The sequence below is a fragment of the Eleutherodactylus coqui genome, chromosome 2 (genome assembly GCF_035609145.1).
Source record: "Eleutherodactylus coqui strain aEleCoq1 chromosome 2, aEleCoq1.hap1, whole genome shotgun sequence".
NCBI classification, from domain to species: Eukaryota; Metazoa; Chordata; class Amphibia; order Anura; family Eleutherodactylidae; genus Eleutherodactylus; species Eleutherodactylus coqui.
Window position 1 is genome coordinate 83,815,211 of NC_089838.1, and position 117,507 is coordinate 83,932,717.

Consider the following 117,507-nt stretch of genomic DNA (forward strand, 5'->3'; position numbering starts at 1 on the left):
GATCCTATGGACACCCCAGCTACAGTGGGAAAATGTCAAATAAAGTTAAAAAAAAAAAAAGTGAGTGTCCCCCAGAGGTCTTATATGACATCATGGGGGACATAGATAGTAAAAAACACAATTACATACATTAGTAAAACAAAACAACAGAATAAAACAACAAAACATACATAAAAAAGAGAATAACACAAAGCAGGCGTCAACATAAATCGTCACCGTATGCGCCCTATAAACCAAAACCATACATACTATATATCAAAACGTCCGAAATAAATAGAGGAACCCATTTCCATACTTTATTTTAGTGTAAATATAAAAATAATTTTAAAAAAAACTATAAATGTTAAAAAAATCATTTTTTTTTAGCATTTTACCCCCAATAAAACTAAAAAACGATATTAAAAAAATAGTCCTATATGTCACGGAAAAAAAAAACGCAGCAAAAATAATTTTGGTAGCTAAAGGAAAAAAAATAGAGCAGTAAAACCGCCACATGGGTAAAATCCCTAAAAAGTGTCTGGTCCTTAAGGTACAAAACAACCTGGTCCTTAAGGGGTTAAATAATGGCAAATGTGTACCGACTACTATTTAACATGAGTTTAAATGTGATTGGTTAATTCTGAATACAATCACATCCCCACCCTGAAAATATTTCAGTTTATTCTTTAATGGCATTGTACAGATACCGGGTCACATTGAAGGTGGAAATAAATCTGAAATGATTAATCTTTTTTGAAATTTTTAACATGACAAAAACCTGGCATTTTAACAGGGATTGGTAGACTTTTTGTATCCACTGTAGATTGATATCCAGCAAGCATTATAGACATAAACAATCAAGAATTTCTCTTCCTTTCTAAATAAGTCGTACAGAGCTATGTTGTCTAGTAGCAAACAGATCTACCAATGGTGTACCCCATCTTTCTGTTAACTGAAAAAACAACTGATGATTGAGGGACCATTCTTTTTTTTTAGTATCTGCTTGCTCAGGAAATCTGCAGCTACATTTTTTTCTCCTTTGAGATGAACTGCTGTTATAGAAAAGCCAATGATGGCCCATGCAATGTTTTTTCATGAGAGCAGAAAGGTGTCGGTTTCTGATACCCCTTGCTTGTTTAGATAGTCCACTGTGGTGATATTGTCTGACAACATTTTTACTTTTGTTTTTAGAATTTCTAGTTTTAAAGAAAGTCTTTAAACGTTTCCCAGACTGCAACCGCTTCTCTGAAATTTGACAAGCTTGTTTGCATTTTTAGTTCCCAAATTCCCTGAACTAATCTTCTTACTACATGCTCTACCCAGACTTACTTGCTTGCATTGGCAGTTGTGGTAGATAGGACTTGAAGATTTTCTTTCACCACCAATCGGAAAACTTCCCCGCAAAGCAAACCTTTTTTTTCTTCTAAAAGGAGTCCTCTTTTTTGTTCCAATTTGAGAGCAGGAAATTTTTGGCTGCAGCATTTTAATCTGCATAGCACCAACTTTTAAAATACACATCATGATTCCGTTTGCTGTGCCCGTGCATCCTTGGCTTGCCATGTGTGCATGCATCCTTCCCCTGCTCAGGATTTTTCAGCATCAAGGTATGTTTGTATGTTTATATAGCCAATATTGTGTGATGGCTTGGCTGCCTGGCAGTTGGGGCCCCTTTGAGATGTCAGCAGTTGGGGTTGCATTGTGATAAAACAGGTGCGGCCGCTTTGTAATGTCATTGCCCTGGGTTGCACACAGCCTCCATTGAGACATGCACAGTGCTGTGTCTATAAAAAGCCCTGCACCAGACATTATTAATTAGATTTCAGCTGGAGCTGGACACAGGTTCTCCAATAAAGCTGGAGACTGGGGAGGGCTATTTGTTCCCTCCAGCTAGGGGACAGGGGACCTTTTTCCCTCTCCAGCTGAGGGTTGTGGAGAAAAAAATGTGTCCTTTCCAGCTGGAAGAAGGGGGACTTGCCCTCTCCAACTAGAGAAGGAAGGGGGAACAAACTTGTCTCCTTCAGATGGAAGATGTAGGACACTCATCTTCAGTGGCTGGAGGATTGGAAGGAACAGCTGGGAAAAGAAGGACAGTCATCATCTCCAGCTCGGGAATTGTCAGGAAACACACATGTCCTCTCCAGCTGGGAGACAAGTGACAGTTTTTTTCTCTAGCTAGGGGATTGGGGTGGAACAAACTTGTCTATTCCAGCTGTGAGTCAGGGACACTTGTCCTGAAGAAACATGTCTCCTCTGGCTGGGAGATGGGATATTTATTCTCCCTAGATGTGGAACTGGGTGCAATCAAATTTTTTGCTTCCAGCTGTGAGACAATGGAAACTCATACATCTCCCCTCCAGCTTGCATACAGGGTACACATGCGTACAGCTAGGGAATTGGAGGGGGACAAACCTATCCCCCCAAACCTCCCTAGATAGAAGACCAGAAACGTTCATCCTCTTTAGTTTGGGGATTGGGAGGAAAAAACTCGTCCCCTCCAGTTGCGAGATGGGAGGGGACACTCGTCCTGAACAAACATGTCACACCACCCATTTACTTCAACAAGCATCCAACTGCACATGATTCACTCAGTAAACTTAAAAATTTTGCACATTGTTTTAACAATAAAATAATGAAAACAAAGAAAATTACAGATAAAAAAAAAAGATCTTTGACTCTGTAAACTCCCTAGAACTACAAGATGAGAGGCCACTGAGAAACGGCTTAGGTGAGTCGGCCTGGTAAGATAGCCCAGGAACTGGTGGGTTGGCCTAGAATGAGGGTCCAGAAGGTGGTTGGTTGGCCTAGATTGAAGGCCCAGGGGCTGATTGGTTGGCATTAAATGAGGTCCCATCTTCTCAGACCTCTGATTTAGAAACTCGAGGACCCTGGGATCCACCTGAGTGGCTACTGCTGTACCCACTGTTCCTCTGTCTACCTACCTGCCATGCTGGTCTTGAAATTGGACTAGATTATACAAGTTTCAAGAGGGTCTTTCCCTTGCTGATGTTCACATGGGCTCTGGATTCCAGTTGCAGGAGTCTTTGTGGTACTGAGAGGACTATCTCTTTCTCCAGTTCTTAAACAAACAAATAGATCAGCACCTCATTCAAGTCAAAAGGCAAAGTAGTAAATGAATAGGCATACACTTACCTGGTGCTCAGTGGACTTCTCTTGACAGAGAATCCACCGGCACCCATATCCACGATCTCCTTGAACATCTACCTCTGGTTGCCAATCCAGCTCCCTGGAGAGTCATCCTGGGGAATGCAACTCACTATGGGCCGAAATGAATGCAACCTTGTGAAAGAAAAACATCCCCGCGCTCCAGAATCCAGAGGGATTACCCGTAGATCTGTGTCTTTAGAGGGTTAATTTATTCATGCAACGCGTTTCGACAATCTCCACTTGTCTTTCTCAAGCATAGAATACATAAAATACATATATATATATATATATATATATATTAAAATCCACTTACATTCCCAACTCGTGGTGAACTCTGATGCTGGGGCAAACCCTGCGTCATCGAGGGGGTACTTCCCACTTAGGTGACCAAATTCGTCACTGTGTTCTCACGTGATAACACAGTGACGTATTTGATCACCTGGGTGGGAAGTACCTCGTCTGATGATGCAGGGTTTGCCCCAGCATCAGCGTCCACCACGGGTTGGGAATGTGAGTGGATTTTAATTGATCTATATATATAGATGTATTTTATGTATTCTTTGCTTGAGAAAGACAAGTGGAGATTGCCAAAACATGTTGCATGAATAAATTAACCCTCTAAAGACACGGATCTACGGGTGATCTCTCTGAATTCCGGAGCGCGGGGATGTTTTTCTTTCATAAGATTGCTTCTCCAGTTCTTGCTCTTCCTTCATGTTGTCAGACATACTGGAAGAAGCAAAATGTTCCCATTATAAAAACATACAATATAGGTAGGTTCAAATGTTGGGGATTTGCTATATAAAAACCATCTAGATTCTATGAATCATATCAGCAGGTCATTCCAGCGTTTCTGACCTCCATCCCAGGCCTCTCACTAGCAAAGCCAGACTCCTACTGCACACTGATGAAGGGCAAAAACCCTGAAACAGCTGTCTGTGCATGGAGTCTGGCTTTGCTTTTAATTCCCAATCATTGTAACAAGGCTTGTATAAAAAGTCTGACTTTGGCTTGAAGGAATGCTGCCTTTCAACAGGTGGCACTGTGGAGGATTTATTCCATCTCCTTTATTAGCAGGTCATTCCATAAACAGCAAATCGAAAACAACTGCATCAGGACTGTCGTCTGCTTCCTGTTGGAGCCCTAGACCGCAGTGATGATCTCTGGGGCAATGTTACTGCTGCTATGACTGGCAGCTGGCAGCACCAGATGCAAGTCTATATGATATATGATCAGTGCAGCCAAGATACAGGGATGGGTTGCCATGGAAGCAGACAAAAGATCCAGAAGGTAAGTATATGTTTTGTTTTTAATTCTCCACTACAGTTTTTGCTGTAGGTCAGGGGAAAAGACGTACAAAAATCTGTGCCACAAGTTGTACGTACAGTACTTGTACATTTTGTTACAGAGTATTAAACATGAAAACCCACATCAGGTTTTCAGTGGTGGAAATTCAGCAACATCTGGTCATTGCAGCCCCATAAATAAATAAAATTGTGGACACTGCCAAATTTCACAAACTAGAAATGTCAATAAAAACAAAAAACAAAACAAAAAAGTATGGATGAAGATCCAAAACTTCCCCAAGGAAGATTAATTGGTCGAGGTACATGTAGGGCCTTTTACGGTTGCTCTGACCTACCTAAGTGCGTGTGAAAAATGAAGAGCACACAGATGACATCCATGTGCGCTCCATTTTTGAAATGCACCTTTTGACTTCAATGAGGTATTCTCGACAGTGAAAACGGACCAGAATAAGACTAGTGGAGAGCTTATTACCAAAGATCTGTGTATAAAAATCACATTTGAATATTACCAGTCATAACGATTGGTTCATATGCTTCCCGCTGAAAACATGGAGAGGACACAAACATAAAAAATGCTTTCGTGAATAAGGTCTAAGGCTGGAGACTGGGGGGCAGTTATCCCCCTGCACCCCTCCTCCTCCCCAAGCTGGGGGCTGGGAACACTTGTCCTCTCCAAATGGGTGATGTTGTGGAAGGAGCTATCTCCTCCAGCTGGGTCACTAACAGGCACTCTCACTATGAGGTGATGGCTTAGCGTCACAGGGGCATGACCTAATGTATAAAAACTTGTCATAGCATATTATGTGCTCCACAAGTATTGTCTCTCTTTTCATTGTTCAAAAATTGGGAGTTATGGCTTCTGCTACCTAGTCTCTCCCCCTTGCCCCCTGACTGAGCTCCTAGCCACCTACTGTCTCTACCCTGCTCCACAGAGTTCCTGCCAGTTTGCATCTTATCCCTCCGTTGATACTACCAGGGCCAGATGTCTTGTCTGTATAGGATCCAGAAATTCCTTGTTGAGGCCCTGCACAATAGCGTTGTGGATTCTTCCTATAATGGATGCCAGAACGCAGTGCCATATCCATTGCACGTTAGACGCTGGCAGTGCCCAACAGAAAACAGTGTTGGAGCAGTATTTTTTAAATATTTCAGCATCAGCTCTAGTTGGCTCAAAACGAAAGCCAGCCAACCAGAAAAACACAGCATTCTCACTGCCATCCTCCTTGTCCATTGGGAAAGATAGTCTGGGATAGGGGGACATTCCAAGAGGCAGTGATAATGGGCTTCATATTTAGGAATCCGAACGTTCTGGCGAAGAATATTTTCTGGAACCAAGGCCACATGCATTGTACTAGGGCAGATGGACAGCATTTATTACTTCAACAGCTTTTACCCCAAACCTGGCTCGTGTAGAGTAGTGTGCCGCCAATAGAGGCAGAACACGCAAATGCTTTACAGCCCGCAGTGCAGAAGGGCCCGGGGTTAAATGATCCCGCTCCCTAAGACTAACTCATTGAACCTTTATTCCCTGAACCATGGCCCAGGGCGCTGGCCAGCTAGGAGAGGGGATGTGCGTGCTGCAGTAGGCTATGGATGTCAGCCTATTTGATCAAATAAAAAACTGACCATACTCAACTTTCTTTGTCGCTCCCCCTGCCGCTGTAGTCAACATTGTTTACTTAGGTACCCCTCTTACTTGAGTGATCACATGACCTTCCACACGTGATCTCTGCAGAGAATACTTAGGCCGGGAATATCTGCAGCAATCATGTGTTTGTCACATGATCACATAAACAGATAGAGGAGCACTTGAATGAAATGGCACCGACTACCACAGCTGGGGTAATGACACAGGTAGGTATGATAAGTCTTCTATTTTAAATAACGGGTGAATGGTGGCAAAAGGTCAATTACTACTTGTAAAGGGGATCAATATTCCAGGTAAATGATGGCAAAAGGATCTATTATAACTCACTGGAGACAAAAAGGGATAGCATGACTGGCAAATGGTGGCAAAAGGGGACATTATTATCTGATGGGACATAAGGGGGCATTCATAACTCACCAGAGACATCATCAGAGGAGACGCTTCCTGTAATCACTGGAGGTAACTTCACTGTAATTGCTATCAGTCTAGAGCTGCTATCTGACTATTATATGATGACTGCAACATTTAGAGGGTATACTAAGGCTATGCTACTGTATCGCAGTATTTCCTATGAGTTCTATGTATGCCCCTGCTTGTGTATGAAGTATTTCTTCAGAATACTATTGCATGGAATTTTAACCCTTTCCAATCCAATTTGTATCCTGGTTTTTGTAGGGGGCTTACTCTTTTTCTGCCGTTATACAACGGCGCTATCTGCTGGCTAAAACCAGTACTGCATGAGGTGACATGTTAGATAGGCTCCGACAGCAGAGAGACTGGAAATATACAGAAAGAGAACCCCGATGGACATCTTCCAACATCGGAGCTGTACAGCCTTAAATCATAATGTCTTCAGAAGTCAAGCAATGGATTGGAAAAGGTTAATATCTCTGTTTAGATGAAGCCCATTTGTATAAAATATGCTGATGCACTATGTACATCTTACATATACCTCCATGACAAATTTAATTCTGATCAATCTCACCCCCCTTCCCCCCCTCCACACCCACACACACACACACAAAAAGAAAAATACACTTATTGTCAAAACAAAAATCCATTCCCTAGAAGGAGTTGTTGGAATCAAATAAAACTTTCTCTTTGTGATTGTAACGTTGATAAGTGATAACAATATCAGAGCAAAAGGATCATTTATTGTGGAAAACTGAACATTTGAAGGGAGGTTCTAGTACCCTGTTGTACCGCCTCTAGCTTGGATACAAGATGTGATACAGGCAGGCATGGAGGCTCTAGTACCCTGTTGTACTGCCTCCAGCTTGGATGTAAGATGTGATACAGGCGGGCATGGAGGCTCTAGTACCCTGTTGTACTGCCTCTAGCTAGGATGTAAGATGTAATACAGGCGGGCATGGAGACTCTAGTACCCTGTTGTACCGCCTCTAGCTTGGATGTAAGATGTAATACAGGCAGGCATGGAGGCTCTAGTACCCTGTTGTACCGCCTCTAGCTTGGATGTAAGATGTGATACAGGCAGGCATGGAGGCTCTAGTACCCTGTTGTACCACCTCTAGCTTGGATGTAAGATGTGATACAGGCAGGCATGGAGGCTTTTGCACCCTGTCGTACCACCTCTAGCTTGGATGTTAGATATTATACAGGCAGGCATGGAGGCTCTTGCACTCTGTTGTACTACCTCTAGCTTGGATGTAAGATGTAATACAGGTGGGCATGGAGGCTCTAGTATTCTGTTGTACCCCCTCTAGCTTGGATGTAAGATGTAATACAGGCAGGCAGTGAGGCTCTAGTACTCTGTTGTACCGCCTCTAGCTTGGATGTAAGATGTGATACAGGCGGGTACGGAGGCTCTAGTACCCTGTTGTACCGCCTCTAGCTTGGATATAAGATGTATTATGGGCAGGCACGGAGGCTCTAGTACCCTGTTGTACCCCCTTTAGCTTGGATACAAGATGTGATATGAGCGGGTATGGAGGCTCTAGTACCCTGTTGTACCGCCTCTAGCTTGGATACAAGATATGATGCGGGCGGACATGGAGGCTTTAGTACCCTGTTGGACTGCCTCTAGCTTGGTTACAAGATGTGATATGGATGGGCATGGAGGCTCTAGTACCCTGTTGTACTGCCTCTTGCTTGGTTGCAAGATGTGATATGGGCAGGCATGGAGGCTCTAGTACCCTGTTGTACTGCCTCTAGCTTGGATACAAGATGTGATACTAGTGGGCATGGAGGCTCTAGTACCCTGTTGGACTGCCTCTAGCTTGGATACAAGATGTGATATGGGCGGGCATGGAGGCTCTAGTAGCCTGTTGTACCGCCTCTAGCTTGGATACAAGATGTGATACGAGTGAGCATGGAGTCTCTAGTACCCTGTTGGACTGCTTCTAGCTTGGATGCAAGATGTTATTTGGCCGGGCATTGAGACTCTAGTACCCTGTTGGACCGCATCTAGCTTGAATGTAAGTTGTGACAAAGTAAGACATGGAGATTCTAGTACCAGGTTGGGCTGCCTTTAGCATGGATACAAGATGTGATAAAGGTGGGCATGGATACATATAGGTTCCATATGGTATCCTGCAGCATAATCACTCCACATTTGCTATAACTGAGCCTCTAGATCAAGCAAACTCATGGACTGTCGAAGTTGGCATCCCAGATGGTTCCATTTATGTATTATTGGCACAATCTGGTGAACAGGCAGGCCATGGAAGTGTGGCAAAGCAGTGGAGGCATTCCAGGGACACCCTTGCTGTGTGGAAACACATGTGACTGCAGCATGTCCTGAGCGGTCATTGTACCTCGTATCACTACTAGGGGTGACCGACTGTTATATGCGATGTCCTCCCCCCAGACCATCACACTAGCAGTAGGGGCAATGTACTGCTCCACAGCAAAGGCAGGATTGAGGCACTCACCACTAGGTCTCCAGACATAAACACGGCTGTCATCAGTGCCCAAACTAAATCTGCATTTCTTGCTGAAGACAACCGGTTCCACTCTGTAGCATTCCAGTTTTGTTGTTCATGACCCCACTGCAAATGGAGGCGACAGTGGGTGAGTGTCAAAGGCTGTACATGTAATGGGTGCTAAGAGACCAAATGTCCTTAAGCCAAGCGCCATGAAATGGTTCAGACAGACACAGGGGCCTGTAATGATGGTGCCACCTATGTCTAGATGGTGGACAACGAAACAGTTGGATCTGCTCATGTTTGTCAGACTATCCTCCCTACTAATGGTCTGTCGAGGGCGTCCTGGTCACCTTGTATGCATGCCCTCACACATTCACTGGTCCCTACACCCCCTAACTATCAGAACGGCCCAGGTGGTGGGCAATTTGTCGATATGACCATCCAGCTTTTTGCATTCCAATAATGTACCTCTTCTTAAGCTCTGTTGGCTGGGCAAAATCTCCTTGATTACATCGTAGAAGCATGTCTATTGGTCAACAAGCTCTACACAAGCTAAAAAAAAGAGGTCCGCTACACACAAGTAGTCTCTGACTGAGAACCTTTTTATATCCAGATATAGGTAGATTTCCATACAGCAACACTTACCTTAGTGGTCAATTTACAATATGACACTATCACACTTATACTTTCTTGTGTTTTAAGTGTCTTGATGGGACTTCGTAGCGAAGGAAGGATCCAATCTTATAAGCCTCAACAAGATGTAGCAGTCATGGGTGACTACAATTCTTTATCTTAATGATATTAAATGTCCTTTAAAGATATCGATCTATGTAACATCATATATAGGAGATTATATTATTATATTACATTTACCAACATCATATCTCTTCTTGACTCCCGCATAAACAGAACGATTATCACAATTAGGAGAGTACACTATTATATTGCCTATTATTATCAGTATTATCCATCTTCATGGGCTCTCCGCAACGATTATGAAAAGTTCCTATGACCACAGTTATCCATTTGGCGCTAAAGCAAGCGGACAGAATTCGCTATGAGCCCCAGTAAGATGTTTGCATACCGCTTAATATTCTGCAACCTCAGTTCAAACAGAGAGACATCAACTCTTTGTTTCTAGTGAAAGGCTCCTCCCCTATAATATGTATCACCATAGAACCAGCTGTCACATTCCTCCATGACGAAAATGGTCACGTGATCGCATATCGCCCCCTGTCTCCTCCCATCGTGACGCGCATTTCTTGCAGTCACATGACTATTACATAGGACAGAAAGGGCCTATCTGACGCCGTATATCTGACGTCATCACGCGCCAGCGTCTCCTTCCGTGATGCGCATTGAGTGCGGTCACGTGATTATGTCACATGACACGCGACACCAGCTGACGCTACACGTCCGACGTCACCACATGTCGGTGCTTCAGGGCATTACCCTAGGGGGTCAGACGCGCCCCGATGACGCAAGTATCCAATTAGTGCATATTGGAAGACATAACATGCGATCGGACAGCATATAGGTTGAAAAGCATATACCACAAAGGTGATTGTAGAAAGTAGATACTGAACTGGAACTTCACTAAAGGGTTACTAAGGATGGATGGTTTAATTGTAAGGATCAATAAGGAAGGAGGACGGACCATTGATGCACATGGCTAATTATACATAAGCCTGTGATTGGTGGTGGTCATCTGACCTGGGCGGGGATTGTTAAAGGCCACAGGCTATATAATGTGAGACAGCCTTGGACTCAATCAGATGGCCCCTACCCACCATCAGGGCAGGAGGCTACACAACTCTCTCTATGCATTAGCCTAACAGAAAAACTCTATTTAGCGCTCATATTTTAGCCTAGATATCTAGCTAATGCGGTCATCACTAGTTAACCCGGTTTTGAGTTAGTCTAGCCAGCTGGGTGATTGATTATTTATACAGATCTAGACCTGGGCTAAGGGGTATTGTCCCCTGTTTCATGTTGCGTTCTGATAGTGTTTGGCTTTGATATCAGGGCAATGAGGTCATGCTAAATGGACCCTGCCTTAGTTAGCGATTTTATTAAATCGCCTTGACCAATCTCTAGCCATCAGGAGACGGGTCATACAATTTGACTGATTTTTGCCAAACTACAGGGAGATGTAATCACTACTGAGTATCCTGAGATTCTAAGTTATCCATATAAGACCAGGAGATACTAGCAACTATCTTTGTTCCTACAAAAATCAACTATCTAGACAAGTCTATCTTGATACTACTAAGCATACGTCTGTCAAATTGATATATAGACAGACCTATGAATATACTCTAGACCACTGACCATACGGTTCTTGAAAAGTCGAAGGTCCGACAGAAATGCATTGAACCTTGTACTCTGAATCTTGAATTTTGTAATGATCTAGCTGTTGATTAAACTTATGAAGGTTTGGAACTATTTGCTCATTTAGGCTAACCCTTGCAAAATTGTTGGTCAGTCCACCAAGTTGAACAAATAAATGAAAGTGCTCTATCAAATCGACAAATAGACTGGGATAAGACACTGTACTGAGATGTGATCTCAAACAATCACACCATAAACACCCCAGCTCTATATGAGATATGATTTGAGACACCGACTTCCCGGGAAGTTTTTCACAAGAAGAGATTCATGTAGTCCTAATATAGACGCATGAATACAGTCTCACTTTGAAACCTCCCCTGTGCGGTAATACTGTGATATATATGGGCACTCGTGTTTTGTATGTTGTCTTGTCCTTGTCCTTTCATCAGTTGATGATCGAGCCCAATGTGTGTGTGTCTTTAAGATATTGAAATAAAATATTATAGTTTTAAGGGATCTTCTGTGATTCGGGCTTTTATACAAATTAGTTCCCTCCGCCTCTGTGACTCTTTTTATAAGCCAAGAGTGGAATCACGTTTAGGACCTCAGGTGGCAAGACCGTTTATCTAATCACGCCAAAACTCTAATAATTTGCATATCTGCCTAAGATGTAACTGCATACCAAGTTTTGCAGCAAAAAGACAACTCTATCTAGGTACCTGATTTTATTTATTTTTTTATACAAATACAGAAGACATACTGTATATACTGTATTTACTTCTGGTGCGGACCTTACCTAAACTTTGTTCTGGTTTCTTATGTATTTACAGTGCTCAGTACCTAATTTAGCTACTATATTTTAAAAACACAAACTTTTAGGGAAGAATAACATCAAAACAGCGCTGTAGACGGCAGCAATTGGCCATGTCATACATGGAGCGTGATGTTACTATAGCTGATAGATGCATCACGAAGGCCAACATGTCCACAGGCGGGTCAGATTCCGCATGTGGGAGCTCGCAGCAGAATCTGACCCTGCCCGCCGCCGAGGACCCTGCGTACCTGTCCGGGTCTTCTTTTTTCTGTACTGCCGATGTGTGCGGAAGTGCCGACCAGCGCACATGCGCAGTACATTTTTTTTAAAAACTCCTGCTTTCCCATTGAATCCACGGCCCGTCCGCAGTGTCAACTGCGCCTCGTGGGGGAAAAATTGTTGCATGTTCTATTTTGGTGCGGGCCTCACACGGAGGACTTCCCCTGAAGTCAATGGAAGACGTCGTCCCGTGGCCCTTCCGCAGTGAACGGTGCACATGGACTGCGGGATCTGCATCATCACCAGTGATGGTGTGTCCCACTCTGTACTGCGCATGTGCGCCGGCATGACGACCAGAACATCCACAGTACAGAAGCCGCTTGCACACGAACACAGCGGACAGGTACGCGGGTGTCACCGCTGGGGCACAGGGTTGAATTTCGCTGTGAGATGTCGCAGCTGGAATCTTACCTGTTTGTGTGCAGGTGGCCTTACTGAGAGGCAAGTATCAGACCAAAAGGCATTGGAATCAGAATACAGTGTATGCTTTTGAAAGCTGCCCATAAGTCCAGTTTGGGACGCCAGTCAGTGTGTACAATAATAATCACTGAATCATTTTATAGAAGGGTATTTTAACCCCTTCACGGACATGACCTATTTTAGTCCTACGGTACAAACACAAAGTTTTTGGAGGGATTTTTCATCTCCACTTTTCAAAAGCTATAGCCTTTTTATTTTTCCATCAATATGGCCATTTGGCTATATGTGTTTTGCGTGGTGAGCTGTAGTTTTTATTGGTAAAATTTTTTGGGACATAAAATGTATTATATAACTTTTGGGGGTGGGGGGGCATTGAGAAAAAACATTGCAGTTTTGGGGGTTTGTATGTTTGCGACAATATCAAAATTATATATATTTTTAGGTTTTTCTAGTTTTGCACAAGAAAGAACCTTTTTTTGGAACGTATATATTTTTGCTTTCCTGCATTCAAAATCCCATGGCTTTTTTATTTTTCAATGAACAGATATCTGTGAGAGCTTGTTTCTTTTTACGTAATGAGTAGAGATGAGCGAGCACCCAAATGCTCGGGTCCTCGTTATTCGAGTCAAGCTTTTCGTAAAATTCAAGAGCTCTATTCGAGTAACGAACCCCATTGACTTCAATGGGAGACTTGAGCATTTTTGTATGAGACCCGACGGTTGCCGAGCTTTTTTTTTTTTTGGTCAACTACCATTGACGTGCGCAGCGGGGAAGGGCCAAAACTGGGGTGGGGTCGAACACAGCATGATGCTCACTTGAGTAGCGAGCACCATCGAGTATGCTAATACTCGAACAAGCATCAAGCACAGAAGAGTATGTTCGGGTCTTTTAAGAGGGGCGGCACAACGTATGCCTTAGGATTTGTGCCCTGGGTCTTTTAACCCCTTGAGTGGCACGCCCGGAAATTTTCCGGGACGAGCTCCACTGCTCATAGTGACATAGCCCGGAAGCTATGTATCACTATGGGAGCTGCAGAGCACAATGCCACAAGCTGTGACAGTGTGCTCTGCCTGCACAGTCCCACAGAGAACAAAGCAAGGGCTTTGAAAAACCAGCAGAAGATATTGCCGACATGTCGGCAACCTCCTGCTTTGTTTACAGGTTGCCATAGAGACCATCGGCTTGTCAGAAGCAAGCCGATGGTCTCTGTGGCAGGGAGAGCTGGTTGTTAGCTGTGAGAGGACAGCTAGGTACTAGCTCTTACAGCAGAGATCAGAGAAAACCTCCGATTTCTGCTGTGTTAAGCCTTTACATGCTGCAGTCTATGTGACTGCAGCATGTAAAGGGCTATCACTGCAGCATGTAAAGGGCTGACACCATCGGACCCCTGGAATGTGATCAGGGGTCCTGATGGGTCCCTGTGGAAGTCCCCTAAAGGGACAAAAAAAAAAAATTTTAAAAAAAGGTAAAAAATTATTAAAAAAAATTATAAAAACATTTGTCTCCCTTTACTTTGTAAAAAATCAAAAATACAATCACACATGTGGTATCCATGCGTCGTAATGACCCAGAGAAGGAAGTTAATGCATTATTTAACCCCTTAATGACATGGCCCCTTTTTTTCTTTTTTCCCCATTTCTTTTTTTCCTCCCCCCTGTTTAAAAAAATCACAGCTTGTCCCGCAAAAAACAAGCCCTTATATGGCCATGTCAATGGAAAAATGAAAAAGTTATGGCTCTTGAGACACAACTGCAAAATTAGTTGAAATTCAATGATTAGACCATTTTAAAAAACCTGCCCTGGTGGGCACAACAGGGTGGTAGGAAACCCGCCACTCAAGGGGTTAAGGGGGGGCGACACAACGTATGCCTCAGGATTTGTGCCCCAGGTTTTTTAAGACCCTAGCAACATCCCTGCATATAGCTAATTTGCTGTTGATTTTCCACTGTTGAAAAGGCCAGGAGAAAATCCACACCAAAATCCAGGTTTAGAGCATGTTGTTTTAACGGCAAAAAAACTGCAGCAAATTGTCTATGTGTGAACGCACTCATAGAGGAACTGTTACATATATACCTAGGCATGCCTTCATACACACAGACATACACCTCTGACGTTGCCTAGATTGGCTCCAGTCTTGCGGCTGCCCAAACTCACTGAACCAGCACCAGTCTGTGAGTCTGTCATTGAAGAGCGTTCCAGGATCCTCGGTGGGGCAGCAGTAAGGGCTCTTTTACACTGGCAATCACGATTTTGCCGCGAGAAAATTGCGACAAAATTACAGTTTGCTCATGAAATTTCTGAGTGTCACCAATGCTTTTTCTTGCAAAAACATAGCTGCCGCTTGCCATTTTCTTGCGCGTTTATCTCGCGATAGACAATAGGAGTTTCTAATGTTAAAAATGCATTGCACAAAAATCGCAAGTTTGTGCACTGCGATTCGATAAAAAGGAGGCTCCATAGGGAGACATGGAAGATAAAAAATAGAAAACGTAGAAAGATAGGAGATGCTGGTTTTTTTTTCCACTCCACATAGTATGAGTCAAAACATTGCAAATGGGAATGAAGCCATTGAAAATCATTGGTTTCATAATTCTGTGCTTTCACTCACTCTCACATCGCTCGAAAAACGTGCAATTTTCTCAAAAGTATGAAGGCACCCTAAGGCTGGGTTCACACTGGGCAATCCCCTGGCAATCCTAAACCTGGGCCTAAGCAGTAAAGTGGATGAGATTTGCAAAAATCTCGTCCACACTCTGCAGACAGTCTGTTACAGCTAAGTCCCGCTGAAATTGACATGCCGAGCCCAGTTCAAAGCCGCGGCATGTCAATTTTATCACTGTTTATACTGCGGGCTCTCTATTCTCTATGGGGAGAGATGGCCGCAGCGAAATAAGTTGCTTTCAAAACCGGCACCAAAACCCGCAGGACCTCAGTTGCGGAAATCTCGCTGAACTTCCGTGGGGTCCCACTGCGGACATTCCGCAAGATTTCTGCTGGATTTATGCCCCGTGTGAACCCAGCCTAAATAAGGCATGTTCCTGCTCCAGCCTCCACTGCCAGTCGCAAACAGGCTTGCTCTGCGGAGGTGCGGAGGAGATCTATGCTGGGAATTGGGAGCAGCAGACTGACTGCTGCTCACCAATCAATGATCTTCACTCATCCTGGCACACAGCAATCAGAGTGGAGGGCACTTGTTGCTCTGACTTGTGCTCAGCCTTCTTTACACTCTCTGGCAGTAGCAGTATTACAGTGCAATCTGCTGGACCACTGCAGTTCATTTATAAATGGGGCCGGCTACTTGTAGTCACTTGTCAGTGACAGTGGTCAGCCCACCAGGAAGATTCTCGGTGGAATACATAATCAAACTGGCTGCGCATGTGGTATTCCCGCCCCCAGTGGGATGAAGGGATCAGGTTCTCAGGATGAATGAAGAGTTAGATTAGGGTATGTGATAGGCCTCCCTCAAAAATTTATTTTTGTGGCTCACTTAAAATGATGGAAATTAGTAATTGTCCAGGGTAGCGCATTCCAGAGAACTGGTGCAGCTCGAGAGAAATCTTAGAGATGGGATTGGGAAATTCAGATTAAAGAGGAATGTAGTTTAAGGTCATTAGCAGAGCGGAAAGCAGATGTGGTACCAGAGCGCCAAAATAGCCTTCCAGTAAGTAATTTAATAAATGACTGCTTAAAGGGGTTGTCCCGAGGCAGCAAGTGGGTCTGTACACTTCTGCATGGCCATAATAATGCACTTTGTAATGTACATTGTGCATTAATTATGAGCCATGCAGAAGTTATAAAAAGTTTTATACTTACCTGTTCCGTTGCTGGCGTCCTCGTCTCCATGGTGCCGACTAATTTTCGCCCTCCGATGGCCAAATTAGCCGCGCTTGCGCAGTCCGGGTCTTCTGCAGTCTTCTATGGGGCTCCGTGTAGCTCCGTGTAGCTCCGCCCCGTCACGTGCCGATTCCAGCCAATCAGGAGGCTGGAATCGGCAATGGACCGCACAGAAGAGCTGCGGTCCACGGAGGAAGAGGCCATCTTCAGCGGTGAGTAGAGAAGTCACCGGAGCGCGGGGATTCAGGTAAGCGCTCCGGTGAGCTTTCTTTACCTCCCTGCATCGGGGTTGTCTCGCGCCGAACGGGGGGGGGGTTGAAAAAAAAAAAAACCCGTTTCGGCGCGGGACAACCCCTTTAAGGTAGGAGAGGGGTTAGAGAGTTCCGGCCAATTTTTAAAAAATTGCTGCAAAATATATTAAAGAGGTTTTCCAGGCAATTTCCATCAATAGTTGATCAGCTGGGGTCTACTGCTTGGGACACAGTGAACGGAGCAGGAGTCGATACTCTGACCCCTGTGTAGTGGCAGATGCTGGTAATTGCAGGCACAGCTCTCATTGATGAGGATATATCATCAATGCAGTTGATTTAGAATCTGCACCAGTGCTTTGGAAGCAGAAATGACGTGGAATCTTCAGCTGCGGAAACTCTGCAGCATTTATGCTACTGGTAAACGTTCCCTTAGGCTTCATGTCCACGGGGAAAATCAGGCCGGCTACGGATTCTCCGTGGAGAATCCGTAGCAGGTCCCTCGTGCCCCGCGGACATGAAGCTAAAAAATCAGAATAAACTCACCTGCAGTGGTCCGTGCGTGTCTTCCTTCCGTCGCAGCCGGATCTTCTTTCTTCGGCCCGGCGGATGTGCTCGGCACGAAGAAAGAAGTTTCCGGCCGCGAAGGAAGGAAGACCTGCATCGCCCGGAGCAGGTGAGTTTAATTCAGGCGCGGGTCTCCTGCGGATCCGGACGGCTTCAATAGAAGCCTGCGGGAGCCGTCACCGCGGGAGACACGCGCCTGAATGGAGCATGTCCGGATTTTTCCTGCACGCGGGACCCGCGCCTGCAGGGAAAAATGACATCCGCAGGTATTTAACTACCTGCGGGTGTCTAATGCATCCCTATGGGGCGTGGATCCGCGTGCAGGAAAAACGCTGCGGATTTAAAATCTGAATTTGCCCCTGGACATGAGGCCTTAGGCCTCATGTCCACGGGGAATTCCCTGTGCAGAAACCCGCAGCGGGTACCTACAGACATGAGGCCAAGAAAATACATTATACTTACCTGTCTGGACGCTGCGGGTCTCCCCTCCGTCGCGTCCAGATTTTCTTTCTTCAGGCCGGCGTATGTGCTTGGACCAGACGACTTCCGGAGCATGCTGCGGGTGGTTTCCCGCACGTGCGATCCATGTACCAGGGAAAAATGACATCCGCATGTATTTAATTACCTGCGGGTGTCCAATGATTCCCTATGGGCGCGGATCACATGTGCGTCAGACCTGCGTGGATTTGTTAATTCTATTTTGCCCGTGGACACTGGACCTACACTGCTCTTACACAGGCGTTAGTGTAAAGGCTGCATTTTACAGCGTTTGACAGCCTTTTGACTTCACCCCCATCATTGCAACGGGTGATGTGGTGCGATAAAAATAACTAAAACGCATTAAAACAAAGCAGGCAGCATTCGAAATACGCAGCGTTAGAAACATGGCGATCAAACGCTCGTCTGAGAAGTCCTATTGATATCAGTGGAGGCGTTTCACAGCTTTTAGGGCGGCATTTGAAACGCAGCGCTAAACGCTATAATAAACACCTGTGTGCGACCGTGGCCTTAGGGGCCTCTTCACATGGGCGTATTTACGCACGTAAAATTTTCGCTCGCAATACGCAGAGAACAGATCCCATTGATGCCTACGGGTTTGTACACATTTCCTGTTTTTACGTGCACATTTCTTGCGTGCCAAAAATATAGGACCTGCTCTATTTTTATGCGCATTTGTGTACAAAGGCTCCACGTAGACGCCTATGGGATGTGAAATGCACAATACTCTGCGCAATTCCGTGAAAAAAAGAACACCTCTAGAACTCATAGCCATTTAAATCAGGGCGTTCCGCTCGCATATGAACATGCCCTGAATGCGCAAAAAAGTAAATTACGCGGACACGCACAAATTAACCTCATTCATAGTTCACATATCTTGCGCTGAAGCGTGCACATTTGCGCATACGCTCGTGTGGAGCAGGCCTAAACAATAAAAGCAATTGGACTCACCCGTTCGTTCCCACAGCGCTATACCCACAGCGGTCCGACCGGTCTTTGTTTTCAAATAGCTACGACCTTACCGCCGCCTTCTCCTGCCATAATGGCTGCCAGCGTCTGATGTGATGCCAGAAGTCCAGCATGTGGCCGCTGCGGCCTCTGACTGGCTGCAGGGTCCAGGTGGTAGCCATTTGTAAAAAAAAGTCTGCGAGCTTCAGCGCCAGATCGAACATGTGAGTATGACTGCTTTGAGGCTAATTTCACACGGGTGAGTGCGATATCGGGACGCGAAACTCGGCCTGATATTGTGCTCGCCAACGGGCTATGCCCCCGCGGATGTGAGCTGCTTTCTTGTTAAAAAACGCCTTGCATTACTCCAGGAAAGTAGCGATCCTCCGCCGCGGCTAAACCAGTATTTCCTATTGTTTTCAATGGGAAACCTCGAAGCGCATTCGCGTGCACCTCGCACACCATACGATGCTTCGCTGGCCGCACTGAAATCAATGGGCAAGGCGTTCCGAAGGAGCAGCCCATGGATGGGACATGCTGCGATTTTTTTTCTGCACCGCAATGCAGGAAAAAATTGCGGCATGTCCTACGACCGCATTCAAAAGAATGGTGCTCATATTGATGCGAGAGTGGCGCATCTCGTGATGCACAAATCCTGCACGATTTTTTCAGCTGTGTGATAGCGACCTTATCATTTTAACGTATTTGCTTTTTTTTAAATCGCCTGCGCCCGCACATCCCCTTTAATTGTCGAATTAAAATAATAAAGCCCCTTCAGGATGAGTTCACACGGGACTGAAATCTCGCGGAAAGTCTGCAGCGGAACTGCACGGAAATTACGTGAGATTTCCGCAACGGAAATACTGATTGTAAACCAGCACAGGTATGAAGCAGCTTTTCAGTCTGTATTCTGCTGCGAAAATCTCTCCCCATAGAGAGAAGAGCGCGGAGTGGTAACGGCGCCAAAATTGTCATGTCACGGATTCAAATTTCACGCCACATGTCAGTTTCCGCACAGCTTGTCTGCAGCGAACTGTCGGCAGTGTGTGCGAGATTCTTGCAAATCTCGTCCACTTTGCTGCTTAGTCTGCAGCGTAATTTGCGCGGAGGGTCCGCACGGACATTTTGCGGCAGTTCTGCCCGTGTGAACCCACAGGCTGTTGATGAAATGGGGTCTGGGGGCCGATTCCCAGTCCGCCACGCTACGCCCGTCTTGCTGCGGACACTATTCGCACACGGAGGTATTTCTTTACCTCCTTCTACATTGGAGATTGCTGACCTCCATTTTCAATACTAATCTAAAAAAAAGAAGCCCCCAAATGTCGGGGAGTTACAGGTTGAGCAATTCTCCTCCTTATCCTGCAGAGGAGATGCACTGAGCTGTGTGGGAGGGCAGCCATGACTAGTGACTTTTTGAAACCAGAGGCCTACAGTGTGTGAGGAATGTAAACGACCTCTAGGTGGCTGAGAGGAAGCAGAGACAAGGACCGCAGTGACTTCATGTTTATTCATGACAGGACCAGGACGACAACATGGACGCCAGTCCTCTGTCCTGGCCACAGGCTGTACTGCCTGCTGCTGCTACAGGACGTGGCCCTCCTAGTTCACCACACACACTGTACACAGCAGTCATGGGGGAGCAGGGCAGCGGCCACCAGTCCTCAGCAGGAGAGGGGAGGCCGCGCCCGGCCCGCCATTTTGACATTGTCTGCGCCTTGCTCTCCTGCTGACTGACAGCCAGCTTATTATATAGCCTGTTGTGTGTGGAAGGCGAATGACCTTGCCACTCGGGAGGAATGGAGGGCAGGGCCGTGTATGTGCAGAACATGTATGCTATATGGACCAGCACCACACGGCTGACTCCTTGGGCCGTGTCATGTCCACCAGCACCAGCAGGGGGCGTGCACAAGCATGCACATAATGTGATTGTGTGCAGCGCCCCCTACCGTCACCCACACCACACTGTTCTTCCCTTTCAGCCATTTTATCCTGGTTCACCGTTTATACTATCTTTTTTCCCCGCGTTGTCAATCATCACTCGGTTTTCTTTTCTAATGCATCATTTTTTCCCTCCCCATAGCACCCTAACTGCCCCGGCTTTTGTGTACTGCCCCCAAGCCCTTGTCTTTACCCCTCCCCCAAAACTGCCCTGACACAAGCCCTAGCAGTGCACGAGCTTCTCCCCAACTACCCCAGCAGCCTGCTGACTGCAGCTCCCCCTCCCCCACGCACGCCCTCCGTCTTGTGTTTGCAGCAGTGGCCTGTGCGTGTCGTGCGGCGGCGGGGGGAGGTAATGCAGACTGCCGCGGGCTCCGGGCCTAGCGCCGCTGTGTGATGAGGGGCACGGTAAGGCCATTTACTGTACCGGGGAGGATGCGCTTCCTGCTTGCATGTGTGTGTTGGCGCTTACGTTAGTGCATGCCTGCTTACATAATACAGGGGGGACAAAGCCGGTGCACGGATTAACCCGTGCGGCGCTGCAGAGACTCGTGCATGCCCTGAGCTCACATGGTGGGAGGCAGCGCGGCGGCTGGAATGTCCGTGCATGTCGCTGCAGCCCCTGCCGGCTCCTCTAGGCCTCTGCCCGCCGCCGCCGCTGCCATATTTGCTAGAGGACGTGATTGCACTTGGTAGGTACTTGCAGCCTCCTTTGCACTGACTGTCCAGCACTGCTCTCCCTCCTCCTCCATTGTTTGGCCACTTCTGCTGATGCACCTTTTTTGTTGCCCCTCCAGGTTGATGCCTGCACAGGATGGATGAAGCCTGTGATCTGGGCAGGCATCCCGGCTACTACAGCTCCATAGACCCCAATGCCCCCTATAAGAGGTGCCCCCGCAACGGGTTGACTGCCACTAATCCTGCAGGTTATGGGCAGGACTCCTCTTCCCATTACATCCCTCTACGAAGGCTCCAAGACATCGCCTCCATGATGGATTTAGAAGGCTTGAACGGAAGTCCCGACGCCAATTCTCAATCGTACTTTTATAACCGCAGCGAGTCCAGACCCGATCCCAACCACGGCTATACCGACGGCCCTCTAAAAGCCAGTAAACCCGTCAAGAACGGGATGCACCCGCTGGAGCCGCCGTACCGGCCCGACTATAGCGCCGACCGCCTGAGTTATAGTCTGGAGGGAGCGGGGCTCCAGATGGAACTGCCCATTTATGGACAACAGCCTTCCGTGGTAGAAAGTATCGGGGAGACGTCTTCTTCCAAAGTGAACACTCCTCCGAGCTTTGAGACGGAGTTAGAGGATTTGGTGCCCTTAGATTGGGGGGACGGTGGGGAGGAGCCGATGCAAAGTAAGGAGGCCGAGAGGAAAACCTCTTTTTTAGCAATGATTCAAGATACGGAAATCCCGAACGGGACGCATGGCGGTACGCCGGCGGACAGCCCTCTAGCTCCGTTGGATGGTGAACTCCAAGCGCCGCTTTCTGTAGTTCATGCCGGAGATGAGCCGGCTTCTCTAGATGAAGAGCTAGAAGACTCGGAAGGAACCCATGAGCTTTCTCCCGGCAATATGGAAGTACAAGATGTAAGCAACGTGGGATTTGGGGAGGGCTTTTTTTTTTACAATTGGTTGCAAAAAATCACGGTTTAAAGCTTTCTTGAGCAAAAATGTTAGTTTTTATTACGAGGGTTGTCTTACGGATCATGTGACACATAACGGTACGGGGAAGCTGTAGTCGGATACGTGTAGTATGATATGGTCACTATTACACCCCTGTGATATGTGTGGATAGGGGTTGTCATGAAGGGTCAAATCGTTCCGATGGGGCTGGTGTATCGTCTGTCCTATATGGGCTGACAGCTGAAGATGTACATAGACTTCAATGGTATTGCTTTCTACATGAAACCCCAAGTAACCATTAGGCTGGGTTCATATGGGGCGGTATTGCCGCAGAAATCTCACGGAATGTCCGCAGCAGGGTCGCACGGAAATTCAGCTAGATTTCCACAGCGGAAAGGCTGCTTCAGAGGAGCGGGTATGAGGCGGCTTGTCTGCCTGTAATCTGCTGTGGAAGTCTCTCCGCATAGAGGAGAGCCCGCAGCGGAACCGCTGACACAATTGATATGTCGTGGATTTGAATTCCGCGCCAGGTTAGTCTCCATGTGGTTTGTCCGCAGGGTGTGAACGAGATTTTTGCTAATATCGTCCACTTTGCTGCTTAGTCTCAGGCTTAAAAATTGCGCAGTGTAATGTACTGGGCATGAACGCTTACGCTGGCGGTCATGCGCAGTACACCTTTTTTGTTTATTTATATTTCTGACGCCGTCATTTAGCGATGATGCGGATATTCGCAGCCCATACGTATTGTAATTGCGTATGGGCTGCTGGTATAGCCACAGCCATAGTGAACAATGGGCTGTCACGGAAACCCGTGGTAAAATAGAACGTGTTGTGTTCTATTTTCCGCAGGTGGATTACGTAATTCCGACCCGCTAATGTGAGCTGAATTGTGTAATCGAATGCATTTGATTGATCTGTGTATTACCGCAGATCAAACGCTCGCTGAATCCACAATTCCTATCCGGTTGTGTGAGAACGGCCTTTAAAGGGTTTTCCTAGACAAAAAAAAATGCATCTAATGAGCGAAAGTGCATTTAACAATTATTATTTTTATCCCCACGGCAAAAATCCGCAACTAATGGCCCTTCTGGACAGAACGAGAATCTTGTGATTTTTCATGTGAACGAGCTGGTGATGTCATGACCAGCTCATTCACGCTCGGGCGGCCTTTTTAGACTGCGCAATTGTTGAGTATCATGCAGTCCCCGTTCTCTAGTCGTTCAGTGTCTCACATTCCTATTCGTGATCAGTGTTTAACGGCACGAGAAGTGAGCGAGCCGGCGCTGGTTATCATGTGGCTGACCTTAAACGATGATTCTTGTTCGTCTTTTGGTCGTGAATTTTAAATCCGCATGCGGTAAAAATCCGTGGCGTATAGACTACAGTGTGGCTTTGCCGTGGATTCACTAATTATCGCCGCTGTGAACAATACCCTACCTGCTGCCGCCATTCATTGGCCTCCTATGTCCTCCTAGGTAGTATCGCCAAGGAACTGGTTGCAGCCGTCACATACTGGAAGCAATGAATGGCCCTCTGGGGTAGCGCTGCTGTACCGGGGGGGGGGGCATGTATCCATTAGATTTTATTTATTTTTTGCTCATTCTCCACCAATTTTTTTCTTTAAGGCCGCTTTCGGGCGAGCGGATTTTAGCTCTTTATTTGGTCTGTGTTTTACGGACCTTCATACAGAGCTAACGCATTCACGGGCTTTTTTTAATAAAGCACATAATAACCTATTCCCATGTTTTCCTCCCATAGTGCACTATTTTTATATTGGGCAAATATGGCTCATTATTTGGCCACTATAAAATAAACATATGGAGAAAAACACTGATCAGATGCTGATGAAATACTAATATTTGGTTGTGATGTAATCTGTAAGGGTGCCTTCATACTTACTGTGTTTTTTTAACGCAAATGTCAATAGGGCTTTTTAATGTTAAAAACGTATCGCACAAACTTGCACTTTTAACCTTAGAAAGTCCTATTGACATTCGCGTTAAAAAAAAAAATACAGCGATATCGTGATCAAGTGTGAAGGCGCCCTTACAGATCCTAATTACAGATATGTTACTTTATGCTTTCCGGAAAGTGGCTTAAAGGGGTTTACTAGGCGGCGCGGGGTGTCAGTGCTGGGCTACATTGGGGTTGGAGTGGAAGCCGCTGGTACTGGCCGGCGCTCGTAATTGCAGACGCAGCTCTCATTGATTTTAACTGAGTGTCAGCCACCACCAGCGGCTTCCGCTCCGACTCTCGTGTAGCTCAGCACTGACAGCCGGCGCTGCCTGGAAAATCCCTATATTAAATCTCGGGTGGGGGGCAATCCCTTCAAAACTACAGTGTGTGAACATTAGTCTAGAATTTTGGCACCTGGCGGTCTGTTGCGTGCGCCCGTACGGGCTGTTTGCGCATTTTGTGCGTTTGGTTTCTGCGAGCTTCATTCGGATCGCAGAAATTTCTGCAGCAAATGTAATTATGTATGTACAGCGTTTATTATGTGCCCATAGAGAACAATAGGGCGCTATCATGCGTAATACACGATTAAAGTAGGCACCGTCCCTGCAGGCTTATAGGCACTAGTCTGTGCCTGCAGAGCATCTCTTGCCGGTAACGGGGTTTCAAGACTACGCCTTCAGCATGAGATTGCTCTGATTGGCTGAGGCGTGAGCCATTCCTTCATTGGATGGCTGTGATTGGCGCTGAATTAACCAATCTGAGTAATCTCTTGTTGGAGGCGGGGTCTTCAAACCTCGTGACTAGCAAAAGACCCTCTGATAAATGGCCGGAGCCCCGGAAAACAACGCCAGGCACCCGGACAGCATTTGCCCGCAGATTAAAGTACCAGGAATGTGGATAAGATTTTGCAAATCTCATCGCATGCTTTGGCCTTTTTCCACACGGCCTTGGTATGGATTTTGAAATTGGTAGCATGTATGTTTCCTTTGTGCGTGTTTGCTCTTTTTAATGCAGTGTGATATAATCTACATGGTACACGGCAAAATCTGTATTGGAAAAAGAATCCACCAACTGCAGACCTACCTTTATACAGCAGTGAAGCAGTGGGCTTTGGGCTCATGTCCACAAGCGCGTTTTCACCGTGTATTACGCGTGCGTTGCACAGCCACATGATACGCAGTGAATGGAGTCAATGAAAGTCAATGGACCATCACTGATCCGTGCACGTGGGTGTAAACACTGCGTATCGATACGCACGAGAAATAGATCGCAGCATGCTCTATTCCTCTGTGTACCACCCAGCGTAAGCCTATACATTTCCCAGTGTTTACTCCCAATATAGACATAAATTTAGGGTATGTTGTTACTAATGGATACGCGTCAGAACTTTTTTGCATGCTGAATGCCATAAAAATGCAATACAAAAATCAATAGTGTCATTTATTTCCTAGCCCCCCCCCCCCCCCTCAGAAAAAAAAAGTTTATACAACCCATTATACATACCTCAAAATAATGCCATTAAAATCAACTTGTCCTGCAAAAACAAGCCCTCATACGGCTAGGTTGACAGATTAAAATCCTGGTTCTAGTAATGCCACTATGTCTAGAGAAACCGGTTGGTCATTAAGGGGCTGATGAATGTCCCATCGGGGTATAAACCTATTTTGAGATGAATGGATGTGATTGGAAGATGATTCTAGAAGGTTCTCTGCATGTAGTTATCTTTAGCTTCCTTATTGATCCCATTGAAGGGTTATAATTGATGGAACACTCAGTCTAGAAATGATGAAAGGAAACGGAACATAAGTTTGTCCGCATTGTTTTACAAATGCGTCTGGAAATTCTGCAAAACACGGGGTTTAAAGAGGAACCGCACTTCAATTTATTTATTTTTTCTAAAATATACAGAACGGGTGATTCTAAGCGTTTTTGCAATATGTTTTATCAGCCTATTCTGTACTCTTCTTGTAGATAACCCCTCTTCAGCTAGGAGAACGCCATGCTGAGAAATCTGTTTTCAGCTCACAGGGATCTCCATCTGTACTGCGCCTGCACTGTCCGGGCACAGCAGCTTAGATGGAAGAGTTTGTCTGCATTTTACTTTAAGCTTTTTTGTTTGTTTGTTTTTTTAAATAAATATATATAATTTTCCCCATAGTGTCCTCTTCTGACATTTTTAAAAATGTATTTCTCCTGCCTCCATCCCCGTCACTATAAAGAAAAGAAGCCTTATTGTGCTTTTCCTCCTCGCAGCATGCCCATTCCCCGCTAGACCCCATGCATTCTCAGTGCATCAGGTTGTGACATACATTATGTTAGTGTGCCCTGACAATCTGAAAATGCGTAGGGTCCAGTGGGAATGCTGTCAGGAGAAGCTGTGTGCAATGCTGAATGGCTTCTCTTCACAGCGCCAGAGGACAGTGGCAGGAGTGGTATTTAAACAGTCAGAAGAGGACACCAAGGGGGAAATCTCTATATAAATGTAATAAAACTAAAGGCAAACCTTTTTCTTATGCCGACTGCACACGGGCGTGTTGGATTCCACGTGTGGGAGCCCGCAGTGGAATCTCACCCAGCATCCGCGCATACATGTGTTAGGCCCCCTGCACACTGGTCGAAATTTCCTCCTGTGCCCGCTGCCATAGGATTGCATCAGATAACGCAATCCTATTCAGACGGCCTCGATTTGTCCGCTTGAAAACACGCGGAAAACAAATCGCGGCATGTTCTATTTCTGTGCTGGTCTCGCAGAGGCCCGCACAGAAATATCAGTGGTGATGGGCCGACTCCTCTCTGTGCATGCGCCGGCAAACGGCCCACAGAGCAGAAAGGAGACGCCTCGCAGCGGGATCCAACCCAGCCGTCTACAGGCAGCCTTATCATCTTTTTTTCCCCTGTACGGCACGCCGTCGGACATGCGCTGTGCAGATTTTTAATTTTTTTTTTAAACTCCTGCTTTTCCCACGGACAAAGTCAATTGTGGACGGGCCGCGAGGCAGACTGCTTCCACTGACTTCAATGGAAGCCATCCATGCCTCAGGAAAATGGAGCATGCTATGATTTTTCATCTGTGAGCAGAAATCACAATTGGTTTCCTGTTCGTGTGTGAGAGGAATCATTTTTCCATAGCATGCTATGGAGGGCAATTGCTGCGGAATACGGAGGCAGGCGACCGCTCTGGATTCCGCAGCAACAATCCGCCTGTGTACATGGGGCCGTATACTGTTCTTCATGAACTGCTGTGCAGGAAGAGGCTCCTTGCTCTGCTATGCAGTTAGCTGGTCATGAGTTCTCAGCAGCGTCCTCTGCTGGCTGCATAGCTGAGTAAGGATGTTTTCACACGCGAGGTCCGATAGCGATATGGTCGGAACTCGCATGTAAAATCTTTATATCAATCTCTATGTTCACATGTGAAATGTTTCTCTGAGACAAATGGTCCAGGATAGAAAAATCACTGCGTGCCCTATTTTCGCTGATTGCTCCAAATTATTTTCAATGGGATTGTCAAAAAAAACACATCACACTCGCAGGTCATTTTTTTTTTTTTTTTTTTTACCATTTTAACTATTGGAAGCATATAAAATAAAAATCTTATTTGTATAGCGCCAACTTATTTCGCAGCGCTTTCAGGTAATAGATATTTATTACCCCCACCAAGTTGGGTGCTCATTTTACCGACCTTGGAAGGATGGAAGGCTAAGTCAACCTGAATTACGCGGTGATTGAACTTGCAACCTTCAGGTCCTACGCGAGAGCTTACACTCTGCGCCACACCAGGCTGAATATGCAACTATTTTTTTTGTTTTCACATGTGTGAAAATCGTATGTACGTAAAAAAAAAAAAGAATTAAAGTGTGGTGACTGTTTAATCTGCTGACTTGTTCCATATTCTGCTCATAAATGACTGAAAGGGGCAGACTTGCGGGAAGGGAGTAACGTAAAGGGCTTGCCCGAATTGTAAGAACTTTGGATAACCCCATTTCTTCTCCCTGCTCCATCCCACGACTGCATTCGCCCCCCTCTTCCCGCACCGGTCTCTGCTGACAGCTGCAGTCCCGCATCACCGGCTGCACCCAATAACAGAGCTGTAGGAAGAGCGGAAAAATAGTTGATCCTCAGGTACACACAGAAGTAGTCTTTACCACTTTTTGTAATAATCCGGCTGCCGTTTGTTTTTGTAAAATGTTATAAATGTTTAGTTTCTGTCAGTTACGCAAACTTTTATATTTTCTTAAATTATTCTTCTATGCTAGTAGTATGCAAATTTCGGAGACGGGCTGATGTAACTGATAGTTAGAGGGTAGGAGGGCTACTATGAAAAGGGGTCGTTTTTTTTGTCCCACTTTTAAAGTTGAGCTGTCATGTTCTTGATCGTCCCCATGCTGTGGGCCCTACCCGTTAGTGACACAAGATGTTTTCAGCGGTCTGTTATACTGATTGGTTCAGTGGTTTTCAAAAACCTACATTTGGAAGTGTGCAGCGTCGGCTTAATAATAGGCATATATTCACTGCCTGCTTACCCTGCCGCTGATTGACTGGTCCCTCTGTATTACTGCCCATACGGAGACCTGTCAATCCGTGGCAGCCGACGCACTGAATATATGAATATTAATGAGCCACATGGGACTCTGTTCTGTCCGCAATTTGCACTTTGTCAAATATGGCATGGCATCATTAAATGACTGCGATTGGCTCATCAAGCGTCGGCTGTGATTGGCTTAGTTACAGTCCTGAGCCAATCACAGCAATCTCTTGCTGGAGGCGGGGTATTCTATCCACGTTACCAGGAAGAGAATGCTCTTTCAGCCTTGAGGACGACACTGAAGACTACCGGCGTCTAGAGAGCACCGAGAGGAACAGTGACGCCGCCTGCGAGGTGAGTATATAAACCACCCCCTCCCCTGAATATAAGACCCTGTGCCTCTTTTGGGGCAGAATGAATATAAGACGGTGTCTTTTTTGGGGGAAACAGTGTACTAGAAATTTTGAGAGCCTTAGGCTACATTCACACAAGTGTGAATCTCGACAGTTTTATGCAGATTCCAGGGCAAGAATTGTCATGCCTATTCTTTTTTGTTCATGACACGGATTTGAAATCCACACATGTAACAATTTTTGATGTATGATTTCGGCATGAAATTTGTGTATAAAAAAAGCAAAACAAACAAAAAAAGACCTTGTAAACCGCAGCACAATGTGCATGCTATTGTCAATATGCAGAGTGCAAACAGTCACTAACACACAGAAGTACTCGGAGCTTATCAGGATTTGGACCTTCTCTGTGCCGGCCGCGACGCGGACTGCAGCGGCTAGGTGAGTATTACTTTTTTTTTTTTTCTTTTCAGCATTCTTGGCTGCGTTTTCAGCCGAGCTGAAAAACACAGCCAAAACGCTGGCATAAAGTATGCCAGCGCTGCTGAAACGGGGCGGAATCTGCAGTAACGCAGCGTTGAAAAACGCTGCGTTTCTGCAAACGCCCTGTGTGAGGGAGGCATAAGAATGTGACCCTTTTTTTTTTTTTTTTCTTCCGTTTTCGTTTTTTCCTCCCTCCTTTTAAAAAATTATAACTCTTTTATTTATCCGTCGCTGTTTGTTTTTTTTTGGCCGGACGAGTTGTATTTTTCAATGGGGCTATTTAATGTACCATATAATGTACTGAAAAACATTAAAAAAATTCTAAGTGGAGTAAAATAAAAAACAAAACGACATTCTGCTCTTTTTCAGTGCGTCTGGTTTCTACATCGCACAAACTAACAAAAATGACGACATAACTTTATTCCATGGGTCGCTACGTTTACTATGATAACTAACTTGTATAGAATTTTTTTTTTCTTGCTGTACTACTTTTTATTTTTTTTTTCAAAGACCTTTAATTTTTAAAAAATATTTTCTGCCGCCATTTTCTGTGCACAATAACTTTTATTTTTCCATCAACGTAGTTGTGTGAGGGCTAATTTTTTGAGACATCCTGTAGTTTACGTTGGCACCATTTCGGAATACATACAACTTTTTGACCAAAAAAATAAAGTGCATTTCTGGCGTTCTATATATTTTTTTTTTCGGACGAAGTTCACCGTGCGTGGTAAATAATGTACTACTTTATCGGTCTTTTACAGAAGCAGAGATGCCAAATGTGTTTTTGTTTTGTTTTTTATTATAGATATGGCAAATGAAGGGTGATTTAAACTTTCATTACTTTTTTTACAATTAGTAAAACTTTTTGTTATTTTTGCTTATTTTTTTGCACCTCTAGGGGACCACAACTTGCGATGCTTTGATCGCACCTTTTGGCACCCCATTGCCATTGTGCAATGTGATATGATCACGTGCTGCTGATGGGACTACATGTCAGCTCAGAGGCTAGTGAAGGCTCCCAGGGCTGCCATCTATAGCAGTCTATTAAGCTGTGCTTAATGGACTAACCTTAAAATGTACAATATACTGCTATACAGACGTACCGCAGAATATTGTACGAGTGATTACAAGTCTCCAATGGGGCTAAAACAAACCTTAAAAAGAAGTCTAAGGCCTCATGTCCACGGGGAAAATAAGGCCCGCCGCGGATTCTTCATGCAGAACCCCGCAGCGGGTCCCTCCTTTCCCGCGGACATGAGGCTGAAAAGAAGAATTACCTGTCCGGACGCTGTGGATCTTCCCTCCATCGCGGCCGGATCTTCTTTCTTCGGCCTGGCAGATGTGCTTGGCAGTTTTTTAAACACTCGCGCCGGAAAGCAGAAATTCAGCTGCTGGTGTGCCGCGGATCCGGACGGCTACCATAGGCTTCAATAGGAGCCTGCCGGAGCTGTCCGCGCGGGAGACCCGCACTAAAATGGAGCATGCAGCGGGTGTTTTCCCGCACACGCAATCCGCGCCTCAGGGGAAAATGACATCCGCACGTATTTAACTACCTGCGGGTGTCCAATGCATCCCTATGGGGCGCGGATCACGCTGCGGGTGAAACGCTCAGGATTTAAAATTTTATTTTAGCCGTGGACATGAGGCCTAATATGTCTAAAGATTATATATATTTTTTTTTTAAAGTTATGTTTTCATATTTAAGAAAAAAATTATTTTGCGCTTTTACAGACACAGGTATACTATGGGGCTAATTTCACAGGGGCGAGCGCGATATCGGGCTATGTCACCTCGCCCCTGGGATTTATTCACTGCAACATTTTTAGGCTGTGCCTTAAACCGCCTATAGAAGCCGAAGGGATGCCGCTCAGTATGTGGGCGCTGCCCCTCGTCCAAACCCACCAGTCAGAGAATTGGTGCTAGATGGGGTGGGGATAAAAAAGGGGAAAACGTAGTTAATACATCTCCATGCAACCTCTTCTTCCCCATTGATTCTCTCATCCTCTGGCTGCTTGATTCCAGTGGTTCCTCATCCACGTGACTGCTGAAGCCAATGTGAAACCCCGACGTTTAATAGACCTTCACCTCTCCATTACTAAGTCATGTGACCTGTATATGGGGCATCACTGGGGTCAGACCACCAGGTGACATTGCTTGTTGTGGTGCACACCCCCCTAAACAAAACTGAAAATCACAAATCTCATGAGCAAAATTTTGATAGTCCCGATTTTTTAAAATTTATTTTTCTCATGCCAATATCACAATCGCCCTTATAAATCCAGCCTAAGGGTGACTACCCACTACAGTTCTCTTTCAGTGCGACATTCACAGCGTTTTTTTCTCCATGGGTCTATGGGACTTGTTAATGTTAAAATCGCATCGTGCAAAATCCACCTTTATTGCCCAAGTTTTGTGCTCTTTACGTTGCTCGCAGTTGTTGTTTTGTTTGTTTCCTCCCCGGTGTCTTTGTTTAGGAGAGTTTACCTCTAGAGGTATATTAGGACTTTGCAGAAAACTTGCCTTGGTTTTACATATTTTTTTTCCCCTATCTCCCCACTAGAGAAAGTCGAGGGGAAAAATACCTGCCCCCATATTTGAAGAAGGGGATGTTGTTTGGGCAAAGTTCAGTCGACGTCCGTGGTGGCCTTGCAAGATTTGTAGTGAACCTCAGCAGGACATCAAAGGTAAGGGGGAAATTATATATATATTTTCATCTAGCTTCCTGGTTGATTTCACATGCTTGGTTATTGGCTACCAGTATTTTAAGGTAATGTAAGTGATTGTGTGGTGAAGTTCCCTAGTCAGACAAAACAGTAAGTGTGCCTATGATATAGTGTGTGTGGATTTAGGGGTGTATGTGTGTTCAAAAAGCCCTCTTTTTCTGTTCTTCACATATTAAGATACAAAACTAAAAAAACTGGTGAATGTATAGGGGACCATGTCAGGCTGTGATATTTGTTCTTGCTGTGATATTTGTTCTTGCTGTCACTTGCAGCTTCCACCCTCCCACCACTTCTTTCACAGGACCATGGGGTAAAACTTTTTATCCTGCTTGCTGACTTTGAACGAGTGCTGGATCCTGAGTATAGCACTTAGAGCTTTGATCCTGGTATCGTTTCCTATCTAGAGATTTATTCCTATTTTTAGCTGTATTTTCATGGGACTATCCAGTGGAACATCTGGTGTCAGAAATGATGCAACTGATGCCAAAACTACTCCCATAAGAGAGCATGAGATCAATTCTGGCTACGCTTCCCTTCTTTCATTGTAGAGAAACAACTTCATCACTAGGCATGTTAAAGGGAAACAATCGAATTGTATATTATCTATGTGTCTTTTAGGGCGCCTACCCATTGGCGATATTTTGTTCTTGCGATGTGTGAGCCTCACAGCACAGTGAAAACTCTGATATCGCTCATTGTTTTCAATGGGGCCAGCAGCAGCGCCAGCCCCATTGAAAACATAGAGTACATCATGGACCTGCCACAGCTATGACAGAATTCAATCAATGGCTGAGCGCTGCCTGTGATTGGCTGAGCGCTCAGCCAATGACACCAGCGCTTTATGGGGGCAGGGATGTTTCAATCGCCAGGCCTCTAGAACACAGAGGAAGACTACCGTGCCCGAGAGAAGAGCCAGACTGCTCCTCTAGGTGAGAGTGTGTATGTACGCGGGATGAAGGAATCCTCTGCCATAGCTGTGGCAGAAGTGCACGATGTACTCCCTATGTTTTACATGGGGCTGGGGCTGCTGCCGCAAGCCCTATTGAAAACACTGAGTGCTATCACAGATATTTTTTTTCTCTGCGCTGCGAGTCTTGAGAGTAAAAATCGCAAATGAGTATTAAACCATTGAAAATCATTGGTTTCATAATTGTCACTCTCACATCGCAAGAAGAAATATCGCTAGTGGGTAGGCGGCACCCTTATAATTATATTTTTGGCGTTACCATGGTATGCAGTTGATAGAAAACCTTCTGTTTGCAAGGTTGGATGCTGTTAGATATTTATCTGCTTTAAATACAGATTATTTTTAAGTGCTCCTTTTGGGTATTGTGGAAACTTTAAGGGTTTATTCAGACAGCAGCTGCTGCGATACATTGGGGTTGGAGCACTGCTCCGACCCCTAGGTAGCAGCCGGCACTAGTAATTGCAAGCGCAACTCTCATTGATTTCAATGAGAGCTGGGCTTGCAATTGTGAGTGCCGGCCGGTACATAGGGGTCGGAGCAGTGCTTCCGCTCCAACCCTGGTGTATCCAGGCGGCCGCTGTCTGGATAACCCCTGGTCTGCTAATGCCAAGCATCTTGTATGCAGAGGAAGCATTTCGCTTACACTTGGGGGTTGAGGAGAGCTATAAACAAGTAATGTGATGTAATTAATTCTGTCTTCATGCTCAGTTAGATGGAAGATGGTCCACCTTGCTATTCATGGGTGCTACCAAACGGCGTTAAGTGTTTGCTTTGGCAACAGATTGGTTCAACTAGGTTTGATCCTGAAGATCTCTTTCTACACCATTAAAATTGCTTTTGCATGTTAATGGGGGATAATTGCCAACAGTAGGTTTGTTGGCTCTCAGGCTTTTACATCTTCGGTGTAACTTCAATTTATAATGAAAGCCACTATGCTCTACTGAATATGTTGCTTGGCCAACACCAGTGATGCATGGCGGCAGTCATTGACTTATACTAGGATAATCCTTTTGATGTATGCAGCATAGTCTTTCCCTTCCAATGTGACTGACTCTATGTAATTGGTTTTCTCTCCACACCCCTCCCCATTTAAGATTAAATTATGCAGTATTCTCTAAATTACTTATTTTTGCCATCCCTTGACTATTTTACAGAAGTGGGCACTAAGAAGACACCTCGGCAGTATTATGTGGAAACTTTGGGAGAGCTAACGGAGAAAGTCTGGGTCACTGCTAAAGCGCTCGTTCCATTCAGAGGGGTTTATCAGTTTGAAAGATTGCCTGGCTCACGACATCCTCAAAAACTGAAGGAAGGCTCCCACAAGGTTCGTCTCTCTCTACTGTTCTATTACCGTACTTGAACCACCCCTCGGGATGAAGAGTTCATGCTATCTATGCTGCATGAGTGGTTTTTGTGTTGGAGTAGTGTAGTCTTGGCATTGGTACCGCTAGGGCCAGTGATTGATCGCAGAGGTCACATGCTGATGCGGTATGTAACACTACCTGGAAGTGAGCAGAGACCAATGGGGAGGGGCGAAGGCAAAGCATTGGGGGAAGTAAAAGAGGTGAGCATAGTTTTTTTTTGTTTGTTTTGGTTTTTTTTGTGGCCAAGGGTTTAGATTTAGCCATTGGACACTCCTTTAAGGTGTTAAACTTTAATTTATAATGTCATTTAGTTCTTTTATCTATATGTTTCTTGTTGTTTTTAGATTCCCTCAAAGCTCCTGTCATTATGGCAGTCCAGTATTGCTCATGCTATGGATTGCCTTTCCAAGACGGAATATGGGGAGCCTGTGCATCTTGGAAGTCATGCCAATCAAGAAGTGGAGTATGTTGGGAAGGAGTTCAATGGCACAATAAACAGCGGACTAAATGGCTTTGTGAAGTCCTCTCTCCATACCACTCTCTCATCCTCTTGTGCTAAAATAAACTCTGTTAAGAAAAGAGAAGGCATTAGCCGTAAGCCTATAAATAAGAATTCTTCCAAGACCAAGCAGTTGCATGAGGGATCTGTGGCTAACTCGCCAGAACCAGTGTCTCCTGATTACATGTGTAGCAAAAAAGATGAGGACAAGTTTACAACGCCACTGTCTCAGAAGGACGTTGATGCTGGGCATGGATTTAACGATGCTTTCAGCCTTAATGAAGATAGTTCTAATTCAGCTAGTTGTGACTTGACTTCCAGCATTTCCTCAGAGGTGTTCGAGAAGAGTGCCTGTCTTGTGGAGCAAGATCCTTCTTCAGGGGGAACCAAGTCTCAGAGTGACAATGTGTCTTTAAAACTTCAAACCAATGTCGTCATCAGTCCTCATGTGTCAGATGACGAATTGTCCACAGGAACAAGTAGAAACAAGAAACGTATGAGGGATGTCACTGGATCCAGCCCTGGAAATTCAAACAAGAAGCCTGCCACATCGAAAGACTTTCAGGTTTGCAGTAAAGACGCACAGTCTCTTGGTAAAGACCAGCCTGCAATGGCAAATAAACTGGACAGTCCAGGTGTAGATACTAGTGAGAGTTCCCTAAGTGACTCTTCATCACATACTATACTTTTATCTTCAGCCTCAGATTCTTCTCAGAACTTTCTAAGCGTTGCGTTGGATAGCAGCTTTACCAGCAAAGGTACCCATTCAACTGCGGAAGAAAACATGCCTCCTAAAGTGGAGAACAAAACTTTAGATACGGAGAATAGACCATCCTATCCCAAACTTGAAAATGTCCACACAGGCTCCAAAGGCAACTCTACATCTCTTACTCCTTTGCCCGCAGTTGATACCGATTCCCACGAAAGTTCTTGTAGCCCTTTACAGGTGGGAGAAGTAAAACCTTTATTGTCTGGACTAAAAGAGCCATCCAACAGGGTAGGCAAAGAGGACAATTGGGAAAGTGTAGACTCTAAACCGCCCCGGCAGAATAAAATACCCATGGAGCCGGGTTATGAATATAGCACGCTGTTGATGATGATCAAAGATTTGCACGATACCAAAGCAAAGGAGAGGCAAATTATGACTGGACGGAATACAAATTCATCACATGACCGTCAAGGTCTCTTTTCTGAACGCCAATCCTTAGCGACCTGCATACAGTCAGTGGCCAGTGCAAAGTCTGAACATAAGTCTAATGACTCCACCAGTTCGGTCAAAAATGATTCTTCTGCAGTACAATCCGGTGCACCGCCACGGCTTCTGTCTACCGGTAGTGGGGAAGATTCTGTAAACCTCAAATCGAAAGTACCTTGCTCTAATAAAAGATTTATAAAACCATGCATTCTACAGAAAAGAAGAACCCAGACGTCAGAAAATGTACTATCTACTAAGTTAATGAACTCTCCTTGTGAAGACACGTCAGACGGTAAACACTCATTGGCCGGAAGTGCACCTGGTGGGACAGAGCTGGATTCTTCCTTCCGTTGCAAGTCATCCCTTAAAAAAGACACACTAACAAAAGAAAAAGAAGGCTTTATTGCACAGTCAGCTGTAGAGATCCCTGATAAAAGTATAGCACAGCCTCACCAAAGCCGCCGTACAAGTGAAACGCTTGTTCCTTGCAAGGAACTGGTTGAACCAGAGTCCAAACTAAGTAATGAGTGCCTGGGATGGGACGAGTCTGACGAGTTGAACTGTGTTGCACCAAAAAAGCGCTGGCAAAGGTTTAAGCAGGTAGCTCAGAACAGCAGCTCTTGTAGCATTCCTACTGGCAATCAGTGTGACAAGGAGGAGGCGGCACCTCAGCATCAGGACTCTTATGCCATACTTTCAGCAACTGGGTTCTCTGAAGCGGAAACACAACTAGAGGCGCCAAAACGAGGTAACGGAAACTTATTCTAAAATGTACTTCTATATTTGTGCGTTTAGGCCAGCTGCACACGACCGGGTCGGATCCCACAGCAAAGTTCGACCCGGTGACCTCTGCTTACCTTTCGGGTGTCTTCTCTGGGATACGGATGTGCTGGCCGGCGCAGTGCAGATGACTGTCTGTTAAATCAGCTCCTATATTAGGATCCACTTTGAGAATGGGCCAGAATCTTGTTAGAATATCCCCACTCAAAATTACCAATAACCCTGAATTTATTCCCCCCCCCCCCCCCCTTTTTTTTGTCCCTTAGTCTCCATAGTGCGACTGTCCTGCAAAATAGAATTACAATCCTCCGTCAAAATGTATTAGGGTATCCCCTATCTTCTAAACTTCTTTTCAAATCATATGTTGAAAATCCAACCAGTCGTACAGCTCCTCCGTAACCTTTAGGTGTTGTCCTTTTGGGATGCCACATTTCACGGAATGAGGGTGATGGCTCTCCCACCGTCTAAAACGTTTTGTTGCTGTGACTAATTTTTTGCGTTTATTCCGGATATTCTGTGAGCTAACCTGTCAAACTGTTGGAGCCGGGATGCCCAGGTCTTTGGAGATACCCATATACCCTTTAGGCTGCGTTCACACAGGGCGGATTTGCTGTGGAAATTCCGTCCAGAATTTCGCCGTGGCAAATCTACCTGCGGCCGCTAATCCTGTGAAGAGCCAGTCATGTGGATGAGATTTCTCCTGCGGGTTTTGAAGCAGCGCTTTCCTGGTGTAAATCTTGCCTTTTTTCACTGCGGCCAACCGCGAGATTTCCGCCAGGAATGCGTCGTGTGGAAACCCAGCCTTGGACTGGCTGTGCCCAGTGATAAGGGCCTTTCTGATCTGCTCAGACACCTCTCTTGTCTTTGCTGTTGTGAACATGGAAACAAAAACTCCCTTTTGAGCATCAAAGCCGCCATTCATAGGCTAATTGAAGTCACATGAATGCTGATGAGGTGGAGATAAAGGAGTCTATAAAACTCCATTCATATGCAGAAGACAATCATTGGAAATTTGAGGGAATTTTACCCTTTTGGGTCTTGGAATATTTTGTTTGTTAGTTTTTTTGCAGCCTTTGACTATCAGTTCCCCCCTTGAGTTATGTTCACACGTGGTAGAAAAATCCATCCACGGACTTCACTGAATTCACAACAAATGTCCCTCTGCATTAAGCGGGATGGCATCTGCCATGATGATCCGTAACACCATTTGACATGCTGCATATTTAAAAAATCAGTGCACAAAAATTTCATATTTAGCACTGAAATCCATTATTGGTTTGCCATGTGCAAATCTCAGCATTTCTTCTGTGTTCATTTGTGTGTTCGTGTTAAATTATAATTTTCCTTATTTTGTACTGGTGTCACAATTTCCAGTTTTACAAGAGCTGTGATGGGCGTGATGTGTGTTTGACATATTTTGTTTTTTTATCCCTTCAGTGACTTGCACCGTAATGGATTGGTCAGGTTTCTAGTGTTCCATAGTATGTGACATAATATTGTATTGTGTTATGAAAAAAAAATACAACTGCATAATATATTATTCTGTCAAAAAATATCGGAAGCATGCTTGTAAAGAGATGGAAAGAGCATAAAATGAAAAATAGAAAATCGGTTTCAGGAACTTGGCCATAGCATCTCCTTTTTCCATTTCTGTGTCTTACTGCATGATTGGCTGCAGCTCAGCCCTGGCTGCAGCAGGGGCCTCTCCCCTCAGCCCTGGCTGCAGCAGGGGCCTCTCCCCTCAGCCCTGGCTGCAGCAGGGGCCTCTCCCCTCAGCCCTGGCTGCAGCAGGGGCCTCTCCCCTCAGCCCTGGCTGCAGCAGGGGCCTCTCCCCTCAGCCCTGGCTGCAGCAGGGGCCTCTCCCCTCAGCCCTGGCTGCAGCAGGGGCCTCTCCCCTCAGCCCTGGCTGCAGCAGGACTAAAAGAATGGCTAATTCCTGCCTCCTAACTTGTCTGTTCCCCAGCCAGAAAACGATGATAATACCTGCAATCTTTATGAATGATTTCTGCCATGGGCAAAGGCTGGACAGACATCTGTCTGGGATGATTTAGTGATCCTGCATTGAGCAGGGGGAGGTCCCTTCCACCATTCTATGATAATGCTTAACCCCTTAAGGACATGGCCTATTTTGGGCATAAGGACGCAATGATTTTGGGGGGATTTTATCTCCACTTTTTAAAAGCCATAACGTTTTTATTTTTTCGTCGACGCGTGGCGAACTGTAGTTTTTATTGGTGCCGTTTTTGGAAGCCTAGACTACATCGTAATTTTTTTGAATGAAAGCATGGAGAGAAAAAACATTAATTCTGTCTGCCATTGTGTTGTGTTTTTTTTTTTCCAGTATGATTACAACAATACCCGAATTCTTCTTTGTGTTTCGATTTATTTTTTTTCCTAAATCGCTACATTCAAAGTCCTGTATCTTTTATTTTTCCATTGACAAAGCTCTGTGCGGGCTTGTTTTTTGCGTGACAAGATGTAGTTTTTAATGGGTACCATTTTGGGGGTGCATACAGCTTTTTTGATCACTTTTATTGCATTTTTGGGAGGCAAAATGAAACAAAATAGGCATTTTGCCTTAGTGTGTTAGGCTTTTTTTTTCTACTATTTTTGCCGTGCAGGATAAAAAGCATGTTCATTTTGTTGTACGAGTCGTTACGGATACACCGATTCCAAATGTGTGAGAGTTTTATTTTTTTTTAAATCTTAAGGCCTCCTTCCCACGAGCGTGACGGGCTCCGCAGCGTAATATTCCGCTGCGAAGCCCGTCAAGGCGCCCCCCAGAGCCCCTATACTTACCTGCGGGAGATAGCGTGAAATCGCTTCCCCGCCCACCGCCGCGCGTCACCGCCCGTCACCGCCCACCGCCCTCGCGTCACCAGCCGTGTCACGTGACGCGGCCGGACCGCGTCATTTGGCGTCATATGACGCTCGGCGGTGGGCGGGAAAGCGTTTTTTCACGCTATCTCCCGCTGGTTACAGCGGGAGATAGCGTGAATGGACGGCTTCCATTGACTGCAATGGAAGCCGTCAGTGCGTACAGCCCGTCCTCACCCGCAGAAAATAGAGCATGCTGCGGGTGAGGACGGGAGAAATCGCGGTGCGTAATTCCGCGGTGGAATTACGCATCGTGAGCATTGTGCTATTAGGTTCAATAGAACCTAATAGCTGCGGGCAACGCAGCGGATTTTCGCCGCGAATTACGCGGCGGAAATCCGTTCGTGGGAAGGAGGCCTTATAGGGAGAAAAAAAGCACAAAAAGGTGTTAACACATTATTTTTATTTGTTTACACTATTTTTAACTACTGTATATACCGGCGTATAAGACGACTTTTGAACCCCGAAAAATCTGCTCTGAAGTCGGGGGTCGTCTTATACGCCGGTAATACAAAAAAAAGAAAGTGTGAAAAAAAAAAATCATCACTCACCTCCCCCGGCATTCTGCGGCGCTGCTGCAGGCTGTCGCTCCCTCCTGGTCCCCGGCAGAGCATTGCTTTCTGGACGCAGGGCCGTCAGCCAATCACAGCCATTTAATGACATCATTGAATGACTGTGATTGGCTGAAGGCACGTGTGTTTTAACCAATCACAGCCATTCAATGATGTTATTGAATGGCTGTGATTGGCTGATGGCCCTTCGTCCAGAAAGCAATGCTCTGCCGGGGACCAGGAGGGAGCGACAGCCTGCAGCAGCGCCGCAGAACATCAGAAGAAGTGAGTAATGATTTTTATTCTTTGCTCCACTGTATTCCTGGCGTATAAGGTGACAGTTGGGGGGTCGTCTTATACGCCGGAATATACGGTACTTTTTACACTTTTCATATCTCTGTTGGGGATTTTGTATTATAGCTGATATGATAAAGCATTGCAGGATTTCTGTCCTGCAATGCCTTATCGCTTGTATTAGCGAGCATAGGCAATGGCAAAGCAGGACGCCTGTAGCTGATGTCCTATTGCTATGGCAACCTGTCGGCCCTCTGCGATTTCATTGTGAGAGCCTGATGACGTCGCAGAGGGAGCGTGTCCCTCTCTGAACCCTTTACATGCTGCGATCTACATAGATCGTGACATGTAAGGAGGTAACACTTGGGGTCGCTATATATATATATATAATTTATTTATTTTCTTCCTCCTCATATGTTCTTGGGTTGTTGTAACTATTAGGCACAAATTCAGTGTCCTTCTCTGGAGCCATTCATTTATTGAAGCTTTAATTTCAGCGCCCCCCTTGTATTTTATATACACAGCAGGCTCTATCAGTTGTAGTATGGCTACTGTGTTGTCGCTAGACAAATCGGTGAGAGTCGGAAACTAAGGTTCCCTATTTTATATCTGTCAAATCTGTATAACCCCATATATACATCTGTGTTGGAGACTGTTAGGCCTCATGTCCAGTAGCAAAATTGAATTGCGGAATCTGCATTCAATTTTGCCCATAGGGAATCATTAGCCATCCGCGGTCAATTAAATTGAAATTTGCACCCGCGGATGGCATTTTAATGGATTTGCGTTTTCTCACGTGCGGGAGAAAAAACGCAGCATGCTCCATTTTCTGCGGGTCTCCGGCGCGCTTCAATAGAAGCCTATGGAAGCTGTCCGATCCCGCGGTTACACCCGCAGCTGAATTTCTGCTCTCCAGCGCGGGAGAGCAGGAGTTCAAAAAGAAAAAAAGAGTGCACGGCGCATGCGTCGGGCAGAGGGAAAAAAGATCCGGCCGCGACGGGGAACCCGCAGCGTCCAGACAGGTGAGTTAAATCTTTTTTCAGGCCTCATGTCCGCGGGAAAGGAGGGTCCCACTGCAGGATTCTGCATGGAGAATGCGCGCGGGCCCAAATTTCCTAGTGGACATGAGGCCTTAGTAGGAAGTGCTGATATAGCAATATTCTGTTTCCTAACATTTTTCCATGTAGCCAGCTTAAAATACCAGCCGAACGCTTATTTGGCTGACAGCTATTTTTCTAAAAGTAAGATACTGCTTTGTAAAAACTTTTGATGTGTCGTAGGGACAGGGCAAACATGATCACTATCCACAATGCTTAAAGGCCCATTTAGGCACAACGATAATCACTCAAAAGATGTCGCTCAAGTGACTTTTGAGCTTTCATTGTTGTGTCATTTTCAGTGCAAGATGATCTCTCAAGATGAGCGATCACCTTGCACTGCCAGCGGAGGATGCAGAAGACATGCGCGGTGACCCGCTTGTCTTCTGCGTCCAGCTGTTATACAGCTGAGCGCTCGGAGCGGAGGATGAATAAGACAAGCAGGGTGTCCCCTCTTGTCTTCTGCATCCAGATGTTTTCTGCACGAAACGCCCGGCTGTTATACAGCTGAGCGCTCCATGCCAGGTATGGAGAACAGAGCTGGACCGTTTTGTTCTTCATACCTAGCCTGTTATCAGGGAGCGGGATACAGCTGAAACAATAGTATCAGCTGTATCCTGCTGTCTTTCAGCGTGCTGAAAGACAACGATGAGCGACGGGGTAACGAAAACTGCACGGTGTCCGTGCAGTTACTTACACACAAAGATTATCACTCAAAAGATGGCTTTTGAGCGATAATCGTTGTGTCTAAATGGGCCTTTAGTCAAACACCTCCTTTTGTCTGTTATCGACAGATGCGGAGAAGCTGTTTGATCGGGTAGCTTGGCCTTTCCACTACTCCGTATTAAGACAGATTGGTCTTAGTCCGGTCATGAGGACACGAATACATTTTGTATGAAGCCCCTGTGGTGTCCTCTCTCCCTCTTTCAGTATATGTAATGGTACACAACAGGGCTGCCCACCTATACTCAAGGCGTCTAACCAAGCATCTGCCGTGGATATCTAGGATATATTTCCAAAAAATAAGCTTAATGCCCGAACAAGTCCACCAGATGCGAAGGAAAGTGCCCGTTACATTATGAAAGTTGCTTTTTAATATGAGAGAACCAGCACAGGAAAATGCTTTTTGGGGCAAAACCCCTTGATTAGTTCAGCTGGATTAAATACTGAGACAATGATAGGTAAAAGTTGATATAAGGCCTCGTGCTTACGGGCGGATATATGCTGTGGAATCCGCAGCAGGCGTCGGCACCGTGGATCCGCAACAAATACCGCCCATAGCATGCTATGGGAAATCGTTTCTTCCTGCACACTGGTGGTAACCAATTGCGAATTTCCACAAGTGGGGGAAAAATCGCAGCATGCTCCATTTTTGTGCAGATTCCGCATGCAGAATCCGTCTGTGCTGTGCGCAGGGGGCCTAAGGGCGCATGCCCACGGCTGTCGCGGGATACGCCCGCGGGAATACCAGGATTGTAAACAAATCACAGCCGCTGCTGATCGCGGAATATATCAATGTAGCCTTGATGGAGTCCTCCTGCAGTGTACGTCCGCGGGAAATAGAACATGACGCGTTTTTTTTTACTGCTCGCGTAAATCCGCAGTAAAATTAACGCATGTCGGCATTGGCTGGCTGTAAAGCTATTCAGTTCAGTGGAACGTAATGGCTGTGTTATTCTAGCGCAGAAACCGCGGTACAAATCTGTTCGTGGGCATTAGCTCTAAGTGGCGAGAGAAGAAAGGAACATAATATAAATATATAGACCATGTTTGCTGTTCTTGTTGTATAACAATTGTTTTTATTTTCACTTGTTTTTATTATTTATGCTTTGTAATTTTATATTGTGATATTGAGACTCCACTTTTTTTTGTTTTGGGTTTTTCTTTCTTTTCTTCCCTCTCCACTAAGGCTGCCTGTCCACGGGCATTTTTGCATTGCATTCCCCGCGGCGATAATAAGGCCGTGGGGAACGCAGTGAACGCTTTCCATAGCAACGCTATGAAAAGCGCAGCCCCCCTGTCCACGAGCAGAGAATCATAGCGATTCTCCGCTTGCGGGCGGGCGGCTCCTGCACCTGTGGACAGGCAGTCTTATACGTACTTTCATCTCTCACCGTTTCAGTATATAATCCAGCTGTTCTTGTCACTTCTATCTCGTGTGTATGGCTGCAGCCTCTCCCACTATACGGTACATTGAGGTTGCGCAATCGAAAGTTGCTGTGAAGCTGTAGCCTAAAAGCAGTCGGTGTGTAATTCACGTAGCGGAATGATTACTGATGAAGAAATGTTTACACCTTTTGTATTTGTCTTCAGGGACAAGTTGGGGTAAGAGACACAGAAAAAAATCAAAAAAGAGAGCCCTAAATCATGCAGATGAGCATTGGACGTCCAGCACTCCAAAGAAACGCAATTGCAAGCAGCCTGTAGCCTCGTCTCTGGTAAACCCCTCTATCATCCAAATTACATTTTTGTTCTCTACTGGAAACGTATGCATTAATTGGCATGTGGGTATTTGCCATTTCCGGATGTCCATGTCCACCCAACTGTCCAACCAGTGTTGTAGGTACATGCCTCTTTGACAGGGGGAATGCTAACACCTAGTTTATAATGGGAGGAGTAAGGGTGGTTTCACATCTGCGTTGGAACCTCCGGTCGCAGATCCGGCTGCAAATACTAGAACCGGTATCTATCAAAACTGGAAAGCGGGCGGACTACATTATAGTCAATGGAGCCCGCCTGGCACTGTTTGGTTCCATCCATAAACTGAACCATTTGACTGCGAGGATTCTCCTTCCCTGTTCCCTAAACAGAGCAGGAAAGTGGTTTCTCCAGAGCAAGTGTTAAAGCGCCCTAATGGGTGCTAACTGAAGTTGCTAGTATTTCCTGAAACAGATCGTTCTGGAGAGACGACGGGGGCTCTTTAAAAGTGTTATTTGCGATCTCCGTGACTCATGCGCTTCTCTAGATGGGGCATTCTGACAGGTCTAATGTGTATTTCTCTTACTGTTTTACCAATGCCCATGATCTGTACGGTCCGAGAGCGGTTCGTGGGTATACCAATACTGCAGCCAAACATGGCGGTGGTTGCATTTTTTCCCTTTATTAAATGGCTCTGGTATGTTTTCCTTGCCATGCTTTATATTACTTTTAGGTTAAATCAAACTTTTGAGAGAAACTCCTAAAAAAAGACAAAAGCATTAGTGGTTATTGTTAATGTAGCCTCATGATCAATAACGGAGGTTGGCTCCGTCGGCGATGTTTGTTTTTTTTGTTTTTTTTTATTTTGGGAGAATAATCTCGCATGGCTGCCGCCTGCAATAAAATCCCACAACAAATTCACACGTTTTTTGTTTTTTTTTTAATCGTATAAGTCAATGGGACTTTGTAATGTTTAAAATCGCATCAAAATGCGCATTTGTAGCACTGCGATAAAAAGAAGCCTCCATAGGAATACATGAGAGATAAAAGAAAGCACAGCGTAGCAAGATAGAGCAAGCCACGTTTTTTTTTTATCCCTCAACATCACATCAGTGAAAACATCGCAGATGTGATTAAACCATTGTAAATCATTGGTTTCATATTCTGCTTTTTTTTTTTACTGTCAATAATAGCATTAGGAGAAAATCGCACAAAAATCGCACGATTTTCTTGCCCGTGTGGAGCCAGCCTGTATGATATCAAAAATGCAACATTATGGTTTTCTATTTACTTTTGTACTTTTTAACAGTCTGAAGTCACCAAAGACAGAAGTCGGGTCGGTCGCCCACGTAATAGGGAACGAATTAAGGAAACTGAAGAGCAGTCGGCTTGTGATACGGATGATTCTCCAAGAGTTTCTTTCAATGTTTCTTCAATTAAAACCGAGATCACTAGTCCATCATTGTCTTCAGATGTCTCTGAGCAACCTGATAGAGGGGCAGAAGCTTCTGAGTCAAAGCAAGGTGAAGAGCATAGATACAATAGCTGTCCGGTCCGCATTACCTGTAGACAGTGCATGATTCATCTGACCAGCTCAGATTCACTTGGTTGTATGCTGTCTGAAACTACTGTAGTCAATGTCAGTCTCTGTTAAGCTGTTGCATGAATTCTACCATAGAAACTGCATAAAAGATGGAACACACTCCTATCACACTTGCTGCTGATAATCAGTTATAATAAAGGAGATCACAGCTCAGCCTCCTGACTGTATACTTGTGGCCTATAGCTTACTTACGTAAATATAGAAGGTAATAATAATTAAACTCCTCCCCCTCTTCCCCCAGCAGGCAAAAATGGTATAGACCTTAGTTAATGGTATGCTGATGCATCATGGGATTGATTTGAAAGTGAAAGTAAAAAATAAATAAATCTCAATTTCCTGTGAATGGAAGCGGGTGGGCCAAAATTATCTCCCGTCTGCTCTACCTCCATTCATTAGCAATGATCGTTCCAGTGTAAAAGCATCTGCACCTGACAGGTTGTCCCTTGTAAAAGCACCCTTAATATATGTACATTTTTTAAATTTAATTTTTAATCTCAAGGATTTTTTTTTTTTTTTTCAAACTAAAGCACAATGTAGGAGCAGACGCAAAAGTAAGCTGATTCCCAGAGTGTGTGAATTTGATGACTTGGATGAACAGCTTGGCCTTAAAGAAGAGGAAGTGGAGGAGGAGGAGGAGGAGGAAGAAGAAGAAAATAATTTCATTCACTCTAAGGTAGTCTGCTTCAATTCTAATGTAATAAATGTTTTTATATATAGTAAGAGTATGTCATTTATCTTAAAGGCAATGTACTTAACCCCTTCCCGCCACAGCCCTTTTTTGTTCCATGTCATTGGGTGGGGAAGGGGGGGGGGGGCAAAGAGCGTGGGTATAGCTGCTGCTACTAGAAGGCGGACACTAAGCGAAAGTGTTAGCGCTTTCTACCAGCTATACCTCTGCTGCAGGCACCAAGTTAATAAGTTTTAGCTTAATTCTGTAGGAAGCAGACCTCTTCCTTCGCGGGTTTTCAATTGGGGATTCCCTTCTGGACTCAGAATGCAGGGCTAGCACTAGACTTTTCCTGTTACCCCACTCAGGACTGCTAACTGCATGGAGTCAACCACCCTATTGTATGCCTTACCTTCAGAAGAGGAGGAAACATGATCCACAGACTAAGTGGACTGTGAGCTCCCCTTCTCCATTCACCGGAGCACTCCCTCCCTCCCCAAAGGTTCGCAAGCTTAGGGGCGTACGCTACTGGAACACCGTCAGCATCCCGGTAAGTATTCAGAAACCATCTTTCACCACCACCCTTTGTGGCGGTGCTCCCATGTCGCTACCATAGCCCTACAACCTCTGACTCCTCCTCTTCCCAATCTCCAGTTGCAAGTCCGCTACATGCTGATTTTCCCTGCAGCACCCTTCCTCCTCATAGGGGTTATGCCACTTGCCTGGTGGGAGTTCTGTGCTTGTCCAGTGCTCCGCTCCCTCTGCCGACTTTCAAATGCATTTTGTCACCTAATTGGGCGTCATGCCATGATCATTGTCTTCTCCTTTGGCAACCCACAGCATTAAAGTGTACCGTGCTTCTTACTACCATTTGCGGCATTGGTCAGGTCTTCTATGCTGTCCTTTTGCGGCTTTGTGGGCCACGCTCAGGAGGAGATGGGGGGTGGAGAGTGCTTGCAGGACCATGTATTAATCCATCCCTTTTCACTGCTGTGACCTGTGGTTCTGCACGTATGATCTTTACTCTACCTGGCATATAGCTTCCTTTATCTCTCTCTCCTCTACAACAGCTCAAGCAGCAGGCCTATCACAGTCACACCATGTCTGAACCTAGGCTCAAGACAGACCATGGCTAGAACCACGCACTTCACACGTTCTCTTTGTAATGCCAAATTGTCATGTGGACAGTCTGAACCGCTCTGTGCTAATTGCCTTCCATCAAAACAGGCTACCAGTGATCCATCTACTGGTCCGCCCTAACCCAGTTGACTGCTAAGCCGGAACGGGTGCCCTCTGTCACAGGCTGCCTGGACGTTTCTAAAATATTGAAGACCGTAATTGCTAAACAAGCCATCCCGAAGGAGAAGACTCATCCACCAAAGACTCCTCCTGTGGAAAACCCAAAAAGCGGTCTAGGCCATCTCACTTGCAACAGTCCTCTTGAATCACTAGCGTCATCTTACTTTCCAATTTCTCGATTCTGAAACGCCCGGGTGAGCCACATCTCCGATGCTGATGTCTGGAAGTCTATGCCATAGTTTAACTGTTCTCCTGACCGTTTCTGTCTACTTCATGCATCAACGCCTCGGGTCAGGTCATATGCTTCTTTTTGCCCAGGGTATCATCATTCCGGTTTCCCAAGCAAAGCATTTCACAAGGTTTTAGTCTAATCTTTTCATGGTACCAAAGGGGGGCGAATCCGTACGCCCCGTTCTGCATTTGAGAAAACTGAATCAATATGTAAAAGTCTGTCATTTCTGCATGGAGTCACTGAAGTCTGTAATTGCCTTCATGGAAGGAGGGAAATTCTTCTCGTCTGTTAACATCAAGGCGTATACCTACATGTGCCCATCTGCAAAGCGCAGCAGTGTTATCGCAGCTTCGCAGTTCAATCTGAACATTACCAGTTTGTGGCTTTGCTGTTAAAGTTGGCCATGGCTTCCTGGGTGTTCATGAAAGTCCTGATGTTAATGATGGCTCTTCTGCACTACTAGGGGATTGCAGCTATCCCCTATCTTGAGTTAATTCTGGTGAAGTGGCCTTCATGATTGGCCGCTCTGGAGAGTCTCCAGATCACCCTGGACATTCTCTGTCCCTGTTGGAGTGAATTAACTACCCAAAGTAGTCCCTCTTCTTATCTTGGCGTCTGGGTTTTACTCGGCCTTGCCTCCGACACAGTTTGTAACCATGTTTTGTTTCCATTGCAGAAACTTTATTGCCTCTAGGTGCAGGTGTGCTTCTTGCAGACACAGAATCCTATCCCTATTCAGCATTGCATGAGAGTCCTGGGATTGATTGTCTGTTTACTCGAGGGGATTCTCTTCGGCGAATTTCACTCCCAACCTCTCCAGTGGACAATCCTCTCTCGATGGATGGTCACTCTATTAATTAAAACATCTACCTCAGATGCGTCGACTCTTCTTGCAGTAGTGGCTGGATTCCCCTTAAATTCACTGGGGGTGACTCTTTCTGACACTTCAATGGATGGTACTCGCCACAGACGGGGAGGTACACTACAAAACCTCACAGCGTAAGGATTTTGGAAAGTTCAAGGGAAAGTCCATCTTAATAAATGTGTTGGAGCTTCAGCCCATACTACTCTTGATCCATCATTTCGCACCACAGCTTACTGGGTTTCCCAGTCCGTGTCCCAATGGACAACGAGTTGGTGTTCATGTACCTAAATCATCATGGGGGCACCTGCAGTACAGCAGTCAGGGCGGAAGCAGAAAAAATACTAGTACGGGCGGAAGCCCAACTCCCAGTGATATAAGCAGTCCATATATCGGACATGGACAACGGCCTAGCCGATTTTCTCAGCAGTGCGAGTATTGACCCGGGAGAATGGGAACTGCATCCTGACTTGTTTTGAGACCTTTGCACAGATGGGGTCTCCCAGCCATCGCATGATTGTGTCCGGAATCAATTGCAAGCTTCTAACCTTTTTGTCCAGGTTGCGGGACTCACGAGCTTGAGTGGTGGATGCCCTTGTAATTCAGTGGACAAGCTTCCCTACGTATTTCCTCCATTCCCGTTCATCCCTTGACGACTCAAAAAGATGAAACTGGAAGGTCTTCCAGTGGTCTTGGTGGCTTCAGACTAACCTCGACGAGCCTGATACGCAGTTCAGGTCAAACTACTCATCAACTCCCAGTGGCACCTCCCCCTTCAATACGATCTTCTCTTACAGGGACCCCTCTTCCATCAGAGTTTAGCCACTCTTCATTTAACGACATGGCAGTTAAAGCCGCAATGCTCGGAGCCCGTGGTTTTATGGAATTCGTTATCCAGACTATACTGAAGGCTTGGAAGGCCTCATCCTCTCAGCTTTACCATCGAGAGTGAAATGCTTTCTTCCTCTGGTGTGAACAACAGTTCATCCCTTGTGCTTTTCTCTGTCCCAACTACTGGTCCTTTTAAAGAACTGAGTCCCAAGCCCATGTCAAAGCCTTCCTGGAGAAAGGTCAGATATCTGCCGCCTTTATTCTTTTTCAGTGTCATGCACACTTTCGTACAGGTAATTGTGCACTTCACCCATCCCTACCATTCTCCAGTTCTGCCTTGGGACCTTTAATCTGGTTCTAGACTCCTTACATTTGCATCCCCTCAAGCCTCTGCTCAACATCCTAGCTTCCATCCTGGCCTGCAAGGTGGCGGTTACCTCCATTCCCCGGGTCTTCAAATTCATAGTCTTGTTGGCCGAGCTTCCCTTCACCCTACTGCTTCAGGACAAGGTGGTCCTCTGTCCTGTGCACACCTTGTCAAAGGTGGAATCCATATCCAGGAGGACATTTGTTCTACCCTCTTTCTGTCTTTCAGACTCTCACCTGAAGGCACGTGCTCTCCATAAGTTGGATTTAGTTAGTTCTCTGTGAACTTGTCTCAGACGTGTGCCTTTAGGCACTCCGACCCTCTTCGTGATTTTCGATTGTCTGAGATAAGGCCTTATGACTGTCCGAGAACATTTGTTCCAGGTGTCGCAAATGGTGTTCTACTGTTTAATTGTTCACGGTTTTCATTCTGCGCAGCTTCTCGTACTGCCTGCATACCAACTGATTAGATTGGTGCTGGTAGGAGGTGCTAACTCTTTTGCTTAGTATCAGCCTCCTAATAACAGCTACACCCACAGTCTTTGGCTGTGCCCCCCAATGAACGTGGCAAGAGAGATTTTATAGTAAGCAAGGGGAAAAAAAAACTTTTAGCAACAGCCAGAAGTGGGTTCTAAGGGAATGGGAAATATAAAGGATGAGCTTCTAATTCTCTTTCCTGATTCGATCCTTTTCTTTGGCTCAGAGACTGCCATAAAAACAACCATTATTTAAAACAGCCCTCATGGTGGCTTTTCTGTTTTTGTTCTGTTTTCTTTTTTCTGTTTGTTTTTCCCTTCACTTAATTTATAATCTATTCTATTTTCAGTCTTCTGCATCCGTCACTCTCAAGAAAAGCTCCCTGAAACGTATGAGGTACCGAGCAGGTATGACCGCCTGAGCAAAACAAATGTTATATTATATTTTCCAATCACTTTTTGGTTTTACAGTTGAAAAAATAGAAATTTAGGAACATATAGCAATAGTAGAGCTCATTTAAACTGTTCCAAGACTATACAATATATTAGTGATTTGTAACTTTAGAAAATCACATGTGGCTCCATACTGTTCTTCAGAGCCTTTAACCCCTTAGTGACGGAGCTTTTTTCCATTTTTATTTTTTTCTACTCCCTTTTAAAAAATCGTAGCTCCTTAATTTATCCATCGACGTCGCTGTATGAGGGCTTGTTTTTTGCGGGCTGAATTGTATTTTTCAATGGCACTATTTATTGTACCTTTAAAAATTCTTAGCGGAGAGAAATGGAAAAAAAACGACATTCCACCATCTTTCGGTGCGTCCTGTTTCTACAGCACACAAATTGCAACAAAAACGACCTGATATTTTTATTCTATGGGTCAGTATGATTGCTACGATACCAAACTTGTATAGTATTTTTTTTTACTGTGGTACTTTAAATTTTTTTTTTTTTTAAGATATTTAATTTTTTTCAATTATTTTCTTCGGTCATTTTGTGCGCGCAATACCTTTTTTATTTTTTCGTCGACGTAGTTGAGCAAGGGCTCATTTTTTGCGGGATGTCCTGAAGTTTCCGATAGTATCAATTTGGAGTACATACGACTTTTTGATCGCTTTTTATTGCGTTTTTTCTGGGAGACAGGGTAACTAAAAAAATGCATTTCTGGCGTTCTTTATTTTTTTTTTCCGGATGACGTTCACCGTGCAGAAAAAATAATGCACTACTTTGATAGATCGGACTGTTACGGACGCGGCGATATCAAATACATATTTTGATTTTATGATTTTGATTTTTTAATAATAGATATGGCAAAAGGGGGGTGATTTAAACTTTTATAACTTTTTTTTTTTTTTTTTTTTTTTTAACAATTAAAAAAACTTTGATTTTTTTTTTTTTTTACATTACTTTGAAGTCCCCCTGGGGGACTTTAACATGCGATGCTTTGATCGCTTCTGCAGTATGACGTAATGCTATAGCATTACGTCATACTGCTTTTTTACAGGCAGTCTTTCAAGCCACCCTGTGTGGATGGCTTGATAGGCAGTCTGCTAAGGCAGCCCTGGGGCCATTCATTAGGCCCCCGGCTGTCATGACACCTGCACGGCTCCCCCGATCTCACCGTGGGGGGGCCGTGCGGGACCCCCGAACAGCGTTCGGGCGATTTAAATGCCGCTGTCAGAATTGACAGCGGCATTTAAAGGGTTAATAGCCCTGAACGGCCGAGTGCGGCTATTGCCCGCGGGTGTCAGCTGTAATAAACAGCTGATGCCCGCGCTGTATGGAGGGAGATAGCGCCGCTACCTCCCTCCATACACGTCCTGCAACAGCAGGACGTAGTTTTACGATAGGGCTGTCACTAAGGGGTTAAGTATTAAAGTAACTCACTGGTCCTGGAGACAAAATTTGGAAGACCTCTTTGATCTTCTGAGACGGCCATAGCCCCCCTCTCACTACTCAGGACACTGTGCACTCATTTGGCATCACTATGCCTAGGACAATTTGAGGATTTATTTTTGGGATAAATATTGTAGATTGAACTAAATACTTTTAGGAAACAAAACTTTGTTCTTTCCTGTTTCTGCCACTTGATCACTCGGTATGATGTACAAGGATAAGGAAGTTCTGTGTTCTGACAAAAAATAGTTACTCCTAAAGTTAAAATTTAAATTCCCCTTTTAAAATTCAGCATTCCAGTATGTGAAATGTTGCTTTGGTCATCAAAATGCCCCTGGTCATGAAAGGGTCAAAAGATTTGATGTGAGAGGGACATGATGGTATCTAGTGTGGTAGTAAACCTGAAATAAGTGCAAGCACTGACCCTGTGGGATACATTGACCTTTTCATCTTTCTATGGCTATTATGATCTTCGGCAGGGCAATAAAATTCTAATGTCCGTACATAAAACACTGATTCTGGCTCATCAAGGTCACCTGTATTTTTCAGCATCCACCAGGCTATCTGAAAACCGGAAGAGACAAAAACGACTAAGACTTGCTGGCAAATTTAGAAAGGCAAATAGCCTGATGCGTCGGGAATCTTCAAACTCTGAGGTAAGTTAAGTTGCTTTTTCAGTCATGTGTAGTCCCTGTATTAATGTGTGTTTTTTTTTATTTATTTATTTAATTTTTATTGCCAGTTTTGATCGTAAAGCACTTTGAACAAATTAGGCTTTGGTATGTTTTATCTGTACCTGTGTATTGTGTACATAGAGAGACTTCCATGAGAATGGTGCAGCCAGTCCAAGTGACACAGCTGAAGAAGGACTGGACCTTGAACATGGATCTACCTCAAAGAAGTCCCAGTTTGAGCGGGGTGGTGGAGGAGCTGCCATGAAGGAGAATGTGTGTCAGGTATACTCCAAGACGCATCTGAGAGTTTATGCTCTTCTCGGGGTCAATTTTTAATCGGATTCCAATCATAGTATTGTAAGATGCTATTGAGCATTCAGCACCCCTAAAAGCCTATGTAGAGAGGGGATTGCTTTTATGTTTCTCATTTACTATTGTTATGGTCAAGATTAAATAATATATTAAAGGGGGTGTGTAGCCTTTAACTATTCTAACCCCGATGCTTAGCGAAAAGGTGCACATACATCCTCAATAGTTATCAGATTAACGCTCAATTGGCTGAGAGCCATTTTCTGCAACTTCCCTTAAGATGGCTTGGCTGAGCGTTTATTTGCTTTATGTGAGGAACAGGGGCAAAAGCAGCCAAATAGCTTTTTTTTGGTGCTGATTAATCATGGGGAGAAACAAAGTTCGAATTCAACATGGCCGATAGTTCTTTCCCTCGACATGTATGGGGGGGGCCTCCCACAAGATAAGTCTTCCGGTCCTGCAGCTTTTAAATGACTCTTGTCTGTGTATGGGAAGGCCTTAAATGAGCAGCAACAGCATTTTTATATCATTCCTTTCAGGTTTTCCCCAAGTGTAGCACGGCTCCCATTCACTTAAGCGCCTCATTCTCATGATCTGAGGTCGGACTCCTACCGATCGTAGTGTTATGCTATACTATTAGATGGGCAAACGCCTTTACATTAGTGAATTACTGTACTGTTGGAGAGCCAATCCCGTATATATGTATATTGCCTCATTGTGGTGATATTGTAGAATGTCCTCATTTCTACAGGTGTGTGAGAAGCCAGGAGAGCTGCTGCTGTGTGAAGCTCAGTGCTGCGGAGCATTTCACTTGCAGTGCCTTGGTTTGAGTTACATGCCTCAGGGAAAGTTCATCTGCAGTGAGTGTTCTTCAGGTAAGTGGCCTGCTTAACTGCTGCTAGCTCCATCAAGGCAAAATATGATTAGGCTCACGTGGATACAGCGTTCAGTCTAGTTTCTCCTGTGGGTTGTCGCTCACAAGACTCGCAGGGTTAGCATGTATAGATTGGCCCAAGAAGCATTTCCTAGACCTGTGATTTCTAGACTGAGCTCTTGCATCCTTCCACAGCATAAACCATTTTATATTCTATGCTCAGTGGGAAATGCATGCTAAAATATTCATATATCGCCTGTCCTCTCTATTGCTACATATGATATGCAAGAGAGACAAATTGATTTATCTCTAGTTTGTATTTCTGTAATTTGATTTTATATCTAGTATTTCTAGAAATGAATTTTTTAATTCTGCTCCTTTAAAGGTGTCCATACCTGTTTTGTGTGCAAGACTTCAGATGAAGGGGTAAAACGCTGCTCGCTCCCTCTGTGTGGAAAGTACTACCATGAAACTTGTGCTTATAATTATCCCCCCACTGTTCAACTGAATAGAGGTTTCCGCTGTTCTTTACATATCTGCATTACTTGTCATTCCAACAACCCCAACAACCCATCTGCATCAAAAGGTGAGATGTCTGCGTCAGGGATTTTAAAAGAAATCAATGGACAAGTTAGTTATACTGTAAAATGTTACATTCACATTTGTAAGCAAAGTATGGCAAGAAATATCAGCCATTGACTTCAAAGACATTGAGCAAAGTTACTAAGTTGGGCTGTAAATGCTGCAGAACTTGCTGTGGAAACTTTGCAGCATTTACAGTACACGCCATGCGGAGGTGATGTCAAAAATCTTCACGTGGAGCGGAATACTTCCATACTGAATCCATAGCCTTTTTGAAAAACACTGATTCTAAATCTGCAGCCTGCTTATTTATGCTGCAGAGTTCATCCCATAAAATCCAAGGAATTAAAACCCGCAGCAGATTTGCAGCAATATACGTGGGAAAATCTGCACCATGTAGGTGTGGATTTGGCCACTGCAGATTTGCGATGCAGCTTCCCTAAGGTTATCTTTAGATGCTGCATTAAATCCGCACCAGTAAAGTGTTTCATTTCTTTGAATGGGAATCCTTTCTGCAGTCTACAAAGGGATGAATCTGCGGCAAAACAATGCTGCTTAGCTGTGGATTTCTGCCTTTTCTTTTGGAGGAAGAGTCTGAGGGGAAAAATCTGAAACGGCTTCCACTGTATGAACATACCCACAGGGCTCATGCCCATGGACATATCGTTAAAACGTTGCGGGTCATCAGTATTTGTAACACCGCATGTGGGTCACATCACATGCGTAATGCCTACATATCACATGGACGTGTGTGCATTATGACTTAAAAAAAAATAAATTCCCCGTTTAGGAGCAGGGATGTGTATGAAAATGTTTCCCATACCTAATGGACAGCTTTTCATACGCAGCCTATACAAATGTATAGGACTCGCACCACATGGGTAAACGGGGAAATACAGCACGCTGCAATCTATTTATTGTGCGTATCGATAGGCAGTGTCTATAATCACATGTGGCTAGATCAAGTAGTCCATTGACTTTCACTGATTCCATTTATCACGTATCCATCCAACGCACACGCGTGATACACGTTGAACATACAGTTGTGGACATCAGCCCTAATACTGTGTGTGTTTTTTGTTTTTGTTTTTTTTATTTTCTATGATTCAAGTTTTAAAGGATTGTCATTACCATCATTAATGTTTGACATCTATAGCTTTGGTAATGTGCATGTCTCCAAATATTGCATATCCGATAAAGGGCCATAAATATGTCAGTAGTGTGACATAAAATGTGCTAAAAAAAAAAAAAGAACTGTAGCAGACTTGCTATCTGTGCAACAGTTATCCCATAAGAGCCACCATGGAACAGTAAGGTCTCATGCCCATGGGCGGATCGGATTCCGCATGTTCTCTAATTACCCTTCTGGGTCTTCATTTTTTCCCTCTGCGGATGTGGGGGTGCGCCGCCACACATGCTCAGTGGAGAAAATCTCCTGCCTTTGAAATTGCCACTAGTGTTTTTGAAGATTCTCTCAGATCATGACCTGCTGGGGATACTGGAGGACTTGAGAAACTGCCCCATCGTATGTATTTGAAGTGAATCTGTAAATTATTGGTATACGCTCACTTGTGAATCTTCATCTTAAATTACATTTTTTTTTCCTCCTTTAATATATTGGGACAGGTCGTCTGATGAGATGTGTCCGGTGTCCGGTTGCTTATCATGCCAATGATTTCTGTATGGCAGCGGGAACCGTTACCTTGGCCTCTAATAGTATTATTTGCCCAAACCACTTTACTCCTCGAAGAGGTTGTAAGAACCACGAGCATGTTAATGTCAGCTGGTGCTTTGTCTGCTCTGAAGGTAAGTCTGCCTTGTAGTTTCCATTTCTACTTGGAATATGCTAGTTTGCATGTTTTTGTTCAGTATAATGGCTTATTTTTTCTTTGTAAACCCCTTTTTATTAGCATTTAGTGCAACATGCTGACGTTTGTGATGCCTTCTTTTGTCAGGTGGGAGTCTTCTTTGTTGTGAGTCCTGTCCGGCTGCTTTTCACCGTGAATGTCTTAATATTGATATGCCTGAAGGTAACTGGTTCTGCAATGACTGTAAAGCTGGCAAAAAGCCTCATTACAAAGAAGTAGTCTGGGTTAAAGTTGGAAGATACAGGTAATGGACTGGTTTCTTACCCTCACACTGTCCATCAATTCTGATAGTGGTCGGTAAAACATTTTTTTCTTAATTCAGGTGGTGGCCTGCTGAGATTCATCATCCCAAGACCATTCCAACAAACATCCAGAAGATGAAACATGATATTGGGGAGTTTCCCGTCTTGTTTTTCGGTTCTAAGGACTACTTATGGACTCACCAGGCTAGGGTATTTCCTTACATGGAGGGGGATGCTCTTAACAAAGATAAGATGAGCAAGGGAGTAGATGCCGTTTACAAGAAAGGTATGCTGGAAAAGGGTCAAGTTTTTGCTTTTGGGAACATTTCTGCATGTTTTTGCATTTGCAAATATGCTGCTTTTCTGTAGGACTGATGGAAGCTGCAGAAAGATTTGAAGAGCTAAAAGCACAAAAGGAAATGAGGCAATTACAAGAGGAGAAGAAAAATGATAAAAAGCCGCCACCTTATAAGCACATTAAAGTAAGTAGCACAGTGTCTGCTTCCTCCCTCACTAGTAGAATTAATTGATCCCCACACTCCTACCTAAGTATCAAAAAGATAAAATCCTTTACTCAATAATAATGAGTTAGAAATTACTGATGCATTAAAAAAGAGGATACAAAGATTTTTAGTTTTTAAGCCTCCTTCGCACGGGCGATACAGCATTGCTGCGAGAAAATCGCAGTGATATGACATCGCTGCTACGTGCGATATCGCTGTGTCTTCTCGCGGCAATACAGTGATTTTTGTAGCGCTACAAAGTTACGTGACTTTGTAGCATAACATGCAGGGATTTTGGGGGATGGGATTGAAATATAAGCCCTACCTATATAGACCTGCATCACCTCTCCTGCTCTGTCTGGGGCGCCACTGCAGCTTCTCCCCGGGTCCCAGCACTGCTTCTCTTACTTATCTTCTGGCCGGGGATTGAAAAATTCCTGGCTCCTGGAAGCACTGGCTGTGATTGGCTGACTCTTAGCCAATCACAGCCAGTACTCGATGAATGACTGTGATTGGTTAAATGACTCTGCCCCATTCACAACTCATGAAATTTTGGAAAACACGTATTGCATAAGAAAACACTCATTACACACCTTGATGAATGCCTTGAAGTGTAGTTTACACAATGTGGTCACCCTTCTCTGTGTACAGGTACCATAGAGGCTTTGCAAAAACTATCTGGTGCCAGAAAAAAACAAGCACATTCCTGCAAAAGCAAAATGGCATTCTTTCCCTTCTTGGCTCTTTTATGCACCTTAACAGCAGTTTACAAAACCATATGTGGCGTTCCGGTAATTGGGATCAATTGCATAGCAAATTGTGGGGACACTGCTACTAGCAGGTGGACACTATGCAAAAAAAAAGTTAGCTCCTCCTACTGGCTATATTCCTCCTGCAGGCATTAAGCTAATTAGTTTAAGCTTGGTGTCCGTAGGAAGCGGACTTCATCATTCACCTGTCTGTTAACCTTTTTGGATCTGTGAATACAGGGCTAGAACTGGACTCTCTCTCTTACCACATCAATCAGGGCGAACAGACTGGAGTTAACCAGTCTCTTGTCGGCATGACCATCAGAAGACTAAGGGGCATGGTTAGTGTCAGTTTGACCCTGACACACCTGCTTATAGTGGTTAGGGTCAAACTGACCACTATAGCAGGCAGGTCACGGTCAAACGAACGTGGACAATGCCTCTTTGTCTGCCAAAGGGCAGGTGTGCACAGGGGCGTGCACTGCTGGAGTCCCAGAGCGCTACGATGGAAAGGTAAGTATATTCTCCAACTGGTTAAGTATCCTCTTCCCCCTTCTCTTCCTTACTTGTTTTTCCCTCCGCCACTACTATTACCAGCACTATAAGCCCCTTCCCTCTATATGCTCCCTTCCCCCAACAGGATCTCTCTGCCTATGCTAAGAAGTTCCCAAAGTTTCGGAATCTCTTTGATTCTAACCTGGATGAGGAACTGGCATCTAAGCTCTCCTCTCTGATCAATAGCCTGATAGTTGTGGTGAAAGAGACCCTTCGGATAAAGTATCAGGCACCTTACCTTATCTGTGGAAGCCTTTTCCTTCAGCCGCCTGAGGTGTTGTCCGAAGGTCTTTCCCTCTCATACAGAGTTTGAGGATTTATTAGCCAAAGAATGGAACCTTCCCAAAAACATTTCACCAAACCAAAGTGTTTGGCTATTGAGTAGCCCTTTCCGGAAGACTTAGTTAAGAAGTAGTTGTTTTCCTCAGTGTCCTGTTCATCTAAAAACGCCACGCTGCCTGTGTTGTGAATGCCTCGTCCTTTTGGGACGTACGTTACAAACAACTGCAATCCCTTGGAAAAACGTTTTTGGAGGCAGTGAGTTTGGCACTTATCCCTGTTTTTTAATTCTACTAGGGCCAGTAGTCACTACTGAATGGGCTAAGCAACTACGTTGCCGCAATCTTTCTCTTGGTTCTTCGAAGAATTAGCAGACATTGCACAGCAGATGGACCAGGGTGGAAATTTTATCTGTGAAGCTTCCCTAGATACAGAAAGACTTGATTTGCGCATTGTCCACTGAGGTTTTCTCTGTCCGGACTCTGTGGCTCAAATCCTGGGCTGCAGATGCTGCCTCTAAGCAGTCTTCAACATGTCTTCCCTTTTGTTGCCTTGTGCCTCTTCGGCGCCAGGCTGGACGAGATTGTTTCTGAGGCCCCTGCTGGTAAAAGTTTTCATCTACCACAAAACAAAGCCAGCAGTGTTTGAACTGCATGGCAGAGGCCCAGGTTTCGTTTCTTTCGCCACTCCAGCCCCCGAATCTTGGATTTAAAAAAGTCCCTGCAGAGCCAAAACCCGAAGGCCCCCCTACAAACAATGTCCTTCCTGGCATCCCCAACCACAATTCTCCAAGTCCATATTTATTAAAACCCCCGCATTCGAGCATTTCAGATATGCCTCTCAGATGTCTTCTTTCCAATGCTCTGGCTCTCTGTGATCCCAGATGGTCCCTGACGCCATCTTTCGGCCTTTCTTAGTATCAAAAAGATAAAATCCTTTACTTAATAGCAATGAGTTAGAAATAACTGATGCATTAAAAAAACGGATACAAAGATTTTCAGGTCTTTTTTTTTTTGTTTGTTTTGTTTTTGTTTTGTTTCAACACAGCAGGTGTTAACGGAAAAAATCTGCTCACTTTTTATATCCTGATACTGTAGGTTTTAGAAATGCCCTATATGTGGTTCTTGCGTGCTACTTGTCTCCAAGCACAGTAAAGTTTGCGGAATTAAAGGGGCACCTTATGGATTTTGAGCCTCCTTTTTATTAGAATGTTCTTTTAGGCATCATTTCAAGTTTGCAGAGGCCTTGAGATGCCAAAACACAAACGCCCTCCAAAATACCCCATTTAAAAAAAACAAAAAAAAACTGTACCCCTCAAGGACCATTTTGACTCCACCAATGTCTTGCAGATTTTAACATTGGGTTGCGAAAATGAAAAACTAGCAGTTTTCACTCTGCACCATTCACAACGTATGAAATTCTGGAAAACACCTATTGCATAGGAAAAAACTCACTCCCTCTCCCAGATGTCTTCCTTCCGATGGTCTGACTCGGTTTGTGATCCCAGATTGTCCGTGCGCGTGACCTTTCGTCTTTTAAAGCTGTCACTTCACACTGGATCAGATCAGCAGTGGCAGAGACCAAGGGCAGGGAGCCGCCCTTCCATAGTACTAAATTTCTGACTCAAACAGTCGGTGCTTTTTGAGCGGGTTGCAACGGGGATTCTGCCCTTCAAATGTGTAATGCCGCCGTCACCTGGGCCTCTCTACACACCACCTCCTACTGGGTGCACACTTTTGTATCTGCTGATGCCTCTCTCGGTCAAAGAATTTCACTATTAACTGACCGCTGGGGTTGTTATATACCATTCCTTGCCCCCAGGGGACTGCTCTGGAACATCCCATGGTCTACAGCTGTGTGTCCCGATGCAGCGAACGAGAAAATACGTTTTTTTGTATTTGCTGTAAGATCTTTCTTGGCACGTTCATAGGGTACACAGACTCTGAAGATTTCACAATATCTTTCTTCTTGTTGGAGCTTTCCCTCCGGAGTTCACATTGTTCTCTGTTGTGTAGCGATCTTAAATGTTTACATTGGCGGTTTTGTCTCTTATATACTACTCGGCTGCTCCTGCTTGCATACAAAGTAATCAGCTTGGTGCCTGCATGAGGAATAGAGAAAGTAGGAGGCGCTAACACTTTTTCTGCTTAGTGTCTGCCACTAGTGGCAGTAGTTGTATTCGTGGTCTTCAGCTGTGTCCTCCAATGAACGCGACGAGATATTTAACAGCAAGTACAAAATCTTATTGCTAAAAATGTAATTTTCCACAGCTATATAACTTAAGTATAGAGATCAGCGAGCACACTCTTCCGAGCTTGCTACTCGTTCGAGTATTAGGCTACTCGAGATGGTTGGTACTCGAGTCGAACACCACGCGGTACTCGAGTCACTTTCGTTTCCCTTCCCCGCATGTTGAGCGCCATTTTCTAGACAATAAACATTCAGGGAAGGCATTACCACTTCCTGCTGTTACATGCCAGCCCTCTTTCCCCCAACAGCAGTGAGTGGCTGGCGGGATCAAGTGACCGCCGAGTACTTCAACTGGTCCCGCCCGCGGCTCGCCTCAGACGCATGCTGGCAGTGGTTAGGGAAAGCGCTGATGCTGATATAAGGAAAGTATTAGCGTAGGATCCTCTCCAAGAACCCCAATGGTCCTTCTTAGGGCTTCTCCTCATTGTGTGTATTACTGTTGTAGCTGGCTGGGAGCAGTAGTGCCCCCCCCCCCTTTTTTTTTTTTTTTTAAGCATCTAGCCCTGTGGATGCTGCCATCCTCAGGACACTGCAACGTCGGTTTCAGCTGCCAGAGCATCGACTACTGTGAGACGTGCGCTGGAATTCTACGCTGCACATGTTGGCCAGGCTGTACGAGCAGCGTAGAGCAATTGTGGAATACCAGCTGCAACATGAGCTGCGTAGTGGTAGTCAGCCTCCGCAGCTCTTTACAGAGGAGTGGGCATGGATGGCAGACATCTGCGAGGTCATCGGAAACTTTGAGGAGTCTACCCAAATGGTGAGCGACAATGCTTCCATCATTAGCGTTACCATCCCGCTGCTTTGCCTGCTGAGAAGTTCGCTGCAAAGCATAAAGGCCGACGCTTTGTGGTTAGAACAGGAGATGGGGGATGACAGTATGTGGCTTGATACCCAGACCACAATCACGTCTATATCTCAGCACGTTTTGGAGGAGGAGGAGGAGGAGGAAGAGACTGCTGGCCACACTGCAGAGGGTAGGCATGCTGCTTGCCTCTCATCTGTTCAGCGTGTATTGGCTGAAGAGGAGGAGGAGGATCCTGAAAGTCCTCCTCCTTGTGAGGACAGGGATGTGTTCCGTACTGGGATCCTGGCACACATGGCTGACTTCATGTTAGGCTGCCTTTCCTGTGACCCTCGCGTTAGATGCGTTCTGGCCAACACTGATTACTGGGTGTACACCCTTCTAGACCCACGGTATAAGGAGAACCTTTCCACTGTCATTCCCGAAGAGGAAATGGGTATCAGAGTGCTGCAATACCACAGGACCCTGATGGAAAAAGTGATGCTAAAGTTCCCATCTGACAGCGCTAGCGGCAGAAGACGCAGTTCAGAGGGCCAAGCAGCAGGGGAGGCGTGGGGATTAGGCAGCATGTCCAGCGCAGGCAGGGGAGCACTCTCCAAGGCCTTTGCCAGTCTTATGGCTCCCCAGCAAGACACTGTTACCACTCCCCAGTCAAGGCTCAGTCGGAGGGAGCAATGTAAAAAGATGTTGAGGGAGTACGTAGTCGATCATACCACCGTCCTCCGTGATGCCTCTGCTCCATACAACTATTGGGTGTCAAAGCTGGACACGTGGCACGAACTTGCGCTGTACGCCCTGGAGGTGCTGGCCTGCCCTGCTGCTAGTGTCTTGTCAGAGAGGATGTTCAGTGCAGCTGGGGGGATCATCACTGATAAGCGTACCCGCCTGTCAGCTGTCAGTGCCGACATGATTACAGTCGTAAAGATGAACAAAGGCTGGATTTCCCAGACTTCTCTTCTCCACCAGTGGAAAGTGGCGATCCTAAAGATTCTTTTAGCTGCAACAGGAGAAATATGCATCCTCTCTCTAACCCCAAAAAAGGGGAAAAGTAGCTTGGTCTATCCCTTTCGGATCTTACTCCTCCTCCTAAAATAGCATGTTATCACGCTGAACCGCCAATTTTTCTGCAGGCCAAAAGGCTCTTTTAAAACCAATGGTTTCGGAGGGCTGCCTCCAGGCTCTGTTACAAATAAAGCAACAACGAGCTGTATCTTTGAAAAAATGTTTGGCTTTCACCTGCCCTCGGGGTTAAGCAATTTTTCAGAGGTACACTTGTACTCTTGGTACACCAATTTTTCCGGCCTTCGCCTATACTCTTGGTACTCCAATGTTTGAGGGGTTCGCCTATACTCTTGCTACAGAAATGTTTCGGGGGTTCGCCTATACTCTTGCAACAGAAAAATTTGTGGGGTTCGCCTATACACTTGCTACTAAAAGGTTTGACGGGTTCGCCTATACTCTTGCAACAGAAACGTCTCAGGGGTTCGCCTATACTCTTGCAACAGAAACGTTTCAGGGGTTCGCCTATACACTTGCTACTAAAAGGTTTGAGGGGTTCGCCTATTCTCTTGCTACAGAAATGTTTCAGAGGTCTGCCTATACTGTGGGTGCACAGAGGTTTCCAATAGTGGTATTCAGCTGTCTGGCACAAAAGCACTGAATGACTTGTGTAGAACTGTGGGCCGAGGTCCTGGGCGGGTGTGAAACTCTGCCATTTTTGGACACTCTTTTCTTCCTGTTTAACCCCTTAGTGACAGGGCTATCGTAAAACTACAGGACGTGTATGGAGGGAGGTAGCGGCGCTGTTTATTACAGCTGACACCCGCGGCCAATAGCCGCGTTCGACCGAACGCGGCTATGAACCCTTTTAATGCCCCGAACGCTGTTCGGGGGTCCCACAAGGCCCCGCCGCGGTGAGATCGGGGGAGCCGTGCAGGTGTCATGGCAGCCGGGGGCCTAATGAATGGCCCCAGGGCTGCCTTAACAGACTGCCTATCAAGCCATCCACACAGGGTGGCTTGATAGACTGCCTGTCAAAAAGCAATATGACGTAATGCTATAGCACTACGTCATACTGCAGGAGCGATCAAAGCATCGCGTGGTAAAGTCCCCTAGGGGGGCTTCAAAGTAAAGTAAAAAAAAAAAAAAGTTATAAAAGTTTAAATCACCCCCCTTTTGCCATATCTATTATTAAAAAATCTAAATCATAAAATAAAAATATGTATTTGATATCACCGCGTCCGTAAAAGTCCGATCTATCAAAGTAGCACATTATTTTTCTGGTGCGGTGAACGTCGTCCGAAAAAAAAAAAAATAAAGAACGCCAGAAATACACTTTTTTAGTTACCCTGTCTCCCAGAAAAAACGCAATAAAAAGCAATCAAAAAGTCGTATGTATTTCAAATTGATATTATCGGAAACTACAGGACATCCTGCAAAAAATGAGCCCTTGCTCAACTACGTCGACGGAAAAATAAAGGTATTGCGCGCACAAAATGACCGCAGAAAATAATTTTCAAATAATTAAATATCTTTAAAATAAAAATACAAGTACTGCAGCCAAAAAAAATACTCTAAGTTTGGTATCGCAGTAATCGTACTGACCCATAGAAGAAAAATATCAGGTCGCTTTTGTTGCAGTTTGTGCGCCGTAGAAACAGGACGCACCGAAAGATGGTGGAATGTTATTTTTTTCCCTATTTCTCTCCGCTTAGAATTTTTTAAAAGTTTTTCAGTAAATTATATGGTACAATAAATAGTGCCATTGAAAAATACAACTCATCCCGCAAAAAACAAGCCCACATACAGCGACGTCGATGGATAAATACAGGAGCTAAGATTTTTTTTAAAGGGAGTAGGAAAAAACTAAAATGGAAAAAAGCAAAAAAGCTCCGTCACTAAGGGGTTAATACTGTACTGCCTATACTGTGGGTGCACAAAGGTTTCCCAGTGCAGTGTCCAGCTGTCTGGCACAAATACACTGACTGACGTGGGTAGGGTGCAGGCGGCTTTCCCATGGCGATGTTTTACCTATCTGGCACAAATACACTAACTGACTAGGGCAGACGTGTGGGCCAAGTTCCTTGGCGGGGTGGAACTCTGCCATGTGTGGGCACTCTGATTTCTTTATATTTAATACTGTCTCAGGGTTGCAAGGGCTTGTCTATGCTGTGGGTGCACAAAGATTTCCTATTGCGGTGTTTTAGCCATCTGGCACAAATACACTGAATGACTTGAATAGGGTGCAGAGTGCAGACTGCTTTCCCAGAGCGGTGTTCTGCTATCTGACACAGAATGAAGTGTGTCGGGACACATGGATTTCCTATAGCTACCGTGTTCCCCCAAAAATAAGACAGTGTCTTATATTTTTGTTCAAAAAGGTTTAACTTTTTTACATGTATAGCTGCCTGGACACTATTTAAATTGACTTTTTAAAATTAACTGTTAGCGGGGCTTAATTTTGGAGTAGTGCTTATGGTCTGTCCCAGGTAAATTGTTAGGGGGGGGGGGCACCGCCAGGCTCTTGCCCCCAATTTGGCTTAATAGTGGGACCTGGGAGCCCCAGATGCACCCATGCATGCTGCTCCTGCCGTTCCCTATCTGTTTCGGTGGGGTTTCCATGACTTTCTCATGTTTTCAGGTGTTTCACACAACGTCCCCCATGCGGAGCATCAGTCACATACAAAAATGCTTCAGTCCCCCATTGACTTCAATAGGGTTCGTTACTCGAAACAAGCTCTCGAGCATTACGAAAGGTTCGACTCGAGTAACGAGCACCCAAGCATTTTGGTGCTTGCTCATCTCTAACCTTGTATTTTGTGCTCGTCTTGTACAAAGACAGACACCTAATATTAATTGAGATCTCCCACATATGTAGCCGTTATCTGCTGCCTGGGTATATTGAGGGGCTCAGAAAACGAAGGAGGGCATACAACAGTTGAGGTTCACTTCTAATAATATTTTACTGCATTGTGCCATGATTAAAGGCTCAAATATTGGAAACCTCTGAGAAGTAGACCCATTCTGGAAACTGCAACCATCAAGGCATTTATCTAGGGGTGTAATGAGTCAGTTTGTTGTTTAAAAAAATAATCAGTAGGTGATGCACATTGAGAATTTATAATTTTCCACAGAAATATCATTGCCGTTCCCAATATTATGTGCAGCATGTGCCAATGCAGGCAACCATACCACAGTTTGTTGCTCTGGATCTCCTGGGACACAGCCAATTGCAGATATTACAAAGGCAGGATCATCGTGATTGGTCTCTGGGCAATGAGATATGATAGCCGGCTGTCTAGGACAGCAGCTGTAGATGGGGGGTCTGACCACTGTCACCCCCATTGCTCCTAAGTATTAGGGTCCCAAAGGCTCCCGCATAAATAAGAGTGTAGGTCAAGCGTGTGCCTTGCCACTCCATTTGTTTCAGTGATATTGTTGGAGGTAGGCAAGCCCTTTTCAAAAACCACATTTGAAGTCTTCCTTTTTTTTCATGTTCTAATAACTGCGTTGTGTTGGCAGGTGAATAAACCTGTTGGGAAGGTTCAAATCTTCACTGCTGATCTCTCAGAAATTCCACGCTGTAACTGCAAAGAGTCAGATGATAATCCTTGTGGTCAGGACTCTGAATGCATTAACCGTATGCTGCTGTATGAGTGCCATCCTTCTGTGTGCCCAGCTGGTGAATGTTGCCAGAATCAGGCTTTCTCTAAACGTCAGTATCCAGAAGTGGAGATTTTCCGAACTCTAAGCAGGGGATGGGGTCTACGTTGCAAGAAGGATATTAAAAAGGTATGTTCCCACGTTGCTTTTTGGATTATCGCTGTCAATAAGTCTTCTGTAAATAATGCATACATTGCATGCTGTATTCCCTCTAGGGTGAATTTGTTAATGAGTATGTGGGAGAAATGATTGATGAAGAAGAATGTCGTGCTCGTATCCGCTATGCTCAGGATCACGATATCTCAAACTTCTACATGCTTACTCTTGATAAGGTAATATATTTATTTTGAAGGTGAAAGTTGCCCATCTAGTTCTGTAACTTCTTAAACTGTGTTTGCATAGAACGATTATCGCTCAGAAAATCGTTCAAATGCCAGTAAACTATGAACAAGAATCATACGCTTCGTGTTTGTCCAGTTTCAGCCGGCATTAAACAATTAGCGCACCTTGTGATTTTGATCGTTCTGTGTTTAACGTAGGAATATGCTTGAAGGAATGCTGCCTTCCAATAGGTGGCACTGTGGAGGTATTATTCCATCTCCCTTATTTGCATATTACCCAGAGAAGCATGAATGGCCTTTTGAGTCTCCTCACTCACCATCTAGGTACTCTCCCTAAGGAGAACAGATAGCATTTCTGACATAGGAATGAACAAGTAGTCGGCGAGAACGCACTACTGAGATTGCTCTCTGTGGAAACAGGTGAAATCAAGTGCTGTGATCATTCTCTTCCCCTTCATGTGGATGATGCTGTATCTGTACTACTGATATTATGGTGGCAAAGGAGACGTTTGGCAGCACAGTTATAGACTATGGGGGCACTCTGATAGCCCTATTATTTGAACACTGGGCACTTTGATAACACCCCTATGGGAATACAAAACATTAATAATCGCATTGATTCTTTAATTAAAGTAGTAACTGATGCTTAAGGCAGCCAATCAAATGCTGGGTTTTTTTGTGTTTTTTTTTAATAACCTAAAGTCATTTAGTTGCTTTGGACGTTTAGGATGCTTGTCTGGAAAGGGGTTTTCTGAGACTGTATTTAGGACGTATCCTTAGGTAGATCATTAATATCAGATTGCTTGGGGTCCATCTCCTGGCACCCTCACAATCAGCTGATTTGAAAGGACTGTGGTGATCTCTGCAGGCCTCTTCATTGTTTATCAGGCGCAGCGCCATAATTTGTATAGTGGATGTGGCTGGAATTGCAGCTCAGTCCCAGCCACTTTAATGAGAAGGCACTTCAGAAAGGCCATATAGCTGATGAATGTGATGTCACAGTCGGGAAGAGGCAATGGCGAATTCACGCTTTGACTTCTTCAAACAACTCATCGGCAATGGTGTTGACAGGCGGACCCTCAGGGAAAGTCATCAATATGGAAGCCCCAGGATAAACCTTTCCAACAGTCTTTATGCATGGGGTCCAGCGTGTCCTTTCAGAGAAGCTAGGTTTCTGAGCTTATGTCGCTGTCCTTGTTATAGGATCGTGTGATTGATGCTGGGCCAAAGGGAAATTTTGCACGCTTTATGAACCACTGCTGCCAGCCAAACTGCGAAACTCAGAAATGGACTGTTAATGGTGACACCCGAGTGGGACTTTTTGCTTTATGTGATATCAAAGCTGGTAAGAAGATAAATACATGTTAAATTGCAGTTTCGTACTAAATTTTACTACTGTAATATTTTTTTAATATAGATATCTGATACCACAATTTCAAAGTTCTTTGTGCACAATATACTGCGGTTTCCCGAAAACAGGTCCAACCCCGATAGTAAGACCAATCGGGTTTTCGGGGGAGGCCTGTAAATATAAGGCCTCCCCTGAAAGTGGACATAGCTAATGTGCCCGAGGGCGGGGGGGGGAATCAATACTCGCCTGGTCCACGGCGTCCCGATGGTGTCCGGTGGCGGCGGCCTCGTCTCACAGCTGTCTTCTGCTGGTGAAGGGGTTTTGAATACCCCGCCTCCAGGAAAGCGAGCGCTGTGATTGGCTCATTGAGCGCCGGCTGTGAATGGCTGCCAGCGCTCGATTAGCCAATTACAGTACTTGCTTTGCTGGAGGCGGGGTATTCAAAGCCCTGTCACCAGCAGAAGACGGCTGTGAGACGAGGACGCCGCCGGACACCAGACCAGGTGAGTATAAGGCCTTCCAAAAAAAGAAAAATAAGGCACTGTGCCCTTTTTGGGGCAAAAAAAAAATAGAAGACAGTGTCTTATTTTCTGGGAAACACTGTAATGTGTTTTTCTGAAATGGCCAGTAACATGTAAAAAAATTGGTTATTCTAGCCAGCTGATGAGTCCACGTGTCACATACATTGTATATATATTTTTTAAAAACAAAGATTCCATGTGTGAACTCCCCACCGCATGAGTTTTTTCTACTTTTGATACGATACACAGTGCAACTTGGTATTACGTCTGACCCTTTAACATTTTCAGGAACAGAGTTAACTTTCAACTACAACCTGGAATGTCTTGGAAACGGGAAAACTGTTTGTAAATGCGGTGCTCCGAACTGCAGTGGCTTCCTCGGAGTTAGGCCTAAGGTTTGTGTGCTGAAATGAGGCATTGTTTGCTAACTTTTTCAACAGTTATTCCTGTATCCGTGGTACAGGAGCCTGTACTGGTTTGCATTTATATGGGTGGTCTTCCTGCAGGAGGTCTGTTCGGTTTGAGATATGGCTTCAATAAACACTGGAAAATAGCCCATTGATTTCAGTAGGTTAATTTACATGAGCGATTTTTCTCTCAGTCCGAGATGGAGAAATTGCAGCATGTTCAAAAATAAGACAAATCGGCAATTATTTCCTATTGGAACATAAAAAAATCACCTTTGTACTTGCATGCCAGTCAATGTGTTTTTTTGGTTTTTTTTACCATTTTAACTATTGGAACCACATGATTTTTATTTATTTTTATTTTTTGTTGTACGTGAAAGAATAACACTTGTACATTGATGAGAATCTCATGTTTTTAACACCGCATTGCAATCGCAGGAAAAACAAGCGCGATGTAGGTCAGATTTTCACTGAACTACATAGCTCTTGCCCATGTACATATGGCTTTATATTAAAGGGGTGTTTCCATCTCGGGTCTTCATAGCCGAGATGGGAAACTGCTGCCATGGTACCGGCCACCCAGAAAGAGCCAATCGAAACAGCGGAGCGCTTCAGCCCAGTGCAGTTTTTGTAGCTCTTATTGAAGTGAAAGGGAGCTACAGAAACTGCGTAACTCCCAGAGTTACAGAAACGGAATGGCACAATGTGCTACGCCATTTCCGTAGCTCCCATTCACTGCAGTAAATTACTGATACGGTGCTAGGCTGAAGCGCTCCGCTGTTTCCGACAGATGGTTGGAAACAGAGGGCCGAGTTATCCCATCTCAGCCAAGATGAGAACGCCCCTTTAACTTCACAAGTGATATCTCTCTATGCAGGTTCTGTTGATGATTTCTTGCCAGCGGACTGTGGAGGAGGAAGGAAAGAAATGTAATCTGTTTCTGCTATTGAACAGTGTTGGCAGCTTCTGTGCTTAACCACTGAGATTTTCACGGAAAACATTAAATTAATATTTAGCTGAGACATACTGGTCACAATCTACTATATACAGCATACAGGTAGTATACATGGCTGCCATAGTACCTGGATAGCAAAGTTTCTGAAATTCTGAGAGTCCCTTTTAGGCTTGTATTCAGGCACCCTGTTAGGGCTGCAGACTTCAGCTACATGCTTGTTTTCAAACTAATAAAGCAAAAATGCTGCAGTAATAGACATTTGCAGTCAGCAGGAAGTCTCTGCGGCAGAGCTCCTACTGGTTACAATAGAAGCCACACAGTAGGGATTCCTGCAGGATCCGGATGCCTAGCGCTGGGCGATGGAGCTTACAGTCTGTTATGAGACTGTGCAGCACAAGTGTCTGTGTTGCTGTGACTCAGAAGGTTCATGGACTCTGCTAATGTAAACTGCAAAGTTACAGCTTTATGGCAAGTACTACAGCATCTGATTTATAATTGGTGGTAGTTCACAACGTCTATGCACTCAATTACAGCAATTCTATCATTATTACGTAAGAAATGCCAATTTTTTTATTTTTTGCTCTGCCTTCATGTACAGAACCAGCCGATTGTTTCTGAGGATAAGGGCAGGAGAAAATATGTGAAGCGCAAGAAAACTGAGACGGTTAAAGAGCATGAAGATGAGTGTTTCAGTTGTGGAGATGGAGGACAGCTCATAACATGCAAAAGGCCAGGGTGCCCAAAAGTATACCACGCCGACTGCTTAAGTTTAACCCGCAGACCTGCAGGTAATTACTTGTAGAATGGTAGCATGTTGCTTTTGGTCGTACTGCATTACAAGTGAGAGTTGTAAAAATGAATGAATAGTTTTGAAGTAGAAATTTCCGCTTACACGTTGGAATATGCACCATAACGTTATGCATTGGCTGGTAATTGCCAATCACCTCCATCATCCTGTGTGATCTGCCCGTGCCACAAAGATGTTTCATGTTACTTCATCTACACAGTACAGAAAGTATCTGACATAGCAGTTTATCATCACTTAGGAGCTCTACCTATCAGAACTCAAAGCAGGATGAAATTCATTGGGGCTGTGTCGCATATGGTATTGTTTCAGAGCCCAGTTCACTTCAATACAGCTGTAGTACCAGATACAACCCATGAACGCGGGTGGAACTTTTCTTGAAAGAAAGCAGCCACGGTTTTCTAATCCTGTAAAATGCCTTTTTTCGGCACATTGGGGGATACAGCAAAGACCTCGGGTATAGCTCCTGCCGCTAGGAGGCAAACTCTAAACAAAAGACTCGACTCCTCATACTAGATACACCCTCCTGCAGCCACTAAGCTAAATCCGTTTTGGCTTGGTGTCCGTAGGAGGCAGACCTTCCTACTACAAGTCTCCAAGATTCTGGACTTTTGGGTTTAAGAGAACAGAAACCTAAAGCTACCTTACTGAGGAGGTTCATCGGGGTTGCTCTAACTCCTGAAGGCAAAGTGGCACAGCGAAGCACTAACCTTTCTGTGACTCGCTAACAAAGATCCTCTCATTCAAGTTCCCTAGGCTCCTGTTCAGAACTAATGGGAGGTGAGAAATGATGAGGGATCATGCTGGAGAAGGCGAGTGTGCATGGCCAATGTTCCCTTTCTCCATAGTTCCCCTTCCTCTTAACCCTTCATGGCTTATTGATGCAATTTGCGCCTCCCCACTACGCGGACGACTGGCCCAAGTGGTGTGATGGGGCTGCACGTTGCTGCATTCTCTGAGGGGAAAGAAGGGTTCATCCCCTTTGGATGGGCGGCCTTACATGGGCCATGTCGCACCTTGGGGGAGTTTAGAGCGCTTCTGCTCTTTCCGACTGGCGTCAGCCAAATAACGAAATACTGAGTGGCTTCTGGTGCCTGGCACTCTTAAAGTCACTTCCCTCTTCCAACCTGCCCTCATTTAGTCACCGGGGGAGAGGCGGTTTGCTTTGTATTTCTGTGTGTAATACACTCACCGCTGATGGCTAGTAGTGTAGTGGCTGCAGATGATCTAAGACCCTACTTTAGGGGGTGGGATTTCTGTTTTTGACAACCAGTCCCACCTCTGCCTGTCTTAACGCTCTGTATGAGAGCTAACTACTGTATTGATGACATCAGCACTCATGCAGTTGTTTAGCATTACACACCAACTGTTTTAGCTTAGTGGCTGCAGGAGGGGTATAGCTGGTAGGAGGGGTTAACTCCTCTTTTTTTTTTTTTCTTTTACTTGGTGTTCTCATAGTGGGAGAGACTGTACCCAAGATCTTCGCTGTGTCTCCCAAGGAACATTCGAGAAAAGGATTTGAGTAACAAAAAAACAGTTTTTAAACCCTGTACTTTTAGAACCTTCACAATTCAGTAGCAAGCCATGTGCAATTAGGAGAACACAAACAGTGTAACGTCTGTCCCATTATACTCAACTCTTCCAGTGCTTTTTTTTTGTAGGACTCTACCTTGTTCTGAAGTTTTGCAGCCAGGACAGCTACTGGTCTTTGCCACCTATTTTAAATATTGTGTTTGTATACGTATTCTTTTATTGCTTCGCAGACAGAAACATTAAGCACTGGAGGAGTTGAGTATAATGGTCTGTTCAAAGTACAAGCTAGTAGTGTTGAGATAGCTTGGTGGCTTGCATTATTGTGACCAAAAAAACACAAGGTCAGCAAATCCTAGATAATAAATAATTGCTCTGATTTATTTTTAAATATTCGGTTGAGTATCAAGAGAAATTTTGTTCTCATTGCAGGCAAGTGGGAATGTCCGTGGCATCAGTGTGATGTCTGTAGCAAGGAGGCAGCTTCATTCTGTGAAATGTGTCCAAGTTCCTTTTGCAAGTTGCACCGTGAAGGCATGCTCTTCATCTCCAAGTTGGACGGACGGTTATCTTGTACGGAGCATGATCCATGTGGACCACACCCTTTGGAGCCGGGGGAAATTCGAGAAACTGATTCGTCTTTAGAAAATGTGTCATCTGGACTAATTCAACCAACGGAGGACACAATGTCTAATGTCAAGGTGAAATCCTCAAGAAATAAGCAGAATTCGACACTAACAAAAGAGGTGATGGCTCCATCAGTGACTAGTACCCCAGACACCGGTAATGTGTTACTGGCTCTTGGGGGCAATCCCCTGCCTTCTGCGAAGGTTTTGGTAGGCTCCTCTGAGAAAACATCTCTACCAGCTGGTAAATTACTTGTGAGCCCTGGTAGCCAGAAATCACCCGTGGGTGGGAAACTATTTCTTGCGTCAACTGCACAGAAACCCTTGCCTACAGGAAAAGTCCTCTTGGCTTCTTTAGGAAAGAAATCCCTATCTCCTGGTAAGGTTTTGTTAGCTTCTATAGGTAAAAAAAATCTACCTGCTGGGAAAGTACTATTGACGTCTGTTGGTAAGAGCTCTTCATCAGTTAGTAGAGTGCTGCTATCTCCTGCAGGGAAACAACCTGTGTCAACTGGGAAGGTTGTATTGGCCACAGCGGGAAAATACCCAATAGAGGCCGGAAAGGTTTTCTTGACGACTGCTGCTGTAAAACGTCAGACCGCTGAAGAAATATCCATTCTTTGTGATGAAAACACAGAGCCGAAAGAGAAACATGATGATAATGGTGAAGATCATGATGATGATGACGATACATGCCTACATGGAATGGAAACTGACGATGATGATCATCCTGTAAAAGCATCTCTGCCTGGTTCACAAGACAAATGTGATTCTTTACAGGAACAACTGGCCCTAGTCACTACTGAATGGAAGCTTAAAGACTTACAAAAAGTAAGCAGTCTCCAAGGTGATCATCTAGAAAGTGTTGAAAACCTGCTCTCGGATCCAGTAGACCGGTCGGATAGATCACCTAACCAAACCTGTGCAGATGAGCCAACCAGCCCTAAACAAGCAGCAGAGAAAGGAAAACCTATTATTTCACCACCTTTGGAAGAGTCTGCAAATTCACTACAGAACGTGGACCCTGCTTTAGACCAGACCAATGATGAGAAAACTTCCAACAGTCCACCTCGAGATCTTTCAGTTGACCTAGTAGAGAAAACATTTCTTGGTGTTGAGCAGGAGGAGTCGGTTTCTGTAGATCAATACTTTGCTACTGATTTTCAGCCAAAGACTGCATCTAGCCCATGTCCAGCGCCTGCTGTGTGTATAGCACCAGACAAGGAATGACCTCTGGACTAAAGTAGAGGACAGATAGAAATGGATTGTTGTGACTGACTGAGTGAGAAATACCACGTATATTTTGGATGTGGCCGTCATGTTTCCAAACGAACAGTTGCAGCATAATCAATAACTCGACGAGCAAGATGCTGCATTTAGTTTTTGCTTTTTTAGTTGTTGGCTTCTTGCAGTTCGAGACTTCGGAATCCCATCACTGATGAACTGCTGAAGCCGTGATACATCAGTGTGTTTGCGTCTAGTAAATAATCAGGTCAATCGACTTTCTTTTGAAAGAGGCTTTGTTCTGTAAAAGCAATAAGGCACTTCTATCAGTGTGGTAAATCTGCAAATAATGTTATGGGCCTTGATGGCAGGGAAAAGAGAGGTGCCTTATTACAGTGAGTTGTATACGTAGAAGCCGTGGGTATCAGGAAACCTTTTAAATGCCAATGGACCTCAAATGGGATGTTTTGTGTGTGTTTGGATTAGAATACCTGTTCTTGCCTGGTCAAATTATTCTAATGCTGAGATCTGTTACTGCATGTCTGAGGTTTCTTCCTATGACCATAGGGTGTAGTGTTTGGACACACAACCTCAAGATTTTTGTTACTCATGCCAAAATACAACTACCATTGTAGACTAGTATTATGGCGTGTGTCGTAGGATGTTACTGCAGTATTATATCATTAATGTGAATCCTTCCATTTAACCATGCAGAAATTTGAGCCTTAAAGGGAACATAAGGGTAATTAGTACAATCCTACATACGGTGAGACGTCTTTGAGATGACCACTGTGGTCTTCTAGGGGTTTACTCCCCTAAAAAGGAGATGACTGATATGCATAGTATATCGTAGAACTGAAAATCTGGTTTTCTCAAATAAGTGGTCTTTCACAGGGGTTTCACTGTACTGTCATCCTGCTACCAGAAGAGGTCTGTGAAATTGGTAGTACTGTATTTATATTTTCAGCTGAAAGATCCCATCAGGATATCGGACAATGAATGATGACCGTGAAGATAAGGGCCATGTGTTTTTAAAGAGATTTCCCAGTTTTGTGCAAATAAAGCTTAATCATTGTATAGTGAAAAGTTCTCCAACTTTTTAATATATTTTGGACTTCAGTTCCTCACCATTTTCACATGTCAGAAGCTGAAAACCTGTACAGACGCAGTCTAGGCAATTTTTTTCCCTTTTAATATACCTAAACAGGCTAGACACGAGGCTGCTACAATGTAACGTGTAGGCAAAATGTATCAAACCAGAAGAAAGAATTCAGCAAAAATTGAAACCAAGTATATTAGAAAGTTCTAGAACTTTTCATGGTGCAGTGATTTAAGATTTGGTTCTATTAAACCAGAAAACTCGTATAACATCGCAGCTGTAAACTTCTGAATTCATTGTTTCTTTCTTTATTAAAGCGCTTATCCTACCAAAATAATTAACTTCCTGTCCGCAGGATTGCTGAGATCGTGAGAAAGGTGTACCCGGTGTGCACGTATGACCTGTGGGTAGGTAATGATTTTGGTGGGATAACCCTTTTTACAGTGGAATGATATTTTGGATGTGTTTTGAAACGAATGCGGTCTGTGCATAGGCATATTTTAAACCGTGGACAGGAAGTGCTCAGCCACATAGTAGACATTATATGAAGGCTTGATAAATACTAGTCAAGTAACAAAGATCATGGACAGTAAGGCAGATTGATTTAAAGGGGGTATCCCCAGAATAAACTTTTATCACCTATACATTGGATAGGTGATAAAAGTCTGATCCATTGGGGTTTCACTGCTGAGACCCCCATAATCCCAAAAAAGGCGGTTCTGTGCTCCCCCTCTCCTTATTGGAGATGCACTGCAGCCACTCGCACCGACATGAAGATTGAATGGAGTGACTATTGCACATGTGTAGTGCCATTGCATGTCAATGGGACTGACGGGAATAGCAGAGTATAAGCACTTGGCTATCACTGGCAGCGCTATTAGAGATGAATGGAGCGGCACTGCGCATATGCGACAGTCTCTTCATTCGGTCTCCTCCTCACTGTGGGGGGTGCAGTGAGTCTCGATAAGGAGGAGAGTGGGACACGGGTCCCCCGGTCTTGGGATTGGTCGGGATCTCTGGTGAGACCCTTCCCCACTGATCAGAGATTTATCACCTATCCTATGGATAGGTGATATAAAAGTAAATTCTGGTACAACCACTTTTTAACTATAAAGGTATTTTATATCACTGGCCAGTAGTGGTCATCCCAGTCCCTCACACCCTGCACTAAACCTTCAATGCACATTAATCTCACATCTGCCTCCGTTGAATTTAAGCAACCTTACGATGGGAATTTTGGTGCTATGGGCAGCTGTGCTTAATGTTTTACTGTACGTTTTTTTTTTTTATATAACTTTTGTTGTAAACTTTGGTGTTGGTGTCTTTACCAGTGCCTCTGACGTGAGCTGAATTTTTCACTTTTACATTTCTGTCTGTTGCTCCAGTCCTGTGAACATTTGTACATTTTATCTTTTCAATGGTTTGGTTTAGCGTGCCGAAAAATATATTTTTTTCCTGTTTATCAATAAACTAGACCATTGTGATTTTAACCCATTGTTAATGCATGGATGTTGCAGAATTTATTTTTTTATATAAGAAAACTTGTGTTGACAAAAGCAGCATCCTTTTTTTTCCCTCTTCCATATTCACATGCCCAACCAATGCCCCAACGAAGCTTGAAGATGAACTGTAACCTGCCATCACGACTATCGGGAGAGTCATGCCATCTCTTGCATGTCATCATTTTTCAGCCTTGCAGTGACTATCTGGGGGTGTAACATATCTCTCTGAATCCCATTGCATTAGTCAGGCCATAGAGAAGAGGTGATGCAGTCCTGTACGACACAAAGCACATAAGAAGGTGAGGTGCAAAAACCATCCCTAATCTTATTTAGAAGCTCATTGTTTTTACCAGGGAGGATATCGGGTCGCTTTTTGACCTGCAGCTAGCATATGAAGGCAGAGTACGATACATCCAGAAATGAAGACCATTCCGTCTAATCATATCATTGAATGTTCCATTCTGTATACGTTTTAACCCGTTGTCGCTGATCTTATTTGAGGACTCACATGGACATAGACTACAGCTCCGGAGTCTGGAATAAACCTACCCGAAATGCCATGTTCAAGACTCCACATTCACTGGTGCTACTCAGTTGTAGAGAAGTGACGCACGCTTCTGAATTCCTGCTCCATCCTGCTGACTGTACATAAGTGATCTGAACAACAGAATTATGCATACGGGGTGTAACGCTGTCCGTCATGTATGGAGGAGGCAGCATGTGTAACAGAAACGGTTTCTCACACTTTGTTTTTTATTTTATTCTTTTTTTATTTTGTAACTAGGCTCTTGCATTTCTTGTCACTAGTGGAAGGTGGTTGTGCACCTTCTATGAATATGTACTGTAATTCTTTGTATATAGAAGAAAACACGATACTGTAAAGTTTAAGTCTATTCCGACTCCTGTCTTATTCGTTTCATTTTATTTTTTCGTTCAGGAACTTGGATCAAGAGATTTTCTCACTTCGGGCTCTGTGCCAAATAAGTTAGATGATCTCTTTCTTGAAAACAATAGTAAATGTTCTATTCATTATTGTCAATCAGTAAAACACAGTTGAGCATTCTTTTACATGGGCTGATTCTCGACCCAATATAAGGAGTGCCTATGGACAAAGTATTGGGAACTTTTGGACGAGCAGATGATCGTTTGAATGAGCGAGTGACGTGTTCACCATCATGCAGCTTGTTTGGACAGGCAGATACATTGTTGGCTCATTCAAATAAGAAATTGTTCAGTATTTCACCTTCGCTGTTTAAGCGAATGAGAAGGACTGACCGATCGCTGTTTGAACCGCACAACTAGTGAATGAGTCAATGATTATTTTTTTATACCTGCATAAAATGAATGACGAACAAAAAGCGAATGATTATTCAGTCATCAGCTTGTGTTTAGACGGAATGATTATCATTCTGCTTCGCTCATTTGAATGATAATCGTTCCGTATAAAAGCATCCAAAGCCAGTTGTTTGACGTTTCTTTTACAAGCGGAAATCGCTAGTATTAACCCTTTCCAATCCAATTTTGGATTCAGGATTTCCTAAAAGCCTTTCTCTTTTTGCTGTTTTACAACAGTGCCATCTGCTGGCTAAAGCCAGTGTGTGTGTGCCAGAGAGCCTACGACAGCGGAGTGGCTGGCAATAGACGGAAAAAATACCCCGTCGGACAATCGCTGACATTGGAGCTGCGCAAGCTGCAATCAGAATTTAGGAAGATATCAAAGTGGATTGGAAAGGGTTAAGATAAATGATCGTTACTACAGTCGTTTGTCCCCATAGACCCAACTATACATCTTCCCTGGTTTGTCAGCTGATCATTATCCCTTTTACACTGTTGGACAGAGGGAATATTTGTGCCTTATCAGGCTGTGTGAAAGGGCCGGAGAGGTCCTCTTGCCAAGCAATCTACTCAGAGGCAAATGCTGATCGGCTGATTCAGACTGTTGGGTTGGGGGAGAGACTAGCTATCATTCATACAATCGTTCATCTCCATACAACGGTCATTAGTTGGCAGCACACATCCTGGGTTACACAACCGGTGATCATAAAACATACAATTAGCTGACCAATACGCATTTTGCTCCTTTGTCAGCAGTGTGTGGGCCATGTAAAAGGCCTGTAATTGAAGACGCCTTCCTTGGTATTTCACTAATGTTAATGTGCTACAGTTTAATGATACGACAACGCACGTGAATGGCAAGTATTGGTTTTGTTTAAAGCAGTTTCCCCCAACTCCAGTCCTCATGGACCCCAACAGGTCATGTTTTCAGGATATCCTTTAGTGAGAACACCTGTGGCAATGTCTGAGGCTCCGACAAGAATTACCTCACCTGTGTGATACTGAGGAAATCCTGAAAACATGACCTGTTGGGTCCCTGAGGACTGGAGATGGGGAAAAGCTAGTTTAAAGCTCTCCTGATCAGGCCATCGCTTCCTACACTTCGTAGAGTCTTGTGGTCACTGAAACATCCCTGTTTTCTGGGCACGTGAGGCGAGTTCTATCTTTAGAAGGAATCGCTGCTGTTATGTGGAACATCCGTCGTGACTCGCTTCTGCTGGATGTTAGGAATCGTTGATGCACAGGCTGGTTACAATGTCTTTGTTTGAAAATGTAAATCTATTCTCTGCATGAGTATGGGCAAATCCCCCCACCTCCATAATCTAATGCTGTTAAGGGTCTCTCTTGGAACACTAAGGCCGGGCTCACACGGGCGGACCGGATTCCAGCTGTGAGCCCAGCCGGTGGCACTGCGTACCTGACTGCTGGAGTGTGGATGACTGTGGTGGCTCGCCGTCGTTCATGCACAGTATAGTATTTTTTCCCAATGTTTGTATTTCCTGCACCGTCGCTTAGCAATGATGCGGGTACCCGCAGCTCATAACCTGCATGTTTATTGCGTATGGGCTGCGGGTTGGATGGCCTCTATTGACTTTAACGGAGGACGTCTGCAGCAAATTGGAGCAAGCTGTGTTGTATTTATTTTTTTTCCCTCTGCTCGTGGAATACGCGATTCGTATCAGTGAGCGAAGTGAAAGTACATGCTTTTTTCAATGCCTGCTTTTTGCCACAGACGACGATCCATCCAACAGGGGTTTGCATGTATGCAGCTTATTCACTTGCCTCTTTTTACACCTTAGCAAGCATAAATGTTCACGTTATATGCTGCACCATTGGGTTATGACATCATCTAAAAAGGCCACATCGGAGCAATATGGGTTATGGAGGTGGAACACTGAATTTAGCTTGGCCCAGCCTGTTCACTGCTCTAAGTTAGAGGCCAGTCTCAGATTTTCTTTGATTTTAAAGGCTTTGTTTTTTGTTTTTTTTTTCCTTACTGTCATATCACTTTATTTTTCTGTATTGCGTCTAATTCGCAATTTTTTACGTCGGCACGGTGTTCAGCCTATATACTAAGCGCCTCCACTAGCCATAGACCAGGGATGTAAATGTTCTGTAAAGTTGGTAGGATGCCTTCACCATATTTGCTGCAGGCTTTCTGCAGTGAATCCACAGTAAATTTGCAGTGCCCAAATCCGTACCTAAATAGTGCAGACTTTGCCACAGACTTTGTTGTGGATTTGTCACAGGTTTTAACCTTTTTTGTATTTCCAAAGTTGAAATCAGTAGTCCTAAATAGATGTGCTACAGAATCCATAGTGTTTACAAAGAACACGGCCAATTCTGTGTGGAAATGTCCAGCTCCACGGGGGATGGGATTTTTGAAAAGTATTGCTTTATTGTAGAACAATTCATATATGTATTAATGACAAAGCATTTGTTTACATAAAACCAGAAAATCACTTTACGCTTCACAACTTTTCTACTCAAAACTGGATTATAAAATAAATGTAAAAAAAATCCCATTATAGCCCCCATACCTTTAAGCTACACTGTGAAAATACCACCCAGCGTCCCTCTGTCCGCCAGTCACCTAATTGTCTTGTTCCTGTCCAACTTGACCTTTTCATGCTTGTTTTGATTGTTTTACCCTCTTATTGTAAAGCACAAAGTTTTTGTTTTTTTTAAAATAAAAACAAATGGAACAAAAGAATTTCACCCCAGACTTCATCCTTGTGTGCGCCTTCATCCAATTTTTCATCAAAATGCAAGGCCGGCTTCACACGGGCAGAAGTATATTTACACACTGATTTCTGCTATGCATTTGCGTGTGCCTGCTTTACTGTAATGTTTTTTTGCGTGTGTAGGTTGTGTGTATTGGCACGCACGAGCATGCGCCAATTTATTTCAATGGGCAATTTAAATTACTTTAAATTGTGCCATGTCCGGACGCAATCCGCATGAAACTAGAACTTGCGCTGGGTTTTTTTGTACTTGGACAAAATGTTTGTGCAAATACGCTGGTGAACAAACCTATTGAAATCAGTGGGTTCTATTTACTGCGTACTCCACCCGTAATATATTGTGCAAATGCGTTCGTGTGAATAAGCCCTAAGGTTTTGTATGACCTGCATAAAGCAATCATCACTGCACAACTGGATGATGTCCCTTGGCCTTCTTTAGAAACATGGGTGAAAAGGGTGCACTAATATTGTTTATGGAAATGGGACACTAACTTGGGGTGCATTCGGAGGATGAGGGCAAGTTGCATCGCACAGCACACGAACAAGCTGGGCGGGAGCCCACACTTCTGCGCGGTCTATTGTGAGATTCCATGAAAATAGAACAAGCTACGATCTGTCCGTTTATCGGCATCGCTGCGAGAGAAAAATTTGCTCATGTAAACACACCCATTACAAATAATGGGTTGTAGAATCATAGAATGGAAGGGACCTCCTGGGTCATCTGGTTCAACGCCCTGCTCAGTGCAGGATTCACTAAATCATCCCAGACAGATATTCGTCCACCCTTTCTTTGAACACTTCCATTCAAGGAGAACTCACCACCTCCCATGGTGACCTGTTCCACTCGTTGATCACCCTCAGTGGCAGAACGTTTTTTCTAATATCTAATTTGTGTCTCCTCCCTTTCAGTTTCATCCCATTGCTTCTAGTCTCTCCTTGTGCAGATGAGAATAGGGCTTATCCCTCTGCACTGTGACAGCCCGTCAGATATTTGAAGACAGCTACCAAAGGGATTTTCCTGTGAGAATATTGATCAATAGTTGATCGGTTGGGATTCCTCGCTCGGGACCGCAACTGATCAGCGGAGTGGGTGCATGTTGTCAGTGCCGCAAATACAGCGGTCAGAGCAGAAGTCTCAGCACCAAACTCCTTGTAGTGGCCGGAACTTGTATCTGCAGGCATAGCTCTCATGGATTTCAATGCGAACTGTGCCTGCAGTTACAAGCGCTGGCCTCTACACAGGGGTCGGCACGGGGACTGACACTGCTTTCGCTTTGACTTCTGTGTTTCTCCCTGGGTAAACCTCTTTTACGTCTCCTCTCAGCCTTTTTTGCAAGCTAAACATTCCCCCTCTCCTTTAACCATTCCTCAAAGAACACGATTTATATATTCATGTGAGTTTTGTACGTCTTGCAACGTATAAAACAATTTTCTCCCCTGTGTGAATGCATCCTTTAGGATATCTTCCAGTACTATCAGAAAACATTCTCCGCTTGAGTTTTGCAGTTCATATATTCTTGTAATGTCTACCAGGAGCATGAAGCCGCTCAGGGGGAGAAATTACATATTGCGGTACTAGATTAATGTCCTAAGAAGGAAAAGCTAGATTTTATTCTCATGGCTGCTTTTACAAATCTTTTAGTCCAGATAGTTATCAATTCAGAAATATAACTTTTTTCATACTTTTAAAGGGATCTTCTTAGGTTGAGCTAAATTTGCATGGAAAGCCGGAATAGAATAAAATACCAAGTTCTCACCTCCTACCTCCAGTTACCACTGTTTCCTCTATGCTGTGCATGCTGGAGTTAAAAGTTTAAGATGTCTAAGTTCTGAATCCGGTAAAGCAGTTCTTGGGTTCATAAACTGACATACTAATGAGGCTTAAATGCTTTCCTTTCCAGAGCATGTGACTTATAGGTTAAGGCCCATTTACACACACAGAGATCGTTTTGCATAAAGTACTAATAGGCACTAATTGCTATTAGTACTTGATTAGCTTCATTTGCATGCAAATGCGCTCCTGCGAGCTGTTACAGAGCTTAGCAGGAGGTCAGAGCTCTGTAATTGGCTCCATTGTTCAGCCACAGGTGAGTGGTGGAGAATTTAGCACCATGGACAGTAGATACAGCATGTGGTCCTGCTTATCAGCTGTTGTGCTGGAGGGGCTGAGAACAGCTCTAACAATGTTATCAGCTGTAATCAGATCCCCGTAGGCAGAACACAGCCTGCAGTCCTGCTTATTAGTCGTTCTGCTGAACAATGGTTTTCAAGCAGAAGTGAAAACCGTCATTTGGCCGAACAGTGAAAGATGAGCACATTTAGACACAACGATCGCTCAAAAGCTGTCTTTTGAACAATAATCGTTGTGTCTAAATGTGCCACCTGGAATTAAAATGCAACCTATGCGCTCAGGTAAAAAAGGATCAAAGTCCAAAAGAGATAAGTACTCACTCCAAAGGGGGAGGTTCCCTGCACAAAGAACCTCCACCCTTACATTCCCAGAAGGCTCTTAATGATGTCGAAGTATTTCCTTGGATCAGGCTCCTAGGTAGTTTCCTTAAGTAAATCTGCTTAAAGGGGTTGTCCCGCGGCAGCAAGTGGGTCTATACACTTCTGTATGGCCATATTAATGCACTTTGTAATGTACATTGTGCATTAATTATGAGCCATACAGAAGTTATAAGAAGTTTTTCACTTACCTGCTCCGTTGCTAGCGTCCTCGTTTCCATGGAGCCCGTCTAATTTTCGGCGTCTAATGGCCAAATTAGACGCGCTTGCGCAGTCCGGGTCTTCTTTTCTCAATGGGGCCGCTCGTGCAGGATGCCGGCTCCGTGTAGCTCCGCCCTGTCACGTGCCGATTCCAGCCAATCAGGAGGCTGGAATCGGCAATGGACCGCACAGAAGCCCTGCGGTCCACCGAGGGAGAAGATCCCGGCGGCCATCTTCAGCAGGTAAGTAAGAAGTCACCGGAGCGCGGGGATTCAGGTAAGCGCTGTGCGGTGTTCTTTTTTAACCCCTGCATCGGGGTTGTCTTGCGCCGAACGGGGGGGGTTGAAAAAAAAATGTTTCGGCACGGGACAACCCCTTTAAGGAGAAAAGATAGCATTTTTGACCCACGTTATAGGCCTCTCTCTAGCAAACTCGGAATCCTACTATACACTGATGAAGGACAAAAATCCTGAAACAGCTGTCTGTGCATGGGCTTTGACTTTGCTTTCAGTTCTTGGTCATTGTTACAAGGCTTGTATAAAAAAAAAATCTAACATTGACTTTAGGGATTGCTGCCTTTTAATAGGTGGCGCTGCAGAGGTATTGTTCCATCTTCGGTTTTTACAAAAAGTTCGTTGAAACATCTTGACCACTTTCCTCTTGACAGTCACCTGTGTAGGAGTAGATATTTGAATTCTTTGTCATAGTCTTGACAGAGCTTACGGAAAAGACATTAGTTCAAAGAGTGCGCTTTTATCTTGCTAACAGCATTAATTACATAGCGCAGAGAATCATATAAATGTTTAGCAATAAGATGCTGCCGATGGATCACACAGTGGACTGCCATTAGGCCAGGTATAGCAGATTTTAAATGGGCTATAAATCCGCGATATCGACCAATCATGGATGCAGCTTCGTCAGTCGCACAAGCAAGTACATTTGTTAAAGGGATGTTTTGGGTTTTTTTGGAAAATTCTTCCACTCTTGTATATAGAGGAGCCTTTCGTGTCGGTGGGTAACTTTCTGATAACCAACAGTTTCTCCACTGCCTCATCATTCCGATTAATGGAACGAACGTAACCTAGCAGCAATGCTTCATTGTCTCTAACCGTTGACTCCTCAATTGGCATTACAATTTTTGTGTGCTTTTAACATGTCCAAAAGCATTTTTCACATCAGCAGCCATCTCGCCAATTCTTCTTGAAACGTTGTCATTCTTCAAAGGATTGATTTCACCATGGCGCACGTGTAGTACTGGCAGCCTCTTTAACTGAGGGTAACACAAGTGTTTACCCCAATAGTATGTGATTTGCCACATTGCGCTATTAATAAAGACTTTATAGGAAGCAAGGAGGCCTTTTTCAGCATTGAGAGCAGATTTACCAAATAGCTTGCCTACAGTGCTGCGGTTCTCAAACTTTGCCTTTAAACCTTGGAAAAATGCAATGGGCTCACCCACTTTGTCTGAATGCATTTTTGCAAGGTGATCACTCAGTCTCGAAGGTTTCATAGCTTCATTCGAAAATGCCTTTTCACAAACGAAGCACAAAAGAAGCTGTCCATTTCTAGGAGAAGGGATGAATCTGTATTTCAAGTATTCACTTGAATATTGATGGCAAGTTGTTCTCCATTTTTATAAAGTATGCTTCAAGAATGCACTGCTTATGTGGCTCTATCATATAGTGATGTATGACTTTTATAACTCCATGACTCCGCTACAAATCAATCACAGTGGATAACCCAAGACAAACCTAACCCGCTATATTCCATAATGCCGTTGATTGGCTGGAGCTTCCAATTGTGTGGGTCTTTGGGAGTTGTAGTTTATATCAGTGCTCTAAAAAGACACTTGGCATCTACTAAGACTACAACTCCCAGAGACGCACACAAGTGAAAGTGTAAAGCGGTTCCAGCCAATCGGTGATATTATGGAATACAGTGGGTTAGGTTGTGCTGTAGATTATTCAGTGTTATGAAGTGTGATTGATCTGTAGCAGAGTCATAGTTATAAAAGTCATACATTATATGATAGAGGTGCGCAGACTGCACACAACTCCCATTGCATGTAAGTGATTTGTATGTAAATAATTGCCTCATTTTTGGATTTCACCGATTGTTTTCGGACGGATTATCGACAAAAACTGAGGTATCACTACTCATTTTTAGAGAAATGTAGGTACTAGACGAAAAAAAATCAACAAAGCAAACACAGAACGCGCCTTCCCCGCCACCATTTTTTATTCCAACGCCCCCAGGGGGCAATAACACTCACATTGAGAACCACTGATCTAGTCTAACTTTAAATTCAGATTTTTAACTGTATATTTAGACAACACCTGCAGATCTACTCAGTCTTGAGAACAATGCTCCAACCCTCATAAAGATCACACCCTAGTTTCTTCATGGGCCCTTCCTGATGAGGCAGCTTTCACAGTTGGTATTAATGCGGTGTACAAGCTGGAGAGAAAACTTCTGCAGCTTGGTATGTCCCAGCAAAAGATTATTTTATGGAGTAGCTAAGCTCTCCCAACAAAGTGGTCTTTCCTGTTGAAACTCCTCTCTCTCCTAAAAGTTCACTAGATTAAAAAAAAACAGGTAAAGGTCCTTTTATCGCTCAAAATTCATTAAAAAGGCCGAAAGTGAGTGATATTAACGTGTAAACATGGGCAGTTGTGCACCTTTTGTTTAACGATGGATTTCAGCCTGCACAAAATCCATAGTTAAACTGCTGTTAGACTGAGTGAATCCATTCATTTAAATGCATTTTTGCTCTTTCAAAAGACTCCAGGATGGATTTGCTTACCTTGCATATACAATGACTTCATTGATTATGGAAGGCAAACAGATGGCAGCAGAGAACAATGGAATCCCGCTTGGCAGATAATCCCTAGCACTAAACACAGGCCAGGGCTGCTACTGAGTTTACTTTGGCTAATGAGGGAAACTGATTATTGGTGCGTCTAATTTTATGCAAAACCATTGTTAAATCTTTAATCTTTCGCCTGTTTAAGCGATTAAAGGCTCATTTAGACACGATTATCACCCAAAAGATGTCGCTCAAGCAACTTTTGATCGATAATAGTTGTGTTATTCACAGCGCAAGATGATTGCTCAAAATGAGCAATCACCTTGCGCTGCAAGCGGAGGATGCAGAAGACAAGGGGGGTGTCCCTGCTTGTCTTTTGCATCCAGCTGTTATATAGCCGAGTGCTTGGAGCGGAGGATGCAGAAGACAAGCGGGGTGTCCCTGCTTGTCTTTTGCATCCAGCCGTTATACAGCCGAGTGCTTGGAGCGGAGGGTGTAGAAGACAAGCGGGTTGTCCCCGCTTGTCTTCTGCATCCTGAAGTTTTCTGCTCTGAGTGCCCTGCTGTTATACAGCTGAGCTCTCCGTGCCGGGTATGGAGAACAGAGCTGGACCGCTCTGTTCTTCATACCTAGCCTGTTATCAGGGAGCAGGATACAGCTGAAACAATAGTATCCGCTGTATCCCGCTGTGAATCCCTGATACAGCTCATTGTTCTCTTTCAGCACGCTGAAAGACAACATTGAGCGATGGCTTAACGAAAACTGCATGATGTAAGTGCAGTTACACACAACGGTTATCGCTCAACAGACTGCTTTTGAGTGAATTTTGAGGGATAATCGTTGTGTCTAAATGGGCCTTAACTTTGCTTGTAAAAGGGGCTTAACACTTTAAAAAAAAGATCTCCTGTTTTCCCCCTGTAGAAGATGTCCCTACATCAGTAGTCAGAGCACTTAGAATTTGGCTAAGACAATTATGTGAAGAGTTAAGCTCCATTTCAGATGGGACAAGGGTCAGGCAAATGATGCCCGCCACTCGTTCTCGCAAATACTAGCTCCCGTGCACCTGTACTGGAGCTAGTATTGCTAGCTCACAGCGGGTAGGCTGCAGCAGATTCCTTGTGCTTCCCCGCCCCTCTCCATTAACATAACGTAGCGGGTGTTCAGTACTGAACGGCTGCTATTTACACTGAGCGATCAACAATTTGCTCATCGTCCATTATTTATGAGCAGATCGCTCAGTGTAAATTACGGTCGTTCAGTACTGAACGGCCACTTTGTGAAGTCAATGGAGAAAAATTGGGGAGAGCGAGGAGTGAAATCTCCTGCAGGCTCCCCGCTGTGAGCCAACGATACTAGCTCCTGTGCAGCAGGACAAGAGCAAGTATGTGCGGCACTCGTTTCCCCGGCACTCGTCCCATCTAAATGGAGCTTTAAAATCTTGTACTCCCAGAGTACAAGTTTAATTCCAGATACCAAATAATTTCAGATATGAAAACTGTATCAGAATATGTGTGTAATCTGTTAGTCCATGTCTTGTGACTGTCATCTACGTAGCTTGCTTTAACCCCACTAGGTGAGCAATTTGGCCCAAGCCTTAGAATGGTGACAAATAATTTTTGCTCATTGCCTTTTCAACCAAGTCATCTATTCTGAGAACAATTGATGAAGATTCTAAAGTTATTTATTCCCAGGTTCTGCAAGAAAGAGGAGTTGCCGTCCTTGTTCTTCCCTTCCTCGAGGAAGGTAGCCCTTTTATCGACTCTGAGAGTTTTTACCCAGGTGACTGTAGTCTGGCAGCATCTCTGCGTGTGCAAGGGATATGTCTAATTCCATACCTAGATGACTGGTTAATAAAGGCTTCCTCCGATTCAGACTGTTTTGAACTGCTTAGAGATCCATGGCTTATTAATCAATTGGGAAAAGTCTATGCTTTTACCAACCAACAGGCAATTATTGGGAATGCAAATAGACTCATTAGCCATGAGGCCCTTTTTACAATTAGATAAGATGTGGGCCCTGCAGCAAGGAATTTTAATAATCACTGGCAGCTACTTTGTATCAGTGCACACAGTGATGAAGATCTTAAGGTTATTCAATGCCTCAATGCAGTTACCTGGGCCAAAGCTCACCTGAAACTGCTACAAAGATTCTTCAAGCATGAAACAGAAAGCATCAGGATCTTGCCAAGAAGTTTGTTTGCCTGAAGACAATATATGCCTTGAAGTGGTTGTTGAGAAGAATCCATCTGAACCCAAGACATTCCTTTGCTTCTCCTTTAGTGGATAGTGCTTACCACAGATGCTTTGAGAAGTTTTGAGTGTTTTCCTTTAAGACGTATGGCACCATACAGCAAGAAATCCTTGAACTTCAGGTGGTAAAACAAGCTCTGTTACAGTTCCATAACAGATTGAGAGGAGCTTATGTCCAGATTCAATGAGACAACCAGGTTACAGTTTATTACCTCAGCAAGCAGGCTAGGGCCGGGTATAATCTCCTGGAGGTAGAGTATGCAAGAATCATGTGCTGCGGGTAATATCAGAGGTGTCGAGAACTCGGCTGCAGATGATCTCGGCAGAAAGGTTCGTAGGTCCAACAAATAGCTCAAGTCGGCTGTTTTCTAGTTATTGGTGGAGAAATTGGGTAAATCGGGAGATTGATGGTAAACTTGAAGATTCTGCTCAAACAAGGTGGGCAATCCGGTGGCCCTATATGCTTTCTCCCTCTCTGTGAAGGCAGGATAACCCTTTATCATGGAAAGACTTTATTAATGCAGTGTATAATATAATCTGTATATTCCCTACCAGATGAGGAGACCATAATCTTTCCCATGCAAAAATTCAGACCCCACAGTTGCTGGATTTTCTTTAAGGAGATTTTCAATCAGGCCTAAAATGTAATACACCCCGAGTGCACTTCAGTGTGATAAATGCCTGTCTATAATTCAGATTCTGGAATAACAAACTAATAAGATGCTTCTTTAATGGAATCAAGCATTTAACTCTCTGCCTTGTATAGGATCTGGCCATTGCCCTGAGGTGGATAATAACTGAACCTTTAGAACCTCTGGAGAGCATCAACCTTAAAGACGTTTCTGGGCTATTTCTATTAATGTCCTATCCTCAGAATATGTCGTCAATAGTTGGTTGACTGGGGTCCGGCGCTCAAAACCCTGACTCTACCAAATGACTAAGGAAGCAGCAAGCAGTCTCCTCCCTCAAGTCTTATCTGAAAGTCTTACAAATAAGACTTTCAGATAAGATACAAATAAGCCCCCACCTTCCCTTCTTTTACTGCATTTTGCCATTCTCTCCAAAAATTTCCAGTGCCACAAGGCATCCAAGCTCACTCCTCTAGAGCCACAGCAGCTTCCTGGGTGTAGAATTACAGAGGTTCGACTTCAGTTCAACTGCCAGACGGCATTCTGGGCCTCCGCACACAGCTTTCCTGCAACACAACCGCCTGGACATCTCCTCCTCTGAGCACTTCGTTTTTGGCGTAAGTTTTCAATAAGACATAATATTTCCTGCCCTCGTCTTCACTATTTAGTTCCTATTTGTGCTGCCAAGGAACATAAAGGAAGAGGAAAATTTACTCACTTGAAATTTTATTTTCCGTGAGTCCAAGGCAGCAGAGTAATACTTTTGCAGGTTTCCCCAATGCAGAATGTATTTCTAAATTAGGACTTATTCACACTTCCCGATTTTGTATGTCCATGTTCTGTGTTTGCAACGAGCCCTAAACGGACCCATTGACTCCTGTGGGCCTTTTCAGACATGGAATTTTCTTTTCATGGATCCGCAGTCCACTGCCCATACAGATCAGATAATACACATGTGGGTGTCTGTACTGTCCGACGCATGTTGATCCTGAGAATATTATGTACAACATGTACATGACTGTGTGACTCTGGTCTTATAGGTTTCCCTGAGTAAGTAGGTGGAGACTGGCTGCTATGAGGTCTCCATATACTGCACGCATAGAGCAGGATATCTTCTCTCAGTATAGCACACCCTCATAAGTAACAGCAGCATGAAGGACAGTGTACAGCAGTCCTGAGCAGGGGGCTTAAGAGTGTATTCCCAGATTAATCATATGTTACAATACTATATAAAGGAAAAATGGAAAAAGTGATGTAATTGGTTTGTTAAAACATGATTTTTATTTTCTATATTAAACGATCTTATCTCAGCAATACTTATTCTAAAGAATGAAAATGTCCAGCAGGGTAGAGGAACACATACTCCATGGAAAACCTTTTGGGAGACTTGCAAGTGAAATTTTATTTGAAAACACATAAAATGTTTACTGTCTGAAGAATAAATGCCACTTCTGCAGTGAACCGGCCATTCACCCAATCTGTTAGGAAACAGTCCTGTAGTCATTCCTTCGTTCTTGTAAGAAATCTGTATGAATCTGATCACTACACGGTTATTTACAAACAAATCTAAGAAACCAGATCCAGTGTGTCAAGCTGTTTTTTTTTTTCATTTTCCATCTATACGCTTTATGTTCAATGTCACATTGTCCCTTTTTATGTCTGATCACGAAACGTGCATAAATAGGTTTTTTGGCATACATGGAAGATGGTCATTTCTCCCAAAGGCAGCATGGATGCTTGATGTTGCAATCACTGGGCAGATGTCAACACACCATATGCTTTTAAGAAGAAAAAAAATGATATAGCACAAAGACAGTCAAGGAGGTCATTGTCAAGGCCACTGTCCATTTCTTCTCTAGTGATGGCAGCAGGTGTACGAAGTCAAGTCTTTCCTAGAGTTCAAATCCACTCCCTTTGGCTCTGTAAATATTAAAAACATGTTATTCTGATACTCGCTGGCAAAATAGGCAATTAAAAAGTGCAAGTACCACTCAGGTCACCCAGACACACACAGGCTGCAGGGATCAAGTCATTAGTTTTCAATGATGTTCCCCTTAAATAACTTTTTGGAATCGCATGCAAGTTTCCTTATATGGAAGTTGGGTGAGTGGATTAAAGATCCTGCAGTGTTAGGGATTGCAAGGAACCCAACAGTTAATGTCAATTGCTGAGAGTGAAGGCAGAAGTGGTTAATTAATGTTCTGCTGATCTCGACTGCTTCTCAACGAGTGCAATGTATGCTGTAAAGGGATAAAGAACACCACATCCTCTATACATTCCAGCAATCATGCGACTGAGTTTCCATTCATGTGTCAGGCTTCTATGGGCAAACAAAATCTCTTTTAGGGTATGTTCATATATAGTAGATTTTGGTGCCAATCTCCCTCTATTATATGTGGATTTTAATGGATTTCACCCCCTCATTCGAAAAGGTAAAAATTGACAACTCAAAACCAATATGCTCTGGATTTTAAATCTGCACTGCAAGTCAATATTTAGGCTGGTTTCAAATGGGCGTAAGCGTATCCATGTGCGCGATAGGTGTTGTGTCTTTGCATATTTTACTGTATTTTCTTGCGTACACATCCCCTGCGTATTTGTGCGCACAAAAAAACATGCAAGCACGCTCCCATTGATTTCAATGGGCAATTCCGTTTATTATGTGCCATTTACGTACAGAATACACACCAAAATAGGACAGGCTGTGTTTTTTTTTTTTATGCATGCACAAAAAAAAAAAAAAAGCACATGTGACCGAATCTCATCCACAATGCCTGTAACTATATAATGCTGAGGATTTTCCAGAAAGTCCACAGCATTTCCACAATGTGCGAACATACCCTGAAGGTAGGGCTGCTTAAATAGAAAAATAAACCATGAAATAGTAGATTATTTATTGCGCTCACCCGTCTGGACTTGAAAATCACTATAATTCACATAGTCTTCTGCCACCTTCTGAAATAGCTCATCTGGGTTTGCACACACAAAACAAAAATATGAGATCAGATAATAGTAAAGTGTACAACAAGGAACACAAATCACTGCTGCACCCAAATGAAGTAACAAAATCCAGTATTCTACACCAATATTTGCTTGGAAAAAGAATATTGTGAGTAAGCCCTACCAATGGTGTTTTGTAGTTCAGAGCTGCAATCTCCCAGGATTCCTTGCTGGTGTAATGCCTGTACATAACTTGCCTTGGTTATTATTATAGGAATTGTAGTTACAAAGGACTGCAAGTTTATAATACAGTGAGACAGTTTTATCCTACAGTTTTATACAAAAGAACCCCTCTACGTCTTCTATGAATATAGGGAATGGATCATGAAAGGAAGCATGAAATACTCCAATACACGTCCTTAGTGAAAATTTCGGCTTCTCTTCTGGTCATTGCAGCTATGAAAAACAGAAAAATGTGCCCATTTTATGGCCATATAAACCTGACCAAATGAACCAGGGGAAGCAGCCATGTGTGACAGGCAGCCCTAACAGAGGCTCTTGCGTCTCACACCTATGGAGATCAGGAACGCTATATTTTCTCCTTAGGGAGAGCACCTAGAAGATGAGTGAGGAGACTTATAGGGCCATTGATGCTCCTCTGGGTATTATGCAAATAAGGGAGATGGAACAATACCTCTGCAGCGCTATCTACTGCATGAATCCTTATAAGTCTCCTAACTGACTGCTCTCCCTAAGTAGAAAAGAAAGCGTTCCTGACCCACCTCACAGGGCTCTCGCTAGCCAAGCCAGACACTAACTGCACCCTGATGAAGGGCAAACACCCCGAAACAGCTGTCTGTGTATGATTCTGGCTTGGCTTTCAATTCCCAGTCATTGTTACAAGGCTTGTATAAAGAGTCTACCATTGACTTGCAGGAATGCTGCCTTTCAATAGGTGGCGCTGCAGAGGTATTCTTCCATCTCCCTTATTTACACATGAAGAAGCAGCTCCCGGGTCTTTGACACATCTAATATGCAGGATATATTAGCCATCAGAAAGCACAGCTTCCACAAATAAAGCCCAAAAAAGGAGACGTTTTTTTTTCCTCCTGAATACCACCTCTCTTCCCTTTATTGAAGAACACTATTTCACATGGCACATATTCTATATTCTATTTTCTCTTTTTCTTAAAATGTTTTACATTTCTTATTAGGGATGAGCGAGTATACTCGCTAAGGCACTACTCGCTCGAGTAATGTGCCTTAGCCAAGTATCTCCCGGCTCGTCCCTAAAGATTCGGGGGCCGCCGCGGGGCGGGGAGCTGCAGGGGAGAGCGGGCAGGAACGGAGGAGAGATCTCTTTCTCCCGCCCGCTCTCCCCTGCTCCCCGCCGCAACTCACCTGTCAGCTGCGGCGGCCCCCGAGCAGGGAGATACTCGGCTAAAGCACATTACTCGAGCGAGTAGTGCCTTAGCGAGTATACTCGCTCATCCCTATTTCTTATTCCAGCCAGACACTGATTATTTTATCATATGTGTCAAAGTTTCATTTAGAATATCCCTCCTGTCCCAATTCTATGCACCACAACTTACCTACACTGATTCCAGTTTTACTGGATGTTTCACAGAGGTGAGCTTTAATCTCTGTAAAAGAGAGAAATACGGTTAGACCAATCTACTGCCAATCTACTGTCATCACAAAGACCATTGCCACAATAAGGAGTGCACTTATGGACCATAAAAGAAACCAACTGCACTATTGTATTCCGCAGTCACTGGGCTTCGTATCCTAGAGCGCTCCTCCCTGTGTGCCCTCCAGCATTCAGCAGAGCGCTCTACAGCAGGACACGTGTTGTCAACGAAGGTTCTAATCAGATAATGCAATAGATGGCGCAGATTTATTAAGACTGGCTGTTCAAAAGCTCATCTTAAAGGGGTTGTCAGAGTCTTTAAAGAAAAAAATAAATAAATAAATGACCACAAGCTCATGATAAAAAATATAGTAAAAACCTATAGTCACCTTTTGAACTTTTCCTCTCCATTCCAGCACCGCTACTATGATCCAGGAAGTCGCTGCAGCCAATCACAGCCAGCCCTTCCTGGAGGTGGGGATTTTGATCCTCCAATCCACAAAAGGCTGGCAGAATACTAAAGACAAGTGCCGGAGGTGAAGAGGAGACACACGCCAGAGATGACAGCGCCTCTTAGCTGATGTAATATTTTTTGCTTTTTTTTTACTGCAGCTTAGGCTTAGTTTAGGGCTTGTACAGTAGGATTTCCGACTGTAATTGCTTCGCACTGCACGAAAACCGCGTTTTAATGCGATGCAATTGAAAGGAAGGCTCCATAGAGAAACATGGGCTACAAAACTCGCAAATTCCAGCTGTATAGAGCGTGCCGCGATTTTATAGTCTTGGTATGTTGCGGGCTACACAACATCGCTCGTGTGGAAGAACCCATAGGAAGACATGGGCTCTACATACATGCGATTTGTAGCACTGTCGCAATAAGACAAAATTTCACGATAAAGTTGCCTGTGTTGAAGCGGCCTAAAATACATGGAACAATTCCACATACGTCTGCCATTGCAATGTTTGACCTTACCATCTGCATAATCCTGTACGTCATGAAAGTCAACTTGTCTCAGGCTCTTGTCATTTTCAACCAAGTCGCTCTTTGTGCCACAAATGTAAATCCGGCAATGCTGGGAATAGAAGGAAACACTATTAGCATCACAGGGGCGGGTCTTGTGTTCCGGATGGTAAGTCAGTGCTCAGCTATACCAACCTCTTCAAAGTTCTGCAGCTCATTCACCCAGAATTTTACCCTTTCAAAACTGCTGCGGTCTGTGAGATCTGAAGAGAGAGAAAATAACTGTATAGTAAGCCCTCGTACTAGCCCAAACGGCACAGACACCCCTCGTACTAGCCCAAACGGCACAGACACCCCTCGTACTAGCCCAAACGGCACAGACACCCCTCGTACTAGCCCAAACGGCACAGACACCCCTCGTACTAGCCCAAACGGCACAGACACCCCTCGTACTAGCCCAAACGGCACAGACACCCCTCGTACTAGCCCAAACGGCACAGACACCCCTCGTACTAGCCCAAACGGCACAGACACCCCTCGTACTAGCCCAAACGGCACAGACACCCCTCGTACTAGCCCAAACTGCACAGTAACCCCTTGTACTAGTCAAAAAGTATTAGAATTGACTGCGCAATGAAAATAACCAGACTTTATCATTGCTCTCGCTGAAAATAGGAAAAGTAAATGTATACATATACATTTTTCTCTAAGAGTATCCACACTTAGCAGTGATCACTGTGTAAAATAATACATATTCATTACAAACTAGCTTTTGTGCTCATTTCGAAAAAAAGAAATAAAAATAAACGATGAAAACAAGGTATCCTAATGATTGCACCGGCCATCTTGGATGTCCAAAAGCAGGAACCAGAACTGGTAGATCAGGGGGGACGGTAAAGAACAACTGCAAGGAATATACCCTCCTTCCACTGTGAGTCTGGGACAGAATTTTGTTCCAAAACTGGAGAGTCATTTTAACCCTTTCATGTCAAGGAGCGTTTTGGGCCGAGTAAAATTTCAACTTTTGAAATGCTGCATTATAGAAACAACCTTTTTTTGTTCTTAGTCTATTCTCAATTATTTTTCCTTTATTGCAGGACAAACGGGGCTTTCTTGTTATTACTGAAAACTGATGGCGACACACTTACATTGTGAAGGTTTTATGAAGAGGAAAAAGGTCAGAAAGATAACATTTCCTTTTCACTATCCGTCATGAAAGTAGTTTGTTTGAATGATTGACCCCTTCAACACCAGAGATTTTTTCGTCCCCGCCTTCTAAGAGCTATAACCTTCCTATTTTCCCATCGATATAGCTGTATGATGGCTGGTTTTTTTGAAAAATTAGTTAGATTTTTTAAAAGGTACCAATTAATGTATCACATACCATACTGAAAACCTTTAGGAAAAATGTAAGTGGGGTGAAATGAAAAAGAATCCAACAGCGCAGTTTGTTTTGGGGTGGAGCTTTGTTTTTAGGAAGTTCGCGGTGCGGTAAAAATGACATGAAATGTATTCTGCGGGTCAGTACGATTACAGCGATACTAAAGTTATAGATTTTCTTTTGTTTTACTACTTTTAAATAATAGGGAAACTTTTTTAGCAGAAATTGCTTTCCATTGCCATATTCTGAGACCCATAACTTATTAATTTTCCCATTGATTCAGCTGTACAAGGGGGCTCGTTTTTTTGCATGGTGAGCTGTAGTTTTTATTACTACCATTTTGGGGTACAGGCATATTTTACATCAATTTTTATTCAGTTTTTTTGGGAACTGGGATAACAAAAAATCTGCAATATTGGCATTCTGTGTTTTTTATGGTATTCACTACGCCGGATAAATATTGTGATATTTTAATAGTTCGGAACTTTACAAATAAGGTGATACCAAATGTGTGGGGGTTTTAATTGTTTAAATATTTTTATGGAAAAACTTTTTAAATCCTTTTTATTATCATTTCATAATATGTACTATATACTACCATACTTCAGTATTGCCTCTGAGCCCCGTCTACACATAAAATCCCTAGCACCCACCTGAATACAGAAGCAGTCTGTGTTCATGGGGTCTTATAGTGACTGAGAAGGGACTATTTCAGTTCCCCGTCACCACAGGATTGGGCTGTGTGGCATCATGATGCTCCTGACAGGACTGAGTGCATGTGTTGTGCCATCAGAGACCGCATGTAAGTTCCTGGGCTTCTGGCACAAGGGGCATGCCATTAGCCTGTTAATATGGGGCAGGAAGGGGTCTGGTTATACGTCTCCGGGTTCTACTACTGTACTGGCGTATAGCTTGGCACATGTACTTAGGTTGTTCTTTGGCTACGCTCTACTAACCACGAGTGGTTCACAAAGTGCTGTTCTCAAACACGCATGATCGCTCCTACAAGGTAGGGAACAGTCGCAATCTATTGTCTCAAGAGCATTTTGAGGAGCAGCAGATTGTTTAAATATCCTCAGGCTAAAGTGACCAATCAGGCTAGAAAGTGTAACCATTTGTTGCTTTTTTTGTTGTATAGTTGTTTGTTTTTAACTTAAAAAAAAACAAACCACAATACTAAATACAGATCAAAAAGAGGACTCAAACCAAACTCTCTGTGGACAGCTGGTCCTCCTATAGAATTTTCTCAAGTTAACCCCTTAGTGACGACCAATACGCCTTTTTACTGACCTCTCTTAGGGGCTTTAAACCTGCACGTGTCTTTTTAAAGTGGTGGCTTGGCTGAGTACTGACAGCAAGGCTCCTGCTCTAACCGCCAGGAAGAGAAACCTCAGATTCTGGTAGTTAAACCCCTTACATGCTACAAATAAGAGCAACTACAGCATGTAAGCAGATGATATGGGGAAGGAGCACTCTCTGTCACTCATCGGCACCCCATAATGTGATTGCAACGTAACAACAGGTTCCCATGGCAGCGGGAGGACTGACAAAGGCCTCTCTGTCATCCCATGTTACTCAGCCTATTTATTAGCCTTAAGGCCCATTTAGCAGTCTTTTGAGCGATAATCGTTGCGTCTAAACGTGCGGCTATCGTGCACTGTTCGTTCATCGCTCATTTCTAGCGAGCTAGAAATCAGCGATGAGCCTTATCAGCACCACACGCTGAGATCTCAGCGGGCGGTGCTGATATTCTTTCAGCTGTAATCCCGCTGTCAGTTCTCATCGGGACACCAGCTGAAAGCGCCGAGAACAATGCATCTGTTTGTATACTCATAACAGCTGCTTTGTTCTCGGAGCTATCACGGCGGTATCCCGCTCTGCCTGCATTAACTCTTAAGTAGCTAATTAGCTACTTAGAGTTATGCAAAGATGATCGCTCAAAACTGTCACTCAAACTGTCGTTTGAGCGATCATCGCTCCGTGTAAATAAGCCTTTAGAGTGGTGCCATTAAAAAAAATACAACTTATCCCAAAAAAAAAACAAGCTCTGATTTTGGTATGTCAACAAGTTATGGCTTTGCAATGCAATGATGAAAATCGCTTGATCTTTAAGACATAAAATAGGCTGGTCACTAAGGGATTAAATTAAAATTGTGAGCTTCAACTCAGTTTAAAGGGTTAATACATTTTCTGTGTGGTCCACAAGATGGCACGGTTATGTTATCAGGTAATGATTAGGGATGAGCGAGTATACTCGCTAAGGCACTACTCGCTCGAGTAATGTGCCTTAGCCGAGTATCTCTCTGCTCGTCCCGAAAGATTCGGGGGCCGGCGCAGCTGACAGGTGAGTTGCGGCGGGGAGCGGGGGGAGAGCGGGCGGGAGAGAGGGAGATCTCCCCTCCGTTCCTCCCCGCTCTCCCCTGCTCCCCGCCGGCACCCGAATCTTTCGGGACGAGCGGGGAGATACTTGGCTAAGGCACATTACTCGAGCGAGTAGTGCCTTAGCGAGTATACTCGCTCATCCCTAGTAATAAACCATACTCTTAGACTTTTACCATAGCAGACAATTGCAGCTCTAGCGCCCCGATAATAAATGCGACTCATCGCTTCGTAACGTTCTGAGCCGGCGGTATCCTGGAAAAGAAGTAGAAAAACTTCAAATTAGGTTCCGTACAACTATTAACGAGCAAAACTACCACGGTACAGACATCCAAGCAACAGACGTGCTACTTACCCAGATTCCCAGCGTGACATTGCGGCCTCCAACATTTATAGCTTTGGCAACAAATGCTGCCCCAATTGTCTTAAAAAGAAAAGAAAGAAGAACCGGTTACATGGTGTAATGTGCTGCAGGGCAGAGGTCAAACTCATTTACCAAGGTCAATGGAGGAAGTGGTTGGCTCTTTTTAGTATCCAGGTACTAATATTCGAAGAGCATTCACTGTGGTTACACTTGGATTAGCACTCGTAATGAAGGCGTCAGGACCCACACGGCGCGGATGACTGTATGGGGCCTTTGTGACTGTCTTCTCCCGTAGACGCGATACTTCTAGGACGGCGCAGCTCTGTAATTACGGCACGTGTTGGAGCCTGTAAGTCATTCCATAGATTTCTGAAGGCAATTCATGGGGCTTACGTGTCTGAGTTATCTCACTCTGAGACGGAAGATAAAAGGGGCTGATTATACATGCAGGAATCTGGATACACCTGCTCTCCGTGTGATGTCTGGAATCAGTGTACACACTAAGGCCAGGCTCACACAAGTGTAATTACCGCGTATTACGTGCGTGTGATTCCAAAAAATAAATAAAAATATCATTTTTTTTTTCTAATCTTAGAAGAAAAAAAAAACAAAACTTTAGATACAGGATTAGATACCATTCTGAGAGATTGGGAAAGTTTTTTCCAAGGTTTTGTAAGTGTGGCAGGGTAAACTTTTTTCTTCCAGGACAGAATAGTGCAAATGATCTGTAACCTGTGGAAAGCAAACCTATTGCTCTCCGTTTCAGCCGTCTTCTAGAATGGTCAAGATGGAACCTACCTTGATCATTATAGCAAAGTGCTGAAGCAGAGAGCAATAGGTTTGCTTTCAGCAGGTTACAGATCATTAGCTGGAAGAAAAGTTTAGTCTAGCACGCACTTTTCTTTTTGGCACAGAATATCACAAATAAGCAAGAATCTGCCAAAACGGAGGCACGTTGGTCTTCAATTCAGCAGTTCTTTTTTAGGTGCTCTCCCTGAATAGAAACAATATTCTTCCTGCCCAACATCTATAGGCCACTCACTAGCCAAGCCAGACACCTACTGCACACTGATGTGGGGCAGCCCCCCGAAACAGCTGTCTGTGGATGGTTATTCTGGCTTTGGCTCACAATTCCCAGTCGTTGTTATGAGGCTTCTCTGAAAAATAAGACATTGACTTGCAGAAATGCTGCCTTCCAATAGGTGGCGCTGCAGAGCTATTGTTGTATCTTCCCACTAGCAAATTTGTTTTATAATGCTCAAGTTAGGTTCCATTTTGGGCATTTTAAACGTACACCATGACAGGACCCCTGGATGGGGTGAAAAACGTGATATGAACAGAGCCTCAAGGTATGTTTAGACGTAGCAGAAATGCAACAGTGGCAAATTCTGCAACATTTCGGCATCCAAAACAGTCAGAATTCGCACCATCAGTGCAGATCTTAACTCGAAATCAGCTGCGCTTCTGTAGCCAATTCCTGAAAATCCCGCGCTCCCTCTCGCCTCTGCAGTCTTTGCACTCTCTGCGCTTTCTTTACCGGAAGCGAGTGCAATATTAATCTGAGAAACCCTTTCCGATATCACGTTTATCAATCGGCGTTTTACCTGTGGATGCCAGGCGTTTTTCATGCAAAAAAACCCGAGATCACTTTATGAAATTCCGGACCTCCGGCGCTCGTTTCAGGCGCGTTGGGGGATCGGTGAGCGTTTCCCATTGAGTTCAATAGGAAACACTCAATCGCACTCGCGTCCAAATCACACGGTGTGCGAGGTGTTTGACTGTCCCATTAAAAACAATGGCCGATGCGTTCCGGGGGACGCAAAAAAAAAATAGAACGTGCAGCGATTTTTGTTACTTGTGTGGGAAAATATCGCTCGTGTGTATGAGGCCATTCCAAAGAATGCAGTTCATATTCGCGCGAGTTTTGTGCGTCTGGCAATGTACAACACTTGCGCTCGTGCGAATGTAGCTTCATGGTGTGGATTTTGACTCTTTTAGATGTGGAATTAGCTACGTGTAAACACGCCCGTAAAGGAGTACGGATGGTGAAGGAAGCCGCGACAAAATGCTGTAGTCACAAAACATTTACGACAACCAGAAGAGTTTTGACTCAACACACAGAAGGCCGGAAAATGTCCCATCATATCGTGCATCCACAGCCCAACAGACGCGGAGAACCGCGTACGATATCGTTTATAGCGCCAACACACTAGCAGATGTGTTCACCACTATACAGACTCGCATATAGGGGGTCATTCTCTGCAGCGGCAATATGTGAGGGAAAATCAGATCAGTCTTCATTGGGCGCCATAGACAACACAAAGTGGAATGTTTAGGCCCGGCCCGTACGCTACCTTCCCATCACAGGGGACAGCCATCTTATCTACAGGGAAGAGCAGACTCTGGACTGGGAGCACATGACAACCGGACACAACGTGTATGGATGTGACCGACGGGACAAACACCACCGTGTCTCCATCGCGTATTATGGCAGTGAATGAACATACAGGGACATTCATTAGTCCGTTCACATGTGCATGTAGATACACACGAGAAATAAATCACAGCGTGCTCTATTTCACCACGTATCAGGCACGAGCAGCCCGAGTCCTTTCTATGGGCAGTGTATACAGCACTGTCCATATGTAACATATTGCATACGGGCGATGAAACATACCCAACAGAGTGGGGAATAAGAAAAAAAAAAACGAACAAGTCACACTGCGCAAATCTGTGTGCGTAAGATACGCGGTCATGCGCAGTCTCATACACCCGTGGACAGGAGCCTTTAGGGTCCTTTTAGACGAGACGATTCTCATTTGACCAAGTGCGTCACGTCATCAATTGCTCAGCAGCCGGTTATACAGCGGACACGTCGTCGGCTCGTTCTCTGGGCGGCCGGTTATACAGCGGACACGTCGTCGGCTCGTTCTCTGGGCGGCCGGTTATACAGCGGACACGTCGTCGGCTCGTTCTCTGGGCGGCCGGTTATACAGCGGACACGTCGTCGGCTCGTTCTCTGGGCGGCCGGTTATACAGCGGACACGTCGTCGGCTCGTTCTCTGGGCGGCCGGTTATACAGCGGACACGTCGTCGGCTCGTTCTCTGGGCGGCCGGTTATACAGCGGACACGTCGTCGGCTCGTTCTCTGGGCGGCCGGTTATACAGCGGACACGTCGTCGGCTCGTTCTCTGGGCGGCCGGTTATACAGCGGACACGTCGTCGGCTCGTTCTCTGGGCGGCCGGTTATACAGCGGACACGTCGTCGGCTCGTTCTCTGGGCGGCCGGTTATACAGCGGACACGTCGTCGGCTCGTTCTCTGGGCGGCCGGTTATACAGCGGACACGTCGTCGGCTCGTTCTCTGGGCGGCCGGTTATACAGCGGACACGTCGTCGGCTCGTTCTCTGGGCGGCCGGTTATACAGCGGACACGTCGTCGGCTCGTTCTCTGGGCGGCCGGTTATACAGCGGACACGTCGTCGGCTCGTTCTCTGGGCGGCCGGTTATACAGCGGACACGTCGTCGGCTCGTTCTCTGGGCGGCCGGTTATACAGCGGACACGTCGTCGGCTCGTTCTCTGGGCGGCCGGTTATACAGCGGACACGTCGTCGGCTCGTTCTCTGGGCGGCCGGTTATACAGCGGACACGTCGTCGGCTCGTTCTCTGGGCGGCCGGTTATACAGCGGACACGTCGTCGGCTCGTTCTCTGGGCGGCCGGTTATACAGCGGACACGTCGTCGGCTCGTTCTCTGGGCGGCCGGTTATACAGCGGACACGTCGTCGGCTCGTTCTCTGGGCGGCCGGTTATACAGCGGACACGTCGTCGGCTCGTTCTCTGGGCGGCCGGTTATACAGCGGACACGTCGTCGGCTCGTTCTCTGGGCGGCCGGTTATACAGCGGACACGTCGTCGGCTCGTTCTCTGGGCGGCCGGTTATACAGCGGACACGTCGTCGGCTCGTTCTCTGGGCGGCCGGTTATACAGCGGACACGTCGTCGGCTCGTTCTCTGGGCGGCCGGTTATACAGCGGACACGTCGTCGGCTCGTTCTCTGGGCGGCCGGTTATACAGCGGACACGTCGTCGGCTCGTTCTCTGGGCGGCCGGTTATACAGCGGACACGTCGTCGGCTCGTTCTCTGGGCGGCCGGTTATACAGCGGACACGTCGTCGGCTCGTTCTCTGGGCGGCCGGTTATACAGCGGACACGTCGTCGGCTCGTTCTCTGGGCGGCCGGTTATACAGCGGACACGTCGTCGGCTCGTTCTCTGGGCGGCCGGTTATACAGCGGACACGTCGTCGGCTCGTTCTCTGGGCGGCCGGTTATACAGCGGACACGTCGTCGGCTCGTTCTCTGGGCGGCCGGTTATACAGCGGACACGTCGTCGGCTCGTTCTCTGGGCGGCCGGTTATACAGCGGACACGTCGTCGGCTCGTTCTCTGGGCGGCCGGTTATACAGCGGACACATCGTCGGCTCGTTCTCTGGGCGGCCGGTTATACAGCGGACACATCGTCGGCTCGTTCTCTGGGCGGCCGGTTATACAGCGGACACATCGTCGGCTCGTTCTCTGGGCAGCCGGTTAGTTATACAGCGGACACATCGTCGGCTCGTTCTCTGAGCAGCCGGTTGGTTATACAGCGGATACATCGTCGGCTCGTTCTCTGAGCAGCCGGTTGGTTATACAGCGGACACATCGTCGGCTCGTTCTCTGGGCAGCCGGTTATACAGCGGACACATCGTCGGCTCGTTCTCTGGGCAGCCGGTTATACAGCGGATACATCGTCGGCTCGTTCTCTGGGCAGCCGGTTATACAGCGGATACATCGTTGGCTCGTTCTCTGGGCAGCCGGTTGGTTATACAGCGGATATATTGTCAGATTGTTCACATGAGAATCTTTCAGTCGTTCACAATCGCTGTATAAGTGACTGAGACGGACTGAACTAGCGCTGGTTACACCGGACGATTAGTAAACGAGCCAACGATGAGTTTTAAGCCTGCATAAAATGGATGACAAGTGAAGCGAAGAATCATTGGCGCACGTTTAGACTGAACGATTATTCGCGGTCACTTGTTTGAACGATAATTGTTCCGTGTAAAGCGCTCTGGCGGAGGATCACACAGCGGTTCACATTGTGTTTACTTTTTCCATCTTTGGGTTCCATACGGATTGCTGAAAATGGCCAATAAAAGCCTGGACTGTAGCGTAGGCCTCCATGACGGGTGCGAGCTTCCATCTCCAGCCGTCCAGTCTGCTGTTCCTTCCTGGCATTCCCACCAGATAGCAGCGATGTCTACAGCATTCTATTGGGAGATAAAATCCAGAAAGCAACAACCGGAGCCGCCAGAGACCCGCGCTCACATCCACGCTCCTCCCGGTACCGGCTGACAGCCGCGCTCACGTCCACGCTCCTCCCGGTACCGGCTGACAGCCGCGCTCACATCCACGCTCCTCCCGGTACCGGCTGACAGCCGCGCTCACATCCACGCTCCTCCCGGTACCGGCTGACACCCGCTCCTCCCGGTACCGGCTGACACCCGCTCCTCCCGGTACCGGCTGACAGCCGCGCTCACATCCACGCTCCTCCCGGTACCGGCTGACAGCCGCGCTCACATCCACGCTCCTCCCGGTACCGGCTGACAGCCGCGCTCACATCCACGCTCCTCCCGGTACCGGCTGACAGCCGCGCTCACATCCGCTCCTCCCAGAGGCTGGCGTCGGTTTCTGTAACACTACAGGATAAGATGGCGTTGCATGCTGCGCTACTTCACCCCGGAGGAGACTGATTGCACTGCATTGTAGTCATTGGATCATGTGGTTCCTTCACAGAAAGGCGCCTCCGCTCACCGGCTGAGGGCTTCTTACAGAGACCCTTGGCGCAAATATAAACGAGCGCAATGGCGCCCTCAGTCCGACTAACGACGCTTACCATCTAGCCGGAGTTTCATACAAGCACCATTTGTAGTGATGCTAATAGATGTAAGGGGTAAATGTGGCGCGACCCGCGGGGCCACCTACCTGTACATACACATATATACAAGCAGCATGCCAGGAGGAGGCGCTGGGCAGAGCCAGCTCCGCTCCGGTGGGCACTGCCAGCCCTTTTCCCGTAAGCAGTACCAGCTCCCCTCCCGCGGACACTGCCACCCCCTTTCCCGCAACAGTGCCAGCTCCCCTCCCGCGGGCAGCGCCCGGGTGACTTACGTTCTGGTAGGGTCCCTGCAGGAAGCGGTGATGAACGTATCTCTCCACCAGGCTGGTCTTGCCCACCGCCTCCTTCCCCAGCATCACCACCTTGGCATCAACCCGCTGCCCGCTCATGTCAGCGATGATCCCGCGGCGGCTCCGTCATCAGTGATCCCGGCGGCGGCGGGTGGAGCGCGCAGTCCTGGGAGCCCCGGCTACACCTGCTGCCATGTCATGTTGTTCTCTGCGGGCCCTACTCTGTCACTGCTCTCCACAGCCCCGCCCCTCCGACACGCCCACCGCCCTTCTCTCACTTTGGACCGCCCACTCACCTTCGTTTCCGGAGCTCCTGGACGTGACGCACGAATCAGCTGCTGCGGCGCTGTCACGTGACGGTCGGACGCCCTCTCCATGCCGGAAGTTCAGGGTGTCCTGCTGTAGCCTCATGGCGGCCGATAGGAGCTGAGCCCTCGCACGGGGCGGGTAAGGACTTGGGGAGGGGGTCACCGTGAGGGCAGCGGCGGCATGTGAGCTGGTGGCGGCTGTAACGTGACCGTGGTCCTGCTGTAATCTGCGGCTCCGTCGTGCTGCTGTGACCTGCGGGCCCGTGCCCTCTGCCCTGTCTCCCCTCCATACATGTGTGCAGCTCCTTGCACGTCTCTGCCAATAATCCCACTAAACTTTTCCACAGCATTGTGGCTGATAACAGGGAGTAGTAGAGCGCGCACCGTGATAGGTACCTGCAGATAGTATATATTTGGCGCAGTCACACCGCTGTAAGCGGATTACAGACCACGGATATAAGTGGGTGTTATGGTGCGTAATAAGCACTCAAATGGGGCGTGCGACCAGAGGCCGCGGGAAAAATACGCAGCTGTGAACCAACTTATTGAAATCAACAAGCCACATTTAGCGCGTTGTGTGCGCGGGCGTCTCCGCGGCGCGTTGTGTGCGCGGGCGTCTCCGCGGCGCGTTGTGTGCGCGGGCGTCTCCGCGGCGCGTTGTGTGCGCGGGCGTCTCCGCGGCGCGTTGTGTGCGCGGGCGTCTCAGCGGCGCGTTGTGTGCGCGGGCGTCTCCGCGGTGTGTGCGCGGGCGTCTCCGCGGCGCGGTGTGTGCGGGGGCGTCTCCGTGGCGCGTTGTGTGCGCGGGCGTCACCGCGGTGTGTGCATGCTCGTGTGAATGAGCCCTTACAGATCATTAAAAGGGTTGTACAGTCAGTTTGTACTGATGAACTTCAGGATGGGTCATCAGTCATTGATCGCTGATCAATCAGCTGTCCGGGCCTCCAGCAGTCGCAGAACACACAGGCTATGGGGTGTAAGCAGATAGTCCTGCCTAGTGGCCGGTGCCGGTAACTGCAGCTCCCGCTGTAATTAGCAGTGCTGTACGGTACGCAGGGCTCGCACCCGGATGCTCCTGCTCCGTACCCCGGGTGTCCAAGTGGCAGATCTCAGCTGATCAACTATCCCAAGGAAAGGAAAGCCCCTTTAAGGGGTCCCTATGGTAGATTGGCGGTGTAGGGAGCAGCCCCGGGGCCATGAAATGTCCCATGTAGCATACAGCTGGCATGTAGCGCTGTAAAGATGCCCCTGTGACCGCTGGCCGCTCCGGCACTGGGGTACATGTATAGTTGTGCTGGTGGCATAGTGGCGGCCGGCCGCTGACCGCTTCCCCTTCTTCGTTGTCTTTAATTAAAGAAATGCTGCCTTTTTTTATTTTTTGCATTGACCATTTTTTAAAAAATGACTAAAGTCCGTGCCGCCATTCTGGTTGTCACCTCTTCAGGAAAACCTGTAATAACCCCTCTACACTGCGATCCCAGCACCGTCTACCCTCACCTGTGGTCTCCTCCCCCTGTCGGCCCTCGCGGACAGGCACGGAAATTGTAGGCCCTTTTAAAATGAACTATTTTCCTAGTAACAGAAAACCAGCAGTCCCTTTCTTAACATCCCTTTACGTGGGCTGATGATCATAAACGGACATTCAGCGAGCGCCATTTTACACAGGGCAGCGATCAGCTGACGAACAAGCAAGCAGTCATTTATCGCCTGATTACATCTCTTGCGCAGCCGGAAACATGGTTGTTCTCCGCAGCACATCTCCCCGTGTCGATGCGATGTGCTGCTGAAAGCCAATGTGGGATAGACCATTGTATGAAGACTCGTTCGTACCCCATAGAGTCTGAGGTCACCAGTATAAAGGCCAAGTAAACAAGCGACAATCTCCATGATTGTCACTCGTCGGCTCGTGTAGGAGGGTCCTTGTTGATGGAATAGAAGTTTGTCCTCCACCAGAGAGAAGGGATGCCTTCTGTGATGCCTTTACGATAACCCATTTAAGCAGCTGCCGTATACACTGGCATTGCAAATATTGGCCTGTCTGATCCCCGGTTCCCCCTGTTTGTAGACCCGTTGACTTCCGTTCCTAGACAACCGCTGTTAGTAATGACGTTGTCCATGATGATACATATAATACACTGCATTACCTGTGCTGCATTATAATGTGTTTGTTTTTTTACCCAGCCCCCTGGTTAGGACGCACGCCGGCATCACACTGGATTCTGCCGGTTTCTCTAGGTGACCTTCTCATCACTGCCGTCCTCTGATGGTTTCCTAGGCCCGCCGTGCTTGGTGCATTCTTCCGGGAACAATGGTGAAGTATTTCGTAGGCTTGAATGAGCTGAAGAGCTCGTGGGACCAAGTGTTTGCTGCTTTTTGGCAGCGTTATCCAAACCCCTACAGGTGAGAGGATGCATGAAAAGCATCAGTCATAAAAGTAGTCTTGGCCATTGAGTCATTGGGTAGTGGAAGGTGCAGGAATATTTCTGTTGCTTCCGGTCTTTATTATGGCCTTGGAAATTACAGCTGTAACATTAGATTCTTCATACATCCTGTCAGCATGATTACTAATTTAGTATCAATGCCGTACAAAGCCAACACATTCTGTAGCGCTGTACACAGATGGTGATCACTCCCGTCACTAATTCCCCAGTTCACATGTACCCTACACTATTATCTCATTAGTGCCCTGGAGTGAGAGGAAAGTCCCCGCACAGGAAGGAGGTGATAGTAATATCAGGGAGGGATCTGCTCTTCAGTTAAATGCAGGATTGGATAAGATGGTTACTTTAGGGAATGCCCTCACCCCTCCTTGTTTTTCTGGAGGTCTTAAGAAGTTTCTAAAATACTTTTTAAGTCTTTTTTCCGACAAGGTGTATATTCTGGCATTTCCTCGTCCAGACACACAAAACTCGTGTGCATGCTTGTGATGAAAGCTGTGGTTTCTGGCGAAATGTGAAACCCCACAAGAATGTCGTATATGTAGGAGGTTTGCTGTTTAGCTGCTGAGCTGCAGTGGACATCCGGCGGGGGGTTCTCTGTTGCAAAATAACAGCTGTCAAAAGTAACAATGTGGCGTTTTTGTAAAACAAACCTTGAGAGATCCTGCCCGCAGAGTGAGCTCACCTCACTAATACTCTGCATCGGCCGTGTTCATCGGGATGGGGATTGTAGAAATAATGTATAAGTGGGAGGCGGATTGTTTCTGTTGTGGAAATTTCTACCACAACTTTTCAATTCATCAGAAGCTAACCGGCTTTCTTGAATTTGGCTACAAAATCCTGCGATCAGTTGTTAATTTATAGTCTATAGGGAAATGTACAGTAGAAGCGCAGAAAAACATTCAAAATGTTATGAAATGAAAAAGAATGCATCTAAAAAACGCTTAAAATTCATAATGGTGGTTAAAAAACCAAAAACCTGTTAACAGTGCGAAGGAGCCCCAGTATACAATGGGTAAGGCTCTGTTCAGATCTGCATTCAGGTTTCCATTATAGGACATGGTTCCGTTCTCTTATGGAACCGAACAGCACTAGGTGGATTCCATTGACTATAATAAGATTCTTCCGGCTTCCAGTATGCTGTCCAGTGTTCTCCCAGATAAAATAGTACAGCACGACGCGCTATTTTGTTTGGGATTCCTGGATGGAACAGTGCCATAGGCCCCAACACAGATGTGAACAAACCTGTATACGGGCAGCTGTCGCTTCAGTGTTCTCACACAGGAACAAGTCATTCAGAGAATGGAGGTGGAGTGTGACGGGGGTCTCTTCCAGCCACCTCCGGTCGTAGTAGAATGACTGCTTGTTTACAGGGGCCAAATGTCACATGATATTCAGGTGAACTAAAAGCCAAGGGACTCTGACGAGTGAGCAATTTTTTTAGTGCCCTGTCAGTAGCAATTATTCAAGTGTGTAAAGTTGCCTTAACCCCTTTAGTGGCACGCTCAGAAAATCTCCGGTGCTTGCTGCACTGACCATGCAGTTAAACCCCGGAAGATTTCCGTGGACAGCTCTAGTGTTGAAATGTGCAGAGTACTGAGCTGTCATCTGAAATCTTCCGGGGTTTTTACTACATACTCAGTGCAGCAAGCCCCAGAGATTTGCCTGCGATAATATGGTAATAATAAACTTGTTACTGAAGGGGTTAAAGGGGGTTATCCAGGAAGCGCCCGCCGTGGTTGGAGCGGAAGTGCTACTCAAAGCCCTGTGTGGTGGCCGGCGCTCATGATTGCAGGCGCAGCTTTCATTGATTTCAATTGCAATTATGAGCACCGGCCACTACACAGGAGTCAGAACAGCTCTTCCGCTCCGCCCCCCGGCGCCGCTGCCTGGATAACCCCTTTTACGCATTATTATTACATCACTTTTTTGTTTATGGTTATCGCGTTATTGACTTGTGATTTATTGAAACGCACAAAGTGTTTCTGACTACAAGATGTTAATTTTTCTTCTGGTTATAAAGCAAACACGTCCTGACCGAAGACATTCTGCACCGTGAGGTAACTAGTGACCACAAGCTGCTGACGAGGAGGCTGTTAACAAAGACCAACCGCCTGCCGAGGTGGGCAGAGCGTTTCTTACCAGCCAATGTGGCACATGCTGTGTACGTTTTGGAAGACTCCATAATTGATATCCGCAAGAAAACTTTGACCACGTACACCTGGAACATCAACCACAGCACTGTCATGGTAGGAAGCCCAATGTTGGAGAGTGGTTTTTAAAAGTATATATTTAAAAGTCTCCAGGTTATTCAGGCTGCTTTTTCCCTTCCCCTGTAGTCTGTGGAGGAACGCTGCGTATACTGTGAAAATCAAGGCAACAAAAATTGGACCGAGATTAGAAGAGAGGCTTGGGTGTCCTCAAGAGTGTTTGGTTTTAGCAGACCAATCCAGGTGAGACAAGCAGGGCTAAACCTCTGATGTCACGAATGCGGAATGCAAAATATTCTGTTGATTCACTGAATTCAGACCGGTTATTTTTAATCTGCCATCCAAGACCAACCAATAACTAAAGGTTACAGCAGTACTCTCAAAGTCACAAACCTTGGTGGAGCGGTATTCTGCACGCTGGTCCAAAAGGTCCCCAAGACCAACCAACCAATGGTTGTGATTATGGGGCTTTAACTAAAGTCACTGTGGATACACATGTGATGTGCTATGTAAAGATGTGCAGCCTAAAAATTAGTATATTTTCTGATTTACATAAACAGATTTGTGTTTATACAGCCAATTTATTTGAACCCCCTTCCCTCCACAGGACACAAACTTATATCCTGGCTGGGAAGCAGTTCCCCTCCCCAGGACATAAGCTTACGTCCTATGAATGGTGTGCGGGCTCAGAAGCTGAGCCCGCACTTTCCGCAGCGGGAGCCAACTGTAATGTATAGCCAGCCTCCCACTGTTAACCCCTTACATGCTGAGATCAGTGTTGATCATGGTATGTAAAGGAATTAGAGAGGGCACACCTTCTGTGACATCTTTGGCGCTCTATGTTATCGCAACTGTACAGCAGCGAAAGGTGTCTGGATGTGCCGTGGCCTGAGATTGCTATTTGTAGGGATTATAAATTGAAGTACTGCAATGTATTATCATAGTGATCATAACTTTAAAGGGCTGTAAAAAATGTAAATAAAAATGGTTAAACAAAAAAAAGCGCAACAAAAACTTTTTTACACTCTTTCCCCTTCTTGTTTAAAAACAAAACCCGTTTGGTGAATCTGTAATGATCTGTGCACTTAATTCAATACACTTTTGATCCTGTCCGGCAAACAGTTTTAAAAAAAAACAAAAAACAGAACAGGTAGCAAAACAAACAATAAAAGCACTTTTTTTTTTTTCCTCAAAAGAGCCAAAATGTCGTAATCGTACCAACTCGCAGAAAACATTTATCATGTTATTTATACTGTATGGTTAATGCTGAAAATTTAAGGCAGAATTGCTTGTTTTCCCCTTGACCTACAAAACAAGTTAATAAAAGTAATATATTACATGTATCTAAGAAATGGTGCCATTAAAACTAGATCTGGCCGTGTCGATGGAAAAAATGAGTTATGGCTTTTGAAGAGTAGAGATGAAAATCTCCAATAGTTGCCGCGTTGGGTCTAAAATAGACCATGTCGCTTAGGGGTTAAAGTGTTTTGACACTCAACTTCCCCCTTTAGTATCACACACAATCAGCTGCACATGTACGGCGCTGCGACTGGCAGCATGTCGGCTGTGTATTACAGCTGATACTGTGCTGGAGCGACGGACATGGTTGATTGAGCGTACCAAAAGGGAGGACAGATATAATGCGGTTCAGACTGACCCTTAGTCATAGCTGTAACGTGCCTAACTAGTGCTCACATGGGGAAATAGTGAGATGTTTACCTGTAATGCAAAATTAAGTCTTGTGCTATAGGAAATTACTGTCTCTGAAACTATGGACAGCCCTGCTCCTTGTGTGGTAAATGCCCCTTGTGTTCATTCTGTCTTCCAGGAGTTTGGCCTGGCTAGGTTTAAAAGTAACGTGACCAAGACGCTGAAAGGATATGAATACATTCTAGCAAAGATGCAAGGTAAGTGCAGAAGACAATGTAATGCTGACTGCACAGCTGGCAATGTCCGAGTCATGAGACAGGAAATGTGACTAGAAGGTCACGGGGAAGATAATGGTAGTACACAAGTGAGCCGTAGGATCTACACTAATTACATGTCATTATTCCGGGGATACTGAGGATATTGTTCAGCTGGTATGCAGAAGGAATATATTGTATAATAAAGCTTACATGTTTGGGATGAGTGAAGTGACACCGTGTCGTAATAAAGTTACTAGTTTCAGAATAGATTCTGAGTGTGTCGTGTTAGGTACCCACCTATATAGCATTATAAGCACCCTGCAGGCACTTTTATAGTTCTTCCAACTGGTAATGATGATCCCAAGGGATTCTACCTGAACTTATAAACTCTGTAAAGTTTAATAAGTTGATTTTTTTTTTTTTCTGCAGGTGATATACCAGCCAGGACACTGGTGGAAACTGCAAAGGAGGCAACTGAGAAGGCAAAAGAGACAGCCCTTGCAGCAAAGGAGAAAGCCAAAGACTTGGCCAATAAGGCAGCTACTAGTAAGAAGCAACAGTTTGTGTGAGACTCCTTGGGCCGTCTTCCTAAGTTCTAGAGCACTGCATCATAGGCGCTAGAGGCCGGCAGCGTGGCGGGGTTCGTAGGTCATCTGAACCAAATGTAACTTTCTATATTTCAGTCAACCGTTTATATCTCAATGAAAATGAAGAAAACTTGAATGTTCTCCTGAGCAATGAAATGTCAGACAATTACTCTTTTCTAAGCTTTAACTTATGATTAAACCATGCCCTTAGTAAAGCAGCTGTCTCTGCATCCTTGAGATGGAAAAAGAACTCCTGTTTATTTTTTGGCTTCTGAGAACACTTGTTACAATCTCTTCTTACAGTACAGGTTCCTTAGGATGGCGGCCGCCGTCTACAGCGCCATCATTAAAGTTTGACCCACAAACTAGAATAGCACGAGTGTGGAGGAGGTACATCTGGCCAAGAGCTCAGTAAGAGGGGGGACCTAAGGACAAAGGTCCTACTGTCACAACTAAGGCCGGTGTCACATGGGCATAAGCGTATTTGTATTGGCTTTCTACGCACGCCTGTGCATGTTGTCCTTTACTTGCACACGCAAATTGTGCATATTTGCGTGCCCAAAAAAGCATACTCCCATTGATTGCAATGGGCAATTAGTTCATATATACAAGAAAACTGAGCATGAGGTTACTTTGTGCGAACGAACAGTGTATGTGAACACATTTAAATTGGTGGGTTTTCTTCACTGCGTATCGCACACACAACATGCTGCGCAAATACACCCATGTGACACAGGCCGAAGTCAGTTTTGAACAGGCTCATTTATTGGTCAAAACATCTGTCAAGCCAAATTATTTGATGCCCATATAATGTCTGTGGTACCCTATATTGCAACCCTCTTCAGTCTGCAGAATATGGCTCTGGTTTGGAATGTGACATATTGGTTCAGTGCTAAAGGGGTAGTACCAGAATTTTAAGTTATCCTCCTACCCACAGAATAAGGGAAAACTTGCTGATCGGTGAGGGTTTCACTGCGGAGACTCCTGCCAATCTTGAGAAGGGGGTTCCCGTGTGCTGCTCTGTCACTGCAGTGGTTACTCTGAATGGAGTGCTGGCCGCACATGGGCAGTCAGTGTTCCATTCATTTCAATGGGGCTGATATATATCTGAGCGGGTGCCAAAGTACTACTGAAAGTGAATGGACCGCTTACAAGATTACAAGATCAGCACTTCATTCAGTAATCTCCTCACTGCGGGAGACGTGGAACCTCATTCTTGAGATCAGTAGGAGTCTCACTGTCCCCCACCGCTCAGCAAGTTATCCACTATCCTTTAAATAGGGAATAACATGAAATTCTGGTACAATGCCTTTAAGTTGTCATTCAGATGGTGCAGATCAGTATTTTTAAACCAAAACCATGAGGAGATGCAATGACCTGATTGAAGTCTCTAATTTCATGTGCTGGAGAGGCCAGATTGCTGTCTATGCTGTCAGCTCCTGAACCTCCAACCAATGGTAAACTGGTCAAGGGGCTTACACTACAAGCGGTGCCTCAGGCTTTTAAGCCATACATTTAAAGTAAGGCCTAAATTTTCTGGAGACAACCCAAAAACATTTTAATAGAATAACTTTAAGAAGTAGAGCAAGGGCTGATGACAAGCAACCAATCCAAAAAACACACACATAACTGAACGGACAGAGATGATATAAGGAAAGTCCCTAGACGGCTAGTTCAAACCCAAGCTAGATTCATGAGAAATCGCATCCGTCAGATAAAATGACTATAGAGGACAAAAATGTTAAATGGGCATATTGCTGGCAAGAAGCGCAACCCCAGAGCCAATGAAACAAGAGGGACACAATGAGCGACTGTCCAGATATTGATAACAGAAAAGGGTTTTAGTTCCTCAAATTACCAGGGCTGCTAAAAGATAACGAGGCTCAACTAGGTAACCCAATATAGACATAGTAGAGGAGAGCACCGGGTGCAGGAACTAGAGGCATTACCTAAATCTGAGATGGATGCATGTCCAGGCATGGGAACTAGACAAGTGTTCAGAGCCGGCAATGGATGTATAATAATCATGAAATGGCTAGACTTGGGCTTCTCTGCCTTTTTTTTTTTTTTTGCAGCATTTAGATCTGCCTTTTCAGTGCTGCCCTAAACGCTCCATCAAAACGCAGCATCTTCAACAGCGATGCATGTCCTATCTTTTGCTGTTTTCAGCCCTGCGTCGCCCATTGAAATGAATTCGGTGGTGTGTTTTGGGCAGCGTTAGCAGCGCTGCTGAAAACGCGGCACAACTTGGTGGTGTGTTATGGGCAGAGCTAGCTGCACTACAAAAAAAAAGTTATACTCGGCGATGCTGCCGCTGTCCAGGTCCCTGACTCTGCTCTCTGGGGCTTTGGCCACTCGTCAGAGGATCTTTTGCTAGTGATGGGGTTTGAAGACCACGCCTTCAGCAAGAGATTGCTATGATTGGCTAATCTAGTGCCAATCACAACCATTCAATAAATAAATGGCTCAGGACTCAGCCAATAAGCATTCTCTTGTTGGAGGCGTGGTCTTCAAACCCTGTTACCAGCAAGAGATGCTCTACAGGCACAGCGCCTACTAGGGGAGTAGTTTTTTTTCTTTTAGCTTCCTTGGCTGCATTATCAGCCATGCTGAAAACACAGCCAAAACACTGGCATAACGCGTGCCAGCGCTGCTGAAATCACAGTAAATGCGGCATTGAAAAACAGTGTTTACTGCAAACACCTGTTTGAGGGAGGCCTTAGAATATCCCCACGTTAGCTATAATAAACAGCTTGTAGGTAAAATGACTAGTAGTAAATCACCAGCCTTGATGGGGGACTGGTGATATGGATGAGGAATAACCAGACTGAGTGAAAAGCACCTGGTTAAAATAGCTCCAACCCCACCACTCCGAAAGAAGGGGCTTGCTCACATCATGGCAATAGGATCCTAGAAGTAAATAGAGAACTGCCTGGATAAACTGTCCCTAGTGGTAATACACTATATTTCACTTGAAGGAGAGACGCAAACAACCAATAACATTTGGAGATAGCACATCAAAGTTTACATTAAGATTGAAACAGAAAGGCCAGCACACATGGCCAATAAATAGGACAATGATGGCAAACGGAGGACACGATCCCCATTATTACCTTCAGAATGAAACTAAAACATAGCAAAAGACAAGTTCTCATTAATTCCATAGGGCTGCCAACACTTTAGTCTAAAGATCCAGGCTGTTTCTTTCTGTAAAAGCCATTATTGATATCTTGTCTGGCATTGTGACGTACTTGTTCAATACTGGAACACCTCACTGTATTCACATCCCCTGATGATCTGTTCTAATAGGGGATGCTAAAGAGGTTTCCTCATTCCATCAGATATTACACCGAAGGGCAAGGATTCAGCATCTGAACAGTTTTACCAACAATCTTTGGGACACGGGCACGTAGCCAGATGGATAATGTTATGGGATCTACAGTTGACTAATTCCCCACAAAGGAATTACTTTTGCAGATAAAATGACATGTTTTACAGTCACTACAGCTATATGTCCTCTATAGGATGTCACTATGAAGCCATATGGCCTGCCCCTTAATGGTTCCAAATGACTGTGGCCCAATCTAGCCCCAGATTTCTCCCTCTTCTGAAGGTAATAGTGATCTTTCTGAAGTTTTAAAAACAAGACCATCTATCACTGCACAGAAACGCTCAAATATGTTTAATATCGCCAGCTCTTGCATCAAAGGCCCCTATCATTCTAATCCTGTGGTCAGAATCCAGTCGCAGGCAGGGTAGCATGAAGCCATCTTGTTTCTGGCCTAAGGCAAAATTATAGGCCTCCATCACCACCTTCTCTGGCTACACATGAACCTATACTACACCCTCATCAATTCTCTTATAAAACTCTCCTCAGTGCAATTTCTTCTAAGTTGAAGGAACTGGCCTTTAGGAAATTTTTTTTTTGTGGGTGGTGGGGATTGAAAACTCTTCCCACTAAGACGACTATTAGTGGCGGTAGGTTTGCAAAAGACAGTCTTGAGATTTCCATCCATACTCCTCTGAGGCTGCCTTCACACGAGTGTATATAGCCTGGGCCATGTGCATAAATGCATTGAATTCAATGCATTTTATCAGAGGGCCGGCGTGTATATACACTCGTGTGAAGGTAGTCTTAATCAAAAGATCAAGGAACGTAATTGTGGACTATCGGATTTCAGATGTAAATTTAAGTCTTAGA

The 117,507-nt window shown here is 45.1% G+C and overlaps 3 protein-coding genes across 4 annotated transcripts; 2 read left to right on the forward strand and 1 right to left on the reverse strand.

Annotated features, from left to right (window-relative positions):
• The first annotated feature begins 20,980 nt into the window (after positions 1-20,980).
• NSD1 (nuclear receptor binding SET domain protein 1) lies at positions 20,981-78,405 on the forward strand. Of its 2 annotated transcripts, none has more exons than XM_066591149.1 (23): positions 20,981-21,269; positions 21,659-22,458; positions 32,366-32,489; positions 34,650-34,819; positions 35,204-37,301; positions 44,466-44,590; positions 45,880-46,093; positions 46,701-46,846; positions 51,257-51,314; positions 53,349-53,455; positions 53,615-53,755; positions 54,534-54,657; positions 55,042-55,242; positions 56,865-57,044; positions 57,194-57,350; positions 57,429-57,634; positions 57,718-57,830; positions 67,011-67,280; positions 67,367-67,483; positions 68,696-68,837; positions 69,653-69,759; positions 71,325-71,514; positions 73,494-78,405. In XM_066591149.1, exons 2-23 carry the CDS (start codon positions 21,676-21,678, stop codon positions 74,915-74,917), a joined length of 7,197 nt encoding a protein of 2,398 aa, XP_066447246.1. In that variant the 5' UTR covers positions 20,981-21,269; positions 21,659-21,675; the 3' UTR covers positions 74,918-78,405. The 2 variants fall into 2 exon arrangements, with proteins under 2 accessions (XP_066447246.1, XP_066447247.1); XM_066591150.1 differs by lacking the exon at positions 20,981-21,269 and adding an exon at positions 21,534-21,553.
• A 12,837-nt stretch (positions 78,406-91,242) lies between these two features.
• RAB24 (RAB24, member RAS oncogene family) lies at positions 91,243-106,106 on the reverse strand. The gene is made up of 8 exons (XM_066591152.1): positions 105,842-106,106; positions 99,631-99,699; positions 99,452-99,530; positions 95,711-95,778; positions 95,528-95,627; positions 94,517-94,567; positions 92,891-92,953; positions 91,243-91,904 (listed from the first exon to the last, which is right to left on the reverse strand). The coding sequence occupies exons 1-8, from the start codon at positions 105,956-105,958 to the stop codon at positions 91,840-91,842; spliced, it is 612 nt and encodes a 203-aa protein (XP_066447249.1). The 5' UTR covers positions 105,959-106,106; the 3' UTR covers positions 91,243-91,839.
• Positions 106,107-106,178: 72 nt separating this feature from the next.
• On the forward strand, positions 106,179-113,521 carry PRELID1 (PRELI domain containing 1). Its single transcript, XM_066591151.1, has 6 exons — positions 106,179-106,306; positions 108,346-108,564; positions 110,626-110,851; positions 110,942-111,055; positions 112,641-112,719; positions 113,149-113,521. Exons 2-6 carry the CDS (start codon positions 108,473-108,475, stop codon positions 113,286-113,288), a joined length of 651 nt encoding a protein of 216 aa, XP_066447248.1. The 5' UTR covers positions 106,179-106,306; positions 108,346-108,472; the 3' UTR covers positions 113,289-113,521.
• The last annotated feature ends 3,986 nt before the right edge of the window (positions 113,522-117,507 follow it).

Bases quoted from the DNA above. Each gene is read 5' to 3' on its own strand.
- PRELID1 (XM_066591151.1), top strand. From the start codon at position 108,473: ATGGTGAAGTATTTCGTAGGCTTGAATGAGCTGAAGAGCTCGTGGGAC. The intron at 110,852-110,941 runs GTAGGAAGCCCA...CTTCCCCTGTAG, and splicing joins TCAACCACAGCACTGTCATG to TCTGTGGAGGAACGCTGCGT. The intron at 112,720-113,148 runs GTAAGTGCAGAA...TTTTTTCTGCAG, and splicing joins CATTCTAGCAAAGATGCAAG to GTGATATACCAGCCAGGACA.
- NSD1 (XM_066591149.1), top strand. From the start codon at position 21,676: ATGGATGAAGCCTGTGATCTGGGCAGGCATCCCGGCTACTACAGCTCC. The intron at 37,302-44,465 runs GTAACGGAAACT...ATTTGTCTTCAG, and splicing joins ACTAGAGGCGCCAAAACGAG to GGACAAGTTGGGGTAAGAGA. The intron at 54,658-55,041 runs GTAAGTGGCCTG...GCTCCTTTAAAG, and splicing joins CTGCAGTGAGTGTTCTTCAG to GTGTCCATACCTGTTTTGTG.
- RAB24 (XM_066591152.1), bottom strand. From the start codon at position 105,958: ATGAGCGGGCAGCGGGTTGATGCCAAGGTGGTGATGCTGGGGAAGGAG. The intron at 99,700-105,841 runs GTAAGTCACCCG...TTTCTTTTTAAG, and splicing joins TGCAGGGACCCTACCAGAAC to ACAATTGGGGCAGCATTTGT. The intron at 92,954-94,516 runs GTAAGTTGTGGT...GTGCAAACCCAG, and splicing joins TAAAACTGGAATCAGTGTAG to ATGAGCTATTTCAGAAGGTG.